We start from the raw sequence: 121,896 nt of genomic DNA, 5'->3' as shown, positions 1-121,896 counted from the left end.
ACGATTCATCAAACCGGTTCTTCCTCGTCCGTGTCCGCCTAAAACCGATCCCAAGAGCTGTACCTCTGCTTCTTGCGCCCAGAAATCTACTGCAGCTAGATGCGATTCCGGAGCGCCCGGCCGAATTGGACAAATGCCCTGCTGTCTTCGCGTTGAGTCAAATATATTTCAAAATATTTTCGCGCTCTTTAGGGTTTGCTTCTAGACGCTCTCCTTACTTCTCTCCTGCGCTCTATTACACTAGCGCGTTCTCCAGGCGATCCGCGGCATTATTGAGGCTGAGAAAGGTGTGTTTTGTTTTATCTTTGATTTCCTCTGGCCCTCTGATCGCGTTGCTGGGTGAGATACTGCTCGCTTACTACATTGAAATGGAGATCCTTCAGTGCTCATGAGAAGCACAAGCACGCAATTTTGAGGTACTGCTTTTTTTGTTTGCTTCCTTTTCCCGTCCTTTAACTTTTTGTTGTTGTTGCTGTTAACTTATGGTGCTCATGGATTCGTTCGTTGTAGTGCTTTACTGCTTGCACAGAAGGTTCCTTTTTCTTTTCTTATTTATCTGATTCTAATTCCTCGATGTCAATTGTGCATCTTGTCTAAATGCTTTTCCATAGTCATCTATCTCTCGATCTAAAAGCGTTTGAGACGCTGAGCTCTAAGTTTTCTGTGCCAATGCTGCCCCCTGCTGCTGCGTTGCTCCTTTGGATTGTCACAACTAATGCTGTGGGTCTACTTTCTCAGTTCGCTGAGATGCTGCGATTGGGGCGTGCTTAGTTTTCAACGCATATAAACGATCCAGTCGCAACATGATTGGGTAGAAAAGAATAAAGTTTTGTAACTTCTGTGTAAAGTTTGGAGCTCCCAAAAATATCAACTTTGGGTGACATGGTTCAGTGCTGGAGGATCACAAGAGCTGAGTTTGAAGCACGTGAGCTCTTCCAGCTGATGATTCTGGACGGTTGCTTGCTGGACATGAGCGAGTCTTCGGTTTTGGCATGGTGGAACTTCATGTTATCCCGAGGCAGATCTTAGCTCTATTAAGGGCTGACCGCAGACCTCATGAATTGCGGAAGAGAATTGCAATGATCCAAGCTTTGCTGGAAAGCTTGAGCCGAGAAGAACCATTTTTGAGAGAATGCCTGAGAGAGACATGGTTTCTTGGAGCATTTGATGGTTCAAACTCAAGCCATGAACAAGCAAGGGGACAATTCTTTGGAGCTGTATAAACAATGGACATCTTTAAGGTCTAGAATTGTAATTTGTAGACTCACTGAAACATATACTAGAGGCACATAGGAAATTTCACAAGTCAGGGATGATGGTATGGATGCCACTCTGGATCTAGGCAAAATCTGGAGATGGCGGTTCTCAGCTTTGCTCTGATTCCTCAGGCGCCATGAACATGATCATCATCCATTTGTGATGTGTTCTTTGAGGAGACCAATGAGAGAAAGTTCATTATCCTGGTCTTTTTGTATAAGCCATTTCTTTCTGTTCTGGGTCAACAACTGCCATAAGCTTGATTTGATATTGGCAGTGGATCAGTGTATTTAGATTGTGCAAAGCAGATAAAAGAGGTGGCTCTGATGGTTATCCTCAGACGTCACCATGAGAGGGATTTACTCTCAGACTGCTGCCATTCTCAAAAAAACATTAATATTATTACTTGATGTGGTCCTTTAGCACATCAAAATCTATACTAGCCATGAAATATTACCACTTTGCTAAAGATGCTAGCTCTGTTCTCCTTCTCCTGCCATTGCAATTCACATGTGTAAGGCAAAGAAGTTGTAAAAGGTTTGTGCTAAAATGTGTAATTGGCTGTCTGCTACACAACTCTCCCTAGCTCCAGAACATAAGCTTACATTCCCTTCATATACTCATTTGAGTTTTTCCATGTGTTCAAGTTACACCCAGTTCCATAATGTTAATCTATCTAATGTTACAGGGAGGTGTGTCCAGCATTGAGGTTCACTGTTAAACAAGCTTAAACATTGTTTAATCTAGGGCGATCACTTGGGAAATGCCGGCAACGATGTGCATGTGCATCCTGCAAGGAAGACGGTGGTTCCGGAGGCCATCTGCGGCACCGTGTGCGAGGTACCAGCTCGCAGATCAGAGATGTGGATTCGATTTACAGAGCGGCCTCGGTCATGTGGGTTGAAGTAACAAAGTGTCCAGCACTCCTTTGCCACCCTCATTCACATTGCATGTCTGCAGAGCACCGCCAGGTAGGTGGTGGTAGAGTTTGATAGTATCTTGATGCTAACTATGCTTGCCACTCAGCTCCATCATGAAGTCCATTGAGCTCAACTTTAGCAGAGATGCGGTATCGATGGCTGCCAAGTTGATAAGCTCTTATAGTGTTTATGGAAAACATAAGGTTCTTACATTGAAGGTGTTCTCTGACCCTAGTAAGGAAAGCATGATCATGTTCATGGAGAGCACAGACACAGAGTGATGGGCCGGCAGTGCATCAGCTCACTTATCACTTTTATCCGGGACTTGACTGTGAGGTGCTCCAAGTTTAACTTCATGCTCGGATCGGCATCGTCTGGAAATTACAGTGTCCGTGCTGCGTCTCTATTCCTCTTTCTAAAGTTTTTTTCCTTAGCACACGGAAGGCTGATGCACATCAACAGGGACGAGTTTTCGAGCCTTCCGTGTGCTGAGGAGAAAAACTTTAGAAAGAGGAATAGAGACGCAGCATGGACACTGTAAGTCTTTCCAGACGATGCTGATCCCAGCACGAAGTTAAACTTGGAGCACTTGACAGTCGAGTCCCGGATAAAAGTGATAAGTAACCTGATGCACATCACTGGGACGCTAAACCCTAAACCCTCTTTGACACTCATCCGGTCGCTTGCCTTGGGCTATCACGACAGCAATGCCGCTCAATACTACATTCAGAACCTCAGGGATGACAAAGATGTCCATCAGGTGATCAAGATCATGTGGAAGATAGTTCGGGGTGATAACAACAGAAGGCTTTATCTGGTGCTGGACGATGGTCTGAGCTGCTGAGCATGCGGTTTTACTCTGGAGTATTGCTAGTTTTGGTGCTGTAGTCTTGTGCGGGAAGTGGCAAGAGTTTCTGAAGGAGGAAGATCGCGCACTTTTCGTCAATGGCAGATTCAACGTAAGCTTGATCTTCACATGTGAAGTTGCCTGTACTAAACTCTATCTGTTTGATTCAGGAGGTTGAAATAACAAACTACTTGGCGTTCGTGAAGGCCGACGCTAATACTACGAAAGAAAGTATTTGGTGGAAGACTGGCTGGGTTCCGGGGTTGGTTGCCACCAGGAGCGATCGAAAGTACCGTAAGGCTCTTAAAGAGTACATCCAGAATCTGCCTTCGGAAGATTGGCCTCGTTTCTCCAAGCTCCTTTCGAAAGGAATTGTTGAGGATGACGAAGATGATGACAATTTTTGCAGAGCAAGCTGCCGGGCTGTTCTACAGGGGTGATGACGGGATTGCGAGATGTCTCTCAGAGCAGCTTCGTTCCTACGCAGCAAACCAGTTCATGCTGGTGGCAAGTCCGGTGGATAACTTGGACCAGACCGATGAGCAGATTCGGTTATGGACACCAGTTATCCAAAGCGACCATCGCGGTATTTTCTCACGAATTGGTCTGAAAACACAGCAGGCATGCATTCTTGTGACGCGGTACAAGCAACCCGTCATAAAGTATGACCAAGAAGGCTCCGTGACTATAACTCCGACAGCAGTCTGCAATTTTCGTGGGAGCTTTACAATGGCGATGACCAAAGAGAGATCTCCGTTTCGACGCTTTTCATTCCTATTCATGGGACTGAGAAAGGACTCGGTTGCTACTATGTTGCAGATTCGCACTTCGTAGTCATCCAGTTTGCAACAGGGGCTTGGGCGATTGAGGATCACGAGCATGCCAGGTCGAGAGCACGGGAATTGTTCATGTCAGATGACAAGTCGAGGTCTCACGTCCTTGCGTGGGTGGTGTACTGCATGAGTCCTTGGTTTGAGACAATGAAGTGTGATGTGGCGGGAGGTGGTGAACTAATCTACCATGAGGCCTATCTTAATTTCGGGTGCTTTGACAAGATCTTGGCCTGTATCGACGAGAAGCTGGGGAGGCTGAGGGATGGTCGGTACGGTGGAGAGGTAATCAGCTTTCGCTTTCAGTTTTATATATTCTCATGTTTTTTTAATTTATTTTTTGATGCAGGCAAATCCTAGATGTTGTGTTTGTAATACTCTCGAGGACACGCTGTGGGTGCAGTGTGAATTCTGTGAATGCTGGTATCATCAGGCTTGCGAGGATTCGAAAGACCATTGCCATGGTTGCTTGGAAGTTGCTCACAAGGAGGCAGTGAAAGCCGAGAAGGCAGCCAAGGAACAGGCTCGAAGAGAAGAGGCACTTGAGGCAATTGTTGAGGCAGAAAGGGCAGTTTCATACATTGGCATGCTCACTACTGAAGTTCTTTCTTGCTTTAGAAAATGTTTCTTAAATGCAAATATGCGGCCTAGACGTCATTTCTTAAAATGACGTCTGGGGTTCGAATCTCGGCAAAGTTGGCAGCGGTCGGAAGTTCGAATCCTGGTGGCTAGGTGTAGTTTAAAAAATCATTTTAGGGTTTTAGCGCGGCGAGTGGAGAAGGCGCTCGATGGAGGTAGGGAATGTTTCTCCTTAGACCGACCGATCATCGATGGGGCAGTGGCGCAGTGGCGCAGTGGCGAGACAATGCAGGCAGGATGGATGGATGCGTCGCGACTTTGTGGGATGCGAGGGAAGGGGAATTTCTTTGGCTTGGCGAGCAATGATTTGCGATACCGTTTGGAGGAAGAGCCAAGGCCAAAAGATGCGGAAAATGTATCTGAATCTCTTCACGTGATAATCGGTACGTGCCCGTGGACTGTTTGTCTTCTATTGTCTTTCTTCTGGCCTCCAAGCGCTGACAAGATTATGTCCTCTTGCAAGGTGAAAGCAAAGGCAAGATTTTACACAGAGGAAGAAAGATTTATCGGAGAATGTGGTTGGCTGCGCTAAAGATGAGAAGGGAAGGGAGGAGGAGGAGGAGGAGGAGGAGGAGAAAGAGGAGAAGAGGAAAAAAGAAAACGACTGTGGCACACGCACAGCACAAACTGCTTTCGTCAAAGTGGTGGCGAGTGATGAGAGTGCTGATTCCCCTGTCATCCTCAGCGAAACAGTGGATGATTGTGCCACAACTTTTCGTGCCAGCGTTCATCGCAAGATGCTCGTGGGATTTTCCGCTCTCGACCGTATGTCATCAATCAGGTGTGGAGCTTTTTGTGATCAGGCAGTGCCGGCATCACTGCTGGCTCACTTCAGTCACGCAACAGAGACTACGGCGAGCACTATTCCCAGGAAAAAGCGTCAACTTTTTCCCGAGAAGGGGAGATTTGGTTGCAACGGGGACTAGAACACACAGGGGCAGGGGAAGGAAGCAGCGCGAGGAACTAGTTTGTCACCGGGAAGAAGAGGGAGGAGAGAAGAAAAGGCACAGACGTAGATTGGCTGCGATTCTACTCGCGTCCCACCTGATGTCTGTTCCTCGCTCGAGACTGCGATAAAAGACGGTACCACTCGCCTCTCTGCTCCAGCTTGTCTCTATCTCTGCTGAGCTCTTTGTCTCTATTGTCGGCAGAGACAAGGGAGGGGGAAGAAGGTGGGAACAAGACACGCTTCTTCGAGATGCTGCTCCTGGGTGTCAAGTAATGCTGCTGCTGCTCTTTTTCTTTTCCGTTTCCAGTCCGGTAATCCAGTTCTTCATGCAGCTCCTGCTTTGAAACCCGCCCGAGAAGCAGTACCGTCATCAGACATCACCACCATCGTCAAGAAGAACTTTTGCCGCGCGACGCCGCCGATGAATACTAGTTGCGAACTCGAGTCCTATGTGTGGCCTCGTGGCGACTGCTCGCTCCCGGAGCATGGCAAGTTTGCGAGCCAGCAGGATGTCCCGACCATTGATCTGGCTGGTGGATCCAAAGCCAAGGTTGATGAGATTGGCAGAGCGTGCAGGCAGAGTGGATTCTTCCAGGTCGTCAATCACGGTGTGGATCACGAGCTTGTAAACCAGGTGCATGCGAGTGCTCGCCAGTTCTTCGAATTCCCCAGCGACACCAAGTTACGAGCGGCTCGCTCCGCCGGGAACAGCTTTGGATTCGCCGGCAAGTTTGCTGGGAGGTTCAAATCCAAGTGCCCCTGGAAGGAAACATTCTCGCTTCAGTACACGCCGAACTCAAACATCAAGGACTACATGATCAAAGTTTACACCGCGGAACAGCATGAGCAGCATTGGTAAGCAGCAGCTCCCCACCTCCATTTTCTTTTCGTTAGCTCTTGCGCTTCTTCTTAACAACTATAACGGAAAAACGATCTTTTTTATGTTTTTCCCAGTGCTCGCTACGAGACTTACTGCAAGGCAATGGAGAAGCTGGGACGAGAGCTGATTGAGCTGATTGCGCAGAGCTTGGAGCTGGCTCCCGATGCTTTGAACAGCTACTTCGACGATGGCTTCTCCATCTTCCGGATGAACATGTACCCGCCGTCGGAGCACTTCCCGCGGCTGCTGGGGACGGGGCCTCACACCGACCCGTGCGCATTAACAATTCTCCACCAGGATGAAGTTGGAGGACTGCAAGTGTACAACAGGGACGAGACTTGGGTCACAGTCGAGCCCCGTGCCGATGCGTTTGTCATCAGCATCGGTGACACATTCCAGGTAAACAGAGCGAGAATTCTTTTGTTCCTGCTCGTCCCTCTCCTCTCCCTCCTCGCAGCGCTATAGCTGGTTGTAGATGGTAGTGCTCTTCTTTTTTCCTTTTCTTTTTATAAAACATCTCTCACGCAGCGTTCTCTTCGTCACAGGCACTGTGCAACCATCGCTACAAGAGTGCCAAGCACCGCGCAGTGATCCATGCCACCCGAGCCAGGCACTCGCTGGTTTTCTTCATCAACCCGGGGCTGGACACGGTGATCCGGCCGATTCCGGAGCTGGTGGTCAAGAGCAAAGTAGACGAAGAGCAAGATCGCGAGAGGCCGTGCGTGGAGTTTAATTGGGGGCAGCTGCTAGAATTCACGCAGAAGCACTATAGAACCGATGTCCACACGCTGGACGCGTTTGAGAGCTACTTGAGGAAAACGAGCCAAGCAGCGTGAGGACGGACAGGGAAGAACGAATGTAAATTTGCCAAAGATCATCGAGCAGAGGAGGACACAAAGTCACTGTTTTTTGTGAATATAGTATACATCATCAAAGGTGGATTGATATTTTTATATATATATATATATACATATAATATTCATATGGTATGTTTTGTATGTGTGTATCACACCAATTTATAAGATTGATAGAGTTCAGTTATTTAGAAACTATGGAAAGCCAGGGGCGATGGATGATGTGATGTTTTGTAATGTGTGCAAAGGAGGAGGAAATCTTTTGTCTTGTACTTTAGCGCGAGCTCTCTCGAGTGGCGAAAATTGGCGTACGCAAGCTTGTCCAGCAGAGATCTTGTCCTCAGAGCGCGCTCGATTGTTTGCTGTCCTGGCTTGATTTAGATTAAGCTCGAGAGATCTCTGTGCTGGATGGAGTTGCTCCTGCTGTCTCTGCGCCGAAGAGAAAGATAATCGATTGCTAAGTTAGTGCGGCCAAAACAGCAATCGCAGCCGGCGCCAGCAAGGAGATTTGCTTAGCTAGAAACGATAAAGAGGATGGCAAGAAGAGAGAGAGAGAGAGTCTGTTTTTTTTTTTTTTTAACTTACTCTCATATGACGCCTGTCTCGTGCAATATGTCATACACGCCGACACCGATTTCTCCAGCAAGCAGCAGAATGATTATCCATTCTAAGATGTCAGATTTGCGATTCTGGAGAACCTCTAGAAACAGCCGAACGTTGTGCTGCCAAAGGGAGAGAAAGAATGAGTAGAAGGTTTAAGAGCAAAGCTCTCGTTCTACCTGGATAATATTGAGCTTGAAATGTAAGCTCTTGAAACGCTCGTTGAGCTCAAACTCCTCCCTCATAAACTCAAAAACCCGAGCGTAATTTATGTTCTTCCACGCCGCGTCCGACCTGTTACAGAGCATCACCGACACAGGAGTCTGGCCATCGTACTAGTAAATGAGCTGCGAGTTACCTTTCTAAAAGTCCCATACGGACAATGACGTCGGCAAGTGTGAAGTTCGCTGAAGCAACGAGCTGGAATAGCTTTTTGCGGGTCATCGTAAAAGTACCGGTGCGCTCCATACCTCGGTTGAGCTCACTAAAGACATTTATCATCTCATCAACCTGCACAAAGGCCCAGCAGTGTCAGAGGTGGAAAAAAAAAGATGCAAAAAAATTGTACTGACCAGCTTTGCAAAGTAGTCCAGGGCAATACTCTGTGCCAAGACACTGGCAATGATGCGAATGTTATCGATGTCAAACTTCCTCAGCATAATTATGTCGTGTGATCCGTGACTCCACTCCGACAGTGTTGGCCTGATCAGCACGCCGTAATCTGCAGGAGAAGAATTTCAGTTTGTAACACAACTAGATTTCATTACCTTAGTATCATCTTAGTATGAACTGATTCGGAATGTACCCTCCTTCTTCGGCTTGCCAAACTCCTCCTTGCAGTACTTGCGGACGACGTTTAAGAACTCAGTCTCCTCCTCATCCCCAAAGTTGAAAAGCACTACCGAGCCATACTGATACACAACCATATAACGTTCGCATGTCCAACACTTCAGCTGTGGAATAGCCTGAAAACAACAAGAAAAACACACGAGCATAAGCAGCGGCAATAGAATGAAAGAGAAAGCAAACGCAAACATTTAGTACTATGTACAGGCTTCTTCGTATGCGCGGGCGAGTCTACTGGTCGATCCCTGCACCTTAGCACGAGCTCTTTACGGGTAGAAATCACGTCGTCAAATTGCTCGCATGCCAGGCCCTTCAAGTCCACACTGCATTCTATAACCCAGCAGATGTAGTTAGCACTCACAATCGCTCGGCTTTTCCTTTTACCTCCGAGATACGAAGAAAGCCTTGACAGGAATATACATATCCGTCTCTTCGGTCTGGAGAGAAGACCCACGCTGTCGAGCATCGGTCTCAATCCCTCTCCACTGCGTGCGTCCTGCATGGAATCCAAGTCGAGTGCTTTGTCAACTAAGAAAAGCGTTTACCAATCTCGCGCGCTCTGGATGGAGCGCATTGACAATCGAGCTTTAAAGAAGCTCGCTTTTTCTGGTTCCAGGACGAAGAGACCGCCATTGTTCGTGATTGCCCGTGGAGATCACTGGGATCGCCACTGCCCACAAAGCAACACCTCAGCTTTCCTGACAAGTTGCCCCGATCGCTCGTCCCCATTGGCGCCCCACAGCTAGTGCGAAAGCCTTTCCAGTACAGGAACCTACAAATGGAAGCCCGGAAAGAATCCCTTGACAGCGGCAGCACACGAGGGGGAGGAGGACCCGCGGCATCATTCCTCCACATCACGAACCCTCGAGACACTCGTTGGCGAAGATTAAGCACGATGAACAGCGACCTCCACTGATTCCTCGCTGCGCCACGACCAGCGCCATTGCCAGCGCCATTTCCAGCACCAGCGCCAGAGAGCGTCGCCGTTACACGGCCAGCAGCAGCGCCACGCGCGATCTCCACAGCCCTACGCATCGATTCCCTGACCTAAATGAGAATCATCTCGCTTTCCCGCCCAAAAGACTTTTAAACCTGCCACGTCATCGGTTCTTTGTTGTTAGAGTATAATTGCCGCCAAAACAAAACAAGGCATGGTGACGTCAGCATATTTCTAGGTCTAGGGCAATGGCCACTGAGCTCCCAGGGCATGATCGTGATCGCGGCAGGTCTGTAGAGTAGGAGTGTTCTCCTGGATCTCGATCGATCCAGAAACGATCGATTGGAGCGCCATGCCCATGGTTTCTACCAGTCCGCCGGATTTGGAGCCGACGTTGCTGGCGCTGGGGATGAGAAAGCCGGAGGATGACGATGGCGACGAAGAAGAAGAGGCTCCCAGCTTTCTCAGCACCAACAATTGTGGCCATTTTCTTGGGATTTCAATGGACAAGCTCACGGCGAAGTACAATGGAGAAGGCAAGCATGGCAACGATGTGGGGGCTGTCCAGGGAAACAGGCCGGCGCCATCCAGAAGGCTTTGCTACTACTTCGAGATGACCGTGTGTGATCGAGGACAAAAAGGAGTGATCTCGATCGGATTCAGCGATCAAAACTTCAAGACGAGCCGTCAGCCCGGGTGAGTTCACAGAGAAAGAAAGAAGCCTTCTCTCATCTTCTCTTTTCGATTATACGTTTCAAGATGGGAGCCAAATAGCTATGGCTACCACGGAGATGATGGGAAGCTCTACTACGGCCCAAAGAGCAACGAGAACTTAAACGTGACCTTCACAACGAATGACACTGTTGGAGCCGGTATAAACTACCTTGCTCAAGAGCTTTTCTTTACGTAAGTTATTGAATCCTCGGAAGTTTTGCTTTACTAATCCCTCCTTCACGATGCTTGTCATGCTGCAGGAAGAACAGCAAACTAGTAGGGAAAAAATCCAAGGATGTGAAGGTTCCACTCTATCCTACCATTGGACTTCATAGTCCCAACGAGAAGTATGGAGCTTTATCATCGATCTACTTTTCTGAGATGTATTTGGACCTTGCAGGGTGTCTGTAAACTTCGGCCAAAATCCATTTGTTTTCGACGTGGAGGTGGGTTGAGGCATGCATTGTCTACGTCTAAATCTTCTTAAGGTTCCGCCAGGCTTTGATTCAAGAGGAACGCGAGAAGCGTCAGGCAGAAGTGGAAAACGTTCCTCTGCCTTTAAGTGTGAGCCACAGGTGTGTGATAAGACGACAATTCTGATTTCTTGATCTGATTGTTTTGTCGTAAACATTCCAGCATTGTGCGTGCATACTTGCTACATTACGGATACCAAGAAACTTTGGAAGCCTTTGATGATGCTTGCGGTGGGACATTCCCATCCGTGGTGGGCTTGAAGGACAACGGTGTAAAGCCTGTTCAAGAGAACTACGCTCTCCACGAGAGAAATGCCCTTCGTCGGGTAATTTTCCTGTCATTTCTTGCTTTCGGAATGAACACCTTCCTCTATCTGTCATAGCTCGCCAGGGAAGGTGATGTGGACGGCGTTTTCTCGAAACTGCGGGAGTGGTATCCTGAGATACTAGAGGTGTGTAGCTTTAGCGTCTTTACACCGTGTTTTGATCCAGTTCAACGCTCTTGCAGGATGGGCGCTCAGCCATTTCATTCCTTTTGCACTGCCAGAAGTTCATTGAGCTCGTAAAGGTTACTCGTCCTTCCTCTTTTGGATGTGTTGCCATCGTCTCTCTCGAGCTAACGACCATCACTTGCAGGCTGGATCTTTGGAGGCAGCAGTCACTTATGCCCGTGCAGAACTCGTAAACTTCTTTGGGAATCTTTTGTTCCAGTCGCTGCTCCAGGTAAGTTTGATTTCCAGTTTTACGCACAGGGAGCCGCATAACACTCGATGCAGGATTGCTTGGCTTTGCTCGCCTACGAAAAGCCGGCGGAGTCGCCCGTGTGCTACTTGCTCAAGGTCCGGCAGAGAGAGGCAGTGGCCGACGCGGTGAACGCCGTCATCCTAGCCATGAATCCAAACTCGTCGGGTCCATCGCCACAGTCGACGCTGGAGAAGCTGTTGCGGCAACTGACGTGCTCGCAGCGCGAGGTGCGAGCCACCAACGGTGATCAGGGCGAAGTTTTTAGACTCCACAAGGTGCTGCAAGGCAGCAAAGACGGAGGCTGGTAAAACTATATCACACCTCCCACTGTCTCTCTCAAGTGTGGGAAACAAAGACTCGAAAAACAAAAGATATGGTGTAGTCCATGGCTGGAATCCATGGAAGCTCCTGGCGTGGCAAAGGAGGAGCTCTCCACGATCAATTGTCTTTCAATTAAGCTCGCGATTTTCTTGTACAATGTACGCGCATATTGATCAGAATATCCTTGTGAGGTTTGTGCCCAAATTTTAGGGTCTAAAAAAGGGTTTATGATTAGGGTTAAGCAGTAATACTTTGATTAGAACTTAAACGTAGCTTTATAGTGGCGTCCAGCTGCGTAGCGAGGAGCGAAGAGCAAGGATCCTTCCCTCATTGTTACTGTCGTCGCTGTGTCTCACACTGCCTCTACACTTTAGAGCTCCACAGTTGCACACCAATTCCGCCCCCTTCGAAGCAAATCTAAAGGAAATCCGATCCAAACTTTGAGAGATTTCCCAAGAGGGTGAATATCAAAGAACCTGTAGTCATAAGTTAGCTCCTCCCATGGGTGGATGTCGCGCTTCGCAAAAATGATGATCGAGTCCTTTGCGTCCACCGTTATGATTCGGGAGTAGCAGTTTGGCTGACGACAAAGCAAACAGTCACGATGCGATGAAAGCATTACAAAATCGGGCCTTACTTCGCACGAGTGATTGATCAAGTGCGCCATGCTGCCGACATGCGTTGCGTCCACCACTCGCTCGTCATCAATGCGAAACATGTATGTTCCCGCACCCTGGAAAATCCACCACTTGAGACTCGAGAAGAGCAAAAAGAAAAGGAAAAACAGCGACGCCGAAATGACGACGCACCACTAGCGAATCGTAATGACGTTGTTCTCTGATGTCTGCGATGTTGGATCTCACAATTTCTCCCGCATATTCGGCCATCTGTTTGAAATGCGCACTCACTGAACTCTAGAAAAGCACAAGAATCGTGATTACCATATCGCCTGCTTTATGGATCTGCTTGGCAAAGACACCCCAGCCATGAATGCCTGACTTTCCTGCATCACGAGGGAAACATACGAATATTTGCTGTGGACAAGCTGATTCTTACCGAAAGTTAGCCGATCGTGCATTGTAGACCTCATACTCTCCAGCCTCGCCGACATCGAAAGCACCGGCTCTTCCGTGCTTCTGTCCGACAAAAAGGATCCTTGTCCAACGGTTCCAAACACCGATTTGTAAGCCTTGCCAATTTTAACGAGCTTTGCCTTCCTTTCGAAGTTAGCGACGAGATAAGGCGTCTTCTCAACAAATGATCGCTTTGAAGTAGACAGAGCTTTGCCTTCAGGTTCTTGCCTCCTGCGCCGCGAAACGGGATTGTATGGTTCTGCAAAAAGTATTAGTTTCTAGTTGCAAGCAAAGAAAAGAAAAAAAAGCACGTACCGCATCTTGAACATCCAGAGGAATTCTCTGCCACCTCACTCTCCTGGCTAGAAAGATGAACATCAACATGCGAGGATGCGCGATTGTTATGTTTGGAGCAAAAAGACAGCAACTTCAGCGGTTTTTCAAGCCCGTCTCCATCGTCGTCCTGAATCTGAAAAGGATAAAAATGTGTTAGAGATTATATACGCCAATTCAGACCAACAAAACCTCCATGGAAAATCCAGCCGCTCTGGCACAAAGAGGATGGTAAGATGTCATGCACTGGTGATGGCTACACTGCAATCTGGTCAAGATTAACAACAGGCCGACAACTGAGAAGGCAATTACCTGAATGCATGCCCCGTGAGACACTCGACAAACGCTGCACGTCAGTTTCCACCTTTCCTGAAACCATACGGTATCATTACCTACGCTGAGTATACAAATTGAACTTACTTTGTGGATAGTGCTAACGCCATCGATTGGTTCCATTTTCTTGACATCCACAAGGCATGTTTCTGACATTTTGGAAATTGTAAACGATTGTAATGCCGGGACAGTGCTCTCTTACCTGGTATCCACATCGCGCACGTCAAATGAGCCCATCTGCCGTCTGTAGTCTTCTTCATCGCGCCCCCTGCAGAGAGAATAACATGAAAAGAGTGCTGCTGACCATATCTAAAACAGGTGCTGCTTACCAGCAACTGGGCATAGGCAACAAAGCGGCAGCTGAGTTGTATTTCGCTTACAAAGTTGACAAAGCCAGAAACCATCACTTGGTAAATCTTGTTCTCCATAACATGACATGTGTATCTGTAAATGATCCTGGCGTGAGTGTTTCTGACAGTTCTCATCACATACCATCAATCTGCATTTCGCGCACTGCAACAGAAGATTGCCCTCGTATTCCTGTAGCAAGGAAGATAGCACCGCGTGAAATTAAATCTGCAAACCTGCCTCATCCAGATAGCATACGTTGCACCTCTCAAGGTGCTTCCACATAACATTGATGGGCTTGTATCCCGATGGTCCTGTTTGTTTTGACTTCTTCGAAGAATGTACTTTGTCCCAGTCCATAAAATTTGAACACTCGCGTGCATTTGGTAACTCCTGAAAGCGAGAGTTTAGCGGTGCGAAGCTACCGCCGAATAACCAGCTTACCTTAATAAGCTTGAACACTCGTGGATTGTTAAACCCAAACATACTGGCTCCTGAAAGACGTTTGAAGTGTGTTTTCGCAGGTTTCTCCTTCAATCTATCTAGTTCTTTGTACACCTTCTTCCAGCAGTCACCAGGAGTAGAACCTTCAAACTGAAGTCGCTGTTAATACCGATCAAATAAATTGAAGAATAACTCACAGAAATCGTATCGGCAACAGTAACATGAAAAACAGGTATTGCTGGATCTGATTTACATCTAGTGACCTCCATTCGATGTTCCACGAGCTTTTCAAGATCTAATTTCAAACATTGGTACAAAGATATGATGGAAATTCAAAATACCTTTGAAAAACGGAAGGACTCGAACAGAAGAAAATCCCACTGGCCATATGTAGTGTTTGTTATGAAAGTGTGCAGAATCAAAAGCTACTTCGCCTGTCAAAACTAGTAATTAGAAAAGAAGCAAAAGAAGAAAAAGGCCAAGACAAAATCACGTACCCAAGCTTAATATTTTCAAGCTACCAAGGTCTAGAGGGTACCCCATAAGGTCTTCCATCCTGGTTTTCGTTGGATGCTCTCGTTCATCATCAATGTATTCTTCTGCATCCGACGTTTTCGATGCTTTCCCTACGTCATTCCTACTCTTGGACTGTATCTCGAGCATTTGTGCCATTTTCTCTGGAAGCCTTCCCTGTTTCAAATAACTACATAGGAAAAAAAAAAAAAAAAAGTGAGACGCTTGGCCACAAACTATCGAACTATGAATAGAACATCACCTCTCAACCTCTCTCAATCCCTGATCGAATGCCGGGCGCTTGCATTTTGAGTGATATTTTAGTTGAACTCCTTTAGAAAATGTAACGATCTTGTCATTGTTTAGCCTTCAAGAGCGAGTAATCTATTACTGATAAATAAAAAGATGAACCGTGAGAAAAAATAACCTACGTACCTTGCAAAGTCACAGCTGCCAAAAAATTGCACAGCAAAAGTCGACTTCTTAAGGGGACGCTCCAAGCCGCACTTTTCAGCATGCTCTTCGTCAAGGACAAGCGCAGGCCACATGGGCCAACCTACAATCGTCGGTGAGCACATAGCCAGTCTATTTGCTTAGTACCTTTAACTTTAGCCCAGACAACGGTCCCGTGGCTGATTTGCTCTTCAAAACTTTCCATCTCATTCGCCAAGAGGGCGAGTTCGTCGACGCCAAGACGCATTTTATAGTCGTCGCAGCCAGCAGCGCACAGCACTTTTTCTTCCTTGATCCCCATTTGAAAGTGCACCTTCTCATTTCTCAGGCACAGCCATTCCATTTGGTTGTCAACGTAGTCGATCTGCAGCATGAGAACCATTTAGACAACGCATCTAAGCGCAAACACTGGACGTACTCGATGCTTCTTCGATGCGGGATTATACTCGTGGATGGCCCCTGTGTACCATCTGCTGTCTAGTGGCCAAAAAACCTGAAAATAATACAATCAGGAACAATGAAGGAATTGACACAAAACTTTCACCTTGCAGCTCCTACCAATCAGCTCCATAGGATTGACAGCGTCCAAATTAATCCTGTGCCACAAACATAAATTTGAGACATCACGAGAGAAAAAAATAAAATAAAATCCTTACGCTCGCCATTCCTCTTCATTTTGTTGGAGCTCCGGTGTTTTGCTAGCTCCCCACACATGATCTGTTTCGATAGTGGAGCTCAATAAAAATTTGACACTTTTGTGTTTTGCCTTGTGTCCTGGAGTCGACACCTCAGAAGTAGTAGCCTGAGACTTAGCTTGGGCATCTTGCCGATCTTCACTGCCCGATCTAGTTTCACATCCATCAGCCTCCTTGACAACGCCTTCGCGCAGAAAATCCGTCGAAGAAACCAGCTGCTTCAACTGGACTCGTTTCTGCTTCCTTGTGGCGCGCTTGGGGGCGACAGTCGTAGAAAGTTCCTCACTAGCGTTTTTCTTGTCTTGCAACGACTGAAGCTCCATCATTTTTTGAGGACCTCCACCGTAATCCGAGTCTTCATCATCCTGAGAACTCGTCGCCTTCTGCGAATTCTTTCGTTTTCTCCGAGAGCTAGCCACTTCTCCCTCTTGCTTCCCTGTTCCCACGAACTTAAGTTCCATTGTTTTCCCTTTCGACGCTTTGAGCTTCTTCCGAGCGGCAACGCTGTTCTCCTTCTCGTCGCTCTCAAACTTCCGCTTTTCGTTGCCCATTCCCTGAACCTGCGAAGCTTTCGACTTCACAGCGCAGCGCTTGAGCGTAGACTGCCTGGTACACGGCTGGAGTATGACGCCTTCCTCCTTGTCATGTCCAAGCAAAGGAACCTAGAAAATCCCGGTGGCTCAGATGGAGGAGCTATAGAGCTGCAATGCAGGGAGACTCACAAACCTCGACGAACGTAGCGCTGTGGCCGCCCATCGCCACTCAGGCGGTCGCCATTCCCGTCGCCTCGCTCGCTCGCTCGCTCGCTCGCCCCAAAGAACCCTAACCCTACGCGCTGCTGGGATTCGAAGAAGAAGGCCCTGTGAGGGAGCTCTTAATTTGAGTGAAATGGCACTATGCGCGGGAGAGCCACACGTACATCCTGACCCAACGGGGTGGCACAAAACTAGTTCGTGATGAGTACGGACGAAAATTCTCTTAACGAACTGCGCAAGATCTTTAACGTTCATCTAGTGGACATTCCACTTTGGAATCCAACGGCTAGTTTCTAGGGCTCGGCGATGGAGAAACGCGAGAACGAGGTTTGATTCTTCTCTCGGTCGGGGCAATGTGAGAATGTGGATGCTGCGCAGATAGAGCAGCAGCAGCGGCACACAGTCAAGAAGCTCAGCGGGAGAGCTGCGCGAGTTCTCCAACCTCCGAATCGCGCAGCGCCATCGTCGGTGAGTGAGAGACCTCACTTCGATCAATTGGTTCGATTGTAAAACAATCGCAGCGCAGGCACGCCGTGTGGCGATCTGTCCCTCTTCCTCCGGGAAAACAAAGGCCAAAGAAGACGTGCTCCTTCTTCATACGCCTCGCAAAGGAGCTGCTGGCGAATGTTTTCTCGCGACTCCAACTCCAGCTAAAGATTTCTCTCGGCAAGGAAAGGAGTCTCACGATTTCTCCTCGCCGATCGGGCCTTCACCGATGAATCTGGTAAGAAAAAGTGGATCGGTCTAAAGCTAAAGTTTGGATTCCAGTTTCAAGAGCAGCATGACTTGTGTGGGATTTGGCGATCGTCTGCCAAGCGCGTGCCTCTCTCATCTAGCGGCCTTGGAAAAGTAAGCCAGAATTCTCGTTCCATTTCTTTCGTTCTTCCTTTTTGGTCTTTGATCCTTGATCGTTTTGCTGGAATCAGCCCCGCAGAATTCTCCTCCAAGAAGAGCATCATAACGAAGAGAATCATCACACTAACACACAGGTATATTTGCAAGGCTGCTCTTTTATGAAAGACTTTGTTTGTTCCTTTCCAATCACAGATGAAGAAGAAACCCATGACACCGACACCAAGACGATGCGACTGGGATAAAAAATCCTTTTCTGCATCCGGTGTTGCTGCAGCTCGTAAAGAAATTGAGACCGGAGCCTTACCTCTGCGAAGAACCTTGGATTTACAGGAATAGACATCCAGGTAAAATCCTTGTTTCATGCTTTCAGTAGCTCAGCTTTGTTCCACTGGGTGCAGCCACAAAGTCCCTACGTTAGATCCACATGGAGTAAGTTTGCAGCAATCCCTCTCAAAGTCAGCATCTTCGTATCACAAACGAAATCCACTATACTCGTCAAGCCATTCCGGAATGATAACCGGTCATCAGGCAGCAAGTCTCGTACTCTCTCTGTGCTGCAACTGCTTCCCAAGGTGCTAGCCATGAACAGGCAAACGAAAGCAACCGAGAGGTAAGCTCAGTCATCAGTCCTTGCGGCTCTCCTGCCATACTGTTGAAACACCATGTCTCTTGCAGCTCCTCCAAGATCGTAGAGGTAGAAGTAGCTCCCGGTGCATTGCTACTGATTGGCACTGTGAAAGACACCATCTGTGAGTAAACAAACTTGTTAAAAAGTTTGTTTACTGGGTTTTCAGCGCTGGATGTTTTCGTTGGAAACGCTCTGGATAAGTGTGGGAGCATGGCTGGTGCCCGACGAGTTTTCGATAGGATGCCTTGTCTCGTGGAACACGCTACTGGTGGGATACGTAGACAATGAAGAAGCCGAGCTAGCGCTAGAAAGCTTCGCGAGCGCTACTACAGCGGATGCCTTTAAGTTTGTCGCTGGTTTGAAGGCCTGCAGTGGATTGAAAGAAGAAGCCACAAGCTTTGACGGGAAGATGGTGATAGTGGATTCTCTGGAGAAGGGGATGGCGATTCACATCCAGGCCGCGGAGAAAGGATACGAGAGGGACGAGTTTTTGTCGAACACTCTCATGGACATCTATGCCAAGTGTCTCAGCATGGTGGAGGCTGAGAGAGTTTTCAGGAGCATGCCTTGCCACAGCCCGGTGCTCATGCTGGGATACGTGGATAACTCGCAAGCAGAGGTAGCTTTGGATTTGTTTTCTCAGATAAAAAACAGTGGCTTGTTCCAGATGCTATGGCTTTAGTTGTTGTTTCGAAGGCCTGGGCGCCCAAGGAAGGGGGCCCTGGAAGTTGATGGAAAGATGGTCAAGCTCAAATGCTTGGAGAGAACACCGGCTCTTCATGGAGATTCGAGAAACTACTTCAAAACGGACGTGATCTTACCTTAGTCGCCGCTTACGTACGAATTGGACGCCGACCAGATGTGCTCGCACGATGGACTTCGCTTGTTCTGGCCTGTGTCGATTGCGGAGAAGAAGATACGGTGTTCCAACGCATGATATCCGAGGAGCATGCACTCACGTCTTCGAGCACACTCAAGGCTCGCTGCAAGAGAAGAGTTCACTGCAGGTGAATGGAAAGGCTGTCAAAGTTATGGCGATGGAGAAAGGGATTGCTATCCATTGCCAGGCCTCCAAACTCCTTCGACACTGGGACTTCGTTTTGTTGTGTCATGGACGAACATGTTTTGTCTCTACGTGTTGTGCGATCTAGCCGCAGCTCGGATCTCCTGAAAGTGAGCATCGTGTCGCTGTTGAAGGTGAACTATCGTTGTTTACGGGCTATCCTCGCGGCCCTCTTAGCGAGAGTGAATGCGGGAGCTGCTGAGAATCGAGTGGTGAAAAGCACTTAGTGTTTCAAGGTTTCAAGTTTCGCACTTGTGTTAATTCCCTGAGAAAATCTTTGACTTTTCCGAGTTTATGTCAGGTGCGCTCCCCTTAAGAAAAAACTACCACCGATTTAGGGCAGAATTCATTGAAGAGTTTTAAAAAAATTAGATTCGAACACTGCCACTGCACGAATCCGTTCTAACTACAAACGTCTCCGCTTAACGCTTGATTGTGTCCAGGTTTACAAGGACAAGAGCCCTCAAATTAGCAGCTCACCCATTGACAAGCTCACCCACTTGTTTAAGATTCTGACGGTGTAGCTTCAATACAACATAAGTTCCTATATAAAATACTAAGCTTTCAGCTTCTTAAGAATGAGTGCAGCTTATTGCCCCGTTTTCCGTTTGTTCAGATTTTTCTTCAACTCTTCTATAGCGTCAAGTAATTCTATATTCACAATACCATGTAGCCTTTCACCGGCCCAAACAGCTGACAAAGGTGGAACCTACAGAACAGATCACAGTAGTAAGTTCAAATAGCATGCAACTTTCAAACATACCACAGCTTTTTCTTTCAAATGTTCACTCTGCCTTACCTCTTCGAAGACCACCTCTCCCGCTCGTGGGTGTTGCTCTGTTGTCACAACCAGCCTTATGTACCCAGTGGAACACCACTCTTTGAGTTTGTGAGAGCCTTCTGAATTCACTTTCTTGTCCAGCTTCATGATGTCTAGCATCCCAAATGCTTGAGTTGCTCCTAGCTCACTTCCCGTTTTGAACTGTATAAACACAGGCATCTTCTTGTTCAGCTTACCATTCCACAAGAAAAACATTCCCTTTGGTCCTGCTTTGCAGAATGGCCTTGTGTGAGCATATGTTGCAAACGATAAACCAGTCTCCACTGACTGAAGCCAATCGTTTAGCTGTTCCACATTCCCAATCTCTTGAACTAGCACCGCTGACAGCCCTCTCGGTTTTAAAAGCTCATAGGTCTCCTTGTACATGGTGTGTGTTTCAACCAATCCGAGCACCTATGCCGGCACTTTCTTCTCAAAGACACTTCCAAGAGTTGTGCATGCATATGTCTCGAAATTAATTCTGTGTATGGATGGGTCTCTAGATATATTCATAAAGCGCCCTATAAGTGTACCCTGTGGCATGTGGTACCACAATGCATCTACCACCAATGGCTCTCGCAAAATTATATAACAAATCTCTGTTGTAACTGACTAACTGTAGGAGCTTGAACTTCATTATCAGTGACCCCTCTGATATATGGAAATATAGGTGCAAAAGGTTCTGCTCCATTGCTGCTCTCAAGGAGAGTTGCAAAACCACAGTCTACAAGAGTCATGCCCCTCCTCCGTCCTGGTACAATCACATGTTCGGCACCTGAAAAAGTAATAAAGTAAATATCACATAATTCTATAAAACTTTCTGTCTTACCTGAGAGATAGTAAGTAAATATCAAATCTTCTATAAAGCTTGCCATCTCAGGATCATTCCACAGCAAAACCGCATCATCTCTCAAAGAGCGATGGACTCCAAGTTCCCAGCCTGTTTCAGTGATCATCCTTCGTGCAAACTCCATGAACCAATCTGCAGCAGGTGCAGTCTCCATAATATACTTCTCAATAGCGGTTGATAAAAGTCGTCTCCTTCCTGTGTAGGTGGAGATAAACAGCTAGCATGTCTAGACGACTGACATCTATAAACCTTTCCATAAACGCTTGGATGTTGCTGCCATCAAACCCAGGTAGACTGTAAATCTCTCTCACATACGACTGTTTCATAAATCTTCCAGAATCAAGAATCTGCCGAAACGTCAACATGCTCTTTCCTGTACCTGAAACAAACAGGGGACTTCGCAGCACACCATACGACATAAGCGCAAAAACGATGGAATTCAACAAAGACTGCCCTTCCTGAGGAGTTCGGCTGCACTTTAATAATGCCTGGGCTTCGTCTAGCACAACCATGCCATACCCCCAACCCACCTCGTTTAGCAGCTTTTGTATGCCCAAGTGAAAGTTGTTAGCCAAAGAGGGCGCTTGATGGACATCACAGACCAAAGCAAGCAACTCCTCACCCAGATGTAGAAACACGTCATCAACTGCCGGATACTCCAGCTGAAAAAACGCCCAGTCTCGTGGAACAAGCCCTGGCTTACACTCTTTCAATAATTTAAGCCAAGTGAGCCGTGCAAGGATTAAGGCCCCCACGCCACACCGCATCACTGGATCCTCTGGGGCAATATTACTTTCTCCTCCTGGAAAACGGCTTTGCGGACCCAGTTGGCCACTCTGTGAACATCTTTTGATCCTCCTCCAAACCCAACAATGGGACGGTCACCTGTGAAAAACAAACTGAACCTGGTGCTGGCTAGTTCAATCAGCATTCTTGTTTTCCCTGATCCACTAGGTGCTAAGAGCACAGTCAAGTGCTGAGGAAACAACATTTCTGCAAACCTTTTGTCCAACTCTACAAGTCCACTTCCAACACCTTCCCACAAAAAGCATGGTAAACCATCAAGCGAGCACACGAGTGTCCGAGCAGAAGGGAACCTTCCCTTATAACCTGACTCGTCTATTGCTAACTGTGCTACTGCCGGCCGTTTGAGAGAGATACAAGCGTCACACCAACGTGTAGCATCTGTTTCCATAATGTATATTCCTGTATACAGAAAAACAAGTGAAAAAAACACCCAGAAACCAGTTACAACACCAAGGCATAGCACAAATGCGCTCTCAGGCGTCAAGAATATCCATTTTCACTTATAGCCTGCTGATTTGCTTAAGCAAACCAATAATACACGAATCTAGGTATATTCTTAAATCCAGGCATCTTCTGGAATAATTTGTTGTGTTGAAAAAATGTAGCGTTTCTCATCAACTGAAAAAAAAAAGAGAAGAAAGAACCTGTTAATCGTCGAAGGCCGTGACTTTCCTCTTGCAAATGCCCCGCGCTCGGCCGTAAGAAGCAGCCGTGGCGTAATCAAACGCCCTCTGAGTCACTGCTTTCCTGTGCTGCGTTGGAGGAGGAGGATAGTCGTAGCCATACGAAGCGTAGCCTCCGCCACCACCACACTGTGCTCCGTCCGGAAGATAGCCCGCTGGTGACTGCTGGTAGTACTGCTGACGAATGTGAATCTCGTGATGCAAAAACTCGTCCCTTCGACGGCTCTGCTTGGTCCTCAAGTTCATCATCTTTTGCTGATACTGCTCTTGAATCCCACGGAGGCACTGCAGAAGATAGACAAGATCAATGCTCTGCTGGAATGTAACCAAAGATCGATCTTTACCTCTCGGTGCCTTGCTAGCTCTCTGTCTTCCTCAGCGCTTTGCTCCTTGCTCAGCTCCATCGCCTCTTGCAAGAAACACTGCTCGAGCTCATCCAGAGTCTCGGGACTCTTGACTTCCTGTTCGTACAGCCTCGCAGAACAGTATGGTCCGTTTTCTAGACTGCGACTTCGAAAATACTCGTCCCGGGGAGCCTTTGCAGATCGACCTTGAGGGAAGGAGATTGTTGTTAAAACGTGGAGAAAAGAAAAAGAACAAAACCAATACCTTGGACTTGGACTTGCACTTGGAGATTTCCCCATTCTAAATCTTCCGCTTGCAAGGCTCCACCATTGGAAGGGTGTTGTTGGAGCCTCTGGACGTGCTCTAGCTGTCCACCAGCCAGAGAATTCGAGCCTTTCGCGTTTCTCCCTCTCGAGTTTTGGCTCCACTCGCTATCAAACTGCTCGGTAACCTTCTTCACCGCAGTCACTGCCTTGGATACTGCTAGCCTGTCCGGCCCCGAAACACGAACGAAGAAGACCCCGTGACCATCTCCCTGGTTGTCCACGAGCTTAAGCCGGCATCCGGTATCCTTTTCAATCCCCTGGATCACACTCCCTCCCGTTCCTATGAGACGAGGCTTGATACGCTTGTCCTTGAGTGCCACCCTCTCCACAATCTCTCCAGACTTTCGGCTTCCACCCAGAGTTGTCGGGCATCCCTGGAATCAAAAGCAAAAAAACCAAGTCAAAACCATAGGAGGACAAAAAATGACTAAACCATGCAAGAGCTAGAAAAGAAAGAAAGCAATGCTCAAGCTTCTAGCTTCCAAAGTTACTTCCTTCCAGTTCTTGCTTGAGAGACCAAGCAGCTAAAATGGCTTCCTTTACGAGACTAGGATGAAGAACCAACTTGTGCTTGAGTGTGTGTGCCATCAGCAGTGTCGAGAAACTCACCTGAGCAAAGTGGCCAGCCTCGCCACATATCTTGCAGTGGAGCTCTTCTTCCTTCCTACGTTTCCAGTTCCTTTCTATGGCCTTGGCCTTGGCCTCCCAGACTTTGGCTTCTCGGCTAGTAAAATCCGTGGGCACGGCGTTTGGATCGCGAGGCCCTTCTTCCTCCTCGTCCGAGGTTTCCACCTGTGCTGCTGCTGGCTTCTTTCTCTCGGGCTCTTGTGCCTGGCGAGCTCTCGAGAGAGGCCCAGTGTATTCCTTTCCATACACCTCGTTAAACCACTCATCATCTCTGTCCGGATCATCCTCGGCCATTCTCCCTTGCAGTGGAGGGAATGATACTTACCTTAGTTGCGATTCTCCACACTAGACGAGGAGGAAGAGCCAAGAGCAACCGTCCTTCCTAGAAACATTTTTCTGGATCATCCAAGAAAATGTTTCAGCAAGTTCTCAACCCTGAAGAAGAGGAAGCCCAAGATTTGGCGTGCCCGCGAAATTCCAACAAGAATCACCTCTGCCTAGGCCTAGAATGTGCAAGAAAGCATCACGATCGAGAGGAGAAAGCACCTGGAGGAGCGCCATAGCCGTCGAGCGCCATCGTCATCGCCGCGATCAACCTAGGAGGAGGAGAATCGAGCGGGATATTCGCCGGCAATAGATCGATGGTTAGGGCTTGTTTGTATCCAAAATTCTAGCTTTTACAGCAACACAGATTTTTTGCGAGAAGGAAAAAAAAAAAAAAAAGAAGCGAGAGACTGAGAGCTCTGGAGCGCGCTCTCGATCGATCGATCAAATTTCTTTAACAACATCACGATTGAGCTGGTGGCGGCGGTGGGAGCTGCGGTGCCTTCTCCAACATATCGTAGTGAAGGACAAAGTTTTCCTGCGAAGAACAAAAGCAAAAAACATGGATGATCAATCGAAAACTCGAGCAAAACCAGATCCTGGATTTACCTTTCGTGTGGTTTCCCAGTTATTTTGATCAAAAAAGATGTAAGACCCACGCTCGTAATTGTTGGTTTTCACTAGCGGCTCCACATTCGGCACCCTCGTGAGCCACATATGCTGAGCCTTGTGAAAAAACCACCCTCTGTTTGATCTGAGAACGAGAAAAACTTTAGAAAAGCCGAAGAGAAAGCGAAGAACTTACAGCTCGTTTGCAGCGTAGAGCTGGGCCTCATCCTTCGGCATACTGCGATAAGCACAGCGTCAGTACGAGTGCTTTCACGACCAAAGTAACGAGTAAAACTCACCTGTAAAAGATGTAAAACAGGACCTCTTGCGGTAACCTTCCAAAATTGCCAGGCTAAAAAACACAGCGTGCGTCCATTAGTAAGACATTACAGCAGTAGGAAACGGTACAAAGCAAAGACTGAAAAACTCTAAACGAAAGAGAGCGAGAGAAGAGAGTGAGAGAGACACAAACCTGGAGTCTGGGAGCTTGTTGTTGGATGTAGCACGCAGGCAAAGTAAACTCCGGGTCGCCTTTCACTGGTCCTTCGGCCCAAGGAGAAGCAAAAGTCTTGTAGAGGTTCTCCCGCGAGTTTAAGTTTAGTCCTAGAGTTGTTAAGTCAGTCCCCAGCGCGAGCGTGGTGAGGTCAGGTTCAGTCATTCTTATTACACTCAGCAAGCCTAGAAGCCCAAAGCGGTCCATGTCCTGTAATGGTCGCATTCCTAGCTCTCTCGATGGCTGCCCGACTGCTGTAAGCTGTTGAGGATGAGCACCCAGCCGGAAGTGTGGCTGCTGGTGGTGCTCATACTGGTGCATCAGGTCGTAAGAACCCAATCCACCACTTCCAACCACAGCCGGGCTTCCCGAGCGCAGGCCCAGTGATATTTGCGAGCCGGTTGCACCCGGTTGGCCGGAAGAATGCATCTGGACGACAGTTGGAGAGCCTAAGTTTGCACAAGCAACTAGAAAAGTACCTGATAAGAAGCTGGCAAGCCGTGAGAAGAATGATACGAGTCTTGCATATGGGATAGATTTGACTCGGCGGTGCTAGACGAGCCGGATAGCTGGTGTTGCTGTTGCTGCGGCTGCTGCTGTTGCTGCTGCTGTTGCTGCTGCTGTTGCCGAGCAACAAACGATACACCCAAAGGAAAACCCCCCGATCGACCCATCTGCAATACACCCTCCCGCATTGTAATCGGCTCACCAGAGAAGATAAGATATAAAGGAAAATAACGTACCCCGAAATGCTGCGGCGGCATCAAACCCATCGAGTTCTCATGTTGACGCTCCTTGTGATGCATTTCGGACGTCAAGTCTCCATTGCCACCTGAAAAGTTCTCTCGTTTTAGCTCACAGATCAGACAAGAAGAAGACGGACTGAACCTTTGAAACCAGGTAAGGCGGGGAAATCTTCGTTTTGTATGCTAAACTCCTGATTTTGTTGGCCAAGCGAGTTGACGCCTTGTTTTCGGAATGCGGCTGCAGTTTACAAAGTCAAATTTGCGCTTTCTTAGAGGACCTCAAAGCCAACCAACCTAGAGGATTTTGGAGACCACCACCTGAACTCTGCCGGTTACTTAAAACGGGGAAGTCGTTGATATCGAACGCGGCGCCGTCATTCTGGTTACCATCACTTCCCAAGCCCAGATTTCCGAGCTGACCATTTGCGGATGCCATTTGCCCCTGCATACCCGACCCCGAATTTGTTGAGAAGTTGGATCCAAGCAATGACACAACTTGAGGGGGTACCGCTGCGAAATAGAACCTTTTACAAACGCAAAGCACAAGCTTGAAAACTTGTAGAGAGCTTACCTCTAGAAATCATTGCCAGCAAGTCGCCTGAGGGGCTGTAAGTAGTGTTGACGCTCTGCTGAAGCATGGGACTCATGGCTCTTCCCGACGCCGGTCCTCCTCCACCGAGGCCGCCACCACTTGGTATGGGCCCCAAATTCATACGAGACGAACTTAGACTAGGTACTCCTAAACCACCACCCGAGCTCAAACTCCTGTTAAGGTTGCTCCCTGCTCCAGCTCCTGCCATATTTCCTACTGAAGCCTGCACCCTGGGACCTGAACCTCCTCCCATCTGGACCCCTCCCAACCCTGTCATGCTCCCCCTATTACCCAAAGTCACTGTATTCGGTGACATCCCTGGACCCGAGACGCCAGCTCCATTCATACCACTACTAAGAGGATGGTTTCCTACAACGTTAAGTCCGGCACGATTGCTCATAGAGTTATGCCCGTGAAGACTACTCTGAGACAACTGCAGAAAGAAAATGGCATCAAGTCATCTGCGAAGGCTTTGATATCCACAAACCTGTGAGAGTCCGATGGGAAGATTACTGGAAGCAAACCGTCCGCTAGGCAGTCCTCCGGTGGGCTGGTGTACTCCACTCGAGGAACCACCGAGACCTGCGTTTCTAGACGACAACGAGCTGGGTAGAGTTTGCATGTTGTAGCTCCCTTGGACATTGCTAAACCCCTGTATCGATCCTGTTTGATAGTGTTGGTCGCCAACACCAATCACTTTAGTGTCACACGATACACGAGGGCTTACCTCCGTGGTTGAAAACGGGCGTGGTGGAAGACTGCCCCGAGAAGGAAGACGCAAATGGTCTTCCGGAAGTCCCAGAGTCAAGCAGTGTCGAGGCGGAGCTGTTTAGCGAAGACTACATCATCGACAGCCGAAAAAAATAGAAGTCAGACTTCTCAATCCGAGGGGGTCACAGACCAAAGTCGTCGCTTACCTCTTTGAAGTTGGTATCATGGCGAAACGGATAGTACATGATCGACTCTTGCTCAAACATCTAAATTGCATTTGTCCTAAAATTCGCTATGTAATCTGCACCGTTCCCGCTCACACATTCTTCTATCTGCGCTTGAGAAAAGAACAAAAAAAAAAAGAATTATCAGGAGTCAAAAAAAAAAAAAAAACCAAAAGAAGAAAAAATCAGTCCGAGGAGAGCCAAAGGAAAAGCCAATGCTAATACCTCTCCTAAATCTCCACAATAGAATTGAGTGGCGCGCAGCTCTAGCTTTGACTTCCCTCGTGTGCCACATTCGAGCTTCTTCTTCCTGGAGGCCTAAAACGCGGAAGCGCCTGCTGCCTGGGAGCTCTCCATCAATCCCAAAAACCCTAACAATGCCGCACCTCGAATTAGGTCAAGACGCCTCCTCCATCGCGATTTCCTGCGCGCCGGGAAGGAATTCGCAGCTGCCGCCGTCGTGCTCGCGCGCTGGAGCAACAGCGCCGAAGAAATCACTCCTCCGCCGTCGTCGCGCTCCACAAATAAAATCAAAGCCCTTCTCCCACCTAGCCCAGTTTATCGGCCGCAAAAACAATACTGCTAGGAATAAGGGTTTAGCGTCCTCCCCGGAAAACCAAGCTCATTCCCAGCCATTAACTCCGTTCACACTGCCCGCCCTTTATAAATTATCTAGTTCCTCGGGCGTTTACTGCCGAGAACTTTTACCAACAGTTAAACTCGTGTTCTTCACGAATTTACTGGGCACACGATCACGGAAGTTTTACTCGCTCGCTCGTCTACTTGCAGCTTTCGATCGATCATGCGTTCTAATGGCTGCTTTATTGGAGCTGGAAAACTTTTGGAGACTTTTCAGAACCTCGCAGCCATGAACGCTTTGTCCGGGACACCAAAGTTTCCTCGCGACAAAGCCTGCTTGGAGTTAGAACTTCCTTCGATCGGGAATGAGATTACCTCGTAATGGAGCCTGTGTTCTTCGCAAATCCTCCTGCAAACCTGCTGTAGCATTCGCTCCCTCCTCTCCTTCACAAGATCTTCCTTGAAACTGGCCACTTCCTCGTCCACTTCCCTCTCGATCTTCATCCGGAGCTCCTTTCTTTCCCATTCCACCCGCTCCATCGCCCTCTGTCTCGCCACCTCCAGTTCCCTTTCGTAAACGGCCGTTTCCAGCGCCTGGGCCAGTAGCTTCATCCTTCCAAGAGCGTCCTTCTTCATCTCCTTCGCGACGAGCTCCTCCTCTGCTAGAACTTTGTCCTCGACGAGAGCCAAAGTCTTTGTTTTCTCCGATTCGATTAGCTTTAGCTCTTCGTCCTCCAGAGCCGCTCTGAAAGAGTTCAGCCGCTGCAAGCTTTCCAGCTCGAAGCTCTTCGTCTCCAGCTCCAACACCTTTGTAAGATCCTCCTCTGTCTTTTTCCTCCGCTCTGCAAGATCTTTGGCCATCTTTGCGCTCTCCTCTTCTTCCTGTTTGAGCCTCTCCTCCCAAGCACGCTTCCTCTCCAGCTCCTTCTGCTCGAGAAGTTTATACTCGAGCTCCAGATCTTCTTGAAGCTTCGAGTTCTGTATCTCTTGCAGCCTCTTCCTCTCCTCATCTATTTGCCTTTCGACCTCTTCAATGACATCCCTTCGCCTCTGTTCCATCAAATTGCAGCCTTCCTCCTCGAGGTCCTTCTTTACCTTCTCCAGCAACTCCGTTTGCATGGACGTGTAATTTGGAGAAAGTCGAGGTTGCTCCATTGTTCGTAAGCTACTCAGCATCGATCTTTGGCCCTTCTTTTGCTCCGCTTCATCCCCATCACCTCTCGGCTGCGGTACGTTGTATTGCAGGCCACCCTGGCTATCTTTTCCTTCGCTAGACTTCCACTTCACCATTGAGCCCTGAGTGCTTCCTTGCTCTACGGGTGCGGCTGCAAAGAAAAGAGAGAAATACATGACACTGGACAAGAAACTAATCTTACTGGGACTTGGAAGGCGTCCAATATCAGCTCGAGCTCTCGGGCTGACTGGTTCTGCCAAGTTTAAGCAGCATTCTTAGGAAATACACAACAAAACCTTTCTTACGCAAACGCTTTGGTGGAAACATCCTCGGAAGCAATGAAATCGCCTGTGTTGAAGTTTCAGTTTCTACACAAGCAGTGCCGCTATTTACAAGCAGAAGAACAAAGCAAGGCTACCTGATTATAGTGTGAGCGCATTCCCTGTACAAGTTCGTGCGCTGGTCTGAGTAGTCTAGCAAACTTAGAACAAAGGCTGTAAACAAAAAAACTTACGGATTCCAAACAGCCCTCGGCATTGTTTTAACTATTCTCTCTTTTTCCCTCACAAAACGGCCTCCATTCCACTACAAAAGACTCTTTCAATCCTCGCCTACCAATTCTAAGAAGGCCTCGAGCTCCAACTCAACGATCTCTACGGAAGGAAGAAAGAAAACCGGCGAAAATTTCATCGATCTCACCTTCGCCTTCGCCTGTGGGATTGTAATCGTCATCGATATCCTCTTCCAGCACCGAGCCCTCGCAAGAATCCGCCATAGCGTTCCACTTGAGAATGGGGAAATTTCTCGTTGCCCTAGCTCCTACTGCCTGTCTCCTTGTCTTCCCTCCCACAATAACTAACAAAGATCCCCACTATTGAGGGTGGGTTTTCTTCTTAAAAATTAGCTTACACTTGGCATATCCTTTTTAACGTACTAAATGCTAGTAGCAATAAGAAATTTTCTTTCTTTCCAATCTGTGTGATATGTTGGTAACGTTAAATCGATGGAACCGGTTGATGTTCTCTGTGGCGATCCATCTAAAAAACTCCGCAACTCCGCTCTAGAGTATCGTACAGGCCTTTTGCTTCTTCTTTTTTTTCTTCTGCTTTGGAGGTTGGAGGACCACCTTGATCGCAGCATCAAACACTGCCTTTACATTCTGGAGCACAAAGAATTTTGGAAGAGGTTTAGAACAAACAACACAGCAGCAAAAAGCTTCACTCCTTTGTCACAAGACGGACCTGCTGGGTTTTCGAGCTACACTCGATGTAGGCAGCAGCACCGATTTGCTTCCTCAGTTCTTCGCCCTGGAAAACACGAATATGACTCGGGGCATTAGAAAGAACGAACAAAAACATATTTTTTGTACCTGGACAGTGGTGATAGGCGTCGCTCCCGGATGATCGGCAAAAAACTGCTTATCATCTCGCAAGTCTGGAGTTGAAAAGAACCAGCATTGGCAAACGGTGAATCAAATCAAGGACTCACCTAGCTTCGTGCCAACGAGAATGACAGGCACCGTCGGGGCGTAGTGTTTCAGCTCTGGAATCCACTGCAATGCAATGTAGAACATGGCGTAAGCAAGAGGTTTCAAGTTTTAAGTCGAGCGCAAAGAAACCTTCTTGGAAATGTTTTCATAGCTAGCTCGGCTTATAAGTGAGAAAGCTAGAAGGAAAACATCGGCTCCTCGGTAACTCAATGGACGCAGCCTGTTATAGTCTTCCTGGCCTGCGAGATTTACGAGAAACAAAAAGCAAGCATGCGTTTGCGTTAGAACAAGCCGAGTTTTTCCAGCTAAACGTACCAGCGGTGTCCCAGAGACCCAAATTCACAGTGTTGCCATCCACGACAACATTGGCACTAAAGTTATCAAAGACTGTAGGCACGTAGTCCTGGAATCAGACATTCACGGTTAGAATTCCCATCTAAAGAGAAGAAAAAATCTCACAGTAGGAAAAGTGTTGCTTGTGTAAGAAATTAGCATGCATGTTTTGCCGACGGCCCCATCTCCCACAGTGACACATTTAATAAACCTGGAAGTGCTCATCGCTCGAGTTCTAGCTCCTTTGCTTGTGATCGCACCCTACATTCCACTGTTCCTCTCCCAAATCGAGAAAAAATCCCACTATTCCCAAGAAGAAATCCAAGCAACCTGTCAAATGGAACAATGCGACGCGCGCGCAGCCATCGCCATGCCGGAGGAGCTGGATCTTGCCGCTGCGCAAAGCCCTAATCCAGCACAAACCCTCGTTCCTTCCCCGGCACAAATATGAAAAACCCTAGCCGTTGGATGCCGAGGGAATATCCTTTGACATTGTCGCCACGTGGCGGATCGAGTAATTGTCACTATGCTACACAGTCTTCCAGGAGGATGAAGACGACACTTTTGCGCGCTTCCCGGAGATGGAGTAAACAATGAGGTATGTTCTAGGCCCATCCGCTGCTGCTAGCCCATCCAAAGCTCCCATTTCTTGCGTAGATCTCTCTTCCTTCGAGGCTTCGTCCGGATCGATCGAAGATCGCGCCGAGGTAAGAGTCGGAGTCGTCGTCGTCGACGTTGCCACCAGGCTTTCCAGCTCGAAGAGATCTGAGCTAGAATCGGAGGCGTGGTCATCGAAATCGCCAGAGAATGCCGGATCGAGAAGCGGGATTTCTACCGAGAGGGGCGACCCAAACGCTCCTTGCGACGATCCCTGGCTGCTGCTGAGATCTAGCAATCGACTTGAGGAGTGGAAGCCGCCAAAGACTCCAAGTACATTTTCCTGGGCAACCAGCTGGATCGGTTGCTCCTCCGGCGATGGATCGATCACTTCACTCACATCGACGATGATCGGATGCTGCCAGGTCGAGACTGGTGAATTCTGCGGCCCCGGGACGCCAGCTTCGTCATCGATTCTTCCCACTGGCATCAGCGACAGCTTCTTGAGCCGGATCATCGCCGTCTCTCGCAGAGATTTCTGCTCCATATGCGCCATCAAGCTCGCATTTTCCAGCACCGAGTTGGAGATCAAAGGTGGACCACAGAGGCAAAAGTGCTTGAGCCTGGAGATGGACGAGTCGCAGCTATCGGTGGAGGCTCGCGCGGCGCTCTCTTGAGACGATTCCTCCTCGCTGAAAACCCCGCTCATGTAGTGGACATCGCTACAAATCCAAGAGGAAGAAGAAGCTCTCGTGGATGCCTTTGACAAGCACACACCCATCTCTTCTATGACGCTTCTGCCCTCAAGCTCTGGGAGCTCCAGAGCTAGCTTTATATCCTCCATGCTTCCATGGATTAAGCTTAAAGGAGGATTTTCTTCACTTGGTCGAGCTCTTTCTCTCTCACTCCTTAGAAAAACTGGGTGCCTGTATTGAGACAAGAAGACAAGGGCGATTTAAAACCTTAGAGCTGAGAGCTTGCAGAGATAGTGTCAATCGATTTCTTTGCTTTTTATAAGCTCTGACCATGGTGCTGTCTTGGGACAAGGAAGACAGTGATTAAAATTACCTTGACGAAGAGGCAACAAAGCCAGAGCTCGCAGAGACGGCCAAATATTTTGTTCCCGCAAGAGGTTATGGTGTCCAGGCCCATGCTGCGTGTTCCTCCATCCATGTGACCGTGGATCCGCGACCGTTAGATTTCACATGACACGGAATTTTGATTCTAGGGTTTTGTTTTCTTGGAGCTAGGGTTTGCGCAAGGATGCGATGGCGACGGCGGACGCTCCCTCCAGCGGCCGGGAGCGCGTCCAGGTCGTCGTGCGCTGCCGCCCGATGTCTCACAGAGAGCTTGTCGCCCGGCGCCGGAGCTGCGTCAAGGTTTTCACGCGGCAGCACAGGATCGAGGTATTTCGATCCCGCATTGCATTAATCGTGCTCTAGAATCGCGAAATTTCTTCTCGAGATGAAATCTTAGCTGCATTCTCGTGCTTAGAGTCGGAAAGTTGCTTGGCGATTTTAGCCGCGCAATTCCTTAAATCTTAGCTGCATTCTAGAGTTCTTCTTTTCGTTCTCTAGATGCCTTTGGAGAATGAAATTTTAGCTGCATTCTAGAGTCGCAAGGTTTCTTGGGGATTTTAGCCGCTGCTCAAAAGAACCCATGTTTTTGCCTTCGCTATTCCGGTTGTTCTGCTAAAGCTCAATGATGGATGAACCATGCAGGTGCGTGGACCTGGGCGACGAGGTCCGATCGACACTGGGGTCAGAGTTTTCGAGTTTGATCGAGTTTGCGACTCCAAGTGTTCCCAGGAGCAGCTCTACCAAGAGGTAGCTCATCCGGTTGTGGAGAGTGTGATGCACGGCTACAATGGTACCGTACTTGCATACGGGCAAACCGCGTCTGGGAAGACTTACACAATGGAAGGCTTTGACGATCAGCCTGGTATGGTAACGACATGGTAATCAACTGAAATGACTTCTTGTCCATATGAGCTTCTCACGGTTTTTCTTTACAGAGTACCGGGGGATAATTCCCTCTGCGTTCCAGGATATCTTTTCTTACATCGCTAGGAACCAAAGCTCAACCCGGTTTCTCGTCCGTGCATCATTTCTGGAGATTTACAATGAAGAGATCAGAGATTTGCTGGTACCAGGCTCTTCTGCCGCCAGCACAAAGCTGGAGCTGATAGAAAGCGCTGACGTTGGAATTTTTGTGAAGAACCTTACGTGCCGCAGAATGCACAGCTTATCAGACATCTTGCATTTACTAATGGTAAGTTTTTTTCTCTACTAGTAATTGACACTGAAGGTGCATTCCTTCTTTTTTTGTAGGTAGGAAAGAAAAACAGATCTGTTGGAGCGACTCTGATGAACCAAGATTCGTCTCGTTCGCATTCAATCTTTACTGTGACTGTCGAGGCTAGTTACGTCGCCGAGAATGATCCAGGGAAACGCCTTCATGTTCGCGTTGGAAAACTTCATCTGGTATTTTTTTCTTTTCTTGTTTCTCGATTCTAACTTGCTTCAGTATTTCAGGTCGACCTGGCCGGAAGTGAAAGAATGAGCAAAGCCGGTGCCAAAGGGAAAAGATTCCGAGAGCTGACCAACATAAATTGGTCTCTCATGGCTTTGGGAAACGTAATATCTGCGTTGGCTGACGGAAAAAGCACGCATATCCCGTATAGAGACTCAAAGCTGACGAGGCTTTTGCAAGATTCACTGGGTGGAAACGCCAAGACAGTGATGGTTGCAAACATCGGCCCTTCGGAGCATAACTACGAAGAGACCGTCAGCACACTGAGATATGCCAACCGCGCAAGGAGCATCAGGAACGCACCTCGTATCAACCAGGACCCCAAGAGCGCCTTGCTTGGCGAGGAGATTTTGAGGTGAGTGCTTCAATGTTTCCAAGAGCTACTTAGTGAAGAGTGTTTCCAGGCTGAAAGCACAGCTCAGTGACGACACTCGTAACGCCGGAGTCCAGCACCTGGATCCTCGAGAATTCAGTGAGAAAGCTCTGGCGTTGATGCGAGTCGAGCTTGAGCCACAGCTCAAGCTCACCTCCTTAGCAACATCATCGCCGGACAAGGAAAAAGAGGAGCTCACCGAGCGTCTGCTACAACAATTGAAGAGAATCCAAGGACAAAACAAGGTAAGTCAAGCTCTCCTTTCGTTTTTCTCGTTCTCAAGCTCCTGTGATTTCCAGAAAGCTCGGGTGGCATACAATCCGCAAGCTCGGCCTTGGATGTACAGGCCTCACAGGCCAGGAAACGTACCACTGCTCAGAGTAAGCGTTTACAAAAAGGCGCCTCCACAGGTGACTAGGAAGCCGACCAAGAATCGAAAGAACGCGAGGAAGAACCAGCGAATTCCATGCCGGCTCGCCGATGCTCGGCAAAGAGCCGTGGAGGTGAGACACCGGAATTTTTACATCTAAAAGTGGTAATTCTAGACCATAAGGATGGAATATTCATAGCATATGCCGATGTTTTAAATTCCACCCACAAAATCACTTTTCTAGGTCTAGCAGAGGCGCTGTGTGTTGTGGCGAACGAAGAGCTGGGCCGCTGGACGCTGGAAATTCGCTTCCCGCGCCATCGATTTGATCAGCCAGTAGTATCGGTTGTCTCACCTAGTGCCCAGATTCCACTTCCAGCCGCCGCCAAAGCCGGGGTATAGGGTTCTTCGTGTGATTTCCTTCCCCCTCTCTCTCCTCTCTCTCTTCTAGGGCTCCAATGTGATCCTGGGATCTTGTAGCTTAGATCGTGATGTCAGTGATGATGGCAGCAAAGTGTCTCCACTCCCCCGCGCCACTGCCGGGATCGCCACTGCATGACAAGGCGCCGATTTGCCTCGAGACTGTGGATGGCTCGCGGCACGAGGTGGAATGGGAGGCGGCCATGCTCTTCCCTCTCGTCCACCGCGAGGTCTTGCTTAACGGATGCTGCCCCAGGGATAAGGTGATAATCGCTCTTCCGGCTCAAGTTAATCCCAGCACGCTTAAGTTGCTACTCGAGTACTGCCGCTTCCATCAGGTCCCAGGTCGGTCCGATAAGGTAACATCGCTGGTTGGGATTCATGGTTTCGTGATCTTCGTGCTCTTCCTTTTCTCTTTTAGGAGAGGAAGTTTTTCGATGAGAAGTTCGTCCGGCTAGACACCAAGACGTTGTGTGAGCTCACGTCGGCGGCCGATAGCCTGGACATGAAACCGCTGGTGGACTTAACCAGTCGAGCGCTAGCTCGGATGATCGAAGGAAAGACTCCGAAAGAGATCCGCGAGACATTTGGGCTGCCAGACGATCTAACCGAAGTAAGAAGCGAATGTTATAGATCTCTCACAGGCATGGCACTTTTGTTTCTTCTTTTTCATTCCACTTTTCGTTTTCTTTGATTCAAATGGTTTTCGTTTGATTCAGGAAGAGAAGCTGGAGCCTGTGAAAAACACCACGGATGACATGAGGATACGGCTGCTCAATCGGCTGTATGCAAGGAAGAGAAAAGAGTTGCAAGACAAAAAACTTTTAAAGGTATGAGAAGTATCCTCGTACCTGCGCTACAATTCTCTTTTCTCTCTTGACTCTAGGAAGGCTCTATCGAAGAATGCAAAAGGGACGAGCGGTCAGTGGATGACTTGGTTTCCTTCATCGATGGCGATGACAAAGGAGGTATGTGCGTGTTTACTCGCTTCTACTAGCATAGTTTCATACTCGCCATTTGCTACTCGCTCGCAGATAAGCTAGCGAAATCAGGAAAGGCCAAGAGGAAAAAGAACAGGAGAAAGAAGGATCAAACCTCTTCGAAAGGGAGCTGCACGACGTCCCTGGAGAATGACGAAGTAAAGGTCGCAAGTTTGGTTGCCTGTGTGACTTTAATGGATTTGCGCGTGTATAGGCCGAGAACTCTGGAAGGTGTGAGGACAGCCATCACTTGCCCGAGGCCGACGAGCTGGGCTACCCCGACGAGGAAGACGACTTGGATCCCGCCATGAAGGAGGAGCTTGACAGGTTCATATCAACTTACATCCCTCAGTCTGTGCTTTCAGAATTATAAAAGCATCGCTGTTTCCTTCCCTCGAGAACTTTGTTCTCGTTTTCTCGCTTGAGCCTGATCGATTGAGCTTCAGGGAAGTCGAAGATTTTGCGAGGAGACTAAACGCCGACTGGCCCAACCGGATGCAAGAGATTCTCGCCTTGGCATCTTCGAGCAACCAAGAACACGGGCTTTGGACGACGACGCCGACGACGACAAGTCCAACACAGAATTGTTGTCAGCCAAAGACACACGAGCTCGTTGGATGATCCCAAATTTTTTTTCCTCTTTTTCTCTTTTTTCTTTCAAATAACTTTTTCTCTTTTTTGTTCCTTCCATTCTTTCTATGTACAAAACATTAACAGGAAAAATTAAAAGTTCTCGACTGTGTAGCTCTATAATAGCCTGCTAGACGGCTCTTCCGTGTGGACCGACTTGAGTCGCAGTTGTAGTGGTCCTTCCTTCACATTATAGAAAGAACGCCCGTGATCATGATCTAGCATTGTATTCCTGGGATTTGATCCTTCTTAACGATCAAACATTTCTTTGGCTTCTTCTCGTGCTGTGCTGCAATTTCATCCACACCACCATGTCTACATCTCCAATCTGCCTGAAGCTCGCCAGCAAAATGCATTCCTTGTCCACTGCCAAGCAGGAATTAAGACTTCTTTAACGAGTAGTCACAAAACGTGCTTCTTGCCATGCCTGTGAGAGATCTATAACATTTGCTTCTTCCTCCGGTTAGATCGTCTGGCAGTCCGGATCTCTTTCGGAGTCTTTCCTTCGATCATCCGTGCTAGAGTCTACTGGTCAAGTCCACCAGTGGTTTCATGTCAAGGCTTTCGGCTGCCGACGTGAGCTCAGACAACGTCTTGGTGTCTAGCGGGACTAGCTTCTCATCAAAAAGAAAGATCTCGAGCCGCGAAACGATAAATTCCAACCAGCGGCAGTGCGTACTCGAGTAGAAACTTTACTTGTCCCTGGGACAGCATCCATTGAGCAAGATCTCGCGGTGGACGAGAGGCATTCCACCTGGTTGCGCGCGGCCCGCAAAATATGCCCAATGCGGGTATATGTGATCACCATCGTCCTGTAGAGAATCAAAGGTTTTTCCCTCCCCAGAAACGTAATTGTCGTCGCAAAAGGCCCGTAACAGGATTTTCCAAGAGAAGACATTGGGATCCTGAATCGAGTGAAGGACCTTGATCGCCTCGTCAATGTGCCCAAACCGGGGATATAAGAGGTTACGCCGGTGCTTAGCTCGTCTTTGGTTCCTGAGAATAATCTCTGGCTGCCATGGAGAGAAGAAAGACTTGGTTGACATGAGACCTGAAGAGTTCGTGTATCAAAAGAAACTAAAACGCACCAAGAAGAGCCACATCAAATTCCCATGAACTCAAAGCCTTGTCTCCCACCAAGGAATGGGAGTGACAATACGCATTACGGTTTCCTTTTCTTGGTCGGAGAGTTATCAGTGACAAAACCTGCTGCAAAGCAAGAAAAGGGAATCGATTGTTTTCTTCTGGAAAGCACGCCTGTGGTTACGATTGCCGAATGCGGCTGGACTCCGGTATGCCTTCTCAGAGACATGCGGACAAGACATGGAAGTTCATAATATTGCGTATTGTTTGCAGATGTGGAGCCGATCAAAGACGTAGCATTGCTCTCCGGCACCTTCGGTGGAGACCACATCAATCCAAACGCGGCTGCTCATCCGGGCCTCGTCTACGATGCCAAGGCGCCGGAATTCACGGACTTTCTGTGTGGATTGAGGCAGGAAATACGAAATGTCTCCACTTTCGCGAACTTGAAACCATCTATTCCACACGACGACGCAGCAATCTCAACTATCCCTCTATCGCGATCTCTTCGCTCAAAGGAAAGAGGATCATCCACCGGCGAGTGATAAACGTAGACGACGACGCTACCACGTACCGAGCAAGCGTGGTGGTGTTTTGGTATCTTCTAAATGAAGATAAAATATCCTTTATCTTTGGAGGAATTTATGTGCTTTTCGATTTTACGAATTAGTCTAGACTTTCATGGTGCTGCCACCCTCGCGCCCAGCAGTGTGGACACACTGGGTAATCTTTCTATGGGCACGTAGAAATCGATGTCTCCTGGAGTCTCTTCGCAGCGGTCTTGCCCCAAAAAGGGTGTCTAAGTTTCGATTCCATTTATAATTTAGCAAATTAAAAGAAACACGCAAACTCCTAAAAATGTCACCGTCTAGAACGTTGAAAAATTATAAACTGAGCTAGATTTCAATATTTACTTGTATAGTAGTGTAGTCGACGTAGAAATTTTGTATTCTAGCCGCAATGTGGAGCCATGTACTGCTGAGTCGTCAAGATAAGCGTCGCTCCCAGGACTATATAAACAAGGCCTTTCCAGAGCTCAACTCATCTCTAGTTAAAGTTGTTTACTCATTTTCTTCTTGGTTATTTCTTGTTCTATCTCATTATGGCATTTCGCGAGGTTTTCTTCCTGTGTATGCTGGTCTCGACCCTCTCCATCACCCAGGTAAGAAACTCTCATTCGATTGTCCCGCAAGAAGCTCACAATTTGGATATCTTACTCTTACAGGCTTGCCAGTTTTCTCGATCCTGCACTGATATCACCTTCGACAGGAATTCGACCGTGATGAGAGCCATTTGCAGCACATCCAATATGGAAAGGAGGAACGCCTCCATCGATGTGAACAATTGCGTGGGCAGCAGCAATGGTGTCCTCGACTGCTCATCCAACTTTGCCTCACGATGCATCAACATCAGCTTCAATGGGCTCAACGTGGCTGCCCGTTGCAACCGCGGGGATGGCGTTCTCGTCTCTTCCACTCGCAACCTCGACGATTGCATCCAGAACGTCGAGGGAGTTCTCCAGTGCTGCTAGATCCTTTTGGATGATCAAACTATATCCATATGATGAAAGATGAATAACTGAGTGATCTCCCACATGATCTCTCCTTGTTTGGCACGTATGTGTCGCTGTTCTGATCAATAAAACTTACTCACGGAAGTTGTGGGGCTTTTAAGACAGACTGGAAAATATTACTTGTACAACTTTTTTTCAATTTGTATAATGAAAATACTACAAAGACAAATCGATTTATATTAAAGGTATATTATGAGAATTTTAAAGCCTATGATCCCTCCTTATTAATGTGCCGTTTCATCAAGGATTAAAATCATAAATGTAGTCAACATGGGCTTGCTGCTCCTGATCACCAAAGATGATTGACAACACACGATCATACATGTCAAGAATATTGTCTTCAAATACAGGATTATTTTACCTCTGGTTCGGCAATTTTTGGGGTGGAATTGGACAATGGCGACCAATCCAGCTGATTAGCAATCGTAGCCATCACTGTAAAAGACAAAAAGATTAAATCACGTACGAATCAGGTTACACGCTTGGACAGACACACATGCAAGCGAGTGCAGACATGGACCATGATGTTTCAAAAGAAACACAGAGCCAATCGACGCATATTCAATCGAGATTGAAGAACAGGCGTACCTGTTTCATTCTTCACTGGCCGAGAGGTCACAGTAGCAGCCACCAAGAGGACGAAGAAGAAAAAACTTAGTGCGTGAGACATGATCTAGAGTTCCTCTTGCAAAGAAAATCTATCAAAGAGAGACCGATGATATGATCAGCGTTTGTGTTGATATCGTATATATGCTGCCGAGAAAATGTCAACCACTGAAGAACCGCCACGTCGACATGCAAAGCGGCAGTTTTGACTGGATGGCTGGAAACCAGACTTCCAGTTAGCTTTTCCCTCTCCAATTTTACTGGAATTCACTCGCGATAATTCTTTTCATATGCTAATGTTTATTAACTTCTGCACTTTCAAAATTCTAGAAGCGTTGCCATCAAAATGGCTAGAGCTCCCAAGATCCTGGAGGGACTTCCACTGTTTCCACCCGATCTTTCGTCAGCTCGGAAAGCAGGATAGTTCCGGCACTGCGGTGATTTCACAATGTCTCCAAGGTGACTATCACCATACACATCTTGGTTGCGGTACTACGTCCACAGGGCATGGGTATTGTTCTTCACCTAAAGAGAAAAGCGCAAACTGAGATCGATCAAGAGGTTGAACTCTCGGGGTTACCTCCAATATGCCGTGACCAAAGCTTCCGTCTCGCAGGGCCGCAGGGCGCTCCATTCCGGCTGCCTGTCCCAGCAGAATTGATTTGCCGCTGGCCCAGAGCCGAAGTTTTGAGCACAAACTCCACCGACTTGGGGGACGTTGTCCTCAGGCTTGGGGCATTTCCCCGGATCGTCAGCGTGCTCCGTGTCCACTCTCTTTATATTGCCGCCATCGCCCACCACGATGTAGAGCGCGGGTCCAGCTCGTAAGTGTAACTCTGTTCTTCCTCTCATAGGGATGGACCTGGAAGAACATCGAGGATTCCTGTCGAGATCGAGAAGAGAGAGGGATTTACATGGCCATTGAGGACAATGTGGACGCCGGCATTGTAGAGAAGCTCCTCCATTTCGAGACGCATGCACTCGACGTCGCGGTAGTGGGAGCGGTAGCTATTGTACCACAGGAGCCTGTTGACGCGATCCTCCCAGCATCAGGAAGTGGATGCCGCCGACATCGAACGAGTAATAAAGGCTGGAATTCGATCCAGGAGGCACCGAGAACCTGGCCTTGTACGTTTTGCCCAATGCCTGGGGCTCGATCTCGTGGTTGGCACCTCCTCCATGAATCTGGGAGCAAGGAAATCAGGGATTGGATTGCGGATTTATAGTCTTGCTTGTTAGCAGTGGAGAGACGCACACGAGGAGGAAGAACTCGCTGTATATTCAACTGTATATGGATGATACTTACTGCCACGTGGGCATAATCACATGCCACATCATCTCTACCTCTAACATTCTCATTCACGATCAAGCGGTTGATCCAAGTCTTAATCTAAGCCTGAATCATGCCTAGTTAGTCTAAGATGATGAGCATAGAGAGCTGGTGAGAAAATCATAAGAAAAACTCATCAATCAACCCAAAACTTGGTTCTTAGTCTTGAACTTGCTTGCACGCTCTTTGCTTTTTGCTATGGTTTCAATCTTGCCACTAGCATGTGGTCTTGGCTGTGAACTGCCATGCTCCCACTTCTACTGCTACCAGGCACTTGAATCTCCATAAGCGTCTTTCCCAATTGCTAGAAATTCCTGCAAAGAATTGTTATGCAATGTTCTTGAATCTTGTTTGATCCAATTTTTAATGTGGGTTGCTGAAATTTCTCAATCTCCCACTGGCTTTATGCTCTGCTTGCTACAGCTTGCTGCTCAGCACATCTGCACGGCCTGGTGCCTTGATGCAACACCTCAACCATCTAATGCATCTAACAAAAGCTTCAAACATTGCAAAAAAGATTGCAATCAGGAGGCTCATCCTCCTCCTCATCACTGGCCTCCTGGTCAGCAAGTGCCATGCCCAGGATCAAGGAGCCAACTGCTCTAATATCATGTTAGTAGCGGAGAGACGTGCACGAGGAGGAAGAACTTTCTCTCTGTACTCTCTATTGAACTGTATATGGATGGTACATATACATGAACTTACTGCCACGTGGGCATAATTACATGCTACATCATCTCTACCTCTAACATTGCCTCCCCTAGTGATCCCAGTGGGGATGATAAGTCTCCCAGATTGGCATGTCTGGAAATGCACAGCTACAGCAGGGCGATCCAGTGCCATTGGTGATGAATTGATCCGAGTATGTGAGATCGCCCACCATGAGGAGGAGTGAGGGATCGTTTCAGATGACGTGATCGACTGTGGCACTCGAGTTGTGAGTGAGTCCCAGATCATGGGAGCTCAAGATCTCCCTTCTCACCTAGAACAGCACAAACAAGCAATGTCAAGCTCGAGCTCGAGCTCTGGAAGAGTTACCTCGTCTGCGCTGCTCCGGCTCTCAAACTCTTGACTGTAAGTTGGAGAGCTCTTCGAACAGCACAGTGCCTGATTGCCTGACTTGGGCGATGCATTTGATGGCCAAGCCGCGAATTCGTCCTCCTCCTCGTCTTGTTGGTCATCGAGATCTCGCCTACCAGAGCAGCAGCAGCAGCAGCAATAGTAGCCATGCCTTTGGCTAATTTCTCGATGCCACAAAAGGAAGTAATCCTCCTCGAAGACAGAAGAGAACTCTCAAACTCGGCGCGCTCCGCCCGCTCCACGTCGCCATGTATCCTGCACGCGTCATCCAGCCCGTGACGCACGGCTCGAACGGCATCCTCTCCACGAGCTTGGAGCCAGCCGCAGCGTCCCAGCAGATCCACCAGGCACATATAATGCTCCCACAGCAACTCCACCTCGCTTTGGCAAACAATAAGCGATATGGTATTATGAACTTCCATGTCTTGTCTCCATGACTCTGAGATCGTTGCACTCCTCAAGGGATACCGTCCTGAATGGAGTCCAGCCGCTATCAATTCGGCAATCGTAACTACAGGTAACACAATGTTCTTTCCAGAAGAAAACAATCGATTCTTTTCTCTTGGTTTGCAACAGGTTTTGTCACTGATAACTCTGGGGAGCCAATCAAAGACGCAGCATTGCTCTCCGGCACCTTCGGTGGAGACCACATCAATCCAAGCCTCGTCTACAATGCCAAGGCGCCCGAATTCACGGACTTTCTGTGTGGATTGAGCCAGGAAATACGAAACGTCTCCACTTTCGCAAACTTGAAACCATCTGTTCCACACGACGACGCATGGCTTCCAGCAATCTCTCCATCGCGATCTCTTCGCTCAAAGGAAAGAGGATCATCCACTGGCGAGTGACAAACATAGACGACGACGCTACCACGTACCGAGCAAGCGTGGAGGCTCCGGACGGTGTTATCGTATCGGTGGGAGCTAGCGGTATCTTTGCGAGCCGTTTATGTCAAGCGAGTCCTTCGCTAGAGACAGTTGACAGTTTTTAGGGCTCTTCTGAATTTTAGGGTTCTTCGACAAAGATTCTTTTGGCGCTCGATGGATGGATGCATTCCCTTCGACCCGTACTGAGACAATGCCTGGGTCACAGCACAGGTTGCTCAGTGGAGCTCCTTTTGGGGTTGAAATCCTGCGGGAGCTCCAAGGATTTAGAGAGGGGAAGGGTGCTCCACGATCCTACGTTTCTTGCAGCTTGATTGGCATGTATGGGAGGTGTGGCAGCTTGGTTGAGGTGAGGAGGTGTTTGACAGGATGCCTTGCCACAATGTAGTGGCCTGGAACGCTTTCATCTTGAGAATGGCGAAGAATCTCGTGCTCTGGAAGGCTTGTCATGGATGGAAAGCCAGGGTTGCGGACCGGATTCCGGGACATTCTTTGCAGCGATCGAGGCTTGCTCTGCTCTAGCGATCAGAGAAGAAGTGAGACTCATCGGTGGGAAGATGATCAAGCTGGAAGCTCTGGAACAAGGCATGAGAATCCACCCTTGAGCTAAGAGAAGTGGCAAAGATGATCATGTAGAGAGCTCGCTGGTGGAAATGTACACATACTGTGGAAGAATGGTGGAAGCACGCATGGTTTTCGATAGAAGCTCCCGGCACAGTGTCATCTCGTGGACTGTTCTAGTGCTCGGGTACATTGTAAACGTGGAGAGTGAGCTAGCACTCGAGGTTTTTGGTAGCATTCGCAGATTTGGCTGGGAGAGAAAAGTGGGAGAAGCTTTGGATGGAATGGCTGTGAAAGTTAGCACTCTGGGAAAAGGGAGAGGAATCCATCGTTGTATCAACCAAAAACCCAAGCTCAGGGGACTCTACCTTGAACCTAGGGCTGCATCGGAGCCATAGATTAAATCATGCATAGCATATAGTATATGCTAGCAGTTAGAACCACTAACCTTTCAAAGGGGGGAATCCAAATTGTGGATCCCTATCTCCATTCCATCATTTTCTTATCAATTCACAACATTCTTTCACTTGTCCTTCTTCTCAGCCCTTGGAGATTGGGCCATTTTCTCTTTTGTTTTCTTTCTAACAATAGATTTCCAGTGAAGAGGAGTATCGACACCTCTTCATTTGGCAACCACGGCTTTTGAATTCCCCTTCAGGTTCACAAATTCTTCCGTTCTTTCTCCATTCTCTGTGCGCAGATAGCAAGAACAATCAAGCAATCTATCCAACTCGCTAAAATTCGCTACCCAATTCGCCACCCAATTCGCTACCCAATTTGCCACCCAATTCGCCCAAATTCAACAAGCAAATGCCACCACCAACCTGGATCAACGGCGTCCAAGTGGTCGCCGCCCAACGCAGTAGAGGCAGACGCTTCCCAGAGGAGATCTTTGAAGAATCTGAAAGCTGTCTCTCAAGATCTCCGAGTCCAATCACTAACAAAGACCACCAACAGCCCTCTTTGACAAGAAACTCCAATCTACCAGCAACTTCATCAGCAAATGCCCTCAATAGCTTTATTGGTGAACTCCATCTCCGAGCACAAGACCACCCACTCCAAGCTCGAGACATCAACCAGTGCGCTTGACACAAACTGACACCACTGCCGAAACGAACCCATCTTCCGTGCTGTCGTCGACCCAGCAATCCTAGCGTTCCAACACAATTCCAAATCCTGCACCCACTCTAAATACTGAAGCACATCCTCAAAACCTACACCAACGACGAACCCATCACTTTGTTACCCGGTATCAGACAACTTGTCGAGGGACAACTTCACAACACACCACCGATTTTTCGACAACCCCTCCAACAAAGTCAGCAGCTCAACATTGAAATGACAATCCGAACTCGGTTCGAAATCAACACGTTCACTGCGACAACTCTCGCCAATCACGCCATTGCCCAATCCGGACTCAAACAACTCGACGACATTATCGAAGAAATCATTCCAGACAAACCCGAATATCCAAAACTCTTCATCAAACTCCATCTCGGCACCAGCAAGTGGAAGACCAGTTTGCATACTGCACCAGCACACTCGACCCAACACAACTTGGCTGAACACAACCCAACCCAACACGCACCACCATTGATATTTGCACTGAAAAGAAAGAACAAGCTCACAACAACTTTATCGACAATTGGCCCGCCAACAGTCTTCCCGAAGTTCAGCCCGAACTACATGATTGACTGCAGACACGAATCTGATACTGACAACCAGTAGAAGAATGCATGTATCCAAAACCACGAAGAACATCCAGCAAGTCGGAAGAAGACCAACAACGACTTATCCGACGTTTAGATAGAGATTTGAAGAACTTAGAAACGAAGAGAAAGAAAGACCAAGAGAAGTTGAATCAAGTTGTTAGACCCTCCAAGAGAGAGAATTACATCCGACACGAATTATTACCGCGAGCTAACTCCGACGAACCAGTATCGGACATCCACGAAGAATACAACAACTACACAACACCACCGGACACACCACCGGCAGCACCCTCGACGGCACCCACCGAAGTGCCCGAGCCTGAATCAATACCCTTGACAGCACCCACTTAAGTGCCCGAGCCTGAATCAACACCCTCAATGGCACCCACCAAAGTGCCTGAGCCCGACCAAACATTCGAGCAGTTGACATAGACTATGCCCGAGCAACAAAACATTTTTCAAGCAGCATACAACCACTTCAAAGGTACATTCACCAACCCCATCTACAGTGACAACGAACGACCAAGTTTCCCGCCCAGCTTCACAGACTTCACCAGATCAGCACCCTTTTCGCCATACCGACCGATCTTCACAACACCAATATATCCCACATTTGCTTCCAACATCTACTGAAGCCCGCTATCAGCAAGACCTTTCGAACATGGTTTCAACTTCAACATGCCGACGAGACAACAACTCAACTTCACCAATTACAGTTGCACTCCGATATACCCAGTCAACAGCAGTAAAGACGAACAACCCGAATCGTCCAATAGTCAAGCACTTGATGTCAACAACTCACACCGAACTGCTGAACAGCTACAATCATCCAACAACAATGAGATCGACAAACCAATCATCGACGACAACAATCTTCCACAGCAACCACAGTCACCACACAACTATATGTTCGAAGAACTCTTTAACAATTTAAAAGAACAACCACAACCAATACAACATAACTCCGACAAGTATGTCGACAACAAGTTCGAGCACCATCTTCCAAAAATCAACACCAGCAAGCAACCCGATACTGACGATGATGTCAACGACACACCCGAAAACAGTCCCAACACAGAAGAACAAACAGAGAAGAGTCCACTAAAAAACAACAACAATTCACCACCTTCCTCTTACACCAACTTTGCCGTCGACCCCAACGCTACAAATCACCTTAGGACTCCACAGTGACAACCTGACAAAACAACCTTGACAATACCGACATTACTACCAACAGCAAATGGCAGTCACTACTGCTGTTGCCAACATACCTGTCGGAAGATACGTCTCCTATCCACTATTTCATGGTCTGAAGTCAGAAGATGCCGAGAAACATGTTGAACAGTTCCGAGAAGCAATTCGAATCAATGGCCAGACAACCAAACTTCCATACTACTTCCGATGTACCCTTCGAAAGAGAGCCAACGAATGGGCTCAAATGCTTCCTCAAAATACAAGTTTCGACGACCTCGCACTCAAGCTCGTAGACCGATTCAAGTCTTCCCTCACTCAAAGCCAACGACTTCACAAGATCCAAAAACTCAAGCAGAAGTCTGGTCAATCCATCAATGACTACACTCAAACCTTCACTCGACATGCCAGCAAATGCGGCAACAGTGCCACCGAAACATTACTTTACCAATGGTACATGCAAGGCCTCCGACGATCCCTCTGAGAAGTGGCAACACACATCAACATTGCCACTTACCTCGAACTCACAAGAGCCCTTCAAGATGTTCAAGCTCGACAAATGACAGCACAAGTAGATGACACAAATAACTCAGATTCTGATAGTAGTTCCAATGACGACTCCGACGATGAACTCGGAGAGAGCACCAAGTCAAAACTTCAGAAACTCAGGAAAACAATCAACAAGCTCAATGGAAAAGCCAAGGCCGACATCAAAGAATTTCAATCTGGAATTTGGTGTACTAAGTGCAAGAACGAAGGACATCCGGCAAGTGACTGCAAGCTCCAAATCTCCAAATGCCAGATCTGTACCAAAGAAGGTCATGACGCCAAGACTTGCAGATTTCGAAATTCTCCAGAAGTTCGACAAGTCTCGAACTATCCCCGACAACAGTTTTGACAACCATATCCAATCAATACTTCGACAATTACCAGCCACCACCTCCGACAAATTGGAGACCACCGAGAAACAACTTCCAACACCAGAGTCGACAATGGAATGATCAACCTCGCTAAACAACTACAACGATCGACAATACCCGCTGAACTAGAACTACCTAGCAAACCGCGACAACTACAACCAAGGATACCAACAATACCCAAGATACCAGAACCGAAGATACCAAGGCCAAGGTTATCAAGACCAGGGCTACCAAGGCAACTACAACAATCGACCATGGCAACCTCAACTTCAAAACCAAGGCGGTCCGCCAAGACTTGGTCCGCCGCCTCCTCGACAACAAGATTAGAACCAGCAGCAACCACCAATAACAAGGATGGTCGAGACCGACGAACTACCTTATGCCAACAATGACGACTCAGATCCTCAAGTCATGGCAGTACAAACTCGAGCACAAATTCAAGCAGAAAAACAACAACAACCGGACAGAGATTCCGGAGATAGTGAAGAGAAAGGCCCTGAGAGCCTAACAAAACTCCGGGAATGGAAAAAGAAGCAGAAGTTAGCCGCCAAGATACAATGGCAACTCGCTCTACAACCACCCGAATTAGTGATTTTAGACTCCGACAATGAAGCTCAACCATCACCAGCTCGACAACAATGCCAAGACTCAATACGAGAAAACTGACAGACAAATCGTCCAACATCGACACTGACACCAGAACACAATTTGGCAAACTTCAACAAAATCTAAGAAGTAGCAGAGACTATCCTCAACCAAAATATTCAGATCACCATTGGCCAACTGCTGAAGATTGCACCCTACCTCACCAAACAGCTCACCGATCTGACATTTGCACCGACCAACACTTTGACAGACTTGTCCACACTCAACTCGACACAGACAACTGTTGACATATTTCAAACTAAGATTCAACCAGGGGATTGTGACAATGATGTTCTAACAATTGACCTACGACTCGACAAACACCTTGTTCGAGGAGCCATAATTGACAGCGGCTCCAGTGTTAATATTATTGAAGAAAGTCTTGTACAACAACTCAACATCGGCCCAGTCCACCCAGCACCTTTCAATGTCCGAATGGCCAACCACCGATCTGTTCAACCCAAAGGCATCATCCGAAAAGTCAACACCACCATTCAAGGCGTCGAAATACCAGTCAACTATGTCGTCCTCAAACTACCGGAGCAGACTGATGGATACTCAATTCTCCTCGGTTGACCTTGGCTCCGAACTGCCCAAGTTTATCAAGATTGGCCCAATGACAATCTTATCCTTCGAGGACCAGACGGACCGACAACCATGTCAACAAAAGTGACCAAATCGTTGTCCAGCCACAACCGACCTATTGACTTGGAAGAATATAATCTCGAAGATGGCCTTGACGACTATGAAGAACAACAAATTCTCAAAGCCTACCCCGATCTCAAACCTTTGGCCGAGATCGGCCTATTTCGAATCGTCGTTGACTTCCAACGAGAACGACCCCTAATTACATCAGCACTGAAAAATCCAATCACTCAAGATACAAAACTTGAAGCACCACCGGCATTCACAGTCAACAACCACAATAAAGTCGCCTACATTCCGTCAATTCCAGCTGACCAAAAACTCAAAAAAGTCAGCCTCGCCGACGACGGCAATGAACACTACATTGTACTTGCCACTAACATCTCGGCAAGTTTTTGAGACAAAGGCATCAATCTTCTCCGAAAGAAGAAACACTTGTTCACTTGGAGTTATTGAGACCTTAAGGGAATTTCGCCAAAACTCAGCCCTCACACCATCACCCTTCTTCCAGACTCAAAACCAAGAAGACAAGCAGCCTACCGGATGAATCCAAATTTGATGGAACAAGTAAAGAAAAACTCGACAAGCTTCTCTAAGTCAAGTACATCTACCCAATTCAGAATCCGATATGGCTTTCACCACTGGTGGTTGTGCCGAACAAAAACGGCAAACTTCGAATCTGCATCAACTATAAACAGCTCAATGATGCCACCAAAAAAGATGTCTTCCCAATACCATTTACCGACGAAGTTCTTGATGCAGTTGCCAGACACAAGATGTACTCCTTCCTCGATGGTTTCTCTAGCTACAACCAAATTCACATTGCTGAAGAAGATCAGCACAAGACAGCATTCATCAGTCCATGGGGAGCCTATGCTTATCGACGAATGCCTTTTGGACTCTGCAATGCCCCATTCACCTTCCAAAGGCTCGTCACCAACACTTTCTGAGACTACCTCACCGACTTCATGAGAGACTTCATGGACAAATTCAGCGTTTTCAGCTCGGAAGATCTACATCTTGAATGCCTGGAGAAATGCCTCAACAAGTGAAAGGAGAACAACATAGCACTCAACCCCGACAAATGTGCTTTCTTTGTCAAATCTGGAGTACTTCTCGGCCATGTTGTCTGCAAAGACGGCATTCTCATCGACAAGGACAAAGTTGACATCATCTCCAAACTTGAACCGCCGAAGAATCAGAAAGAACTTCGGTGCTTCCTCGGCAAAGTTGGATATCACCGACGATTCATCCACAAGTATGCTCACATCACCAAACCACTCACCGATGGACTGAAACAAGATGCCCAATGGACATGGACGTCCGAACAGCAACAAGCATTCGACAATCTCCGACTCAAAATAACAACAGCACCGATCCTTGCCAAGCCCGACTGGACACAAGAGTTCCACATTCATGTCGACACTTCCAACGTCGCCACTGGTGCAATTCTCAGCCAAACTCAACACGACAACCGAGATCAACCGATCTACTACGCCAGCCCGACTACTCAACCCAGCTGAACGAAATTACACCACCACCGAGAAAGAAGCTCTCGGCATGATCTACTCACTTCAGAAGTTCCGACACTACATACTGTCAACCAAAGTCATAATTTTCGTCGACCACAAGGCACTCCTTAACCTCATCAACAAGCCGATACTATCTGGTTGAATATCAAGATGGTTCCTTTTACTACAAGAATACAACTTCGAGATCGTCCACAAACCCGGCAAAAATCACGAGCAAGCAGATTATCTCAGCCGGATCACCACCGGCGACAAACCCGAAAGACTTACCGACGACTTACCCGACTCAAACCTATTCCGAGTTTCAATACCAGCAACCTGGCTCGACAATGTCTTCAGTTACCTGAACTCAGCAAAAGTTCCAGATCAGTACACTACATCTAACCAAAAGAAGACTTTTGTTGCTAAAACCCGACGATACTCAGTCATCGGAGGCACTCTCTACAAACTAGGAATTGAAAACATTCTTTGCCGATGCATCAAGCCACCAAGCACAACTCAAATCATCAAGGAAGCTCACGATGGACCTTCCAGCGGACACTTTGCCGCTGACACCACAACTCGGAAGATTCTTCAAGCCGGCCTCTAGTGGCTGACACTCTGGCATGACACTGAAGAATTCTGCAAACGCTGCGACACATGTCAAAGACACCGATTACCGCCGAAAACTCAGACTCAACAACTCAACCCAACATTCCCAATGGCACCATTTCAGAAATGGGGACTCGACTTCGTCGGACCCCAAGTCAGCACCCGTCGACAAAATCAGTACATCATCGTCACCACCAATTACACTACCAAGTGGGCCGAAGCAATACCTCTCCGACATGCCACAGCGAAAGCAACAGCAACCTTCATCTACGAAAATATCATCACTTGTTTCGGCACACCACTCAAACTCGTCACCGACAGAGGCACCCACTTCATCAACCAAACAATCGAACATCTCGCCACCGAGTTCAAAATCTGACACAAAATGTCGACACCATACTATCCTCAAGGCAACAGTCAAGAAGAAGCAATGAACAAAACACTGAAGACCATCCTCAAAAAAGTCATCAACGATTTAGGCAAAGATTGGGACGACAAACTTCTCGATGTACTTTGGGCCTATCAAACTACGTATAAAGTCACCACCGACATGATGCCATTCAAACTCACCTTCGGAACAGAAGCCATCACGCCAATCAAATTCATCATCCCAAGCATGCAAGTCACTGTCAAGTATAATCTCTACACCCGACATGCAGTTCAAGAAAGGCTTCAGCAACTTGAACATCTCGATGAACTCTGACTCAACACCCTCTGGACACTTCATGCGATCCAAAAACAGAGAAAAGCTCGGCACGACCGAAAAGCATCCCAGCATAACACCCAAATACAGCGTCGACGATCATGTTCTCTGGTACCGAGGACCCATCGGCAAACTTGGACGAAAACTCCACACCAACTGGCAAGGACCTTTCAAAATCATTGAACTATACCCCAACAGCACTGCCAAAGTCAGCACACTCGCTGAAGACTTTACTGAGATCGTCAACCTTAACAAGCTTCAACCATATCACATCGACAGATTCAGCATCAGCACCTCAGCAAATTTCCGACCCAAACCGACAAACACCCCAAAACCAACAATCGACACTCACCCCAGCAGACAAACTTTAACTCAAATCAATTCGACACAACTCAACTCAACTCAACACGAACTCATCCACCAACTTCAGCAACAAACAGCAGCAAAAATCTCTAAGTCCCAAGCTACCGTTGGATCAATGCCACCTGAGCAAATATCAACACTTGAACTTGAGTTAACTTCATCAGCAATATCCACCATTGATCTGCAATCAAGCCAAATCAAACCACATCAATTCCGTCAACAAATCTCTACCATTCATCACCAGCAATCGAGTGCCACACGATCAGCCAACCAACAGTTACAGGTTTCAAGAACCCTAATAGGGTGAGCGCTTCAACCACAGAAAATGAAGAGAAAGATGCCAGCTCATCCACCCCAGGGCCTCAAATACGTCATACACCATATTCCTAGGCTTCCCAACAACGACATAGCCACCTGGCTCAAGGACCATGGATTTGAGCTCCTCCACAAGGCCTTTTCAACACACCTTGATCAAAAACTAGCGAGGAAGCTGGCTGCCTCCTTCAACCCCAAGAACAGCACCATAACCGATGGCACCAACGAGATCACCCTCAGCCCAGCAAGAATCGCCTCCATTTTCAAAATCTCCAACAAGGGACTGCTCAAATTTTCAAGAGAAGTTCCACAGCAAATCATCAAGGCCAATCGAAAAATTACCGATGAACTCACATGGGAGGACATCGAGGAGCAACATATGGATCGCCTCAAAGCCCGAGCTTCGCCCAACAGATCACACCATCAGCAAGCGCACAGCAGCAGTCTACGGAGCTCTACTCGACGGCAAATGTGTGAACGTGGCTCATCATCTCCACGAGCTCCTTCTCAAGCTTCTCGACCATGCCATCCTTGCCACACTCAACAAGAAGACCATGCGGACAGTAATATTCCCACTGCTGATCGCTCTACACCAAGCTCTTCCCAACAAACAACCGTGGACAACCCAAACAAACTCCACAGAACAAAGTGACAGCTCTGAAGAACAGTCAGAATCAGAAGGAGCAACTCCCAGCAAGAAACCGAAGCCAGCATCTCAACAATCAGGCTCAACTCACTCCAACAACACCAGCTCCAGCAACAAACACTCCAAGAATTCAACTCCACTTCGCCGCCGCCTCACACACAAAACACCAGTGAATCCAGCTCCCAAACCGCTGATCCGAGAACACCTCATCATCAGCGACAATGAAGACAACTCACATCACCATCCACACTCACCCCAGAGCCCGCATCCACTCGAATCAGCCCCAAAACCAACAACTTCTCACAAACACATCAACATCGCCAAAGGAAAATGTCAGCTGATCGCCCAGAACTCAATTTCTCCACCAGCTGAGAACAACATTCTCAACGCCCCGACCTCCTCGACACGTTCCACAAAAGAAAACATTGACTACCTTCACCAATCACTTGAAGAACACACAACCATGCCTCCTCCAGCAAATACCATGACCAGCATTCACAAAAATTCCACCCCTTCAACAAAATTCCAAGCGAAAAATTTCCCAACGGATAAATTAATTTCAGTGCCACATCTGGGCCGTTCATCCACCATCAAACTGAAAAGCTCATCTCCAATCACCTCAAAGAATCTGGCCCGACCACATCACCCACATCCAACGAAGCAGATTCAGCCTCCAGCAATTTCAACTCCCGGGACCAAGAACACAGCGAACCCTAGCGAGAAACACCAGGATCACGGAGCAGGAGCAGGAGCAGCAGCCATGCCTCAGCCATAGAGTCAGGTACGCCGTGATTATGACGAGATCAGGAAGGAGTACGAAGATAAACTTTGGGACCCAAGCTACTGCACCCGCAAGTTGTTTGAAGCCCTCAATCAACGCATGCACCACGAGCAAGCAAACTACTTCCCAACACCAGCCGACATTGCACAACATCTTCTCAAGCAAGGCTCCTTCATATACACCCGGGGAGCGATCAAGAAGGAATTCTATGAGCCTTTAAACCACCGGCTGGATACTCAGCTCGAAGAGATGAAGCAGATCCGCACTGACCTCTGGGACATCAGGAAGATCGTCTCCAAGCAGCCATCAACCCCATCAGTAGCTCATGAATTCACCTACAAATTCAAATATGAAGAACTCAACACCCACTACCAGAAGCTCGAGGATGATCATACCACCCTGCTGGCTGAGGTAGCTGACCTCCAGGAAGATGGGACAGATCCACCAGACAGTGTCCCTAACCACGAGCTTACACTCCCGTAGCAAAAACGTCGCCTCTATCGACTTGAGTAGCAGCAATAACAAGCGATGGAAACTGACTATGTTTGCACCGAGGATGGTATTTAGTTCTGTCAGAGAGCAGAGTGTATCAACCAAAAACCCAGGCTCAGGGGACTCCGACCTTAAACCCAGGGCTACATCGGAGCCATAAATTAAATCATGCACAACATATAGTATATGCTAGCAGTTAGAACCACTAGCCTTTCAAAGGGGGGAATCCGAATTATGGATCCCTATCTCCATTCCATCATTTTCTTATCAATTCACAACATTCTTTCACTTGTCCTTCTTCTCAGCCCTTGGAGATCGGGCCATTTTCTCTTTTGTTTTCTTTCTAACAATAGATTTCCAGCGAAGAGGAGTATCGACACCTCTTCAATTGCCAAGCGAGACGAGTGCTGAATATTTGTTTGTGAAGTGCTGATGCTGTGGCTAACGTCACACGTCCAAGGTTCGTGACCTTTAGTTTCCTGGTTTCTGACGTGCGTGATTATGAATCCATTCACTTCTTCCGCCATTCCTCTACATTTGGCATGTGCATTGCGCGCTAGGTGATCGTCTTCACCCCTGCTCTTAGCTCGAGAATGGATGAGCTGGATCATCTTTCCACCGATCACTCTCGCTTTGTTTCTTTTTCGTGCGGTGTCACCACGAGAAAGGATTTCGCACTGTCACAAAGCTGCTGACCATATTGGTTGGTGTTTGTTTTGTGATGCCGATTATCACAAGCTTCTGCAGCAGCAGCTGTCACGCAATCGAATCCCGGCGTACAAGACGAACAGCTTCATGGCGGATGCGCTGCTGTTGACGATTCCAGCATTACGGATCCCTCGCGGTTCCTAAAATCGGGGCAAGGCTTCTGGATGAAAACACTCAGGCAGCAGCGACTGGACTGGAAGAAATTCCTCGGCTGAAGGAGCTGCTCGTGCTCACGCCAGAGGGGATCGGCTTGGAAGTTTTGGAAGTGACTGCAAAAGAAAAAGGAAAATCTCGAGCCACGAAACCATGAATTCCAACCAGCGATGTGACCTTATTGAACCGGGAAGCGGCAGTGCGCACTCGAGTAGCAACTTTACTTGTCCCTGGAACAGCATCCATTGAGCAAGACCTTGCGGTGGACGAGAGGCATTCCACCTGGTTGCGCGCGGCCCGTGAAGAGAAACTTTTCCGCGAAAGATGCCCAATGCGGGCATATGCGATCACCATCGTAGTCCAGGTCACCACGTCCCTCTCCTTCAGAGAATAAAAGGTTTTTCTCTCCTCAGAAACGCGACTATCATCGCAAAAGGCCCCTAACAGGATTTTCAAGGAGAAGACATTGGAATTCTGGATCGAAACACCTTGACAATATGGCCAAATCGGGCAGCATTTGAGTTCTTATCGTCGTTGAGCAGCCTTCTTAATGACAAGAAATTAGAACAAATTGAAACACACTCAAACCTGAAGCTAAGTATCTTCACTTTCAATGATCATTAGTTTTGTTCGTATTCACACAGCGTTGTCCACATCAGTGAGTTTCCCTTCACGTTGAGAGTTCCTTGGCCCGTTGTTTAGGACTTTGATTTTTTGAATTGTTTGAACATATTGACTATCACTGGCTTCTTTTATTGTTGATTAGCTCGTTGCAAGCAGCTTCGCTTTCTTGTCCCCAGCAAATCTACTCTCTTATTGCTAACGCAAAGAAAAGCCCTCATAATTGGGTTGGCCCCTTGGCCGGTCCGGTCCACTCTGCCCAGGTAGAACGCTTCGCACCTCTCTCCACCAAGTTCGTTTAGGTTCTTTCAACGATGAACCTTAAACATGACCTAAATACCACTGGGAAAAAAGGGGAAAACGGAGAGTTTTCTCAATTAGTCCAAAACGAAGCATCTTACCAGCTACTTAATTGGACGGATGACAGCCTGCTGGATGGCTCTTCCGTGTGGACGGACTTGAGTTGCAGTTTGTGGTCCTAAGCAAATTGAAAGAGCAATGTTCTTCACAATACAAAAAGAATGCCCGTGATCATGAATTTGATGCTTCTAGCATTGTGTTTTTGAGATTTGATCCTTTTTAGCAATCAAACATTATTTTGGCTTCTCCTCGTGCTGTGCTGCAGTTTCATCCACGCCACCATGAATCTGCACGAAGCTCGTGAGCCCTTGTCCACTGCCGAGCAGGAATTAAGCAATTCGTAAACTTCTTTAACGAGTAGACGCTTCTTGCCATGCCTGTGAGATAGCATTCGCTTCTTACTTCTGTTAGTTCGTCTGGCAGTCCAGATCTCTTTCGGTGTCTTTCCTTTGATCGAGCTAGAGTCAACTGGTCAAGTCCACCAGTGGTTTCATGTCAAGACTTTCAGTCGCCAACGTGAGCTCCAACGTCTTGGGGTTTAGCAGGATGAACTTTTCATCGAAAAACTTCCTCTCCAAGGAAGATCTCGAGGCACGAAACCATGAATTCCAACCAGCGACGTGACCTGTGCGGCAGTACGTACTCGAGTAGCAACTGAGATTAATTTGACTTGTCCCTGGGACAGCATCCGTTGAACAAGACCTCGCGGTGGACGAGAGGCATTTTGGCCCGTGAAGAGAAACTTTGCCGCAAAATATGCCCAATGCGGGCATATGCGATCACCATCGTAGTCCACCCTCTCCTGTAAAGAATCAAAGGTTTTTCCCTCCCCAGAAACGCAATTGTCATCGCAAAAGGCCCGTAACAGGATTTTCGAAGAGAAGACATTGGGATCCTGAATCGAGTGAAGGACCTTGATCGCCTCGTCAATGTGCCCAAACCGGGCATGTAGTGATAGCAAGAGGTTACATAAGAATGTGCACTGCCGGAGCTTAGCTCGTCTTTGGTTCCTGAGAATAATCTCTGGCTGCCATAGAGAGAAGAAAGACTTGGTTGACGTGAGACCTGAAGAGTTTGTGTATAAAACGCACCAAGAAGAGCCACATCAAATTCCCATGGACTCAAAGCCTTGTCTCCCACCAAGGAATGGGAGTGACAATACGCATTATGGTTTTCTTTTCTTGGTGGGAGATCTTTCGCAAACAATACGCAATATTATGAACTTCCATGTCTTGGCTGCATGTCTCTGAGAAGGCATACCTGAGTCCAGCCGCTATCAATTCGGCAATCATAACGACAGGTAACACTACGTGGAAGAAAACAATCAATTCTTTTCTCTTGTTTTGCAGCAGGTTTTGTCACTGATAACTCTGTGGAGCCGATCAAAGACGCAGGATTGCTCTCCGGCACCTTCGGTGGAGACCACATCAATCCAAACGCGGCTGCTCATCCAAGCCTCGTCTACGATGCCAAGGTGCCCGAATTCACGGACTTTCTGTGTGGATTGAGGCAGGAAATACGAAACGTCTCCACTTTCGCAAACTTGAAACCATCTATTCCACACGACAACGCAGCAATCTCAACTATCCCTCCATCGCGATCTCTTTGCTCAAAGGAAAGAGGATCATCCACCGGCGAGTGACAAACGTAGACGACGACGCTACCACGTACCGAGCAACAAGCGTGGAGGCTCCGGTATCTTCTAAATGGCTCGCAAAGATAAAGTATCCTTCGTCTTTGGAGGAATTTATGTGCTTTTCGATTTTACGTCTACCAGCTGGACACACTGGATAATCTTCGCGATTCTATCTATGGGCACGTAGAGATCGATGTCTCGAGCGGTCTTGCCCCAAAAAGGGTGTCTAAGTTTCGATCCCATTTATAATCTAGCAAATTAAACGAAACACGCAAACTCCTAAAAATGTCACCGTTGAAAAATCATAAACTGAGCTAAATTTCAATATTTACGTGTATAGTAATGTAGTCCACGTAGAAATTTTGCATTCTAGCCGCAATGTGGAGTCATGTACTAGCTGAATCGTCAAGATAAGCGTCGCTCCCAGGACTATATAAACAAGGCCTTTCCAGAGCTCAACTCATCTCTAGTTAAAGTTGTTTACTCATTTTCTTCTTGGTTATTTCTTGTTCTATCTCATTATGGCATTTCGCGAGGTTTTCTTCCTGTGTATGCTGGTCTCGACCCTCTCCATCACCCAGGTAAGAAACTCTCATTCGATTGTCCCGCAAGAAGCTCACAATTTGGATATCTTACTCTTACAGGCTTGCCAGTTTTCTCGATCCTGCACTGATATCACCTTCGACAGGAATTCGACCGTGATGAGAGCCATTTGCAGCACATCCAATATGGAAAGGAGGAACGCCTCCATCGATGTGAACAATTGCGTGGGCAGCAGCAATGGTGTCCTCGACTGCTCATCCAACTTTGCCTCACGATGCATCAACATCAGCTTCAATGGGCTCAACGTGGCTGCCCGTTGCAACCGCGGGGATGGCGTTCTCGTCTCTTCCACTCGCAACCTCGACGATTGCATCCAGAACGTCGAGGGAGTTCTCCAGTGCTGCTAGATCCTTTTGGATGATCAAACTATATCCATATGATGAAAGATGAATAACTGAGTGATCTCCCACATGATCTCTCCTTGTTTGGCACGTATGTGTCGCTGTTCTGATCAATAAAACTTACTCACGGAAGTTGTGGGGCTTTTAAGACAGACTGGAAAATATTACTTGTACAACTTTTTTTCAATTTGTATAATGAAAATACTACAAAGACAAATCGATTTATATTAAAGGTATATTATGAGAATTTTAAAGCCTATGATCCCTCCTTATTAATGTGCCGTTTCATCAAGGATTAAAATCATAAATGTAGTCAACATGGGCTTGCTTCTCCTGATCACCAAAGATGATTGACAGCACATGATCATACATGTCAAGAATATTGTCTTCAAATACAGGATTATTTTACCTCTGGTTCGGCAATTTTTGGGGTGGAATTGGACAATGACGACCAATCCAGCTGATTAGCAATCTTAGCCATCACTGTAAAAGACAAAAAGTTTAAATCACGTATGAATCAGGTTACGTGCTTGGACAGACACACATGCAAGCGAGTGCAGACATGGACCATGATGTTTCAAAAGAAACACAGAGATCATCAAATCCAAGCGAGGCATATTCAATCGAGATTGAAGAACAGGCGTACCTGTTTCATTCTTCACTGGCCGAGAGGTCACAGTAGCAGCCACCAAGAGGAAGAAGAAGAAAAAACTTAGTGCGCGAGACATGATCTAGAGTTCCTCTTGCAAAGAAAATCTATCAAAGAGAGACCGATGATATGATCAGCGTTTGTGTTGATATCGTATATATGCTGCCGAGAAAATGTCAACCACTGAAGAACCGCCACGTCGACATGCAAAGCGGCAGTTTTGACTGGATGGCTGGAAACCAGACTTCCAGTTAGCTTTTCCCTCTCCAATTGTACTGGAATTCACTCGCGATAATTCTTTTCATATGCTAATGTTTATTAACTTCTGCACTTTCAAAATTCTAGAAGCGTTGCCATCAAAATGGCTAGAGCTCCCAAGATCCTGGAGGGACTTCCACTGTTTCCACCCGATCTTTCGTCAGCTTGGAAAGCAGGATAGTTCCGGCACTGCGGTGATTTCACAATGTCTCCAAGGTGACTATCACCATACACATCTTGGTTGCGGTACCACGTCCACAGGGCATGGGTATTGTTCTTCACCTAAAGAGAAAAAGAGCAAAATCAAGAGGTTGAACTCTCGAGGTTACCTCCAATAGGCCGTGACCAAAGCTTCCATCTCGCAGCGCGCTCCATTCCGGCTGCCTGCCCCAGCAGAATTGATTCGCCGCTGGCTCAGAGCCGAAGTTTTGAGCACAAACTCCACCGAATTGGGGTACGTTGTCCTCAGGCTTGGGGCGATCGTCAGCGTCCTCCGTGTCCACTCTCGTTCTAAGGCATGGACCTGGAAGAACACCGAGGATTCCTGTCGAGATCGAGAAGAGAGAGGGATTTACATGGCCATTGAAGACAATGTCGACGCCGGCATTGTAGAGAAGCTCCTCCATTTCGAGACGCATGCACTCGACCTCGCGGTAGTGGGAGCTGTAGCTATTGTACCACGGCGGATGCCACGATCCAGGGCGTGAGGAGCCTGTTGACGCGATCCTCCCAGCATCAGGAAGTGGATGCCGCCGACATCGAACGAGAACTAAAGGCTGGAATTCGATCCAGGAGGCACCGAGAATCTGGCCTTGTATGTTTTGCCCAATGCCTGGGGCTCGATCTCGTGGTTGGCACCTCCTCCATGAATCTGGGAGCAAGGAAATCAGGGATTGGATTGCGGATTTATAGTCTTTCTCTCTCTCTCACCTCCCCTAGTGATCCCAGTGGGGATGATAAGTCTCCCGGATTGGCGCGTCTGGAAGTGCACAGCTAAAGCAGGGCGATCCAGTGCCATTGGTGATGTATTGATCCGAGTATGTGAGATCGCCCACCATGAGGAGGAGCGAGGGATCGTTTCGGATGACGTGATCGACCGTGGCGCTCGAGTTGTAAGTGAGTCCCAGATCATACCAGCTCAAGATCTCCCTTCTCACCTGGAACAGCACAAACAAGCAATGTCAAGCTCTCGCTCGAGCTCTGGAAGAGTTACCTCGTCTGCGCTGCTCCGGCTCTCAAACCCTTGAGTGTAAGTTGGAGAGCTCTTCGAACAGCACAGTGCCTGATTGCCTGACTTGGGCGATGCATTTGATGACCGAGCCGCAAAAATTTCCCTCCTCCTCGTCTTGTTGGTCATCGAGATCTCGCCTCCCAGAGCAGCATTCCATCCCAGCAACTAAGTGGCTGATTTCTCGATGCCACAAAAGGAAGCTTTAAAATAATCCTCGTCGAAGAAAGAAGAAACTCGTCACCTCACTGGAGGTGTCGCTTGATCAAGCTCATCATGTCCCAGTCCTTCTCTCGAGAGCTCCAAGCATGAAGATGGACTGCGCGCCGGCTCGAGCTCACCCACCATCTCCGCGGCGCGCTCCGCCCGCTCCACGTCGCCATGCATCCGGCACCTGCTCAGCAGCGTCATCCAGCCCGTGACGCACTGCTCGAACGGCATCCTCTCCACGAGCTCCTCGGCGTCCTGGAGCCAGCCGCAGCGTCCCCAGCCAGCAGATCCACCAGGCACATATAATGCTCCCACAGCAACTCCACCTCGCTTTCGCAAACAACACGCAAATATTGTATTATGAACTTCCATGTCTTGTCCGCATGTCTCTGAGATCGTTGCACTGCTCAAGGCATACCGTCCCGAATGGAGTCCAGCCGCTATCAATTCGGCAATCGTAACTACAGGTAACACTATGTTCTTTCCAGAAGAAAACAATCGATTCATTTCTCTTGTTTTGCAACAGGTTTTGTCACTGATAACTCTGGGGAGCCAATCAAAGACGCAGCATTGCTCTCCGGCACCTTCGGTGGAGACCACATCAATCCAAGCCTCGTCTACGATGCCAAGGTGCCCGAATTCACAGACTTCCTGTGTGGATTGAGGCAGGAAATACGAAACGTCTCCACTTTCGCGAACTTGAAACCATCTGTTCCACACGACGACGCATGGCTTCCAGCAATCTCAACTATCCCTCCATCGCGATCTCTTCGCTCAAAGGAAAGAGGATCATCCACTGGCGAGTGACAAACGTAGACGACGACGCTACCACGTACCGAGCAAGCGTGGAGGCTCCGGACGGTGTTATCGTATCGGTGGGAGCTAGCGGTATCTTTGCGAGCCGTTTATGTCAAGCGAGTCCTTCGCTAGAGACAGTTGACAGTTTTTAGGGCTCTTCTGAATTTTAGGGTTCTTCGACAAAGATTCTTTTGGCGCTCGATGGATGGATGCATTCCCTTCGACCCGTACTGGGACAATGCCTGGGTCACAGCACAGGCTGCTCAGCGGAGCTCCTTTTGGGGTTGAAATCCTGCGGGAGCTCCAAGGATTTAGAGAGGGGAAGGGTGCTCCACGATCCTACGTTTCTTGCAGCTTGATCGGCATGTATGGGAGGTGTGGCAGCCTGGTTGAGGCGAGGAAGGTGTTTGACAGGATGCCTTGCCACAATGTAGTGGCCTGGAACGCTTTCATCTTGAGAATGGCGAAGAATCTCGTGCTCTGGAAGGCTTGTCATGGATGGAAAGCCAGGGTTGCGGACCGGATTCCGGGACATTCTTCGCAGCGATCGAGGCTTGCTCTGCTCTAGCGATCAGAGAAGAAGTGAGACTCATCGGTGGGAAGATGATCAAGCTGGAAGCTCTGGAACAAGGCATGAGAATCCACCCTTGAGCTAAGAGAAGTGGCAAAGATGATCACGTAGCGAGCTCGCTGGTGGAAATGTACGCATACTGTGGAAGAATGGTGGAAGCACGCATGGTTTTCGACACCAGCTCCCGGCACAGTGTCATCTCGTGGACTGTTCTAGTGCTCGGATACGTTGCAAACGTGGAGAGTGAGCTAGCACTCGAGGTTTTTGGTAGCATTTGCAGATTTGGCTGGGAGAGAAAAGTGGGAGAAGCTTTGGATGGAACGGTTGTGAAAGTTAGCACTCTGGGAAAAGGGAAAGGACAAGCGAGACGAGTGCTGAATATTTGTTTGCGAAGTGCTGATGCTGTGTCTAACGTCACACGTCCAAGGTTCCTGACCTTCAGTTTCCTGGTTTCTGACGCGCGCGATTATGAATCCATTCGCTTCTTCCGCCATTCCTCTACATTTGGCGTGTGCATTGCGCGCTAGGTGATCGTCTTCACCCCTGCTCGTAGCTCGAGAATGGATGAGCTGGATCATCTTTCCACCGATCACTCTCGCTTTGTTTCTTTTTCGTGCGGTGTCGCCACGAGAAAGGATTTCGCACTATCACAAAGCCGCCGACGATATTGGTTGGTGTTTGTTTTGTGATGCCGATTATCACAAGCTTCTGCGGCAGCAGCTGTCACGCAATCGAATCCCGGCGTACAAGACGAACAGCTTCATGGCGGATGCGCTGCTGTCGACGATTCCAGCATTACGGATCCCTCGCGGTTCCTGAAATCGGGGCAAGGCTGCTGGATGAAAACACTCAGGCAGCAGCAACTGGACTGGAAGAAATTCCTCGGCCGAGGGAGCTGCTCGTGCTCACGCCAGAGGGGATCGGTTTGGAAGTTTTGAAAGAAGAAAAAGGAAGATCTCGAGCCACGAAACCATGAATTCCAACCAGCAATGTGACCTTATCGGACCGGGAAGCGGCAGTGCGTACTCGAGTAGCAACTTTACTTGTCCCTGGGACAGCATCCATTGAGCAAGACCTCGCGGTGGACGAGAGGCATTCCACCTGGTTGCGCGCGGCCCGTGACTTTTCCGCGAAAGATGCCCAATGGGGGCATATGCGATCACCATCATAGTCCAGGTCAGCACGTCCCTCTCCTGCAGAGAATCAAAGGTTTTTCTATCCTCAGAAACGTGATTGTCATCGCAAAATGCCCCTAACAGGATTTTCAAGGAGAAGAGATTGGAATTCTGGATCGAGTGAAACACCTTGATCGCCTCGCCAATATGCCCAAATCGGGTATATAGTGATAGCAAGAGGTTACACAAGAATGTGCATTCCCGGTCGATCCGGCGCGCTTCCCTGTGATTGCCACATCCTCGCAGGCTGCTCCTTTCGCAGTTGGTCATCGCCCATGGACTATTTGCCAGACACCGCACAGGGCTTGGACGATAAGAGGTTTTGATACCCAAAAGGCACGGGGATTCGTGTGCCAGGCTCTGGGCAGCAAGCTCTACCTTATTGGGGGATGGAGCTGCAGGAAATTGAATCCATGCGAGGATCGATGGGATCCCATTGCCACTCCATCACCATCTCCAGATGGAGACCATAGCCGTCATCGCCCTCCCAAACCTGTGATGTCGATTGGATCCCTGGAGACTATAGCGGTGGCGTGGGAGCGAAGACTATGGTTCCAATGTATGTTTGCACAACTTCTTTTCCTTGTTTGTTTCTGTCCAAAACATTAGAGGAAATATCCATTTAGTGGAATTTGGTTTTGGATCTGGTTGTATTGCTCCCTTGTTCGAGCTCGTACATAAAAAAGACCACAGCAGGAGATTTCTGCGAAAACTCGCCAATGCTTCCCATAGCTCTTTGCCATCCCTCCAGAATGCATGTCGATGTCGCGTTCCCGTTGTGGCGGATCTCGGGATCGATGGCTGGTTGCGACTCGAGCCCATCAACCTCCGAGGCAGAGCACGGTGACCTGTTTGGAAAAGCCGGAAGTAGAGAAGGCCCTGCAGATTCAAGGCGAAGATGAGTACCCCCTCCTATCTCAGCTTTGATCTTGTTCATCGCTCATGCTCAGCCCTGGAAGCCTCTGAGCTAAGTTTTGGAAGTGACGAGCCCGAGGTCTTCAAGCTCGGACAGCTACAAGAAGTTTAACGAGCTCTTGAGTAGCTGCCACAGCGCCCAGACGCTGGGAAGCTCACAAGCTACTTTGGTGTTTTTTGACACAACTACTTGCAACGTATTTCAAGGAAACCACAGGGTTGTAAACTTCCATCTAACATTGTTCTATGGCACCGTTACAATCTCATGGCATTGCAAAAACAAAAGGAAGTTAAAGAAACCATAAAGAAAACTAAAGAGAACATAGACCTGGAAGGTTCTAGTGTTTTTTTGGGCTTTGTCCAGTTCGTTGAATAAACATTTTGGTTAGAACAAACAGTTCACGAACCTGTTAAACTTCGATGTCCATCTCGTTGAACAGCAAACATCTTAGTTAGAGCAAACAGTATACGAGTTGATCTGAGCGTCTTTTCTTGTAAATTCACGCTATGATCACTGTGCTTCCTGTACACATTGCATGCCTTCAGAGTTTCAATGATCGTTGTTTTCATTGAGGTTGGACCATTGTCATGTACGTCTTCAGCTGGATTGAAGTTCTGAAGATCAACAGGCAATGTTGTTTCTCAGCTCGCAGGTCTTTGTTGAGCGCAGCAACAACACATCTCTCCAAAACGTGGACACAAAATCTCTCCAATCTCGTAGCATTTTCATCTTGGCACACTGTGACACGGCATTTGAGTTCTTATCGTCGTTGAGCAGCCTTCTTAATGACAAGAAATTAGAACAAATTGAAACACACTCAAACCTGAAGCTAAGTATCGTCACTTTCAATGATCATTAGTTTTGTTCGTATTCAAACAGCGTTGTCCACATCAGTGAGTTTCCCTTCACGTTGAGAGTTCCTTGGCCCGTTGTTTAGGACTTTGATTTTTTGAATTGTTTGAACATATTGACTATCACTGGCTTCTTTTACTGTTGATTAGCTCGTTGCAAGCAGCTTCGCTTTATTGTCCCCAGCAAATCTACTCTCTTATTCAAAGAAAAGCCCTACTTAAACGAACTTACCTTGCGAGGGTGGAGAGAGGTGCGAAGCGTTCTACCTGGGCAGAGTGGACCGGACAAGGGGCCATTATATGTCTTTAAACATGAGCTAAATACCACTGGGAAAAAAGGGGAAAACGGAGAGTTTTCTCAATTAGTCCAAAACGAAGCATCTTACTTAATTGGACGGATGACAGCCTGCTGGATGGCTCTTCCGTGTGGACGGACTTGAGTTGCAGTTTGTGGTCCTAAGCGAATTGAAAGAGCAATGTTCTTCACAATACAAAAAGAATGCCCGTGATCATGAATTTGATGCTTCTAGCACTCTGTTCATGAGATTTGATCCTTTTTAGCAATCAAACATTAATTTGGCTTCTTCTCTGCTGTGCTGCAGTTTCATCCACGCCACCATGAATCTGCACGAAGCTCGCCATGCCTGTGAATTAAGCAATTCGTAAACTTCTTTAACGAGTAGACGCTTCTTGCCATGCCTGTGAGATAGCATTCGCTTCTTACTTCTGTTAGTTCGTCTGGCAGACCGGATCTCTTTCGGCGTCTTTCCTTTGATCGAGCTAGAGTCAACTGGTCAAGTCCACCAGTGGTTTCATGTCAAGACTTTCAGTCGCCAACGTGAGCTCACACAATGTCTTGGGGTTTAGCAGGATGAACTTTTCATCGAAAAACTTCCTCTCCAAGGAAGATCTCGAGGCACGAAACCATGAATTCCAACCAGCGATGTGACCTGTGTGGCAGTACGTACTCGAGTAGCAACTGAGATTAACTTGACTTGTCCCTGGGACAGCATCCGTTGAACAAGACCTCGCGGTGGACGAGAGGCATTTCACCTGGTTGCGCCGTGGCCCGTGAAGAGAAACTTTGCCGCAAAATATGCCCAATGCGGGCATATGCGATCACCATCGTAGTCCACCCTCTCCTGTAGAGAATTAAAGGTTTTTTCCTCCCCAGAGACGCAATGGTCATCGCAAAAGCCCGAAACAGGATTTTCGAAGAGAAGACATTGGGATCCTGAATCGAGTGAAGGACCTTGATCGCCTCGTCAATGTGCCCAAACCGGGCATATAGTGATAGCAAGAGGTTACACAAGAACGTGCAAATCCGGTGCTTAGCTCGTCTTTGGTTCCTGAGAATAATCTCTGGCTGCCATGGAGAGAAGAAAGACTTGGTTGACGTGAGACCTGAAGAGTTCATGTATCAAAAGAAATTAAAACGCACCAAGAAGAGCCACATCAAATTCCCATGGACTCAAAGCCTTGTCTCCCACCAAGGAATGGGAGTGACAATACGCATTATGGTTTCCTTTTCTTGGTGGGAGACCTTTCGCAAACAATACGCAATATTATGAACTTCCATGTCTTGTCCGCATGTCTCTGACAAGGCCTACCGGAGTCCAGCCGCATTCGGCAATCGTAACTACAGGTAACACTACGTGCTTTCCAGAAGAAAACAATCGATTCTTTTCTCTTGTTTTGCAGCAGGTTTTCTCACTGATAACTCTGTGGAGCCGATCAAAGACGCAGGATTGCTCTCCGGCACCTTCGGTGGAGACCACATCAATCCAAACGCGGCTGCTCATCCGGGCCTCGTCTACGATGCCAAGGCGCCCGAATGCACGGACTTTCTGTGTGGATTGAGGCAGGAAATACGAAACGTCTCCACTTTCGCAAACTTGAAACCATCTATTCCACACGACGACGCAGCAATCTCAACTATCCCTCCATCGCGATCTCTTCGCTCAAAGGAAAGAGGATCATCCACCGGCGAGTGACAAACGTAGACGACGACGCTACCATGTACCGAGCAACAAGCGTGGAGGCTCCGGTATCTTCTAAATGGCTCGCAAAGATAAAGTATCCTTCATCTTTGGAGGAATTTACGTGCTTTTCGATTTTACGTCTACCAGCAGTGTGGACACACTGGATAATCTTCGCGATTCTATCTATGGGCACGTAGAAATCGATGTCTCCTGGAGTCTCTTCGTAGCGGTCTTGCCCCAAAAAGGTCCCATTTATAGTCTAGCAAATTAAAAGAAACACGCAAACTCATAAAAATGTCACCGTGTATAGCTGGCTGGAACGTTGAAAAATCATAAACTGAGCTAAATTTCAATATTTACGTGTATAGTAATGTAGTCGACGTAGAAATTTTGCATTCTAGCCGCAATGTGGAGTCATGTACTTGCTGAGTCGTCAAGATAAGCGTTGCTGCCAGGACTATATAAACAAGGCCTTTCCAGAGCTCAACTCATCTCTAGTTAAAGTTGTTTACTCATTTTCTTCTTGGTTATTTCTTGTTCTATCTCATTATGGCATTTCGCGAGGTTTTCTTCCTGTGTATGCTGGTCTCGACCCTCTCCATCACCCAGGTAAGAAACTCTCATTCAATTGTCCCGCAAGAAGCTCACAATTTGGATATCTTACTCTTACAGGCTTGCCAGTTTTCTCGATCCTGCACTGATATCACCTTCGACAGGAATTCGACCGTGATGAGAGCCATTTGCAGCACATCCAATATGGAAAGGAGGAACGCCTCCATCGATGTGAACAATTGCGTGGGCAGCAGCAATGGTGTCCTCGACTGCTCATCCAACTTTGCCTCACGATGCATCAACATCAGCTTCAATGGGCTCAACGTGGCTGCCCGTTGCAACCGCGGGGATGGCGTTCTCGTCTCTTCCACTCGCAACCTCGACGATTGCATCCAGAACGTCGAGGGAGTTCTCCAGTGCTGCTAGATCCTTTTGGATGATCAAACTATATCCATATGATGAAAGATGAATAACTGAGTGATCTCCCACATGATCTCTCCTTGTTTGGCACGTATGTGTCGCTGTTCTGATCAATAAAACTTACTCACGGAAATTGTGGGGCTTTTAAGACAGACTGGAAAATATTACTTGTACAACTTTTTTTCAATTTGTATAATGAAAATACTACAAAGACAAATCGATTTATATTATGGTATATTATGAGAATTTTAAAGCCTATGATCCCTCCTTATTAATGTGCCGTTTCATCAAGGATTAAAATCATAAATGTAGTCAACATGGGCTTGCTTCTCCTGATCACCAAAGATGATTGACAGCACATGATCATACATGTCAAGAATATTGTCTTCAAATACAGGATTATTTTACCTCTGGTTCGGCAATTTTTGGGGTGGAATTGGACAATGACGACCAATCCAGCTGATTAGCAATCTTAGCCATCACTGTAAAAGACAAAAAGTTTAAATCACGTATGAATCAGGTTACGTGCTTGGACAGACACACATGCAAGCGAGTGCAGACATGGACCATGATGTTTCAAAAGAAACACAGAGATCATCAAATCCAAGCGAGGCATATTCAATCGAGATTGAAGAACAGGCGTACCTGTTTCATTCTTCACTGGCCGAGAGGTCACAGTAGCAGCCACCAAGAGGACGAAGAAGAAAAAACTGGATGCTGTTCCAGGGACAAGTAAAGTTGCTACTCGAGTGCGCACTGCCGCTTCCCGGTTCAATAAGGTCACATCGCTGGTTGGAATTCATGGTTTCGTGGCTCGAGATCTTCCTTTTTCTTTTGCAGTCACTTCCAAAACTTCCAAGCCGATCCCCTCTGGCGTGAGCACGAGCAGCTCCCTCAGCCGAGGAATTTCTTCCAGTCCAGTCGCTGCTGCCTGAGTGTTTTCATCCAGCAGCCTTGCCCCGAGTTTAGGAACTGCGAGGGATCCGTAATGCTGGAATCGTCAACAGCAGCGCATCCGCCATGAAGCTGTTCGTCTTGTACGCCGGGATTCGATTGCGTGACAGCTGCTGCTGCAGAAGCTTGTGATAATCGGCATCACAAAACAAACACCAACCAATATGGTCGGCAGCTTTGTGACAGTGCGAAATCCTTTCTCGTGGTGACACCGCACGAAAAAGAAACAAAGCGAGAGTGATCGGTGGAAAGATGATCCAGCTCATCCATTCTCGAGCTAAGAGCAGGGGTGAAGATGATCACCTAGCGCGCAATGCACATGCCAAATGTAGAGGAATGGCGGAAGAAGCGAATGGATTCATAATCAAGGAAACTAAAGGTCACAAACCTTGGACGTGTGATGTTAGCCACCGCATCAGCACTTCGCAAACAAATATTCAGCACTCGTCTTGCTTGGCAATTGAAGAGGTGTCAATACTCCTCTTCGCTGGAAATCTATTGTTAGAAAGAAAACAAAAGAGAAAATGGCCCAATCTCCAAGGGCTGAGAAGAAGGACAAGTGAAAGAATGTTGTGAATTGATAAGAAAATGATGGAATGGAGATAGGGATCCATAATTCGGATTCCCCCCTTTGAAAGGCTAACAGTTCTAACTACTAGCATATATTATATGCTGTGCATGATTTAATTTATGGCTCCGATATAGCCCTGGGTTTAAGGTCGGAGTCCCCTGAGCCTGGGTTTTTGGTTGATACACTCTGCTCCCTGACAGAACTAGACACTATCCTCGGTGCGAACATTCAGTTTCCATCACTTGTTATTGTTGCTGCTCAAGTCGATAGAGGTGATGTTTTTGCTGCGGGAGTGTAAGCTCGTGGTTAGGGACACTGTCTGGTGGATCTGTCCCATCTTCCTGGAGGTCGGCTACCTCAGCCAGCAGGGCGGTATGATCATCCTCGAGCTTCTGGTAGCGGGTGAGTTCTTCATATTTGAATTTGTAGGTGAATTCGTGAGCTACTGATGGGGTTGATGGCTGCTTGGAGACGATCTTCCTGATGTCCCAGAGGTCAGTGCGGATCTGCTTCATCTCTTCGAGCTGAGTATCCAGCCGGTGGTTTAAAGGCTCATAGAATTCCTTCTTGATTGCTCCCCGGGTGTATATGAAGGAGTCTTGCTTGAGAAGATGTTGTGCAATGTCGGCTGGTGTTGGGAAGTAGTTTGCTTGCTCGTGGTGCATGCGTTGATTGAGGGCTTCAAACAACTTGCGGGTGCAGTAGCTTGGGTCGCGAAGTTTATCTTCGTACTCCTTCCTGATCTCGTCATAATCACGGCGTACCTAACTCTGTGGCTGAGGCATGGCTGCTGCTCCTGCTCCTGCTCCGTGACCCTGGTGTTTCTTGCTAGGGTTCGCTGTGTTCTTGGTCCCGGGAGTTGAAATTGCTGGAGGCTGAATTTGCTTCGTTGGATGTGGGTGATGTGGTCGGGCCAGATTCTTTGAGGTGGTTGGAGATGAGCTTTTCAGTTTGATGGTGGATGAACGGCCCAGATGTGGCACTGAAATTAATTTATCCGTTGGGAAATTTTTCGCTTGGAATTTTGTTGAAGGGGTGGAATTTTTGTGAATGCTGGTCATGGTATTTGCTGGAGGAGGCATGGTTGCGTGTTCTTCAAGTGATTGGCGAAGGTAGTCAATGTTTTCTTTTGTGGAACGTGTCGAGGAGGTCGGGGCATTGAGAATGTTGTTCTCAGCTGGTGGAGAAATTGAGTTCTGGGCGATCAGCTGACATTTTCCTTTGGCAATGTTGATGTGTTTGTGAGAAGTTGTTGGTTTTGGGGCTGATTCGAGTGGATGCGGGCTCTGGGGCGAGTGTGGATGGTGATGTGAGTTGTCTTCATTGTCGCTGATGATGAGGTGTTCTCGGATCAGCGGTTTGGGAGCTGGAATCGCTGGTGTTTTGTGTGTGAGGCGGCGGCAAAGTGGAGTTGAATTGTTGGAGTGTTTGTTGCTGGAGCTGGTGTTGTTGGAGTGAGTTGAGCTTGATTGTTGAGATGCTGGCTTCGGTTTCTTGCTGGGAGTTGCTCCTTCTGATTCTGACTGTTCTTCGGAGCTGTCACTTTGTTCTGTGGAGTTTGTTTGGGTTGTCCACGGTTGTTTGTTGGGAAGAGCTTGGTGTAGAGCGATCAGCAGTGGGAATATTACTGTCCGCATGGTCTTCTTGTTGAGTATGGCAAGGATGGCATGGTCGAGAAGCTTGAGAAGGAGCTCGTGGAGATGATGAGCCACGTTCACACGTTTGCCGTCGAGTAGAGCTCCGTAGACTGCTGCTGTGCGCTTGCCGATGGTGTGATCTGTTGGGCGAAGCTCGTAGTAGAGGAGGAGGGCTTTGAGGCGATCCATATGTTGCTCCTCGATGTCCTCCCATGTGAGTTCATCGGTAATTTTTCGATTGGCCTTGATGATTTGCTGTGGAACTTCTCTTGAAAATTTGAGCAGTCCCTTGTTGGAGATTTTGAAAACGGAGGCGATTCTTGCTGGGCTGAGGGTGATCTCGTTGGTGCCATCGGTTATGGTGCTGTTCTTGGGGTTGAAGGAGGCAGCCAGCTTCCTCACTAGTTTTTGATCAAGGTGTGTTGAAAAGGCCTTGTGGAGGAGCTCAAATCCATGGTCCTTGAGCCAGGTGGTTGTGTCGTTGCTGGGAAGCCTAGGAATATGGTGTATGACGTATCTGAGGCACCGGGGTGGATGAGCTGGCATCTTTCTCTTCATTTTCTGTGGTCGAAGTGCTCACCCCGTTAGGGTTCTTGAAACCTGTAACTGTTGGTTGGCTGATCATGTGGCACTCGATTGCTGGTGATGAATGGTAGAGATTTGTTGACGAAATTGATGTGGTTTGATTTGGCTTGATTGCAAATCAATGGTGGATATTGCTGATGAAGTTAACTCAAGTTCAAGTGTTGATATTTGCTCAGGTGGCGTTGATCCAACGGTAGCTTGGGACTTAGAGATTTTTGCTGCTGTTTGTTGCTGAAGTTGGTGGATGAGTTCGTGTTGAGTTGAGTTGAGTTGTGTCGAATTGATTTGAGTTAAAGTTTGTCTGCTGGGGTGAGTGTCGATTGTTGGTTTTGGGGTGTTTGTCGGTTTGGGTCGGAAATTTGCTGAGGTGCTGATGCTGAATATGTCGACGTGATATGGTTGAAGCTTGTTAAGGTTGACGATCTCAGTAAAGTCTTCAGCGAGTGTGCTGACTTTGGCAGTGCCGTTGGGGTATAGTTCAATGATTTTGAAAGGTCCTTGCCAGTTGGTGTGGAGTTTTCATCCAAGTTTGCCGATGGGTCCTCGGTACCAGAGAACATGATCGTCGACGCTGTATTTGGGAATGTTATGCTGGGATGCTTGTCGGTCGTGCCGAGCTTTTCTCTGTTTTTGGATGGCATGAAGTGTCCAGAGGGTGTTGAGTCAGAGTTCATCGAGATGTTCAAGTTGCTGAAGCCTTTCTTGAACTGCATGTCGGGTGTCGAGATTATACTTGATGGTGACTTGCATGCTTGGGATGATGAATTTGATTGGCGTGATGGCTTCTGTTCCGAAGGTGAGTTTGAATGGCGTCATGTCGGTGGTGACTTTATACATATTTTGATAGGCCCAAAGTACATCAAGAAGTTTGTCGTCCCAATCTTTGCCTAAATCGTTGATGACTTTTTTGAGGATGGTCTTCAGTGTTTTGTTCGTTGCTTCTTCTTGACCGTTGCCTTGAGGATAGTATGGTGTCAACATTTTGTGTCGGATTTTGAACTCGGTGGCAAGATGTTCGATTGTTTGGTTGATGAAGTGGGTGCCTCTGTCGGTGACGAGTTTGAGTGGTGTGCCGAAACAAGTGATGATATTTTCGTAGATGAAGGTTGCTGTTGCTTTCGCTGTGGCATGTCGGAGAGGTATTGCTTCGGCCCACTTGGTAGTGTAATTGGTGGTGATGATGATGTACTGATTTTGTCGACGGGTGCTGACTTGGGGTCCGACAAAGTCAAGTCCCCATTTCTGAAATGGTGCCATTGGGAATGTTGGGTTGAGTTGTTGAGTCTGAGTTTTCGGCGGTAATCGGTGTCTTTGACATGTGTCGCAGCATTTGCAGAATTCTTCAGTGTCATTCCAGAGTGTCAGCCACCAGAGGCCGGCTTGAAGAATCTTCCGAGTTGTGGTGTCAGTGGCGAAGTGTCCACCGGAAGGTCCATTGTGAGCTTCCTTGATGATTTGAGTTGTGCTTGGTGGCTTGATGCATTGGAAAAGAATGTTTTCAATTCCTAGTTTGTAGAGAGTGCCTCCGATGACTGAGTATCGTCGGGTTTTAGCAACAAAAGTCTTCTTTTGGTTGGATGTAGTGTACTGATCTGGAACTTTTGCTGAGTTCAGGTAACTGAAGACATTGTCGAGCCAGGTTGTTGGTATTGAAACTCGGAATAGGTTTGAGTCGGGTAAGTCGTTGGTAAGTCTTTTGGGTTTGTCGCCGGTGGTGATCCGGCTGAGATAATCTGCTTGCTCGTGATTTTTGCCGGGTTTGTGGACGATCTCGAAGTTGTATTCTTGTAGTAAAAGGAACCATCTTGATATTCAACCAGATAGTATCGGCTTGTTGATGAGGTTAAGGAGTGCCTTGTGGTCGACGAAAATTATGACTTTGGTTGACAGTATGTAGTGTCGGAACTTCTGAAGTGAGTAGATCATGCCGAGAGCTTCTTTCTCGGTGGTGGTGTAATTTCGTTCAGCTGGGTTGAGTAGTCGGGCTGGCGTAGTAGATCGGTTGATCTCGGTTGTCGTGTTGAGTTTGGCTGAGAATTGCACCAGTGGCGACGTTGGAAGTGTCGACATGAATGTGGAACTCTTGTGTCCAGTCGGGCTTGGCAAGGATCGGTGCTGTTGTTATTTTGAGTCGGAGATTGTCGAATGCTTGTTGCTGTTCGGACGTCCATGTCCATTGGGCATCTTGTTTCAGTCCATCGGTGAGTGGTTTGGTGATGTGAGCATACTTGTGGATGAATCGTCGGTGATATCCAACTTTGCCGAGGAAGCACCGAAGTTCTTTCTGATTCTTTGGCGGTTCAAGTTTGGAGATGACATCAACTTTGTCCTTGTCGATGAGAATGCCGTCTTTGCAGACAACGTGGCCGAGAAGTACTCCAGATTTGACAAAGAAAGCGCATTTGTCGAGGTTGAGTGCTATGTTGTTCTCCTTTCACTTGTTGAGGCATTTCTCCAGGCATTCAAGACGTAGATCTTCTGAGCTGAAAACGCTGAATTTGTCCATGAAGACTCTCATGAAGTCAGTGAGGTAGTCTCGGAAAGTGTTGGTGACGAGCCTTTGGAAGGTGAATGGGGCGTTGCAGAGTCCAAAAGGCATTCGTCAATAAGCATAGGCTCCCCATGGACTGATGAATGCTGTCTTGTGCTGATCTTCTTCGGCAATGTGAATTTGGTTGTAGCCGGAGAAAACCATCGAGGAAGGAGTACATCTCGTGTCCGGCAACTGCATCAAGAACTTCGTCGGTAAATGGTATTGGGAAGACATCTTTTTTGGTGGCGTCATTGAGCTGTTTATAGTTGATGCAGATTCGAAGTTTGCCATTTTTGTTCGGCACAACCACCAGTGGTGAAAGCCATATCGGATTCTGAATCGGGTAGATGTACTCGACTTAGAGAAGCTTGTCGAGTTCTTTCTTTACTTGTTCCATCAGATTCGGATTCATCCGGTAGGCTGCTTGTCTTCTTGGTTTTGAGTCTGGAAGAAGGGTGATGGTGTGAAGGCTGAGTTTTGGCAAAATTCCCTTAAGGTCTCAATAACTCCAAGCGAACAAGTGTTTCTTCTTTCGGAGAAGATTGATGCCTTTGTCTCGAAAACTTGCCGAGATGTTAGTGGCAAGTACAATGTAGTGTTCATTGCCGTCGTCGGCGAGGCTAACTTTTTCGAGTTTTTGGTCAGCTGGAATTGACGGAATGTAGGCGACTTTATTGTGGTTGTTGACTGTGAATGCCGGTGGTGCTTTGAGTTTTGATCTTGAGTGATTGGATTTTTCAGTGCTGATGTAATCAGGGGTCGTTCTCATTGGAAGTCAACGACGATTCGAAACAGGTCGATCTCGGCCAAAGGTTTGAGATCGGGGTAGGCTTTGAGAATTTGTTGTTCTTCATAGTCGTCAAGGCCATCTTCGAGATTATATTCTTCCAAGTCAATAGGTCGGTTGTGGCTGGACAACGATTTGGTCGCTTTTGTCGACATGGTTGTCGGTCCGTCTGGTCCTCGAAGGATAAGATTGTCATTGGGCCAATCTTGATAAACTTGGGCAGTTCGGAGCCAAGGTCGACCGAGGAGAATTGAGTATCCATCAGTCTGCTCCGGTAGTTTGAGGACGACATAGTTGACTGGTATTTCGACGCCTTGAATGGTGGTGTTGACTTTTCGGATGATGCCTTTGGGTTGAACAGATCGGTGGTTGGCCATTCGGACATTGAAAGGTGCTGGGTGGACTGGGCCGATGTTGAGTTGTGAACAAGACTTTCTTCAATAATATTAACACTGGAGCCGCTGTCAATTATGGCTCCTCGAACAAGGTGTTTGTCGAGTCATAGGTCAATTGTTAGAACATCATTGTCACAATCCCCTGGTTGAATCTTAGTTTGAAATATGTCAACAGTTGTCTGTGTCGAGTTGAGTGTGGACGAGTCTGTCAAAGTGTTGGTCGGTGCAGATGTCAGATCGGTGAGCTGTTTGGTGAGGTAGGGTGCAATCTTCAGCAGTTGACCAATGGTGATCTGAATATTTTGGTTGAGGATAGTCTCTGCTACTTCTTAGATTTTGTCGAAGTTTGCCAAATTGTGTTCTGGTGTCAGTGTCGATGTTGGACGATTTGTCTATCAGTTTTCTGGTATTGAGTCTTGGCATTGTTGTCGAGCTGGTGATGGTTGAGCTTCATTGTCGGAGTCTAAAATCACTAATTCAGGTGGTTGTAGAGCGAGTTGCCGTTGTATCTTGGTGGCTAACTTCTGCTTCTTTTTCCATTCCCGGAGTTTTGTCAGGCTCTCAGGGCCTTTCTCTTCACTATCTCCGGAATCTCTGTCCGGTTGTTGTTGTTTTTCTGCTCGAATTTGTGCTCGGGTTTGTACTGCCATGACTTGAGGATCTGAGTCGTCATTGTTGGCATAAGGTAGTTCGTCGGTCTCGACCATCCTTGTTATTGGTGGTTGCTGCTGGTTCTGATCTTGTTGTCGAGGAGGCGGCGGACCAAGTCTTGGCGGACTGCCTTGGTTTTGAAGTCAAGGTTGCCATGGTCGATTGTTGTAGTTGCCTTGGTAGCCCTGGTCTTGATAACCTTGGCCTTGGTATCTTCAGTTCTAGTATCTTGGGTATTGTTGGTATCCTTGGTTGTAGTTGTTGCGGTTTGCCGGGTAGTTCTGGTTCAGCGGGTATTGTCGATCGTTGTAGTTGTTTAGCGAGGTTGATCATTCCATTGTCGACTCTGGTGTTGGAAGTTGTTTCTCGGTGGTCTCCAGTTTGTCAGAGGTGGTGGCTGGTAATTGCCGAAGTATTGATTTGGATATGGTTGTCGAAACTGCTGTCGGGGATAGTTCGAGACTTGTCGAACTTCTGGAGAATTTCGAAATCTGCAAGTCTTTGCGTCATGACCTTCTTTGGTACAGATCTGGCATTTGGAGATTTGGAGCTTGCAGTCACTTGCCGGATGTCCTTCGTTCTTGCACTTAGTACACCAAATTCCAGATCGAAATTCTTTGATGTCGGCCTTGGCTTTTCCATTGAGCTTGTTGATTGTTTTCCTGAGTTTCTGAATTTTTGACTTGGTGCTCTCTCTGAGTTCATCGTTGGAGTCGTCATTGGAACTGCTATCAGAATCTGAGTTATCTGTGTGATCTACTTGTGCTGTCATTCGTCGAGCTTGAACATCTTGAAGGGCTCTTGTGAGTTCGAGGTAAGTGGCAACGTTGATGTGTGTTGCCACTTCTCAGAGGGATCGTCAGAGGCCTTGCATGTACCATTGGTAAAGTAATGTTTCGGTGGCACTGTTGCCACATTTGCTGGCATGTCGAGTGAAGGTTTGAGTGTAGTCATCGATGGATTGACTAGACTTCTGCTTGAGTTTTTGGATCTTGTGAAGTCGTTGGCTTTGAGTGAGGGAAGACTTGAATCGGTCTACGAGCTTGAGTGTGAGGTCGTCGAAACTTGTATTTTGAGGAAGCATTTGAGCCCATTTGTTGGCTCTCTTTCGAAGGGTACATCGGAAGTAGTATGGAAGTTCGGTCGTCTGGCCATTGATTCGAATTGCTTCTTGGAACTGTTCAACATGTTTCTCGGCATCTTCTGACTTCAGACCATGAAATAGTGGATAGGAGACATATCTTCCGACAGGTATGTTGGCAACAGCGGTAGTGACTGCCATTTGCTGTTGGTAGTAATGTCGGTATTGTCAAGGTTGTTTTGTCAGGTTGTCACTATGGAGTCCTAAGGTGATTTGTAGCAAGGGGTTGTCGGGTTGACGGCAAAGTTGGTGTAAGAGGAAGGTGGTGAATTGTTGTTGTTTTTAAGTGGACTCTTCTCTGTTTGTTCTTCTGTGTTGGGACTGTTTTCGGGTGTGTCGTTGACATCGTCGTCGGTATCGGGTTGCTTGCCGGTGTTGATTTTCGGAAGATGGTGCTCGAACTTGTTGTCGACATACTTGTCGGAGTTATGTTGTGTTGGTTGTGGTTGTTCTTTTAAATTGTTAAAGAGTTCTTTGAACATATAGTTGTGTGGTGACTGTGATTGCTGTGGAAGATTGTTGTCGTCGATGATTGGTTCGTCGATCTCATTGTTGTTGGATGATTGTAGCTGTTCAGCAGTTCGGTGTGAGTTGTTGACATCAAGTGCTTGACTATTGGACGATTCGGGTTGTTCGTCTTTACTGCTGTTGACTGGGTATATCGGAGTGCAACTGTAATTGGTGAAGTCGAGTTGTTGTCTCGTCGGCGTGTTGAAGTCGAAACCATGTTCGAAAGGTCTTGCTGATAGCGGGCTTCGGTAGATGTTGGAAGCAAATGTGGGATATATTGGTGTTGTGAAGATCGGTCGGTATGGCGAAAAGGGTGCTGATCTGGTGAAGTCTGTGAAGCTGGGCGGGAAACTTGGTCGTTCATTGTCACTGTAGATGGGGTTGGTGAATGTACCTTTGAAGTGGTTGTATGCTGCTTGAAAAATGTTTTGTTGCTCGGGCATAGTCTATGTCAACTGCTCGAATGTTTGGTTGGGCTCAGGCACTTTGGTGGGTGCCGTTGAGGGTGTTGATTCAGGCTCGGGCACTTAGGTGGGTGCTGTCGAGGGTATTGATTCAGGCTCGGGCACTTCAGTGGGTGCTGTCGAGGGTGCTGCCGGTGGTGTGTCCGGTGGTGTTGTGTAGTAGTTGTATTCTTCGTGGATGTCTAATACTGGTTCGTCGGAGTTAGCTTGCGGTAATAATTCGTGTCGGATGTAATTCTCTCTCTTGGAGGGTCTAACAACTTGATTCAACTTCTCTTGGTCTTTCTTTCTCTTCATTTCTAAATTCTTCAAATCTCTATCTAAACATCGGATAAGTCATTGTTGGTCTTCTTCCGACTTGCTGGATGTTCTTCGTGGTTTTGGATACATGCATTCTTCTACTAGTTGTCAGTGTCAGATTCGTGTCTGCAGTCAATCATGCAGTTCGGGCTGAACTTTGGGAAGACTGTTGGCGGGCCAATTGTCGATAAAGTTGTTGTGAGCTTGTTCTTTCTTTTCAGTGCAAATATCAACGGTGGTGCATGTTGGGTTGGGTTGTGTTCAGCCAAGTTGTGTTGGGTCGAGTGTGCTGGTGCAGTATGCAAACTGGTCTTCCACTTGTTGGTGCCGAGATGGAGTTCGATGAAGAGTTTTGGATATTCGAGTTTGTCTGGAATGATTTCTTCGATAATGTCGTCGAGTTGTTCGAGTCCGGATTGGGCAATGGCGTGATTGGCGAGAGTTGTTGCAGTGAACGTGTTGATTTCGAACCGAGTTTAGATTGTCGTTTCAGTGTTGAGCTGCTGACTTTGTCGGAGGGGTTGTCGAAAAATCGGTGGTGTGTCGTGAAGTTGTCCCTCGACAAGTTGTCCAATATTGGGTAACAAAGTGATGGGTTCATCGTTGGTGTAGTGTTTGGAGTGGGCGCAGGATTTGGAATTGTGTTGGAACACTAGGATTGCTGGGTCGACAACAGCATGGAAGATGGGTTCATTTCGGCAGTGGTGTCGGTTTGTGTCAAGCGTGCTGGTTGATGTCTCGAGCTTGGAGTGGGTGGTCTTGTGCTTGGAGATGGAGTTCACCAATGAAGCTACTGAGGGCATTTGCTGATGAAGTTGCTGGTAGATTGGAGTTTCTTGTCAAAGAGGGCTGTTGGTGGTCTTTGTTGGTGATTGGACTCGGAGATCTTGAGAGACAGCTTTCAGATTCTTCAAAGATCTCCTCTGGGAAGCGTCTACCTCTATTGCGTTGGGCGGCGACCACTTGGACGCCGTTGATCCAGGTTGGTGGGGGCATTTGCTTGTTGAATTTGGGCGAATTGGGTGGCAAATTGGGTGGCGAATTGGGTAGTGAATTTTAGCGAGTTGGATAGATTGCTTGATCGTTCTTGCTATCTGCGCACAGAGAATGGAGAAAGAACGGAAGAATTTGTGAACCTGAAGGGGAATTCAAAAGCCGTGGTTGCCAAATGAAGAGGTGTTGATACTCCTCTTTGCTGGAAATCTATTGTTAGAAAGAAAAAAAAAGAGAAAATGGCCCGATCCCCAAGGGCTGAGAAGAAGGACAAGTGAAAGAATGCTGTGAATTGATAAAAAAATGATGGAATGGAGATAGGGATCCACAATTTGGATTCCCCCCTTTGAAAGGTTAGTGGTTCTAACTGCTAGCATATACTATATGCTGTGCATGATTTAATCTATGGCTCCAATGCAGCCCTAGGTTCAAAGTGGAGTCCCCTGAGCTTGGGTTTTTGGTTGATATAGCGATGGATTCCTCTCCTTTTTCCCAGAGTGCTAACTTTCACAGCCGTTCCATCCAAAGCTTCTCCCACTTTTCTCTCCCAGCCAAATCTGCAAATGCTACCAAAAACCTCGAGTGCTAGCTCACTCTCCACGTTTGCAATGTACCCAAGCACTAGAACAGTCCACCAGATGACACTGTGCCGGGAGCTTCTATCGAAAACCATGCGTGCTTCCACCATTCTTCCACAGTATGCGTACATTTCCACCAGCGAGCTCTCTACGTGATCATCTTTGCCACTTCTCTTAGCTCAAGGGTGGATTCTCATGCCTTGTTCCAGAGCTTCCAGCTTGATCATCTTCACACCGATGAGTCTCACTTCTTCTCTGATCGCTAGAGCAGAGCAAGCCTCGATCGCTGCGAAGAATGTCCCGGAATCCGGTCTGCAACCCTGGCTTTCCATCCATGACAAGCCTTCCAGAGCACGAGATTCTTCGCCATTCTCAAGATGAAAGCGTTCCAGGCCACTACATTGTGGCAAGGCATCCTGTCAAACACCTCCTCACCTCAACCAAGCTGCCACACCTCCCATACATGCCGATCAAGCTGCAAGAAACGTAGGATCGTGGAGCACCCTTCCCCTCTCTAAATCCTTGGAGCTCCCGCAGGATTTCAACCCCAAAAGGAGCTCCACTGAGCAATCTGTGCTGTGACCCAGGCATTGTCCCAGTACGGGTCGAAGGGAATGCATCCATCCATCGAGCGCCAAAAGAATCTTTGTCGAAGAACCCTAAAATTCAGAAGAGCCCTAAAAACTGTCAACTGTCTCTAGCGAAGGACTCGCTTGACATAAACGGCTCGCAAAGATACCGCTAGCTCCCACCGATACGATAACACCGTCCAGAGCCTCCACTTGCTCGGTACATGGTAGCGTCGTCGTCTATGTTTGTCACTCGCCAGTGGATGATCCTCTTTCCTTTGAGCGAAGAGATCCCGATGGAGAGATTGCTGGAAGCCATGCGTCGTCGTGTGGAACAGATGGTTTCAAGTTTGCGAAAGTGGAGACGTTTCGTATTTCCTGGCTCAATCCACACAGAAACTCCGTGAATTCGGGCGCCTTGGCATTGTAGACGAGGCTTGGATTGATGTGGTCTCCACCGAAGGTGCCGGAGAGCAATGCTGCGTCTTTGATTGGCTCCCCAGAGTTATCAGTGACAAAACCTGTTGCAAACCAAGAGAAAAGAATCGATTGTTTTCTTCTGGAAAGAACATTGTGTTACCTGTAGTTACGATTGCCGAATTGATAGCGGCTGGACTCCATTCAGGACGGTATCCCTTGAGGAGTGCAACGATCTCAGAGTCATGCAGACAAGACATGGAAGTTCATAATACCATATCGCTTATTGTTTGCCAAAGCGAGGTGGAGTTGCTGTGGGAGCATTATATGTGCCTGGTGGATCTGCTGGGACGCTGCGGCTGGCTCCAAGCTCGTGGAGAGGATGCCGTTCGAGCCGTGCGTCACGGGCTGGATGACGCGTGCAGGATACATGGCGACGTGGAGCGGGCGGAGCGCGCCGAGTTTGAGAGTTCTCTTCTGTCTTCGAGGAGGATTACTTCCTTTTGTGGCATCGAGAAATTAGCCAAAGGCATGGCTACTATTGCTGCTGCTGCTGCTGCTCTGGTAGGCGAGATCTCGATGACCAACAAGACGAGGAGGAGGACGTCTTCGCGGCTTGGCCATCAAATGCATCGCCCAAGTCAGGCAATCAGGCACTGTGCTGTTCGAAGAGCTCTCCAACATACAGTCAAGAGTTTGAGAGCCGGAGCAGCGCAGACGAGGTAACTCTTCCAGAGCTCGAGCTCGAGCTTGACATTGCTTGTTTGTGCTGTTCTAGGTGAGAAGGGAGATCTTGAGCTCCCATGATCTGGGACTCACTCACAACTCGAGTGCCACAGTCGATCACGTCATCTGAAACGATCCCTCACTCCTCCTCATGGTGGGCGATCTCACATACTCGGATCAATTCATCACCAATGGCACTGGATCGCCCTGCTGTAGCTGTGCATTTCCAGACATGCCAATCTGGGAGACTTATCATCCCCACTGGGATCACTAGGGGAGGCAATGTTAGAGGTAGAGATGATGTAGCATGTAATTATGCCCACGTGGCAGTAAGTTCATGTATATGTACCATCCATATACAGTTCAATAGAGAGTACAGAGAGAAAGTTCTTCCTCCTCGTGCACGTCTCTCCGCTACTAACATGATATTAGAGCAGTTGGCTCCTTGATCCTGGGCATGGCACTTGCTGACCAGGAGGCCAGTGATGAGGAGGAGGATGAGCCTCCTGATTGCAATCTTTTTTTGCAATGTTGAAGCTTTTGTTAGATGCATTAGATGGTTGAGGTGTTGCATCAAGGCACCAGGCCGTGCAGATGTGCTGAGCAGCAAGCTGTAGCAAGCAGAGCATAAAGCCAGTGGGAGATTGAGAAATTTCAGCAACCCACATTAAAAATTGGATCAAACAAGATTCAAGAACATTGCATAACAATTCTTTGCAGGAATTTCTAGCAATTGGGAAAGACGCTTATGGAGATTCAAGTGCCTGGTAGCAGTAGAAGTGGGAGCATGGCAGTTCACAGCCAAGACCACATGCTAGTGGCAAGATTGAAACCATAGCAAAAAGCAAAGAGCGTGCAAGCAAGTTCAAGACTAAGAACCAAGTTTTGGGTTGATTGATGAGTTTTTCTTATGATTTTCTCACCAGCTCTCTATGCTCATCATCTTAGACTAACTAGGCATGATTCAGGCTTAGATTAAGACTTGGATCAACCGCTTGATCGTGAATGAGAATGTTAGAGGTAGAGATGATGTGGCATGTGATTATGCCCACGTGGCAGTAAGTATCATCCATATACAGTTGAATATACAGCGAGTTCTTCCTCCTCGTGTGCGTCTCTCCACTGCTAACAAGCAAGACTATAAATCCGCAATCCAATCCCTGTTTTCCTTGCTCCCAGATTCATGGAGGAGGTGCCAACCACGAGATCGAGCCCCAGGCATTGGGCAAAACGTACAAGGCCAGGTTCTCGGTGCCTCCTGGATCGAATTCCAGCCTTTATTACTCGTTTGATGTCGGCGGCATCCACTTCCTGATGCTGGGAGGATCGCGTCAACAGGCTCCTGTGGTACAATAGCTACCGCTCCCACTACCGCGACGTCGAGTGCATGCGTCTCGAAATGGAGGAGCTTCTCTACAATGCGGGCGTCGACATTGTCCTCAATGGCCATGTAAATCCCTCTCTCTTCTCGATCTCGACAGGAATCCTCGGTGTTCTTCCAGGTCCATCCCTATGAGAGGAAGAACAGAGTTACACTTACGAGCTGGACCCGCGCTCTACATCGTGGTGGGCGATGGCGGCAATATAAAGAGAGTGGACACGGAGCACGCTGACGATCCGGGGAAATGCCCCAAGCCTGAGGACAACGTCTTCAGGTTTGAGTGTGTTTCAATTTGTTCTAATTTCTTGTCATTAAGAAGGCTGCTCAACGACGATAAGAACTCAAATGCTGCCCGATTTGGCCATATTGTCAAGGTGTTTCGATCCAGAATTCCAATGTCTTCTCCTTGAAAATCCTGTTAGGGGCCTTTTGCGATGACAGTCGCGTTTCTGAGGAGAGAAAAACCTTTTATTCTCTGAAGGAGAGGGACGTGGTGACCTGGACTACGATGGTGATCGCATATGCCCGGATTGGGCATCTTTCGCGGAAAAGTTTCTCTTCACGGGCCGCGCGCAACCAGGTGGAATGCCTCTCGTCGGTGGAGTTTGTGCTCAAAACTTCGGCTCTGGGCCAGCGGCAAATCAATTCTGCTGGGACAGGCAGCCGGAATGGAGCGCCCTGCGGCCCTGCGAGACGGAAGCTTTGGTCACGGCCTATTGGAGGTAACCTCGAGAGTTCAACCTCTTGATTTTGCTCTTTTTCTCTTTAGGTGAAGAACAATACCCATGCCCTGTGGACGTGGTACCGCAACCAAGATGTGCATGGTGATAGTCACCTTGGAGACATTGTGAAATCACCGCAGTGCCGGAACTATCCTGCTTTCCAAGCTGACGAAAGATCGGGTGGAAACAGTGGAAGTCCCTCCAGGATCTTGGGAGCTCTAGCCATTTTGATGGCAACGCTTCTAGAATTTTGAAAGTGCAGAAGTTAATAAACATTAGCATATGAAAAGAATTATCGCGAGTGAATTCCAGTACAATTGGAGAGGGAAAAGCTAACTGGAAGTCTGGTTTCCAGCCATCCAGTCAAAACTGCCGCTTTGTATGTCGACGTGGCGGTTCTTCAGTGGTTGACATTTTCTCGGCAGCATATATACGATATCAACACAAACGCTGATCATATCATCGGTCTCTCTTTGATAGATTTTCTTTGCAAGAGGAACTCTAGATCATGTCTCGCGCACTAAGTAAGTATCTTCACTTTCAATGATCATTAGTTTTGTTCGTATTCACACAGCGTTGTCCACATCAGTGAGTTTCCCTTCACGTTGAGAGTTCCTTGGCCCGTTGTTTAGGACTTTGATTTTTTGAATTGTTTGAACGTATTGACTATCACTGGCTTCTTTTATTGTTGATTAGCTCGTTGCAAGCAGCTTCGCTTTCTTGTCCCCAGCAAATCTACTCTCTTATTGCTAACGCAAAGAAAAGCCCTACCTAAACGAACTTGGTGGAGAGAGGTGCGAAGCGTTCTACCTGGGCAGAGTGGACCGGACCGGCCAAGGGGCCAACCCAATTATGTCTTTCAACGATGAACCCTAAACATGACCTAAATACCACTGGGAAAAAAGGGGAAAACGGAGAGTTTTCTCAATTAGTCCAAAACGAAGCATCTTACCAGCTACTTAATTGGACGGATGACAGCCTGCTGGATGGCTCTTCCGTGTGGACGGACTTGAGTTGCAGTTTGTGGTCCTAAGCAAATTGAAAGAGCAATGTTCTTCACAATACAAAAAGAATGCCCGTGATCATGAATTTGATGCTTCTAGCATTGTGTTTTTGAGATTTGATCCTTTTTAGCAATCAAACATTATTTTGGCTTCTCCTCGTGCTGTGCTGCAGTTTCATCCACGCCACCATGAATCTGCACGAAGCTCGCAGCCCTTGTCCACTGCCGAGCAGGAATTAAGCAATTCGTAAACTTCTTTAACGAGTAGACGCTTCTTGCCATGCCTGTGAGATAGCATTCGCTTCTTACTTCTGTTAGTTCGTCTGGCAGTCCAGATCTCTTTCGGTGTCTTTCCTTTGATCGAGCTAGAGTCAACTGGTCAAGTCCACCAGTGGTTTCATGTCAAGACTTTCAGTCGCCAACGTGAGCTCCAACGTCTTGGGGTTTAGCAGGATGAACTTTTCATCGAAAAACTTCCTCTCCAAGGAAGATCTCGAGGCACGAAACCATGAATTCCAACCAGCGACGTGACCTGTGCGGCAGTACGTACTCGAGTAGCAACTGAGATTAATTTGACTTGTCCCTGGGACAGCATCCGTTGAACAAGACCTCGCGGTGGACGAGAGGCATTTCACCTGGTTGCGCCGTGGCCCGTGAAGAGAAACTTTGCCGCAAAATATGCCCAATGCGGGCATATGCGATCACCATCGTAGTCCACCCTCTCCTGTAAAGAATCAAAGGTTTTTCCCTCCCCAGAAACGCAATTGTCATCGCAAAAGGCCCGTAACAGGATTTTCGAAGAGAAGACATTGGGATCCTGAATCGAGTGAAGGACCTTGATCGCCTCGTCAATGTGCCCAAACCGGGCATGTAGTGATAGCAAGAGGTTACATAAGAATGTGCACTGCCGGAGCTTAGCTCGTCTTTGGTTCCTGAGAATAATCTCTGGCTGCCATAGAGAGAAGAAAGACTTGGTTGACGTGAGACCTGAAGAGTTTGTGTATAAAACGCACCAAGAAGAGCCACATCAAATTCCCATGGACTCAAAGCCTTGTCTCCCACCAAGGAATGGGAGTGACAATACGCATTATGGTTTCCTTTTCTTGGTGGGAGACCTTTCGCAAACAATACGCAATATTATGAACTTCCATGTCTTGTCCGCATGTCTCTGACAAGGCATACCGGAGTCCAGCCGCATTCGGCAATCGTAACTACAGGTAACACTACGTGCTTTCCAGAAGAAAACAATCGATTCTTTTCTCTTGTTTTGCAGCAGGTTTTCTCACTGATAACTCTGTGGAGCCGATCAAAGACGCAGGATTGCTCTCCGGCACCTTCGGTGGAGACCACATCAATCCAAACGCGGCTGCTCATCCGGGCCTCGTCTACGATGCCAAGGCGCCCGAATGCACGGACTTTCTGTGTGGATTGAGGCAGGAAATACGAAACGTCTCCACTTTCGCAAACTTGAAACCATCTATTCCACACGACGACGCAGCAATCTCAACTATCCCTCCATCGCGATCTCTTCGCTCAAAGGAAAGAGGATCATCCACCGGCGAGTGACAAACGTAGACGACGACGCTAGCACGTACCGAGCAACAAGCGTGGAGGCTCCGGTATCTTCTAAATGGCTTGCAAAGATAAAGTATCCTTCATCTTTGGAGGAATTTATGTGCTTTTCGATTTTACGTCTACCAGCAGTGTGGACACACTGGATAATCTTCGCGATTCTATCTATGGGCACGTAGAAATCGATGTCTCCTGGAGTCTCTTCGTAGCGGTCTTGCCCCAAAAAGGTCCCATTTATAGTCTAGCAAATTAAAAGAAACACGCAAACTCATAAAAATGTCACCGTGTATAGCTGGCTGGAACGTTGAAAAATCATAAACTGAGCTAAATTTCAATATTTACGTGTATAGCAATGTAGTCGACGTAGAAATTTTGCATTCAAGCCGCAATGTGGAGTCATTTACTGCTGAGTCGTCAAGATAAGCGTCGCTCCCAGGACTATATAAACAAGGCCTTTCCAGAGCTCAACTCATCTCTAGTTAAAGTTGTTTACTCATTTTCTTCTTGGTTATTTCTTGTTCTATCTCATTATGGCATTTCGCGAGGTTTTCTTCCTGTGTATGCTGGTCTCGACCCTCTCCATCACCCAGGTAAGAAACTCTCATTCGATTGTCCCGCAAGAAGCTCACAATTTGGATATCTTACTCTTACAGGCTTGCCAGTTTTCTCGATCCTGCACTGATATCACCTTCGACAGGAATTCGACCGTGATGAGAGCCATTTGCAGCACATCCAATATGGAAAGGAGGAACGCCTCCATCGATGTGAACAATTGCGTGGGCAGCAGCAATGGTGTCCTCGACTGCTCATCCAACTTTGCCTCACGATGCATCAACATCAGCTTCAATGGGCTCAACGTGGCTGCCCGTTGCAACCGCGGGGATGGCGTTCTCGTCTCTTCCACTCGCAACCTCGACGATTGCATCCAGAACGTCGAGGGAGTTCTCCAGTGCTGCTAGATCCTTTTGGATGATCAAACTATATCCATATGATGAAAGATGAATAACTGAGTGATCTCCCACATGATCTCTCCTTGTTTGGCACGTCTGATCAATAAAACTTACTCACGGAAGTTGTGGGGCTTTTAAGACAGACTGGAAAATATTACTTGTACAACTTTTTTTCAATTTGTATAATGAAAATACTACAAAGACAAATCGATTTATATTAAAGGTATATTATGAGAATTTTAAAGCCTATGATCCCTCCTTATTAATGTGCCGTTTCATCAAGGATTAAAATCATAAATGTAGTCAACATGGGCTTGCTGCTCCTGATCACCAAAGATGATTGACAACACACGATCATACATGTCAAGAATATTGTCTTCAAATACAGGATTATTTTACCTCTGGTTCGGCAATTTTTGGGGTGGAATTGGACAATGACGACCAATCCAGCTGATTAGCAATCTTAGCCATCACTGTAAAAGACAAAAAGTTTAAATCACGTATGAATCAGGTTACGTGCTTGGACAGACACACATGCAAGCGAGTGCAGACATGGACCATGATGTTTCAAAAGAAACACAGAGATCATCAAATCCAAGCGAGGCATATTCAATCGAGATTGAAGAACAGGCGTACCTGTTTCATTCTTCACTGGCCGAGAGGTCACAGTAGCAGCCACCAAGAGGAAGAAGAAGAAAAAACTTAGTGCGCGAGACATGATCTAGAGTTCCTCTTGCAAAGATAATCTATCAAAGAGAGACCGATGATATGATCAGCGTTTGTGTTGATATCGTATATATGCTGCCGAGAAAATGTCAACCACTGAAGAACCGCCACGTCGACATGCAAAGCGGCAGTTTTGACTGGATGGCTGGAAACCAGACTTCCAGTTAGCTTTTCCCTCTCCAATTGTACTGGAATTCACTCGCGATAATTCTTTTCATATGCTAATGTTTATTAACTTCTGCACTTTCAAAATTCTAGAAGCGTTGCCATCAAAATGGCTAGAGCTCCCAAGATCCTGGAGGGACTTCCACTGTTTCCACCCGATCTTTCGTCAGCTTGGAAAGCAGGATAGTTCCGGCACTGCGGTGATTTCACAATGTCTCCAAGGTGACTATCACCATACACATCTTGGTTGCGGTACCACGTCCACAGGGCATGGGTATTGTTCTTCACCTAAAGAGAAAAAGAGCAAAATCAAGAGGTTGAACTCTCGAGGTTACCTCCAATAGGCCGTGACCAAAGCTTCCATCTCGCAGCGCGCTCCATTCCGGCTGCCTGTCCCAGCAGAATTGATTCGCCGCTGGCTCAGAGCCAAAGTTTTGAGCACAAACTCCACCGAATTGGGGTACGTTGTCCTCAGGCTTGGGGCGATCGTCAGCGTCCTCCGTGTCCACTCTCGTTCTAAGGCATGGACCTGGAAGAACACCGAGGATTCCTGTCGAGATCGAGAAGAGAGAGGGATTTACATGGCCATTGAAGACAATGTCGACGCCGGCATTGTAGAGAAGCTCCTCCATTTCGAGACGCATGCACTCGACCTCGCGGTAGTGGGAGCTGTAGCTATTGTACCACGGCGGATGCCACGATCCAGGGCGTGAGGAGCCTGTTGACGCGATCCTCCCAGCATCAGGAAGTGGATGCCGCCGACATCGAACGAGAACTAAAGGCTGGAATTCGATCCAGGAGGCACCGAGAACCTGGCCTTGTATGTTTTGCCCAATGCCTGGGGCTCGATCTCGTGGTTGGCACCTCCTCCATGAATCTGGGAGCAAGGAAATCAGGGATTGGATTGCGGATTTATAGTCTTTCTCTCTCTCACCTCCCCTAGTGATCCCAGTGGGGATGATAAGTCTCCCGGATTGGCGCGTCTGGAAGTGCACAGCTAAAGCAGGGCGATCCAGTGCCATTGGTGATGTATTGATCCGAGTATGTGAGATCGCCCACCATGAGGAGGAGCGAGGGATCGTTTCGGATGACGTGATCGACCGTGGCGCTCGCTTCTCACCTGGAACAGCACAAACAAGGAATGTCAAGTTCTCTCGCTCGAGCTCTGGAAGAGTTACCTCGTCTGCGCTGCTCCGGCTCTCAAACTCTTGAATGTAAGTTGGAGAGCCCTTCGAACAGCACAGTGCCTGATTGCCCGACTTGGGCGATGCATTTGATGACCGAGCCGCAAAAATTTCCCTCCTCCTCGTCTTGTTGGTCATCGAGATCTCGCCTCCCAGAGCAGCAGCAGCAGTAGCAGCCATGGCTTTCCATCCCAAGTGGCTGATTTCTCGATGCCACAAAAGGAAGCTTTAAATCCTCGAAGAAAGAAGAAACTCGTCACCTCACTGGAGGTGTCGCTTGATCAAGCTCATCATGTCCCAGTCCTTCTCTGCGAGAGCTCCAAGCATGAGGATGGACTGCGCGCCGGCTCGAGCTCACCCACCATCTCCGCGGCGCGCTCCGCCCGCTCCACGTCGCCATGCATCCGGCACCCGCTCAGCAGCGTCGTCCAGCCCGTGACGCACTGCTCGAACGGCATCCTCTCCACGAGCTCCTCGGCGTCCTGGCAGCGTCCCCAGCCAGCAGATCCACCAGGCACATATAATGCTCCCACAGCAACTCCACCTCGCTTTCGCAAACAACACGCAATATTGTATTATGAACTTCCATGTCTTGTCCGCATGTCTCTGAGATCGTTGCACTGCTCAAGGCATACCGTCCCGAATGGAGTCCAGCCGCTATCAATTCGGCAATCGTAACTACAGGTAACACTATGTGCTTTCCAGAAGAAAACAATCGATTCTTTTCTCTTGTCACTGATAACTCTGGGGAGCCGATCAAAGACGCAGCATTGCTCTCCGGCACCTTCGGTGGAGACCACATCAATCCAAACGCGGCTGCTCATCCGGGCCTCGTCTACAATGCCAAGGCACCCGAATTCACGAACTTTCTGTGTGGATTGAGGCAGGAAATACGAAACGTCTCCACTTTCACGAACTTGAAACCATCTGTTTCACACAACGACAAATGGCTTCCAGCAATCTCAACTATCCCTCCATCGCGATCTCTTCGCTCAAAGGAAAGAGAATCATCCACCGGTGAGTGACAAACGTAGACGATGACGCTACCACATACCGCGCAAGCGTGGAGGCTCTGGACGGTGTTTCGGTATCGGTGGGAGCTAGCGGTATCTTTGCGAGCCCTTTAGAAGAGGAAGTCCTCCACTAGACCGCCTTAGATCATCAAAGTCGACAGTTTTTAGGGCTCTTCGACAATTTCCTTCGACCCGATTGGGACAAAGCTGGCAACGAGGATGGCAGGTGCCCCACGAACCAGAACCACCACGAATTACCGGGTGTTTTTTCAGGTGGACGTGCAATACGCGCAATACGCCTCCTGTTGCGACTCATTGAGTTTGGGCTACACAATCAGGGGCTACAGCCGGGCAAGGGACGCATGGGCGTTTTGGCATTTCAAGTCGTTGCCCCCACTGCCGCCGGAAGGAGGTTCGGATGATGCGGGATCGGTGTATGGCAGGCTGGACCCGTTCATGTACCGGTCCAAGCTGATGGCAGCAGGCATTGTGGTTGTGGGGAAACACGCTGGTGGTGTGCCCTTCGCAAGGCCTTGCTTCGCTCCAAAGTGGATAATCATCGTGGAGGCGGCCGATGAAGAAGCTGATGAGCAGCAGCTGGAGTGGACGATTGTGTCCAGCATCGATGTGAGAGGCTTGTGCAGGAACGTGGAGCCCCATCACCTGCTTCCTTGCAAACGGGCTAACAACATGCTCTTTCTCCACTTGTTGGACCGACCAGTGGCCTTCAATCTGGACACTCGTGCTCGGCATTTGCACGTCCCTCGTTGGAACGTGAACCGAGAAGAGTCCGTATGGAACGTTGCCTACGTTCCCAGTTTAACTGCTCCGCCTGACAACGACGGCCGGGTAGAGAGTTCGCGGCAAACTGGAACCTGGCCGCCTGGATGCTTTCTGGATATGCCCGGAATGGGCATCTGGACAGAGCCACAGACAGATGTTTCGTTTCGAATTGCCGGTGAGGGATCTGGTTTCGTGGAATGTCATGCTTTCCGCGTAGAACACCAGGATGATGAATTGCGTGGAGGAGGCGATGGCGGTGTTCGAGGAATCCCCGCAGCGGGATCTGGTGTCGTGGAACTCGATGCTAATGTTGTATGCCCGGAACGATCACGCAGACGAGGCTAGTCAGATTTTCGGTGTGATGCCTCAGCGGGACGTATTTCGTGTGTTCTGCTTCTGTAGAGATCTCAAAGGATCGGAGCGCGTCTTTGAAATGATGCCCGAGTGGAGCTCTGTGTCATGGACGGCGATGCTGGCCACTTATGTCCAAGTCGGAGATATGACTCAAGCATCGGCATTTCAGCTGCAGATGACCCGGAAAGGCATTGCTTCTGGCTGGGTATTCCCAGAACGGGTATCCCAGGCACGCCATGGAAACCTTTAGCAAGTTGCCGGACGAGACATGTTTTCTGTTGTCTTTAGCCGGATCGGGAAGCTGGAGGCTGGTAGGTCTTGCTTTGTGAGTCTGATGTTTGATCACGGGCTGAAGCCTACATTATTGCTGCATGATCGATTTGTTAGGGCGGGCGAGTTCTTTGAGAGATGCTGAAGCTCTGCTGCTTAGTATACCTTACCAGCCAGATGAACTGGAATGGGCTTGTCTTTTATCAGCTCTAAGACTCACAAGGACGCCGTCATAGCAGCCAAGTACCTTAACTTAAAACCAAAGTCAAATTTTCATGCCTCTTGCCCTAAATTAATATTGATAAACTATACGATTTTAAAGCGTTCATACGATTTAAACAAAAAGCATTCACGGACTTGGAGAGAAGTCAGCTAAACTAAACTAAAACAAAAAATTAGGGGGTTGCCAGGATTCGAACCTGGGAATAGGTTTATTCCTACCTGGTGACATTATTCCAAGTATAGAACCGTAAAACCTGCTTAACCGGAAATACAGGGAATTAGACATAAGTAGGCCCTAATTTTAGAAGCCTGGCTATGGCGGTGCATTTGTATTCGCGCTTAGAGGAGGCGTCGACCGATCATCCAGGTGAGTTGAGGAATTAGTGAGTGGATCAACAATCAAGAGTGTCTCCTCTCATTCTGGTGGAGAAGAGTGCGGCCCAAGGCACTGAATGCGCTCACCAAGTCGATGCTAGAAGGTGCGGCAGGATTTTTCCTGTTGCACAGCTGGTGCGGCCGGAAAAGTCCTGCTGCCATTTTGGTGCGACCAAAAACTTAAATGTTTTTTAAGTAACATTCAGGACAATTTGAGCTTGTTTTTAAATCGATTTTTAGAAAAATGTATTTTCAGAATTTGTCGAAGATTTGTCTGAAAGTTCCTGACTATTACGCAAGAACGTTGTAAGGGTTGAGAATGCTTTTAGGATCCAAGAGCTTCTTCATGTTCTTCATCAATTGCACCTAGTAAGGGAAAGCTTATCAGAAAAAAACCAAGGAAGTGCTGATTATTTACGGATTTAGGGCTTCTGCTGTAATGAATTGCGTGAGCTTTCGTCTGCACACAACGCTGCCTTTGTGATCTCGATGAGGAGATAGAACAGTTCATTCAGTAGGCAATGGATGACAATACTGATCTATTATGAGTGACTGAAGATCAATTAATAACAGAAAACTAAAAAACGAAGAAGGTTTACCTCATCAAAAGCAAAGGGTTGAGTTCATGGCACCGAGATTCAGTATAATCTGCTTGATTATATATCAAATTGCAACATTCTTGGAAAATTAAAAGATATCCAATTACCTCATCAAACAGAGGAACACTTCCTCCAATTAGTCCAGTGTGACCAACTTGAGAAACCTGATTTACTACTGTAGCAAAGTATTTCCGAAACCTTCATCCACAATTTACAAACTAAATCTAGTTCACACCTGATTCGTGGTATGTGGACGAAGCAGTAGGCGACTAGAACCCTTAGACTTGCGCATCTAGTCGGTGTCCAGTTCATCCTGATCACAACCTTGTATGATTGAACAGAAGAGGAACTCGCATTGAACCGTACCAAAAATGTATTGAGCTCGTATTGAGCTCTCACTCAATCCACCTTGAACTGTACCAAAAACGAAGAAAAATTATCAGAAAAGAACCGGACGAATCCAACGATTATCGGATACATACCAATTCATTGCAGAAGCCTTCCAGCCGGATCTTGAGCGCATTTTCACTGAAAAACCCTAAAGTAGAAGACATTTTATATATTTTTTAAAAATAATTGCACTTTGTTTGAGGGATATTCTTCCTGCTTGAACCGATCACATTCAGCTCGTGAATTTCTTGCTTCTTTTTGTCAAAATTCAAATTTGACTTACCTAGAGTAGTCGTTTGCCGTTTGGGAAGTAATCTCTAAACCTGCATTGCTTGGACCTCGGATTCTGTCGAATCCTCACTCCCATACTTTCAAACAAGTAAATTACAGTGTTTTCGCTGAGGCAAAAAGCATCAGAAATTGCGGGTGAATTCCTGTTCCTTTGGAAGGAATGATAAAATATAAATATTATAGTATTTATTAGATATATTTAATATTCAATATATTTAATATATATTCAAAATATATCATAGCATATATATGGTATTTATGCTGATGCCAGGAGCATGGTGTTACGCTCGGCCTCAAAGTTGGGTGCCACAGCCTGGTTATAAATCTTGACACCTTTCAAGGAACCTGTGAAGAAGGAATTGCCCGAGCGAGAATCCCAACCCAGAAACACCGGGATAGATGCATCCAAGCTCCTCACCACAGTGCCACTTTTAGAAGCTGACAGCTCGCCGTCAATGTAGATCCGCCCCACACCGTTATCACGCACGGCCACAATGTGGTGCCACTCGCCGTCGTTGATGGCAGAAGACGCAGAGAAGTCGAACTGAGTCGCAGAATTCCCATACACAAAGAAGTGAGGCTTGCCATGGACCAAGTAGAGCAAGTATTCGCCATTGAAACCGTTTGTTGTGCTGCTTTGCGGGCTCCTTTGCTGGATGATGATCGCTCGTGAAATTTTACCAGCACTTGGGGGCACCTTCACCCACGCATGGATGGAGAAGGATGTCTTGCCAGACAGAGAGGGTTTTGTTCCTAGCGCCACCTTGCCAGCGCCGTCGAAGGTAAGTCCGCCGTCGGGATTCCACGTCGTTGATCCCTCGATGCTCCCGGTTGCTCCGTTCCAGGACGAATCCTTTGCAGAGACTCCACTCTTGTCATCCAGCTTCCACCATGCCACGAGAGCTTCTGGCCAGGTGCTGAGATACCCGATCTCTTCCTGTTCTAGAGCTCGGCTGTAGATCTTTGCCCCCATCAAGGAACCCGTGAGGAATGAGGTGTTGTCGCGCGCATCAGCACCCATGAACACGGGGATAGTTACATCCAAATACTTGATGTCGCCGCTAGCAGAGGCCGATAGCTTGCCATCGATGTAGATCTGGCCCTCGGCCTGATCACGAACGGCTACGATGTGGTGCCATCCACCGTCGTTGATGGCAGCTGAGGCAGAGAATCTGAATTGATCTCCGGAGTCCGAAAACACCCAGAACCGGGGCTTGCCTTCAAACAGACTGAGCTGATATCCTCCGTCGGAGCCACTTGTGATGCTGCTCGGTGGACTCCTTTGCTGGATGATGACTTGTTCTGAAGTACTGGTAACATATATCCACAAGGCGATGGAGAAGGATGTCTTGCCTCTGATGGAGGGACTTGCGCCGAGTGACACCGTCCCTGCACCTCCAAAGGAAAGCCCATTGCCGTTGTTCCAGGATCCTCCTTTGAGTTCCCCATTCGCTGCATGCCCAGACGAATCTTGCACTTTCGAGCCGCTCGTCTCATCCATCTTCCACCAGCCCAGGAGAGAAGCGGGACGGAGGGTTACATATCCTGTGGAGCTTCTCAAGAGGGAATTCTGGATAGTGTACTTGAGATGGTCGAGGAACAATCCTGCTGCCAAAGACGGCGTGTAAGTAATCTGGTTCCTGCTAGAGTTTGAGATGCTAGTGGCACTACCCAAAGCCGAAGGAGACTGGACCGAGGCGATCGTGAGTGATTTGACGTCGGCATCCAGATCGTTGGCCAGAACGTCCAGGCTCATGAAGCAAGTGCAACAGGTGCAATTCTGCGGGATGTCGATCGCATCCATATTCGCACGGGGTGGACGGGCAACCGTAATGTTGCTTGCAAGGCGAGGAACACCAGACTTGTAGCGCAGGATCTTGGCAAGCTCGGAAGACGAGAAACGGGAGAGCTGGTTGTCGGACATGATAGTCGGTCCCTCGGGCCGTCCACCACCTTCGTAGTGGCTAGATCCCCAGTTGTGACCAGCCTCGTGCCGCCAGATGACCGTGAAATCTCCGTTTGCAGTAGCGCTGATGGCCGAGTATCCCACCGGCTTAGCCGCCGTTGCTACCCATGCCAGGCCTCCGTTAGCCCGAGGATGGGCAACCAAACAGAGCTTGTGAGTGTTCCCTACCACAGAAGCAATGGCACCGCTCCATTGTTTCTTCACCCTGTCGAGCAGGACTCCGGTCTTGGGGTTTTCATATGGATCTTGGGACTGACTTGCACGGATCACCACTTTCCCAATCGTGTGAAGAATGGAAGCATCTCGGAGGAAGGGCATATTCGCAGACAGGATGGAGAACTCTGCCATGTTCACTGTGTTCTCGACGCTAGAACCTGTTGAAAGGTAGTACAAGTAAGTAGCATCCACTCCGACTTCCGCTACGAAGAGTACAGCGTCGGATTTGGAAGCAGGAACGAGGCTGGTTGGCCACTGGGGATTCGAGTTCCAACCCGTGGTTCCCCTCACCGAGGCCTCGCCTCCGGTGCTGCTCCACTCCACCCCGTTCTCGAAGCTGATTCGACAAAGCAGAGTTCCGTTGACCTTGAGCAAGGCCGTGGCCATGGCACCGGGGTGGTCTCTTACTGAACCCAGGTACGTACGAGAAGGCGGGATGTTGTCGTATGAGAGAAAGCTGCCAGTGTCATTCTGCACTAGCACGCCAAAGTTGGGACTGCGGATTGAGAAGGGCTTCAAGTCCACCGTCACTTTGTCCCCGCCACTGCTGATGGTTCGAACCAGATCATCCTTCTGCTCGGCACTTCTTGCGACTAGGAAGAGCAGAAGAAGAGTGATGAGAACAAGACGAAACATTTTCTTGGATCTGCAGAGAAACGAATGCAAAGTGGGTTTTATAGTCGCTAGTTTGGCTGGCCTGATAGTGACACTGGGCCCAAGCGAAGGCTGTGCGCCACATATATTGATATACGCTCACAGCCACGCTCGCATATCTGATATATGTCACCATATGTCACAGACTCGAGTCGCGACATGCCCGACATGACTAACGGGTACGTCTATATTCGATTCTCTAGATATTTTCCAAAGTTTGGACTCCGTAGACCTAATAAACATAACTTGACAACAAAAGTACTGACTACTTTTTGAGACGTGTTTGTGAGTTTGATGTGGATGGACGGGTAGGTGGCACATATATCCAGGTCAGCGCTGCTTATCATCTAGATCTGTGGTGAGAGCTTGGGATCTTCAGGTACTTAGATACGAATATCTTGCATTGCTCCAGTGCCGCTTTCAAAATGACCAGCACTGATCTTCAAATCCAGCAAACCAGCAGAGAAATAAACACTTGACAAGAAATCACAAGTTCCTTTTTAAGTTGGGAGGCTTGATTCGCTGGGCAAGACGTCCAACATGAACTTGGCCATGATTGGCTTAAACACACAAGGCCTATCAAGTTTGAATGTGTAAGCGCCGGGATTGACAGATGATTGACGTAAACCTTCCAAGCAAAACAAACAAGTTCACGTCAGGTGCTTAATCCCACTAATATACACCCATGCCAGTGTGTAATCAACCTGGTACAATCCTCAGCTCTTGTAGCGCTGGTGAGCCAAACGTGCATCTTACCGTGCTTTGGCAACGTGGCAGCAAAACTACCACCTCCATTCGAAATGAGCCACGTGGCATAAAGGCCGCATCTCGCCACGTGGCCGGGTCACGGTGAGTGAATGCAAAAAATATTCTATAGAATATCTGAATATTTAAAAGATGCTTTAAGAATCTTTTCTTTTTTTTAGGTTTTTTAAGTTTGTAGCTGACAAACGCGTTTGGAGCATAATTTGGCGTTTGCAAACGCGCACCTTCTTCATGCTTGGTGTTTGGCTTCAGCTTTCGGAGAGCAGAAAAAAGACTGTTAGAAGCTTGGAACTTGGAAGTGGTTTTCTGATAAAAATTAAATCTTTCTTGGCTGTGAACAATGGTAACTGACTACTACACAGAAAATTTTTGGCTGTTTTTAAAAAATAATATTTTTCCGATGTAAAAAAATAAACAATACAGTCTAGAGTATCATTTACATCGTTTAGACATGATATATCGTGTATATAATTTTTGTTTATATCGTTTTCATTTGGAAATTCTATGTGCCCAAACGAAGTTGCCAGAAATTCCCAATAAGGTTTTTTGATGTCGTTCCTGGTTCTCAACAACAGTAGATCACATACAGAAAATTTCTGACAGTTTTGAAAAATGATATTTTTCCGATGTAAAAGAAATAAAAAATACAGTCTATAGTATCATTTACATCACTGAGTTCTCAATAATGGTTCGTATATCAAAAGAAACTAAAACGCGCCACATCAAATTCCCATGGACTCAAAGCCTTGTCTCCCGACATTGCGATTCCTCGTGTTACTTTGCGAAGAGGATGGAAGGAGCCCTAAAGTGCCCTAAAGGAAGATCTTCGGAATTTCAGGGTTCTTCGACAAAGATTCTTTTGGCGCTCGACGGATGGATGCATTTCCTTCGACCCGCGCTCCACAGGTACTGCCACAGATTGGGACAATGCCGGGGTCACAGCACAGGGTGCTCAGCGGAGCTCCTTTCGGGGTTGAAATCCTGCGGGAGCTCCAAGGATTTAGAGAAGGGAAGGGTGCTCCACGATCGCGCCATCCAGAGCGGGGTTTGCTCCAATCTCTACGTTTCTTGCAGCTTGATCGGCATGTATGGGAGGTGTGGCAGCCTGGTTGAGGCGAGGAGGGTGTTTGACAGGATGCCTTGCCACAATGTAGTGGCCTGGAACACTTTCATCTTGGGACACGCAGAGAATGGCGAAGAATCTCGTGCTCTGGAAGCCTTCTCATGGATGGAAAGCCAAAGTTGCGCACCGGATTCCGGGACATTCTTTGCAGCGCTCAAGGCTTGCTCTGCTCTAGCGGTCAGAGAAGAAGCGAGACTCATCGGTGGGAAGATGATCAAGCTGGAAGCTCTGGAACAAGGCATGAGAATCCACTCTCGAGCTAAGAGAAGCGGCAAAGATGATCACGTAGCGAGCTCGCTGGTGGAAATGTACGCATACTGTGGAAGAATGGTGGAAGCACGCATGGTTTTCGATAGAAGCTCCCGGCACAGTGTCATCTCGTGGACTGTTCTAGTGCTCGGGTACGTAGCAAACGGGGAGAGTGAGCTAGCACTCGAGGGTTTTGGCAGTATGGGAGCTGGAGAGATCAAGCCGGATGGTCGATGCTTTGGCGCAGCAGTGAAAGCTTGCTCCGATTTGGCTGGGAGAGAAAAGTGGGGAGAAGCTTTGGATGGAACGGCTGTGAAAGTTAGCACTCTGGGAAAAGGGAGAGGAATCCATCGCCAAGCGAGACGAGTGCTGGATGTTTTCCTGGGAAATGCTCTGGTGGATATGTTTGCGAAGTGTGGGAGCATGGCTGATGCCCGAGGAGTTTTCGACAGGATGCCTTGCCACAATGTGGTCTCGTGGAACACGCTACTGGTGGGATACGTAGACAATGGAGAAGCAGAGCTGGCGCTGGAAAGCTTTGCGTCCGCTACTACAGCGGATTCCTTGACGTTTGTCGCAGGTTTGAAGGCCTGCATTGGATTAGCAGCGAAAGAAGAAGCCACAAGCTTTGAAGGGAAGATGGTGAAAGTGGATTCTCTGGAGAAGGGGATGGCGATTCACATCCAGGCCGCGGAGAAAGGATACGAGAGGGACGAGTTTTTGTCGAACACTCTCGTGGACATGTATGCCAAGTGTGGAAGCATGGTGGAGGCTGAGAGAGTTTTCAGGAGCATGCCTTGCCACAGCCTGGTGTCGTGGACGGTGCTCATGCTGGGATACGTGGATAACTCCCAAGCAGAGGTAGCTTTGGATTTGTTTTCTCAGATGAAAAACAGTGGCCTCGTTCCAGATGCTATGGCTTTAGTTGCTGTGTCGAAGGCCTGTCTCGGCTTGGCGACCAAGGAAGGGGCCGTGGAGGTTGATGGAAAGCTGGTCAAGCTGAAATGCTTGGAGAGAATACTGGCTCTTCATGGAGACTCGAGAAACTACTTTAAGACGGACGTGATCTTGGCGAGCACCTTAGTCGACGCTTACGCGCGAAGTGGAAGCCTGATGGATGCTCGAAGAGTTTTCGACCAGATGTGCTCGCACGACGTCATGTCGTGGACTTCGCTGGTTCTGGCCTGTGTCGATTGCGGAGAGGAAGACACGGCACTAGAGCTGTTCCAACGTATGATATGCGAGGGGCATGCGCTCACGTCTTCGAGCATTGTCACAGCAGCACTCAAGGCTTGCATCCGCGTCGCTGCAAGGGAAGAGGCCACTCAGGTGGATGGAAAGGCTGTCAAAGTTTCGTCACTGGAGAAAGGGATTGCTATCCATTGCCCGGCATCCAAACTCCTTCGACACTGGGACTTCGTTTTGGACAGCAGTTTGATGGAGATGTATGCCAAGTGTGGGAGTCTGGTGGACGCCCAGCGAGTTTTCGACAGCATGCCACACCCTGATGTAGTCTCGTGGACAGTGCTCATGTCGGGGTACGCGGAATGTGGTGATGGAAACAAAGTTTTGGAGCTCTTTGTGGGAATGAAACTGAAACTCGGTCAGGCCTGCTGTGCTCTAGATGCTCGAGTCTTCGTCCCCGTGCTCAAGGGAAGCTCTTCTGTGGGATCGCTGGAAGTCACTAAAGCCATTGTTGGGGAAGTATACAGATATGGAGCCGAGAAAGACATTGTGCTCTCCAACAGCATGGTGGACGTGTTTGGAAAAGCCGGAAGTATGAACGACGCACAGCAGACGTTTGACGCAGCTCAAACTCGAGATCTGATAGCATGGAACGCTCTAGCAGCTGGATACAGCCGCCAGGGCGACGCCGAGAAGGTCCTGGATGTCTTTCACCGGGCTGTGGACGACGAAGGAGTGCGCTCACTTGGAGGACACTCCTGGCTGCTTGCCGGACGTGGAGAGATGTGGAGACCGGAAAGGTGGCATTCGAATCGTTCGTGAAGATTGACGACAGAGACATGGCAGAGGCATTAATAAATACACAAACTTCACAGGGGCATTTTTGTAATTTTCAAACTTCTGGGAACCTTTTTGTAAATACAATATCTTTAGGGGTGTTTCTGTAATTTTCCCTAGATTAATCAACTAAATTAAGCTCATGGAAGTTTATTGGGCTAATTTAATGGTAGGTGGGAATAGGTCCTAAATAATTTGCCTCTCAAAAATATCTTGTTAAAGTTTCTAACAAAACTTGGCCTAAACTGTGTATTTCTGAAAAGCAGAATTTAGTTTTTTGTGGCAGGTCGGAAGTGTATGATGGATTGGATGATCCCCAACATGGCACATTGACCACCTGTTGACCTACACAAACCTATTCGTTGATGTGGCACATTGTGTGCTCAAAGGAGGGCTTTGGTTTTAATTTTTGAATTTAAAAATTAATTGTGTGAGTGCTTGGAATATGGAAAGGGAATACAGAAAATATGCATATCAATTAGCCCAAAAACTCTAGCTTATATACAAGAGTAAGTGGTCCAGATTGAAACCAATTCGATAACTCAAAATCCAATTACACTAATATTAATATACAACATCATAGCTGTACACTTGGACCTCACATCATTCCCTTCTCTCGGAATAATGGAAAACCATCAGGGTTCTCTTGTAGATGGGCTGGGATTTGGAGGAACATTAGGAGGAGGCATTGGCAGATCTATATGTGGTATTATTTGCTCCTAATCCCTTTGTATGAAGCATTTCAACCACTACACATGCACAATCTCTAGAGGATTGGCCTGTTAGACATCATGCCAAACCTCATAAAAACTTGCCACAACATCTGATACGGTTCTTTCCATTTAGCAAGGAGCCCTTTAGATAAACCACATATCGTAAGATGGGGAAAACGGACTAACACCAAGTCATCCATTTTGTATTCCGCATATGGATGATGATGGGAGTTGTAACGCCATTGTTGTCCCACTTGTACGTGACCTAAGTGTTCAATAGACTCTACTCGGACAAGTGGAAGAATGCTTGTCAAATACTGATCTTATAACCTAGAATTAGCAGCTCGTGGCAATCGCAAAGGTAAACCCAACTCCATTGGTAATATTAGATCATGATCATATAGGAGTTTTTATGGTGAAGTACCAAGAGAACTTTACACCCTTATGACATATGCATACTAAAGAGACGGCAAACAACCATCCCAATCCGAATGCTTAAAGTTCACATACTTCACGATCATCCCTTTGAACGTTCGAATGTGCCGTTCTACCAGACCGTTTGATTGTGGATGATAAGCATTCATGAAAGTGTGATATATCCCCAACTGAGACGTCAAAACATGAAATGCCTCAACCATAAATGTAGGACTATTATCCGAAAGAATCCGCTCCTGACAAGAATGCTGGAACACCACTCAATTGAAGGGGAAGTATCCAACAGCAGTTGCAGAGGCACTAGCAAGAGCACTAACTTCCACCCAACGAGTCAAATAGTCAGAAGCAATAATAACATACTCATTGCCGGTAGTCGATCGTGGAAAAGATCCCATAAGATCAAACACCACCAACTCAAATGGATGAGAAACTGCAATTGACTCCAACTGTCCTTCCGCAACACAAGGGGGAGTATTACGAGCTTGGCACCAAACGTAACTACGCATGTACAGGATAACATCAAGTTGCATTTCCGGCCAATAGAAAGACTTGTGCAGCTTCTTGGTCATACGACGATGTCCCATATGGCTACCTAGAACAAAAGAATTGTGGTAGGCATGGAGAAACCGCGGAATAAAGACAGAAGGCACCACCAGCCGTAAATGATCATTAAGATCCGTCCCCACAAAATAAAGAAGGCCATCTTCAAGATGATATTGAGAATATAAATGCCGGAATGGCAAGTCATCAACAAATGATGTAAGATTCTAGTACATGCATTTTGCATCGTGATTTTCACACAAAGGCATTTCCTGAGTCAGAAATTGAGATTAGGATTTCTCTCGGTCTAAATTCCTGACTTGGATGACTGGGCATGTAGTGGTTATATAGGCTGGTGATAGCATGCCAAACCTATCCCCTTTCTGTCTTTTTATATCCTTGGCCATAATAACATACACTCCACTTGCTCAACATCTACTCTTCTCTTCTATGCCTATCTTGCTCATTGCCTTTTAGGGATCAAGGCTGTGAGATGTGCATCAATCTCAGCATCAACATCTTTGCAACAACACATGGCTAAGTATTTCTTTCCCTTTTATGTTTGGATCTAGTTTAGATTAGAGAGGATTCACAAGATCATTGTAGAGGTGATTTTGTAGTTCTCCAGATTCTCAAACTCATCTCAAAGCCTTCATATCCATAGCTCAAGTTTTTGAGCCTCATGAACCTCATCAAAAGAAAGTAGATCTTGCTCTACACCTTGCGGACACTAAACATTGAGTACAGCAACTGCCGATGGCATAGAATCCTCATCTAAAAAATCCACAAATGCTGGAACAACAAGCTCATTAAAACATGAGAAGAGAGTGTAGAAAGAAGAAGAGCTCGAGAAAGGGCATCAGCATTAGCCATAGAACTCCCAGGGCGATGAATAACATAAAAATCATATATCTGAAGCTTCAAAGCCCACTGAGCAGTACGACTAACCAGGTTCTTTCGGTTTAATAATGAAATAACGGCAACATAATCACCTTTAAGTAACGTTTGAGAACTATGTAGATATATATGAAATTTTTTGAAATCCTAAACTGTTGCTAAACACTCTTTTTTTGTTGTGGAGTAGTTCACCTCTGCTGGTTGTAACATACAACTTATATATGCAATGGGATGATGCTGACCAGGCACACTCGGGCTCCCTTGCATCAACACACCTCTAAGACTAATATCACAAGCATCCACACACAAAATAAAAGGTTGAGTGTAGTCAGGATATACCAAAATTAGAGGAGTCATCAACAGCCCTTTGAGATCCACAAATGCCCACTCACAATCCGGAGACCAAATGACAGATGACATTGCTAACTTCAGCAACGCTTGCAACGATGTAGTGCGGTCAGAAGGATGATCCACAAAATGACCAAGATATTGTACCTTGCCTAAGAAGCACTACACATCATTCACACATTTTGGAGTAGGGAACTTTAAAACAACCACAAGTTTGTCAGGATTAACTTGCAAACTCTCACAAGAAATACGGTACCCAAGGTAAGTTGTGTCCTTAGACCCAAACACACACTTCGACTACTTCAATTTTAAGCCAATGTCCCATAGCCGATCCAACACTTTACAAACATCATGAATATGCTCCTCCCATGTCCCCTCCAAGTGAATTAAGACATCATCAATGAAGTCAACAATGCCTTTGGATTGTGGCATATCATAAAGAACCTCGTCCATCATCCGCTGGAAAGTTGCTAGAGCATTGTTCAAACTAAACGGCATCACCAAGAACTCGTACAAACCAAACGATGTATGAAAAACAGTTTTAGGAATATCTTCTTTGGCCATCGGTACTTGCCAGTACCCAAAGGCAAGATCTAGCTTGGTGAACCAACGAATTCACCCTAGACGATCTAAAAGATCAGCAGTGTGAGGAAGAGGGTACATATCCGGGATCGTCACTTTATTTAACAAACGATAGTCAATGCAGAAACAAATACTCCCATTAGGCTTCGTCACAAGATAAGGTTCAAATGCCTAAGGACTCCACGACTTCTGAATAACACCCTTCTCTAACATCTTCTTGATATTTACATGTAAAATCTTGATTTCTTTAGGTGACTGATGACGAACAAGAACCTTGATTGGACGCGCATCCCCGATTGGAATAGGATGACATGTGGCAATCTTGGCCCCAAACGATAGGTCAAAAATAAAGAGATCAGAATACTCATTCATGAGCCGGTCAACCACTGCAACACAAAGATTATCGAAGGGATCTGAAAAGGGAAGAGCAAAGAAAGATGGAAACATACGAAGGAGTGGGGGGACAAAAGTAATGGAAGCAGAGGTAGAAGTAGAGGGATGAAGAGGTATTGAAGTGAGAGGAATAGATGAAATATAAGGTAGGATAAGACAAAGGGGAGAAGCCTCAAAGTCACACTTGGCATTATTGTACTACAATCAATCCATACCAAGGATGAGGTTAAAAGCTTGACTATAACCCAAGCTCGAGATCACTTGCACGCACAACTAGGTTTGCCTCATCTCGTGCACATGCATGTGTATGGCCATTGCTATAAAGAATAAAAATTGGCTCCACTACATAATGCAAGTGTAAATAGCAACATATGGCAATAGATCGAGCAATAGAAGATAAGCTTGAACCTGTATCAACCAACACGGAGAAAATAATAGGAGACCTCTTGTTATAAAAATGAGCTTGGAAAGTAAATATTGGATGAACTGGTGCCGAATGAATCCCTTGATGATACTTTTGAAAGAAAGATGGAGGAATCACTGACTTATTCGTGTAAGGTCCCTCCATTACTGTGAGAAACAAAATCCCTAGGCCCCAAAGTGGAGCCGGAAGGGTGCCATGTGGTAGTGGCCGAAGCAAAAGCCAAACGAGTGTAACACGTTTGGACTAAAAGCTCTGACTTGGAAGGTCGAGAGTGGGAGTGGAACTCCCAACAAAGTGCTCGAGGAACAAACACGAAGCGAGCAATAAGCGAGGCTCCAAAAAGGGACCCGAAAGGACCAACACATGACACGTGGAAGTGTCCGAGATGGAGTCCGAGATGGACCCGAGTTGGAGTCTGAGGTGGAGTCCGAGTTGGAGTTCGAGGTGGAGTCCAAGATGGAGTCTGAGATGGACCAAAACGGAGTCCGAGATGGAGTCCAAGGTGGAGTCCGAGATGGAGTCCGAGGTGGAGTCCGAGGTGGAGTTCGAGATGGACCGAGACGGAGTCCGAGATGGAGTCCAAGGTGGAGTCCGAGATGGACCCGAGTTGGAGTCTGAGATGGACCAAGATGGAGTCCGAGATGGAGTCCGAGGTGGAGTCTGAGATGGAGTCCGAGATGGACCCAAGATGGAATCCAAGATGGAGTCCGAGAAGGACCCGAGATGGAGTCCGAGGTCAAGACTAAGACTGGGACCGAGATCGAGACCGAGACCGAGACCGGGACCAGGACCGAGACCGGGACCGAGACCGAGACCGAGGCGGAGGCCGAGACCAAGCCCGAGTCCGAGTCCGAGTCCGAGTCCGAGTCCAAGTTCAAGTCTGAGAGGGTGAAAGCCCAAAGCGTTCGTCTCCCAGACCCTGGGGGGTTTGGTGAGCTCCAAAAGTATAGTAAGGGGGAGGACTGCAGTGGAGCCAGTTTGGCCAGGAAAGGCCAGTTTGGCCTAGGAAGGCCAGACCCAGTGTTGGGTGATGAACTGACCACTGAGAAGTCCAAGACTAGAGTGAATACGGACCGACAAGCGGGGTAGCTTGGTGAAGTGTTCAAGAGCCGGCTCTAGTTCCCCCGGGAGATCGACTGGCCGATGCTCCCAGTCCAAGTGCGGGTGGCACTACCTACTTGGATACCAGGCGTGGCTCAATGGAACCTTGCTCTAATCCCATGGATAGAGCACCTAAAAGCGGAAGGCGGGGAGAGTACCCACAGGGCTCGCGTAGGCCCACGGTGTTCCGAAATGTTGTCCTAGAGTCCCAAATGGGGGAAAGGAGGAAGAGTAGTCCTCTAGTGTAGTGACTAAGGATACAGTCACATGGTGAAGAAGTCCTGGAGGACCATGGGACTTAGTGGTCGGGCCTGTGGTCCTAGATCGAGTGGCAGTGTTAGCGAACATGGCCATGGACAGAAAAGGGGCTTGGTAGGAACTAATGAAGGGATATTGGGGAAGGCTATTCCCCATATCTATGGGTATCCTAAGGATGCTGAGGAGTGGATCTGGGATGACCACTCGTGGTCGGATGGCCCCGTCTTGGAGAGACGGGTTTGTGATGCAAGTGGTATTGGACCACTAGTTTGGCAAGGTGAATAGGCATGGCCTTAGTGTAATAGGCCGGTATGTCAGTGGTACATTTGGGTGTTGGTCTTGGGACTGGACATGTGGAGCACTTGGACTAAGTGTAAGGGATGAGTGGCATGGGTGTCATTCTCGAGGCTAGCAAGTCCCAAGTCCTGAATTGGACTTGAGGAGGTTGTGAATGAGACTCCTCCAAGTGGTCGAAGGTGTGGTTAAGTGATTAAAGTAGAATGGAAAAATTAGTCGCTTACAACTTGGTATCGGAGTTGTTCCTTAGTCCGACTTTTATTGGTGCTGAAGTATATCACCACTAGTGTTGGCATCGGAAAGTCCTAGGAGTGGGCTTGTCCTTGAGGAGTAGCAAGTCAGGAAGACATGGCTCTCCACTATAGTTCACATGTGAACTTGTAGGCAAGGTGGTGGATAGAAAAGGGCCAATAAGGGAATGACTTTGGGATCTTGGGAACAGTATAAGGGTTTCCTTAGAGAGTTGAGGATGTGATCTAGATGAGCATTTGACGTAGAAAACGGGGTAATATAATTGTGGTAAACAACTATAGTTGGGATCATGGAAAAGATGCAGACTCCAAAACAATAAAGGAGTCACAAGATTACCCTCATATAGTTGAGGCTGGTGCTCATAACTTTGAGACCGGAATTGATGACCATGGGAGGTCAAACACAGAAGAGGACATAAGTCCTCAAAATGGTAGACGGGGCTACCTCTAATAAATGCTGGAACAACCCAAGGAGTTTGGGGGTGTACTTAGAGATGAGTTGGTATTCTCAGCACATGGACAAGTAGTCCTAAGGGGCAAAGGTTGCCCCAGAGAACAAAATCAAGTGTCAGAGTAACACTTGTGAAAATAATCCTTGTGAGTGAGGACATGAATGCAAGAAGTGTATTCCAGTGAGCTAGTGCCCCACAAGTAGGACCTTACGGGTCTGTGGATTACCCAAGTTCAAAACTATTGGATGACTCAAGTAGAGTCAAGGAATGGTCCTAAGGACTGATGGAAGCATTTGGACTGAGGTGTGTGGTACTTCACGAAGGATGGGGGGTTCATAGGATCCAAGGATGAGAACAGAGGGTATTTCATCGATGGCAAAATGTGCCATGCTAAAGCCGTCGGAAAGGTGTTCCCAAAAAGAAAACAACTTTGACACAAAGTTGTGTGTGACCTCTATGGTGCAGTGCTAACGGATGGTTGGCATGAGAAAGAGCGGTATTGGTCTTGGCAAAGACTTAGACACAAAGAAGAAGTGTCATAGAGGTAGGCTCGTGGAGCCAATAGTGGGGAGACACCAAATGTGCCAAGGTGTGATACCTTGAGGTTATGTTGGTGGGTTCATAAGAATCCTTTGCCGAAGGGAATCCCAACGGAAATGGGAATGGCATAGCCTAAGCTGGAAGGCATGCAGTTAGAGTGTGGTGGCCCAGAATAATGATGGAGGTGTGGAAGCACCAAGCAATGAGTTGTAGGACTTGACAACTATGAGGCAACTAAGCAAAAGGTGCTAAATAATTGGTTAAACTGGTAGAAGGTAGCTATCTAAGACTTCTGGGAAAAGGAAGTTAAATATACCCTTATAAGGGATAAATTGCTTATGTTGCGATATAGTGAGTCAATATCGAAAAAGAGAATGCTCATTGTCAAAGGGGCCATCATTGGGACACCCAAACACTCTAGAACACCTGGAGGTGGTGTTTGATATCACGAGGGCAATAGATAAGGCCCAAAGGACTAAGTCCTAGCGAATGATGGATAGAAGGTGCTATCTAAATGTCCAAGGTGGTGGAGACGGGAGAAGACTGTCTACCCGAATTGGACAAAGCCAAAAATGGAATTTTGGCAAGGCTAGTGGTGGGCATGTAAGGGCCCATAAGCAACAACGTTAATCCCAGTGTGTGGGATTATAAGGTGAGCATACCCGGATTGAGGAACCACTCCCTAGGCTATTGGGTAGGTTCATCCCCAAGAATACTTGCTAAGGCATGATAGAAAGTGCAAAGTTATCCTCCTGGTCTGGAGGAGAATGACCAAAGGAAAAGTGTGAAGCCAAAAGCAAGAAGTAAGGGGATAGAACTGAACCATAGGGATCGAAGGGCATAACTAAGGTTGGTTATGCCAGCTGAGAGTGGAGAATCAAGTGGGGGCTCAAGGGTGTTGTCGCTAGCAACTGTGATGCCATGGAGAGTCTAAAATATGGAACTGTCCATGTTAGACTATATGGTAATTAGAAAGCTTGCAAAAAGGGAGGCCTTAGCAACTAAGGGACAGAGTTCCTGCAAGGTTCCCAAAGATGATTCTAGGTAGCTTAGTACCTAGAAAGGCCAAGTGTAAATGGTTCATGGAACGCGCGAAACCAGAGTGGCGTAGCAGAAGCGTGGTCTTGAAGCTTGCCATGAGGCAAGGCTATCAAGGTTAGGGAAGTAGTTCCCAAGTGTTCAAAGAGAGGGCTTTGAATGAAAGTCGATGGTCAAGGACTTTCACGCTTATGCAGGAACCATGTTACGTTGGTTGGAGGACTTGCCAAGCGAGGTTGGCAAGTCGGGGGAACAAATACCCTAGTTGAAGGTGATAACTTCAAAAGGGTGGGCCATGGGGCCAAGTATGGAGGAGTCCATGCATAATCACAGATGTGTCAAGTGAGAGGACTTGGCAATGTGGAAGAACTAAGTTCCTAAGCTGTGATCTATAGCGCGCTTTGAGTAGAAGTTGGTGCACCGGCGTGGAGGGTCACGCCAGGCATCTTGGGTGATGCCGTCTGTAGATGCATATACAGAGGTTGGGTTCGAGTCCCGACCCTCTAGTGCTTGGGTTCGAGTCCCAAATCACTAGGGCGTGGTGATGGTTTGGAATATGAAGACACTCATATTTCAGTGGTCATGGACTCTCAATAAGGAGATTGGCTTGGGCACACCGCCAAGCGGGGGATGCCCCGGAGTTGTGATGCACGGTTAGATTGCTTAGAGTGAAAGCTTGGCATATCTAACTTGAACACTTTGGTGCAAAGGGCACCAAGGACGTGGTAAATGAGATGGGGACACCCAAGTCTCAGTTGATATAGATCCTTGGCCGAAAGGGCTAGCTTGGGCACACCGCCAAGTGTGGGGGATGCCCCCGGGGTCATAGTCAACAACTTAGAAGGGTCTGGAAGACCTAGTTCCTATTGATAGACCTATTAAGGGGTCAAGATGAGATCACTAGGTGATCTTATGGCTAAACAAAGACAAAGTCTTTGTTTGGGCTAAGGAATAAGGTTCCTAGTTCAAAGTGTTGATTTGAACTATTGATGATGGTGTGGCTTGGTCAAGGTGACCAAGTGGGAAAAACACCTTAGGGAAATGAACTATGTCATTGTGATGGCATAGTGTGTCCAAGGAAAGTAGTCTCTATAAGAGACCCATGGGGTGGTTACAAAGTTGGGCCGTGGATAGAGCCCACAGCAGAAAATGCTAAAGAGACTTACTAGGGGGAACACCCTAGTCTTGGCAAAGTAGAGCCTTTGCTATGGAATCAAAAGAATACCTCAAGAAGGGAGGTAGAGATTCGGTGTTGCTTGGTGCAACAATCAATGGATAGGAGCAAAAGATGAGTGGCCAAGATAGGGCCTTGAAAGGAATCCAAGTGGCAAAGTGTTGGACGCTAACAAATTGCGGGAAAGGAAGTGTGTTTCCAAGGATGGATTCCGAATTGCTCCGATTTGGCGAATGGGGAAGCTCCAAGGGAGGGAGCGGTAAGGTAGCCAAATGATAGGGCCATGGACAGCCCTAGCACAAAGTATGATAACTGGAACTTAGTGCCCAGGTGGCACGAAATAGAAGAGAGGATGACGGTGCCCTCAAGTAGAGAACTTCCTAGGAGGGGGAAGTGGAGTTGCACAATATGTGCAATGTAAGGTGTTGGAGACACCTAGGAAATTGACTTCCAAAAGTCAAGGAGTAAAAGTTCCAAGGTGCAAATATTCAATCGATAGAAATTGAAACTACTCGAGAAGGAGTAGTGGGATTGACTTAGAGAAGGGTCTCCAAGTGGTCGAAGGTGTGGTTAAGTGACTAAAGTAGAATGGAAAAATTAGTTGCTTACAATTACTCGCATAACTCCTCATTTCCCAAATGCATCTCAGTGTCCAGACCTTCCACTGTAGCACCACCAACAAGACCTTGTTGACACCAAGGTCTCCACCTAGGAAATGGAGGTCACCAATCTGGAAAATGCAAACAATACTGATAAGTATGACCAACTTCATCACACACCCAACAATGAACATCACTGCCACGACCATGGCCTCGTCCTTGTCCTTGAACTCAAGCAGCAGCAGCATCAACTTCCATTGGAACAGGACCATCACCCATAGGAAGTGGAGCTAAAGGACAGGTAGCAAAAAGTGGAAGAGGCGATATCTCATAGCATTGTGCCAAGTGAATTACATCGTCAAGGGTGGTAGGAGCAAGTGCATGCATAAATCCGACAAGATTTTGATGAAGTGCTAGCCACAACATTCCTAACTTGATCCACTTTGACATATTTGGCTTTGCACGAAGTAAGAAGTTTCGGAAACGAATGCCAAATTGCATCACCAACTCAGATGGCTCTTGACGAAGAAGATGCAATTGCTGGAAGGCATCATTACAATCGTCGACATGCCCGAATGTGTATTTGAAGACATTTGGGAGAACACTCTAATCCCTACGAGTGGCTGCACTTAAACCGTTGTACCACTATAATGCCGTCCCTTGGAGACACGTGGGAAATTCATGCAAACGTCGAGCATCATCCCAAAAATGATATGTGGCAATCACTGTGAAGTGATCAAACTAATGGTACACATCATCCCTAGGATTCCCATGAAAGAACTCTGGCCGAACGCGAGGATTGGCACCAAGAGAAGGAGGAGCTATACCACGTGCCGTGAATGCCGCAATCAATTGAGTTTGGTTATTCAATTATAATCATATAGTATCAAACAATTGCACTAACTGTTACTCTAGAGTCAGAGGAGGAAACTACTACTCTACCATAAAGATGAATGAAAAGGAAAGAGCAAAAAAAGGGAAATGAAAAAAAACTAAAAAGAAAGACAATGGAAAAGCTAAATCTAAACCAGAATTCTGAGAGGGAAGAACAAAAGAAAGGGAATGGAAAAAGTTAAATCAAGACAATGCAAAAGCTAAATCTAAACCAAAATCCCAAATCCAAACACTCCTCAGGGACAAGGAAAGGTGCCCCTCATCTCCACCAATGTGAGTGCTTGGAATATGGAAAAGAAATACAAAAAATGTGCATATTAATTAGCTTAAAAACCCTAATTTATATATATGAGTGAGTGGTCCCGATTAAAACTAATCCAACAGTTATTAAAATCCCACTATGCTAATATTAATATATGGTCATAATAATACTACAAAAATAGATAAATGCCTATACAAGTTTTGTGCCTAACCAAACAAAGCACGTGATTCAGAGCTTGAATCAGATTTTCCAGGCACAACACAAGATTCATTGTTTGCGAGCTTTTCTCCCTCCTTGGCTTGAGCACTGGCTTCCTCAGCTTTGTCACTGCAATCGAGAAGATACAGCGCGTTTTGCAGGCACTTCTTCGCCAGACTTATCGAGAGCATGACCAGCTTTCCCAATTTCCCATTCCCAAAAAAGGGAAGCTCGACGTTCTCTGCAACCGCAGCAGCACCTGTCAAAGAGGAGTTCAACGTACCTGATGGAAGAACTAGCCTCCTGTATCTTCCCTGTCCAACCAGCACCGCAATCAGCTTCTTGCTCTGAAACATTTTCTGAAACGATCGAGCAGCCAAGAGGATTGCCGCTGCAAAGCTGAACGAGCCCCGTGTTGTAGTAAACCGAGTCGTGCGAAAATGTTGCAAGCTTCAGTGGCCTCTCCCTACTAGAGCGAAGTACAGTAGCGCGCTGTGATCCTTCTTCAGAAAACGGTAGACGCATCCCAGATTGGAACGGCTCCTCCGTTCTGGTTTCCGTAGATGCGCCTTCCCACTCCTCAAGCAACTCCCTCTCAGTTCTCCTGATCTTGTCGTGCAGCAATCGCTTCCCTTGCACAAGTGAATTCGGCACACATTTATCCCTGTATCCTATTGCCACCAGCTGTGGCGTCCACTGTTTCGCAAGATCGAGTGGTCCGGTATCCATCTTTCTGCAAGAACTTAATCAGGTTAGAAATCGAAATCAAATTTTTATCTAAAAAATGGCGGAATTCCTGTCGTCGCAGGTTTCATGTGATGTCAGCGTGTCTTCTGTTGTTCTTTATAGTTGAAGCCGTAGACCTGCATCCAACCCAGGTCGATTCCCCAACTTATTGACCAGCATGTGAACTCAGAGATGCAACAACCAATCACAATATCTGTTCTCATCGCTCAAGTTATTGTGACCAAGTCCTCGGAGGCTTAGAGGTGCAGCAAGAGTGCATTCAAGATGCTTGATTGAACTAGTACAATGATTCGACAATCGCGGCTCACTCCTCCGTCAACGATACTAGCTCTCGCGTTTCTTCGATCGATCCATTGCTCTCTCATGCAACAGACGACAAAGAACATGTTTTCAAACAGCAAAGGCAGCTCTGAAGAAATGGCGAGAACTTAAGTTTTCGAAGTCGATCAGAAGTACTTGTAGTGAACTGGTTCCTCGTCTCCCAAGTGGGAAATGCCTGTTACCTACCTGAAGCAAAAAACTGGTTACTAACGAGCGCCCTGAGAATGCCCTGAGGTTCCTGATTACACCGTCAACGAGAAACGAGTTAGAACAAGTTCTTGTTGGAAGTTGGTTGTCAGCGGCATTTCCCCCTTTGTTATCGGTGTCAAGGGATCAGGATCCCCATTTCTAAGCTACTAACCCAAGCGAAAACGACTTAAGCGAACCTTTTGCGTGGCGAAAGCAGTCAAAGCAGGCTTCGAGTTACTCCTCTGGATGAGGAATAGGAGCCCGCGAATCTGCTAGCAACAACCACGTCGCTTTAGGGTGCTTGCATTGCAAGTTCAGCCTACCTCATTCGCTATCCATCGCTTCTGTGCTTCTCTTCCTTCTCGACTCAGGAACTTTAGGGATTTTTTGAACCAGGAATGAGATTTTTGAGTATTCTTAGCCCATATTGCTTTCGACATTATACTTTCTACCATATACTCGTATCGTATTCTTCCGCCATGCCTCGTCATTTCTTCTGAAAAAATTCCTTTGTCAAAGCCCACGAAAAAAAATGCAAATTTTTGAAAAAACAGTGGCGGCTATGGCGGCGCGCTATGGACAAAGATATGAGTTTCGCTGCACTAGATTCGCACCCTGAAAAATTCAGGTCGTCGAAGTTTAGATTGTCATTTAACTTTAAATCGCCTACATGGCTTGACGAGATTTGATATGACTTGTTCATAGTCCTTTAGGGTGCGGAAGCGGAAGGCGTCCGTGAGCTGCACGGCGGCCGGATTTCTGTTTCTCAACACTGTAATGTTTAGCTTCTAGGCGCAGATTCCAGGGTCTAACTTCTTATGATTCTTGTTCAGAATGGCGTAAGGCGATGGAGGGCAGGCGACGATTGGGAAGGAGAAACCGCCAGGGTGGATTCATGAAATCTCTTGTGTATTTCGTCTCGTTCTATTGGGCAGGTCAATAATGATTCGTTCTTGAACCTCTTTCACGAGGTGGTCTCCCGTGAGCCACATGGCTGGCAGCCGAGTAACCGGGACCAACAAGAATCTGAAAATAATACGGTGAGCTACCTCAGCAAGTACCATGTCGTGGCTTGACGAGATTTGACGATTATGCTAACGGAATATGAATTGTTCATAGTCTTTTAGGGTGCGGAAGCGGAAGGCGTTCGTGAGCTGCGTGGCGGCCGGATTTCTGTTTCTCAGCACTGTAATGTTTAGCTTCTAGGCGCCCAGCGGAGAGATTCCAGGGTCTAACTTAGGCGACGATTGGGAAGGAAAAACCGCCAAGGTGGATTCATGAAATCTCTTGTGTATTCCGTCTCGTTTTATTGGGCAGTTCGGTAACGCCTTGAACCTCTTTCACGAGTTGGTCTCCCGCGATCCACATGGCTAGATACCATGTTGTGGATATTCGACACCAAATACTGTGACACAGGTCACTGCCAGGTTCTTCGTAGGGCTCACGGTTGTGAAGGGTGGGCGGCAGAAAACATATGACAGGATGAACTGTGTCAAACACATTGTTTATTCTAGCGGCTCTATGTTGTGGAAGCTTGAAAACCTCACTTGGGGTGTGACTACGGAATACAGGGAACGGATGTGGCATTTCATTATGGTGTTGAGGTGGGAGCTGAATGCGAGGTAAGGGAACATCCTGGTCTTTGCTACTTCCAACTTTCAATTTTACAGCAGCATGGTTAGGGTTTTCAGGCACGTTTGGCGGAAGTTAGATTGTGGTCTGTTGCCATGCCATGGAAGAAGATATGAATTTCGTTACAGTATATTTGCAGCCTAAAAATTAAGGTCTTCGAAGTTAAGTTTGTGCTTTAACTTTTAATCGCCTATGTTTCTTGACGAGATTTGACGACTAGGCTGACAAAAATATGACTTGTTCATGGTCTTTTAGAGTGCGGAAGCGGCGTGAGCTGCGCGGCGGCCGAATTTCTGTTTAATGTTTAGGTTCTAGGCGCCCAGTGGAGAGATTCCAGGGTCTAACTTTTTAGGGTTCTTGTTCAGAATGGCGGAAGGTGATGGAGGGCAGGCGACGACTGGGAAAGACAAACCGCGCAGGTGGATTCATGAAAGTTCTTGTGTATGTCGTCTTGTGTTATTAGGCAGGTGGGTAACGCCTCGTTCTTGAAGCTCATTCCGGGAGCAAGCAAGTACATGTCGTGGATAGTCGACCTCAAATACTGTGACACAGGTCACTGCCAGGTTCTTCGTAGGGTTCTTCGCAGCGACGTCAACACCACATTCAACCTCAATATTTTTTCCCCCTTCCTCTTCTTTATATTTTCAGGAATAATAGATTTTCTTTTTTTAAATGCACATTTTGAATTAATAGAATTAATTAGTAGTTGTTTTCCCGAGCTTGGATCCCGAGTTCACATTCTGTGACTGACGATGCAGAGCTTGAGATTGAGGTTGTCGCTGCCGGTCGGAGTTTGCCGCGAACTCTCTACTCAGCCGTCGTTGTCAGGCGTAGCAGTTAAACTGGGATCTCTACTCAGCCGTCGTTGTTAGGCGTAGCAGTTAAACTGGGAACGTAGGCAACGTTCCATACGGACTCTTTTCGGTTCACGTTCCAACGAGGGACGTGCAAATGCCAAGCACGAGTGTCCAGATTGAAGGCTACTGGTCGGTCCAACAAGTGGAGAAAGAGCATGTTGTTAGCCCGTTTGCAAGGAAGCAGGTGATGGGGCTCCACGTCCTGCACAAGCCTCTCACATCGATGCTGGACACAATCGTCCACTCCAGCTGCTGCTCATCAGCTTCTTCATCGGCCGCCTCCACGATGACCATCCACTTTGGAGCGAAGCAAGGCCTTGCGAAGGCCACACCACCAACGTGTTTCCCCACAATCACAATGCCTGCTGCCATCAGCTTGGACCGGTACATGAACGGGTCCAGCCTGCCATACACCGATCCCGCATCATCCGAACCTCCTTCCGCAACGACTTGAAATGCCAAAACGCCCATGCGTCCCTTGCCCGGCTGTAGCCCCTAGCCCAACCTCACTGAGTCGCAACAGGAGGCGTATTGCAAGCCATGGAGGGTGCGCGCAAAAATCACGTCCATGTCACCCTGAGCCACCACCCCGTGTCTTCTCTTAAGCTCCGGCGGCTCTATCTTCACATCCCTCCAGGTATGCGCACGGGATTCATAAACCTCCAGATGGCTGAAAAAACACCCGGTAATTACTGCCATCCTCGTCGGACACCCAAAGAGACACCGACAGAGAGCCCAACACGAATGAGTGGGAGAAGTCGTAGGACAGCAAAAACTTCTCCTGGGACACCGTCTTGGGCAACCGCTTCAAGGCGCCAGTCATGGGGTTCATGACTGAAAACCAATAATCCTTGCCCTCGGCCACAGGACCAGCAGGCCTCGGCTATATGCTACGGGTGAATGACCAGAAGGCAAGAAGCCCCTCAAACTGAGATGCCGCCCTTGTTCATTCGGCCTCACCCCCGGAAACCAAAACTGACCATCGTCACAGACGTTTATTGTGCTGAAGATGCAGACCTGCTCGGGGCTGTCGTCCTCCATCCTGCCAAGTCCGTCGACGGCCACCCTCCACTGTTTGCACACTCGGCGCAAGGGCGGAATGTAAGGGAAGGGTATTCCAGCCAGGATGCGTCTCACCAGCTCCATTGGGAGCGGGAGGCCCTCGCCTTCCTCCATCTCATGACTAGTTCTGCGTTTCCAAAATACATGCCTCATGCTCTCAACTGCGTTTCTGCTTCTCTTTTTGCACCTTTCTTCTTCTTGCTCATTTCTTCTTCTTCTCTTGCTCCTCTCCTCCTCTTCATTTCTTCTCTTGCTCCTCTCCCCTTCTTTCCTCTCTCTCTTTTCTTCTTCTTGCTCATTTCTTCTGCTTCTCGTGCTCCTCTTTTCTTCTTCTAGGTAATTTCTTCTTCTTCTCTTGCTCCTCTTCCTGTCTCTCTTCTCCTCGCCGTTTCTGCTTCTACAATCTCGCCTGCTTCCGCCTCTGCGCCAATCCCCAGATCGGTCTTCATCTCTCCTGCTTCTTCTGCCACCAGATTTATCTTCATTTCGCCTACCTTCTTTTCCAACTTGCAATCCACCACCCCCTGGATGATCCACTCTCTAGATCCCATGCTTCGTTTCTTCTTGCCGACCCCTACTATATGATCGAATGAAAAAGGGAACAAATCCAAATTACTTAGTCGCTAAGTTTGTTTACAAGAGTTGATAAAATCGAAGGTATATTCTTCGCCGAGGTGGATTTAACCTAAGCCCTAAACCTGTTTAAACAAGTTTAAGGCGCTGAGCTAAACCGTAGTTCTAAACCCTGTTAGGGTTCTAGGGTTTAACCAGAGCGCTTTGGTGAGTTTAATCAATCCGTCTGCAGGGCCGCAGCCTGCGTCCTGTGAAATGTGCCGCGGGATGGGTGGAGGAGGAGGATCAGACGACACAATCCACATTTTGGATGTTTGATCCAGAAAAGACGTCGGCCTGGCTGAAGCACACATCATGGCGTTGCAGTTCTTTCCTCGCCAAGCCGACACATTTGTTCAGGATGCAAACGAGGTAAAATCCGCTGTAGTTTCCGCTATGCTCAATGTAGGAAAAGAAGGTTTGCTGGACGCTGCATCCGCGGGCTTTTCCAGTTTTCTAGTTAGTAAGTATCCTGTTCGCAGCTTATGAATGATTGTTGTTTCTTTGGTACTCCAGTAACAGTTGTGACTGGAGTACCAAATTCAGGGAAAAGCGAGTGGATCGATGATCTTGTTTGCAATCTTAATCACTCCAAGAACTGGATCTTTGCTCTTTGTTCAATGGAGAATAAGGTTGGTTTCTGTAGGATGCAATTTAAGTGTTACGTCTTGGAGGTCACTGTTTTTCCAGGCAAAGCAAGAAGAATTTTTCTGTTCATCATTCATTTAAGATTTCAACTCGTTCTTAACAGGTATGGAGGATCCATACCAAGATTACTTCCGGAAGAGTATGCTGCTGGTTTGGAATGGCTGGATAATAACGTCTACCTCATCAGGTACGATCTTCTTCAAGAAACAAATCTATAGCTATTCTCAATGCAGGTGTGAGAATGAAAGACTGCTAGATCGAGCAAGAGCTGCTCCAAAAATACGGAATACGGGGCCTGATGATTGATTCTTCCAACGAAATTGATCACCAACATAGTGGTAACCAGTAAGTTTTCATCATCTTCCAAGTTCAAGATCTTTCATGGTCTTCTAAGTTTTCAAAATATGGAAAATTGATCTGACTTACCGACTGCTGTTGGAGAACAGAAACTGAACGAGTCCGACATTTTCCCGAGCGCCGAAACCCGAGCGTACGGACCGGATATTTAAAGAATGTTCTAGAATATTTTTTGTTTTCAAAAAACAACTGCCCTTTAGGGCAAATTGTGTTCAAAAACTTGCTCAAAATTTCTAGAGAGCACGGATCTAGCCAACATTTTCCGGCAACTCAACAGCAATCCGGAGGTCAAAGTGATCATCATCACCGGCTCCGGAAGGGCTTTCTGCTCTGGAGTGGTAAATGCGATTCTGCTGCTGAGTCAAGATCGATCATTGATCTTTGTTTGGCTTTGGTGCAGGATTTGACCGCCGCGCAGGAAGTTTTTAAAGGGGATGTGAAGGATGAATCTGCCGATCCGTTGATTCAGATGGAGAAGTGCTCAAAGCCGATCATCGGGGCCATCAACGGGCTGGAAATCACCAGATTTCACTCGCATGTGACATTCTGGTTGCAAGTTCTCAGACCAAGTTCATCGACACTCACAGCAATTCTTACAATTAATTGTAATTGGCGCCATTCAAAGTAACAAGAAGTGGGAAGAAAATTTAGGGTTTACCGGTCGTCGACTTTCAAGGAAGCTGGACGTTGCCAATCTTTACCGGATAGAGCTGGCCTGTCGCAACATCCTCCTCTTCAACAATGGGACAGTGAACAGGGTTGCCACAGCAGTCGTGCGGTGCTGCTCTCTGGACGCAGAAACTCCCAAGGCCTCACCTGGCCAGCTTCATTTGGCCGCCTTTGATCTACCTGATTTGTCCCGCATCTGAGGTGTCCACATTAGAAAGATCAAAACCAGGACTGAAGTTTAGGGTATACAGCCTGGCAGGCGCAGTTAATTTCATGACTTCTCAATGCTATCTCATACTCCCCGCTAACACCCGCCACTTTTGGAATTCCTGCCTGAACCGTTGCCTTCACGTAGAATTAAGCAGTCGAAACGCTCCATGAGGATGTCGTTGTAACCCTTGCAACTGCCTTCGTACTTCTTCCAGTTTGTTTGGCCTGGGTTTATGTAGGAACCGGCGGGTACCGTACATAGATATTTAAGTTCTGATTTGAGAAGAGGGAGGGGAGGGTTCAGAAACTTCAGAAACTGAAACCCAAGCGCATCAATTTCCGTTCCACATCTTACCCACAGTCCTCCAACAAATGCAGGATGCGACCTCTGTGTGCAAGTTGACTTCGCTGCTCTCAACTTCCGGAAGATGGCGAGTCGGTGGTTTGATACGCGAGTTCGTCGCAAAGAACATGAACCAGTTACGACTTGTTTGCAGTTGAAGAAGCTACTACTCGCTCGGTTCTTACCTCACCAATACGAAGAGCAGCTGTACATGAAGTGGCAGGATCTTTGTCAGGAACCAGAGGAGTCCGTTACTGATTTCACCGATCGCTTCCATGAACTTCAAATTCGGTTGGGTGTACACGAAGAAGAGAAATGGCTTGGGACTTCGACCTGGTATTCGAAAGGAGTTAGAGACGAAAGTTTTCAAGTAAGCTTACCTGATGGCATCTCGTCATGAATCACAACTGAAGGAGTTTCGATAGCGAGTGAATCAAGTGCACACAGCTTCCGGTGCTTCTGGCGGTCGTGCTCCCGTAGCTACGCGTTTGCAGTATGACCAGGAACGTCGTCCAGCACCTCACACGGGATCCGGAAGTGGCGATGCGGCGAAATTCAATGGCCGGTGCAACTATTGTCGAAAGTTTGGCCACAAAGCGTCAGATTGCCGTACTCGATTGCCAACGTTGCTGCAGGACGCACAGAAGATTGTCATCATAATATGGGGGATGACGATGAAGTGATCTCTGTTGCTCCATAACAGCAGATTCGACCATCTGGTTGCAGAAGAGCCATGTTCTTCGAGTCACACAACAGTGCCGTGTTTGGTTTTCGATCAACAGTTCTCCGATGAAGCGCTTCTGGACGTGTGTGAGATGGACGTCGCGGGAATCATCCTCAGCAAACCATATCAATGGCTGACCTCAGTACGACGCATTTGCAAATACATACTTTTTGAGGAAGGACGATAAGAGGTGGCTACTGCGGGCATCGTCACCTACAAACAAAACTCCACAATCGTTATTGATTTCTGCAAAAGAATCGGTCGTTAACATCGGACAATGGTGGCACTGCTTTTGTGGCGTACCTGGGATTTAGACTTGCTGCAACAGGAACCACAGTTGATCCGGATAAAGTTCACGCAGTGTTGAGATGCTCCAATCGCCATGAGTTGCGCAGTTTCTTGTGCAGTTTCTTGTATCGCGATGCTTTTGCAAACAATCTTTTCGATCGTATTACAGAAAACTGTGATTAATTTGTTTACTAAAAAGCCTTGCAAAGCTTACCTTGCCGCCTTTGCCAGAATTTCAATGTACAAAGTTTGCTGATGATCATGAGAGTCGGATGTCCGCGATAAGTGAGCTCCTGAACCTCCTTTCTTATCAGAGAAGAATCGAAGCCTTACTTGGGAAGCTGCGGCCCCTGGAAGCAGCTGAATCTGGCTCCGGAAGGGCTTTCTTCTCTGGAGTGGTAAATGCGATTCTGCT

The 121,896-nt window shown here is 47.6% G+C and overlaps 18 protein-coding genes, 1 long non-coding RNA gene and 4 pseudogenes across 29 annotated transcripts; 14 read left to right on the top strand and 9 right to left on the bottom strand.

The window, feature by feature from the left end:
• Window positions 1–5,831: 5,831 nt before the first annotated feature.
• Window positions 5,832–7,304, top strand: LOC9635236 (gibberellin 20 oxidase 1-D). The gene is made up of 3 exons (XM_024687235.1): window positions 5,832–6,297; window positions 6,397–6,721; window positions 6,868–7,304. The coding sequence occupies exons 1-3, from the start codon at window positions 5,864–5,866 to the stop codon at window positions 7,156–7,158; spliced, it is 1,050 nt and encodes a 349-aa protein (XP_024543003.1). The 5' UTR covers window positions 5,832–5,863; the 3' UTR covers window positions 7,159–7,304.
• Window positions 7,305–7,390: 86 nt separating this feature from the next.
• LOC9635909 (sad1-interacting factor 2) lies at window positions 7,391–9,101 on the bottom strand. The gene is made up of 8 exons (XM_002982050.2): window positions 9,007–9,101; window positions 8,828–8,952; window positions 8,582–8,741; window positions 8,349–8,497; window positions 8,135–8,286; window positions 7,956–8,070; window positions 7,762–7,898; window positions 7,391–7,605 (listed from the first exon to the last, which is right to left on the bottom strand). The coding sequence occupies exons 1-7, from the start codon at window positions 9,086–9,088 to the stop codon at window positions 7,764–7,766; spliced, it is 918 nt and encodes a 305-aa protein (XP_002982096.2). The 5' UTR covers window positions 9,089–9,101; the 3' UTR covers window positions 7,391–7,605; window positions 7,762–7,763.
• A 688-nt stretch (window positions 9,102–9,789) lies between these two features.
• LOC9635235 (ran-binding protein M homolog) lies at window positions 9,790–11,965 on the top strand. Its single transcript, XM_002982162.2, has 10 exons — window positions 9,790–10,255; window positions 10,319–10,465; window positions 10,534–10,620; window positions 10,674–10,719; window positions 10,772–10,848; window positions 10,910–11,072; window positions 11,130–11,198; window positions 11,255–11,314; window positions 11,383–11,469; window positions 11,523–11,965. Exons 1-10 carry the CDS (start codon window positions 9,912–9,914, stop codon window positions 11,796–11,798), a joined length of 1,356 nt encoding a protein of 451 aa, XP_002982208.2. The 5' UTR covers window positions 9,790–9,911; the 3' UTR covers window positions 11,799–11,965.
• Window positions 11,966–11,998: 33 nt separating this feature from the next.
• Window positions 11,999–16,907, bottom strand: LOC9635908 (histone-lysine N-methyltransferase TRX1). The gene is made up of 25 exons (XM_024687165.1): window positions 16,730–16,907; window positions 15,965–16,665; window positions 15,853–15,904; window positions 15,727–15,801; window positions 15,456–15,672; window positions 15,291–15,411; window positions 15,118–15,222; window positions 14,840–15,045; window positions 14,684–14,776; window positions 14,540–14,637; window positions 14,343–14,492; window positions 14,139–14,291; window positions 14,043–14,090; window positions 13,880–13,994; window positions 13,753–13,818; window positions 13,638–13,699; window positions 13,530–13,586; window positions 13,410–13,478; window positions 13,200–13,353; window positions 12,868–13,143; window positions 12,753–12,814; window positions 12,621–12,698; window positions 12,449–12,544; window positions 12,288–12,391; window positions 11,999–12,228 (listed from the first exon to the last, which is right to left on the bottom strand). The coding sequence occupies exons 1-25, from the start codon at window positions 16,757–16,759 to the stop codon at window positions 12,087–12,089; spliced, it is 3,330 nt and encodes a 1,109-aa protein (XP_024542933.1). The 5' UTR covers window positions 16,760–16,907; the 3' UTR covers window positions 11,999–12,086.
• A 122-nt stretch (window positions 16,908–17,029) lies between these two features.
• LOC9635234 lies at window positions 17,030–18,801 on the top strand. The gene is made up of 8 exons (XM_024687199.1): window positions 17,030–17,085; window positions 17,137–17,226; window positions 17,285–17,482; window positions 17,527–17,607; window positions 17,685–17,747; window positions 17,806–17,957; window positions 18,012–18,223; window positions 18,289–18,801. The coding sequence occupies exons 1-6, from the start codon at window positions 17,065–17,067 to the stop codon at window positions 17,947–17,949; spliced, it is 597 nt and encodes a 198-aa protein (XP_024542967.1). The 5' UTR covers window positions 17,030–17,064; the 3' UTR covers window positions 17,950–17,957; window positions 18,012–18,223; window positions 18,289–18,801.
• LOC112350629 (pentatricopeptide repeat-containing protein At2g13600-like) lies at window positions 18,414–18,923 on the top strand. The gene has a single exon (XM_024687118.1). The coding sequence runs from the start codon at window positions 18,414–18,416 to the stop codon at window positions 18,921–18,923; it is 510 nt and encodes a 169-aa protein (XP_024542886.1).
• Window positions 18,924–22,317: 3,394 nt separating this feature from the next.
• Window positions 22,318–24,389, bottom strand: LOC9635233. Of its 2 annotated transcripts, none has more exons than XM_024687184.1 (5): window positions 24,309–24,331; window positions 23,745–24,197; window positions 23,074–23,509; window positions 22,809–23,014; window positions 22,318–22,749 (listed from the first exon to the last, which is right to left on the bottom strand). In XM_024687184.1, exons 2-5 carry the CDS (start codon window positions 24,054–24,056, stop codon window positions 22,429–22,431), a joined length of 1,275 nt encoding a protein of 424 aa, XP_024542952.1. In that variant the 5' UTR covers window positions 24,057–24,197; window positions 24,309–24,331; the 3' UTR covers window positions 22,318–22,428. The 2 variants fall into 2 exon arrangements, with proteins under 2 accessions (XP_024542952.1, XP_024542951.1); XM_024687183.1 differs by having other exon boundaries at window positions 22,333–22,749; window positions 23,745–24,158; window positions 24,309–24,389.
• Window positions 24,390–24,473: 84 nt separating this feature from the next.
• LOC9635232 (probable NOT transcription complex subunit VIP2) lies at window positions 24,474–28,111 on the bottom strand. Of its 2 annotated transcripts, none has more exons than XM_024687181.1 (14): window positions 27,687–28,111; window positions 27,444–27,569; window positions 27,254–27,365; window positions 27,014–27,189; window positions 26,506–26,959; window positions 26,229–26,444; window positions 26,077–26,172; window positions 25,932–26,020; window positions 25,668–25,862; window positions 25,168–25,617; window positions 24,995–25,047; window positions 24,892–24,933; window positions 24,696–24,840; window positions 24,474–24,624 (listed from the first exon to the last, which is right to left on the bottom strand). In XM_024687181.1, the coding sequence occupies exons 2-14, from the start codon at window positions 27,501–27,503 to the stop codon at window positions 24,550–24,552; spliced, it is 2,163 nt and encodes a 720-aa protein (XP_024542949.1). In that variant the 5' UTR covers window positions 27,504–27,569; window positions 27,687–28,111; the 3' UTR covers window positions 24,474–24,549. The 2 variants fall into 2 exon arrangements, with proteins under 2 accessions (XP_024542949.1, XP_024542950.1); XM_024687182.1 differs by having other exon boundaries at window positions 26,253–26,444.
• Window positions 28,112–28,257: 146 nt separating this feature from the next.
• LOC112350642 (trichohyalin-like) lies at window positions 28,258–30,013 on the bottom strand. Of its 8 annotated transcripts, none has more exons than XM_024687171.1 (4): window positions 29,633–30,013; window positions 29,520–29,582; window positions 28,416–29,467; window positions 28,258–28,373 (listed from the first exon to the last, which is right to left on the bottom strand). In XM_024687171.1, exons 2-4 carry the CDS (start codon window positions 29,539–29,541, stop codon window positions 28,314–28,316), a joined length of 1,134 nt encoding a protein of 377 aa, XP_024542939.1. In that variant the 5' UTR covers window positions 29,542–29,582; window positions 29,633–30,013; the 3' UTR covers window positions 28,258–28,313. The 8 variants fall into 8 exon arrangements, with proteins under 8 accessions (XP_024542939.1, XP_024542940.1, XP_024542941.1 ...); XM_024687172.1 differs by having other exon boundaries at window positions 28,258–29,365; window positions 29,417–29,467; XM_024687173.1 differs by having other exon boundaries at window positions 28,258–29,365; window positions 29,417–29,467; window positions 29,526–29,582.
• Window positions 30,014–30,088: 75 nt separating this feature from the next.
• On the bottom strand, window positions 30,089–31,498 carry LOC9635907 (rac-like GTP-binding protein 5). The gene is made up of 7 exons (XM_002982046.2): window positions 31,163–31,498; window positions 31,019–31,106; window positions 30,833–30,942; window positions 30,703–30,766; window positions 30,584–30,648; window positions 30,456–30,521; window positions 30,089–30,373 (listed from the first exon to the last, which is right to left on the bottom strand). Exons 1-7 carry the CDS (start codon window positions 31,259–31,261, stop codon window positions 30,275–30,277), a joined length of 591 nt encoding a protein of 196 aa, XP_002982092.1. The 5' UTR covers window positions 31,262–31,498; the 3' UTR covers window positions 30,089–30,274.
• A 1,387-nt stretch (window positions 31,499–32,885) lies between these two features.
• Window positions 32,886–33,732, top strand: LOC112350656 (kinesin-II 85 kDa subunit-like). Its single transcript, XM_024687231.1, has 3 exons — window positions 32,886–33,039; window positions 33,355–33,590; window positions 33,648–33,732. Coding segments are annotated over exons 1-3 (375 nt in total). The 5' UTR covers window positions 32,886–32,901; the 3' UTR covers window positions 33,649–33,732.
• Window positions 33,650–35,109, top strand: LOC9635906 (kinesin-II 85 kDa subunit; the record flags this gene model as incomplete). Its single annotated transcript, XM_024687230.1, has 5 exons — window positions 33,650–33,904; window positions 33,964–34,116; window positions 34,168–34,520; window positions 34,570–34,783; window positions 34,838–35,109. Coding segments are annotated over 5 exons (1,206 nt in total), but the record flags the coding sequence as incomplete, so codon positions are not given.
• Window positions 35,110–35,167: 58 nt separating this feature from the next.
• Window positions 35,168–37,046, top strand: LOC9635231 (SKP1-like protein 21). The gene is made up of 7 exons (XM_002982159.2): window positions 35,168–35,687; window positions 35,750–35,941; window positions 36,048–36,158; window positions 36,215–36,296; window positions 36,363–36,466; window positions 36,523–36,635; window positions 36,755–37,046. The coding sequence occupies exons 1-7, from the start codon at window positions 35,400–35,402 to the stop codon at window positions 36,927–36,929; spliced, it is 1,065 nt and encodes a 354-aa protein (XP_002982205.2). The 5' UTR covers window positions 35,168–35,399; the 3' UTR covers window positions 36,930–37,046.
• A 2,038-nt stretch (window positions 37,047–39,084) lies between these two features.
• On the top strand, window positions 39,085–39,698 carry LOC9635230. The gene is made up of 2 exons (XM_002982158.2): window positions 39,085–39,183; window positions 39,247–39,698. Exons 1-2 carry the CDS (start codon window positions 39,124–39,126, stop codon window positions 39,550–39,552), a joined length of 366 nt encoding a protein of 121 aa, XP_002982204.1. The 5' UTR covers window positions 39,085–39,123; the 3' UTR covers window positions 39,553–39,698.
• Window positions 39,699–40,518: 820 nt separating this feature from the next.
• Window positions 40,519–42,488, bottom strand: LOC9635904 (annotated as a pseudogene).
• Window positions 42,489–58,548: 16,060 nt separating this feature from the next.
• LOC9635229 lies at window positions 58,549–59,162 on the top strand. The gene is made up of 2 exons (XM_002982156.2): window positions 58,549–58,647; window positions 58,711–59,162. Exons 1-2 carry the CDS (start codon window positions 58,588–58,590, stop codon window positions 59,014–59,016), a joined length of 366 nt encoding a protein of 121 aa, XP_002982202.1. The 5' UTR covers window positions 58,549–58,587; the 3' UTR covers window positions 59,017–59,162.
• Window positions 59,163–60,024: 862 nt separating this feature from the next.
• LOC9635643 lies at window positions 60,025–61,246 on the bottom strand (annotated as a pseudogene).
• A 6,912-nt stretch (window positions 61,247–68,158) lies between these two features.
• LOC9635640 lies at window positions 68,159–68,753 on the top strand. The gene is made up of 2 exons (XM_002982153.2): window positions 68,159–68,257; window positions 68,321–68,753. The coding sequence occupies exons 1-2, from the start codon at window positions 68,198–68,200 to the stop codon at window positions 68,624–68,626; spliced, it is 366 nt and encodes a 121-aa protein (XP_002982199.1). The 5' UTR covers window positions 68,159–68,197; the 3' UTR covers window positions 68,627–68,753.
• Window positions 68,754–82,507: 13,754 nt separating this feature from the next.
• LOC9635639 lies at window positions 82,508–84,788 on the top strand (annotated as a pseudogene).
• Window positions 84,789–87,600: 2,812 nt separating this feature from the next.
• On the top strand, window positions 87,601–88,237 carry LOC9635228. Its single transcript, XM_002982150.2, has 2 exons — window positions 87,601–87,699; window positions 87,763–88,237. Exons 1-2 carry the CDS (start codon window positions 87,640–87,642, stop codon window positions 88,066–88,068), a joined length of 366 nt encoding a protein of 121 aa, XP_002982196.1. The 5' UTR covers window positions 87,601–87,639; the 3' UTR covers window positions 88,069–88,237.
• Window positions 88,238–93,788: 5,551 nt separating this feature from the next.
• LOC112350659 lies at window positions 93,789–94,268 on the bottom strand. 2 transcript variants are annotated; one of them, XR_002993840.1, is made up of 3 exons: window positions 94,233–94,268; window positions 93,986–94,164; window positions 93,789–93,925 (listed from the first exon to the last, which is right to left on the bottom strand). It is a non-coding gene; the product is annotated as an uncharacterized LOC112350659 (long non-coding RNA). The 2 variants fall into 2 exon arrangements; XR_002993839.1 differs by having other exon boundaries at window positions 93,789–94,164.
• A 3,167-nt stretch (window positions 94,269–97,435) lies between these two features.
• LOC112350628 (pentatricopeptide repeat-containing protein At5g27110-like) lies at window positions 97,436–101,770 on the top strand. Its single transcript, XM_024687114.1, has 4 exons — window positions 97,436–97,446; window positions 97,580–97,646; window positions 98,871–101,389; window positions 101,713–101,770. The coding sequence occupies exons 1-4, from the start codon at window positions 97,436–97,438 to the stop codon at window positions 101,768–101,770; spliced, it is 2,655 nt and encodes an 884-aa protein (XP_024542882.1).
• Window positions 101,771–119,188: 17,418 nt separating this feature from the next.
• On the top strand, window positions 119,189–120,116 carry LOC9635635 (annotated as a pseudogene).
• Window positions 120,117–121,896: the final 1,780 nt, after the last annotated feature.

This window comes from Selaginella moellendorffii, unplaced genomic scaffold, assembly GCF_000143415.4.
Source record: "Selaginella moellendorffii unplaced genomic scaffold, v1.0 SELMOscaffold_52, whole genome shotgun sequence".
Lineage (NCBI taxonomy): Eukaryota > Viridiplantae > Streptophyta > Lycopodiopsida > Selaginellales > Selaginellaceae > Selaginella > Selaginella moellendorffii.
Note: the sequence above shows the minus strand (reverse complement) of the source record. Positions and strands in the feature narration are given on the sequence as shown.

Excerpts from the sequence above, each read along its gene's own strand:
- LOC9635909 (XM_002982050.2), bottom strand. The coding sequence starts at position 9,088 with ATGCTCGACAGCGTGGGTCTTCTCTCCAGACCGAAGAGACGGATATGT. Across the intron at positions 8,287-8,348 it reads TGGACTACTTTGCAAAGCTG|GTTGATGAGATGATAAATGT; the intron begins GTCAGTACAATT and ends GCCTTTGTGCAG. Across the intron at positions 7,899-7,955 it reads TCAAGCTCAATATTATCCAG|CACAACGTTCGGCTGTTTCT; the intron begins GTAGAACGAGAG and ends TCCCTTTGGCAG.
- LOC9635231 (XM_002982159.2), top strand. The coding sequence starts at position 35,400 with ATGTCAGTGATGATGGCAGCAAAGTGTCTCCACTCCCCCGCGCCACTG. Across the intron at positions 35,688-35,749 it reads TCCCAGGTCGGTCCGATAAG|GAGAGGAAGTTTTTCGATGA; the intron begins GTAACATCGCTG and ends TTTCTCTTTTAG. Across the intron at positions 36,159-36,214 it reads AAGACAAAAAACTTTTAAAG|GAAGGCTCTATCGAAGAATG; the intron begins GTATGAGAAGTA and ends TCTTGACTCTAG.
- LOC112350629 (XM_024687118.1), top strand. The coding sequence starts at position 18,414 with ATGTTTTCGTTGGAAACGCTCTGGATAAGTGTGGGAGCATGGCTGGTG.
- LOC112350628 (XM_024687114.1), top strand. Across the intron at positions 97,647-98,870 it reads TGAGAGCTTGGGATCTTCAG|GGTTCTTCGACAAAGATTCT; the intron begins GTACTTAGATAC and ends TCGGAATTTCAG. Across the intron at positions 101,390-101,712 it reads GAGATGTGGAGACCGGAAAG|GTCGGAAGTGTATGATGGAT; the intron begins GTGGCATTCGAA and ends TTTTTGTGGCAG.
- LOC112350642 (XM_024687166.1), bottom strand. The coding sequence starts at position 29,541 with ATGTTTCCACCAAAGCGTTTGC. Across the intron at positions 29,468-29,519 it reads GTTTCCACCAAAGCGTTTGC|AACCAGTCAGCCCGAGAGCT; the intron begins GTAAGAAAGGTT and ends TAAACTTGGCAG.
- LOC9635908 (XM_024687165.1), bottom strand. The coding sequence starts at position 16,759 with ATGGGCGGCCACAGCGCTACGTTCGTCGAG. Across the intron at positions 13,479-13,529 it reads CTCACGGGGCATGCATTCAG|TGTAGCCATCACCAGTGCAT; the intron begins GTAATTGCCTTC and ends ACCAGATTGCAG. Across the intron at positions 12,392-12,448 it reads TGATCAATCACTCGTGCGAA|CCAAACTGCTACTCCCGAAT; the intron begins GTAAGGCCCGAT and ends CTTTGTCGTCAG.
- LOC112350656 (XM_024687231.1), top strand. The coding sequence starts at position 32,902 with ATGGCGACGGCGGACGCTCCCTCCAGCGGCCGGGAGCGCGTCCAGGTC. Across the intron at positions 33,040-33,354 it reads CGCGGCAGCACAGGATCGAG|GTGCGTGGACCTGGGCGACG; the intron begins GTATTTCGATCC and ends TGAACCATGCAG.
- LOC9635907 (XM_002982046.2), bottom strand. The coding sequence starts at position 31,261 with ATGAGCACTTCCAGGTTTATTAAATGTGTCACTGTGGGAGATGGGGCC. Across the intron at positions 30,649-30,702 it reads TCTCGTTGGCACGAAGCTAG|ACTTGCGAGATGATAAGCAG; the intron begins GTGAGTCCTTGA and ends TTTCAACTCCAG. Across the intron at positions 30,522-30,583 it reads CGCCTATCACCACTGTCCAG|GGCGAAGAACTGAGGAAGCA; the intron begins GTACAAAAAATA and ends CGTGTTTTCCAG.
- LOC9635235 (XM_002982162.2), top strand. The coding sequence starts at position 9,912 with ATGCCCATGGTTTCTACCAGTCCGCCGGATTTGGAGCCGACGTTGCTG. Across the intron at positions 10,849-10,909 it reads CCTTTAAGTGTGAGCCACAG|CATTGTGCGTGCATACTTGC; the intron begins GTGTGTGATAAG and ends TAAACATTCCAG. Across the intron at positions 11,470-11,522 it reads TGTTCCAGTCGCTGCTCCAG|GATTGCTTGGCTTTGCTCGC; the intron begins GTAAGTTTGATT and ends CACTCGATGCAG.
- LOC9635232 (XM_024687181.1), bottom strand. The coding sequence starts at position 27,503 with ATGTTTGAGCAAGAGTCGATCATGTACTATCCGTTTCGCCATGATACC. Across the intron at positions 27,366-27,443 it reads ATGATACCAACTTCAAAGAG|TCTTCGCTAAACAGCTCCGC; the intron begins GTAAGCGACGAC and ends TCGATGATGTAG. Across the intron at positions 24,625-24,695 it reads ACTGGGAAACCACACGAAAG|GAAAACTTTGTCCTTCACTA; the intron begins GTAAATCCAGGA and ends TGTTCTTCGCAG.
- LOC9635228 (XM_002982150.2), top strand. The coding sequence starts at position 87,640 with ATGGCATTTCGCGAGGTTTTCTTCCTGTGTATGCTGGTCTCGACCCTC. Across the intron at positions 87,700-87,762 it reads CGACCCTCTCCATCACCCAG|GCTTGCCAGTTTTCTCGATC; the intron begins GTAAGAAACTCT and ends TTACTCTTACAG.
- LOC9635233 (XM_024687183.1), bottom strand. The coding sequence starts at position 24,056 with ATGGCCGAGGATGATCCGGACAGAGATGATGAGTGGTTTAACGAGGTG. Across the intron at positions 23,510-23,744 it reads AGGCTGGCCACTTTGCTCAG|GGATGCCCGACAACTCTGGG; the intron begins GTGAGTTTCTCG and ends TTTTGATTCCAG. Across the intron at positions 23,015-23,073 it reads AGTGCAAGTCCAAGTCCAAG|GTCGATCTGCAAAGGCTCCC; the intron begins GTATTGGTTTTG and ends CCTTCCCTCAAG.
- LOC9635230 (XM_002982158.2), top strand. The coding sequence starts at position 39,124 with ATGGCATTTCGCGAGGTTTTCTTCCTGTGTATGCTGGTCTCGACCCTC. Across the intron at positions 39,184-39,246 it reads CGACCCTCTCCATCACCCAG|GCTTGCCAGTTTTCTCGATC; the intron begins GTAAGAAACTCT and ends TTACTCTTACAG.
- LOC9635236 (XM_024687235.1), top strand. The coding sequence starts at position 5,864 with ATGAATACTAGTTGCGAACTCGAGTCCTATGTGTGGCCTCGTGGCGAC. Across the intron at positions 6,298-6,396 it reads GAACAGCATGAGCAGCATTG|TGCTCGCTACGAGACTTACT; the intron begins GTAAGCAGCAGC and ends TGTTTTTCCCAG. Across the intron at positions 6,722-6,867 it reads GCATCGGTGACACATTCCAG|GCACTGTGCAACCATCGCTA; the intron begins GTAAACAGAGCG and ends TCTTCGTCACAG.
- LOC9635234 (XM_024687199.1), top strand. The coding sequence starts at position 17,065 with ATGGAGAAACGCGAGAACGAG. Across the intron at positions 17,227-17,284 it reads ATCGCGCAGCGCCATCGTCG|GCACGCCGTGTGGCGATCTG; the intron begins GTGAGTGAGAGA and ends ATCGCAGCGCAG. Across the intron at positions 17,483-17,526 it reads GGCCTTCACCGATGAATCTG|TTTCAAGAGCAGCATGACTT; the intron begins GTAAGAAAAAGT and ends TTTGGATTCCAG.
- LOC9635640 (XM_002982153.2), top strand. The coding sequence starts at position 68,198 with ATGGCATTTCGCGAGGTTTTCTTCCTGTGTATGCTGGTCTCGACCCTC. Across the intron at positions 68,258-68,320 it reads CGACCCTCTCCATCACCCAG|GCTTGCCAGTTTTCTCGATC; the intron begins GTAAGAAACTCT and ends TTACTCTTACAG.
- LOC9635229 (XM_002982156.2), top strand. The coding sequence starts at position 58,588 with ATGGCATTTCGCGAGGTTTTCTTCCTGTGTATGCTGGTCTCGACCCTC. Across the intron at positions 58,648-58,710 it reads CGACCCTCTCCATCACCCAG|GCTTGCCAGTTTTCTCGATC; the intron begins GTAAGAAACTCT and ends TTACTCTTACAG.